Consider the following 144179-nt stretch of genomic DNA (forward strand, 5'->3'; position numbering starts at 1 on the left):
AGAACATGATCTAAGGACTTTGTAATTGCAACCCCCTTTTGTGGAATTGTCACAGAGTCCTTGGGCTGTGGTGTGATTGGTACTACCCGGCACGTGGGAACTGGCTAGCTGCATGCCGACAGCAAGTTGACGCTACTGACTGGGACTATACCAGCCTTTTCCCCGTAGGTTGAGCTCTTGGGTTCTGAGTCCTGCAGGACTTAGGAAAATGTCTACAGCAGGAAGAGCGGACCTGGGGTCAGGGCAGGCAGCTGTCAGAATCAGAGGTCAGGCAACGGATCGAGACAGGCGGAGCTCTATTGGCATCAAACTCCAGGCAAGAGGTCAAGGCAGGTGGAGATCAGGAGGAGTCAGAATCTAGACAAGGGGTCGAGGCATTGAGAGATCACTCAGAAGGCAAGGAGGATGAGGACGCAGATAGGAGACGACTGAGGCAAAACAGGAAAGTAAGGCAGGAATAAGAAAAGGGCAGGAACAAGGCTAAAAGGAAGGCAGACAGGTATTGGAGCAGGGCAGGCGGAGACTGGAACAAGGCAGGCAGGTATTGGAACAATTTTCACAATTAAGATCCTGACCGGATGAACACCTAATCAATCACACATACATTTTCACCCAGTGTTTATTTTTATTAATGATTTTCCATGAAGCTGCTCAAATTATTTCCTATCATAATGTCTCTATATATTAATGATAATAATATATAGGAAAACGGGTGGAAATTTCATATATTCTACAACACCATCCGGGTGTCGATGTTTTTTCTTATAATCATAAATAACCTCCCGCCTCCAATTTTTATTTATAATTCATAACTTTAAAATTCATTGAACTGAATCATAGAAAATCAATTTTTTATATATGTCTGTTTAATTATTTTTCTTTTTCTATTTTATTATGTTTTCAAACGTTTTCTCCGTGAATAACACTTTTTCTCTTATTTTTATCTCATACCGTCGTCGGAAGAATCACAATTACTTAGCTCTTTTAAATGTCTTTAGCTCCCCAACTTGCGCAAGTTTCGACAATCTGTCTTCCTCAGGGTACTTTCATTTCCTTGTTGTTCTTCTTCAAGTAATGATGTTTAATTCCTTCGGTGCTTAATCAAAAGCCTCCGTCTTTGCCGAGTTCCCGACGGCGTCTGTACTTTAGCTTACTACAACATCTGTTTTTAAACCCACTTCCTGGATGCTGGCTCGTCCTATCAACAGTCTTTATACTAATGAAAACCAATCTAATTGGTCATTGAGTCCCCTTGGTTGTTCCGTATTCAATCTGAATATCCATGCTTGCTCTCGACGATTCAAAGCTGACATACCTCCCTGGTTTTCCCCCATGCTGTCTATGACAGTCCATTTCAACTGTTCAAATGTGTGTTGATTTTCCAAACAGTGCTGGACAATGGGTGCAGTGATAGTGGCGTTGTTGATACGGGATCGATGTTCCGCTATTCTATATTTAACTGCCCTACTTGTTCGTCCCACGTACACCTTCGGGCAGTTGCACATTATTATATATATTACAGCTTTGGTCATGCAGTCCGTATCCAATTTTCGATATACTTTATATCCAGAAACCGGATCTATCCATATGTCTCCCTCCACGGTGTTATCACATACCATACATTTGCCACATTTTCTGTGGTAATTTCTAGCATTTTTTACTCTACTTTGTAACCTAGAATGAATAACATGATCTTTAATATTTCTTCCTCTACTCGTTGTTATGAGCGGTTCTTCTCTTAACTCGCTATGGAGGGCTACAATATGCCAGTGTTTCCTTATGGATGTCATTATTTCAATGGTGGACGTACTTTGCGGCAACACACATACCAGTCTTTTCTGTTCCTTAACTGACTGATACTGTAATAGGGATTCCCTATCACTGTATCTTGCTCTTTTAAAAGCTTTTCGTACCACTTTTTTAGGATACCCTCTTTCCAAAAATTTTTTACTGAGAATATCTGCCTGTTTTACAAACTCCTCCGTTGTGTCACATATTCGACGTATACGAAAAAACTGGGACACTGGTAACCCTTGTTTAAATCCCACCGGATGAAAACTTTCATATCGAAGTACGTTGTTTTTATCAGTTAATTTTCTATTAACTGTAGTGTGAACGATATCATCAACAATCTGTATAAGCACATCTAAATATGCAATACTGTGAATACTGCTGGTATATGTGAATTTTAAGTTTTCATCCTGTGAATTGATCCATTCTATAAATTGAGCGAGTTCTTCTTCTGTCCCTCGCCATACGAAGAATATGTCGTCTATAAACCTATACCAGTTGGTAATTAACTTCCACCATTGCGATGTATATACTGTATGGATGAAGTAGTAATCAAACCGGCTGACAAGGGAGGAGCTATAGTGGTGTTGGATCGGGGAAAATATGAGGAAGCAGTCACACAACATTTGGCACAAACAAAATATTACAGGGAATTGGAAGAAGATCCAACAACATTGTTGAAAGAAAGCATTGAAAATATTGTGGAGAAAGCCAATTTTTTGATAGCCAAAGAAAAATCTTTTTTGGTTCAGTCGGAACCGAGAGTGCCTGTTATTTATGCAGTTCCTAAAGTGCACAAAGATATAGAAAATCCACCGTTTAGACCGATAGTTTCTTTAAATGGATCTATTTTGGAACCTCCGGCAATATTTGTGGATAAACAACTTCAGTGTATAGTTCAACAAAAACAGTCGTATTTAAAGGACACCATCCATTTTTTGAAAGTCTTAAAGGAAGTGGAGGTTATAAAGAATAAAACAATATTGGTAACCATGGATATACAGTCTTTGTATACCCAAATTCCTCAACATTCGGCACTTGAAGTAGTGAGAAGAGAAATTATACAAAATCACGTCTATACTAGAATACCTATACAGTTCCTTACACAATTAACTGAATTGGTGCTATTTAATAATTATTTTATTTTTAAAAATAAAATATATCATCAGGAGCATGGAATCCCTATGGGATCATCATTAGCACCAGCAGTAGCTAATCTGTATGTGGCAGATTTCGAAGCCAATACAGTATATACATCGCAATGGTGGAAGTTAATTACCAACTGGTATAGGTTTATAGACGACATATTCTTCGTATGGCGAGGGACAGAAGAAGAACTCGCTCAATTTATAGAATGGATCAATTCACAGGATGAAAACTTAAAATTCACATATACCAGCAGTATTCACAGTATTGCATATTTAGATGTGCTTATACAGATTGTTGATGATATCGTTCACACTACAGTTAATAGAAAATTAACTGATAAAAACAACGTACTTCGATATGAAAGTTTTCATCCGGTGGGATTTAAACAAGGGTTACCAGTGTCCCAGTTTTTTCGTATACGTCGAATATGTGACACAACGGAGGAGTTTGTAAAACAGGCAGATATTCTCAGTAAAAAATTTTTGGAAAGAGGGTATCCTAAAAAAGTGGTACGAAAAGCTTTTAAAAGAGCAAGATACAGTGATAGGGAATCCCTATTACAGTATCAGTCAGTTAAGGAACAGAAAAGACTGGTATGTGTGTTGCCGCAAAGTACGTCCACCATTGAAATAATGACATCCATAAGGAAACACTGGCATATTGTAGCCCTCCATAGCGAGTTAAGAGAAGAACCGCTCATAACAACGAGTAGAGGAAGAAATATTAAAGATCATGTTATTCATTCTAGGTTACAAAGTAGAGTAAAAAATGCTAGAAATTACCACAGAAAATGTGGCAAATGTACGGTATGTGATAACACCGTGGAGGGAGACATATGGATAGATCCGGTTTCTGGATATAAAGTATATCGAAAATTGGATACGGACTGCATGACCAAAGCTGTAATATATATAATAATGTGCAACTGCCCGAAGGTGTACGTGGGACGAACAAGTAGGGCAGTTAAATATAGAATAGCGGAACATCGATCCCGTATCAACAACGCCACTATCACTGCACCCATTGTCCAGCACTGTTTGGAAAATCAACACACATTTGAACAGTTGAAATGGACTGTCATAGACAGCATGGGGGAAAACCAGGGAGGTATGTCAGCTTTGAATCGTCGAGAGCAAGCATGGATATTCAGATTGAATACGGAACAACCAAGGGGACTCAATGACCAATTAGATTGGTTTTCATTAGTATAAAGACTGTTGATAGGACGAGCCAGCATCCAGGAAGTGGGTTTAAAAACAGACGTTGTAGTAAGCTAAAGTACAGACGCCGTCGGGAACTCGGCAAAGACGGAGGCTTTTGATTAAGCACCGAAGGAATTAAACATCATTACTTGAAGAAGAACAACAAGGAAATGAAAGTACCCTGAGGAAGACAGATTGTCGAAACTTGCGCAAGTCGGGGAGCTAAAGACATTTAAAAGAGCTAAGTAATTGTGATTCTTCCGACGACGGTATGAGATAAAAATAAGAGAAAAAGTGTTATTCACGGAGAAAACGTTTGAAAACATAATAAAATAGAAAAAGAAAAATAATTAAACAGACATATATAAAAAATTGATTTTCTATGATTCAGTTCAATGAATTTTAAAGTTATGAATTATAAATAAAAATTGGAGGCGGGAGGTTATTTATGATTATAAGAAAAAACGTCGACACCCGGATGGTGTTGTAGAATATATGAAATTTCCACCCGTTTTCCTATATATTATTATCATTAATATATAGAGACATTATGATAGGAAATAATTTGAGCAGCTTCATGGAAAATCATTAATAAAAATAAACACTGGGTGAAAATGTATGTGTGATTGATTAGGTATTGGAACAAGGCATGGAGCAAGACTGGAACTGGAACAAGAGCAGAGATGACAGCAAGGAAGGATCCAAGTAGCAACAACAGCTAGTTAAAGCAGGAGGACCTGTTGCTGAGGTGCTGTTAGTTGATTGGATGGAGCTTAACTATCCATGCGGCACTGACGACATCGGAGTGCACCATTGAAGCGTTCCCACCGCAGGACCTTTGTAGTGGGTCAGTGCGCATGCCTAAAAAAGTGGGCCATGCAGGGCCACTACAAGGGGATTTGGCATCCTAGGCACCTTCAGCCTTGCGCCGCCCCCCCCCCCCCACAGGTGTGCTGTCACCAGCCCGCCCCCAGTCGCAGCCCCACTCTAGGGGCAGGGATCACATGCTGCCACTTCCCCACCCTCCCAACCTCCCCCTTCACTCAAAAAAACCCCTCACAAAACACTTGGTCCAGCGGGGAGCCCGGGAGCAATCTGCTGCTCCCGGGTCGTCGGCTGCCACTAATCAAAATGGCGCCGGTGGCCTTCAGCCCCTACCATGTGACAGGGGCTACCGGTGCCATTGGTTGGCCCCTGTCACATGGTAGGGGCTAAAGGCCAATGGCGCCATTTTGGTTAGTGGCAGCCAAGGCCCGGGAGTGGCAGATCACTCCCAGGCCCTCCGCTGGACTTCCAGGGGGGCATTGGGAGGATGGCAGGGTGAGGCGGGGGCTGGGCAGAATTTTGAAGGGGCACTTTTTGCCCTTTCAAAATTCTGCTGCCTGAAGTCTCGGCGCCCTAGGCACAGGCCTAGCTCGCCTAATAGTTCCTCCGGCCCTGTTTCCAGGCAGCAGACGAGGAGAGTAGTCAGGAAGGCAGAGGTCAGTACCAGAGATCATTCCAAGAAGGTACTACCTGAGTAAGGACACAGGAAGGAACACACGGAGATGCTGGAACGAGGAGACGCTGAAACAAGGAAACGCTGGAACACGGAATAGGCAAACTAGTACACTGAGGTTTCAACCCAATTGCCAAGGCGAGGTCCTGGAGACAAGGCCTCGCTATTTATAGGAAGTTCATTGATGTCACCGGGCGGTGGCCGAGCTGGGGTTCCCACGCTGATTCCTTTAAAAGGAGTGATGTTTGGCCGCGCACGTGCCTAGGGGCGGGGCCGAGACGGCCGAAGACGCAGAGCCCCGACAGGAGCTCCGCTGTGAGGCCTGCGGCGTGGAGGAAGCCGGAGAGGTCCGCAGTGAGCGTTGGGGATGCCGGGAGCTGGCAGCCGTGGCAAGACTGGAGCTATTGGAGGGCAGCACAAGATGAACAGGCCCGTTCGCGGCACCCACTCAGCCGGGATGCGCAACAATGGTGATAAGTCATTACAGAAAAAGTTTATGAAGGGATTTTGGTGTATATTTAAATGATGGTGTAAGAAAGAACCATGAAAGGAAGCTTCCTTGAGATCAGTACGAGGTGGTGTTCAGAATGGGTAAATGTCTTTCTTTTCTTTCGGTCTTTGCATTGGGGGTGGGGAGCTCTCACAGCTCCTAGGAGGACAGCAAGACCAAACCATGGGAGGCCAGTGAATCTTTACTAGGCTCCTGGGTGGTGTCATGTGCCATTCTAGGAGGTTTATGGATCAGAAGGAAGTGAATTGTTCAGATGGGACTATGACTGAGAAGAATTTAGTGAAGGAATGTGAGTAATAAAAACTCATCTGTTTTTTGGAGGATCCTGCTAGCCCTGATTGAATTAATCAATATAAAAATTCACTGAATTAGTTTAACTCTGCCCGCTGAAAACTCCAGAAATAAAAGTTTTGTTTAGTTGATGATATCTTTTGGTGGGAGACCCTCCTTTATCCTAAGATGTGGGTTTAAGAGAGGAATCTGTCAATGCATGGAAGAAGTTGGGTGCAGCCAAAGGGTCACAGAGGGAAAGCAGGTTTTTGTGAAGTTTTTGCCTATCCAACTTGTGGAATGCAACCCTTGTCTCTATGCCAGATCCACTATACCATCTGCGTGACCATTTTGATTTTTGTGAACTCACTGTGATACTGGTGCTTAGCTCTCAAACAGGCACTACACAGCTTTCTCCCTTTATGTGACCCAAAAGCAGGTTACTTAGATTTAATTTCTTTCCCCCATTTTATCTCACAAGCCTTTTATCTCTTTTCCTTCTTTTCCCTAGCCATCTCTCCTCTCCCATTCCCTCTAACCTATTTCAACAGTTGGTAGATAGGCTCTTGACCTTTGTGCCTAACAGAATAAAAAGCTCTTGACTTTTGTGTCCAACAGAATAAATAGGCTCTGCCATAAGCTTCTCTTGCAGTTTCCTCTTTGTAGGTAACCATTGTTATTATGCTCTTCCCTTCATTTCAGTCCTAGAACCACTTCTCTCTGTGAAAATGGCGAGAGGCCATGAGGCCAAGCCACAGAGCAATTTTCCTCTGCTGGTGCAGTCTGTAATTTTCTGACTTGAGAAGGAAAGGAATCTGTTTCTGAGTGTATATATTGATTTATCTGATTTTGTCATTATGATACCTTCTACCTTTTGTTCCCTTATCTGAGCTTCTGAAGCATTTAAAATATAACAATTACTCAAAATAAAAAAATACAAAATGAAATCCATGACTAGCAGTTTAGGCTTGTCTATTCCGTGTCAATCACTGAGTGAATGAGAAAAGAATCCTCTGTCTGATCTCAGCAGCTGCTGTCCTGTGCTTTGTGATAGTTACTGTACAGCCTGGGAGAGGCTGGGTGAGGAAACAAGTGGGAGAATCTGGGTGAGAAAGAAAACTCGGGAGAAATCTTCAGAGCCAAGGAATCATCAGGTCAGGAGAAAAACACCCTCACTTAGACCGGGGAGGGGGGGGGGGGGGGTAAGGGGAGGATCTGAGAACAAAGAGGGAGTGACTTCACAGACCTCACAAAATCAAGGAGGAGGGGAAATCCAGGTGAACTGGGAGGAGAGGGGGAGGAGGCCTGAAGAAGGGTCTGGATAGGAACAGGAAGGAGCCCTAATAGAGTCAGAGGGAGACATAGAGGAGATAAGAACATAAGAAATTGCCATTCTGGGTCAGACAAAGGGTCCATCAAGCCCAGCATCCTGTTTCCAACAGTGGCCAATCCAGGTGACATGTACTCAAGCATTAAGTACATCCCATGCTACTAATGCCTGTAATAGCATTGGCTAGTCCCTAACTCAACGATTAATAGCAGGTAATGGACTTCTCCAGGAACTTATCCAAAACATTTTTAAACCTAGCTATACTAACTGCCCTAACCACATCCTCTGGCAACGAATTCCAGAGCTTAATTGTGTGTTGAGCGAAAACTTTCTCTGATTTGTTTTAAATGTGCTACTTGCTACTTCATGGAGTGCCCCCTAATCCTTCTAGTATTTGAAAAAATAACCGATTCACATTTACCCGTTCTAATCATTTATTTATTTACTTTTATATACCGACATTCGATCGAGATATCACATCGGTTTACATAAAACTCAGTGAATAGGGCAAGGTCTGCCCTATTTTACATTGTAACAAGGTAACTTATCTATGATCTAAAGAAATGGGTGGAAATAGTAACAAATATGATATATTAAGGGGATAGCATTTAAAATAACATTAATATTACTTTGTAATGAGGTAATTTGTATCTTATAACATTTTACATTGTAACGAGGTCACTTAAATAATATATAACACTTATATACATTGTATCGAAGTCATTTATATAACATAACATTTTACGTAGTAATGAGGTAACTTATATTAGGGCTCAAGAGAACCATTTCAAATTGATATGACAACATTGCTTGGGAGAGAAGGATTGGCTGGGGAATTTGGTAGAGGCTTTGGGAGATTAGCTGGGGGAGGCAGGGGTGGGGAGGGGCGAATGAAGAGAGGTAGTGGGGGGTTACCTAGGTGGGGTGTGGGCCAGTGTGAATGGGTGTGCTGGAGTGGGTGAGGGCAGGGAGGGAGAATTAATTAGGGGTAAAGCAAAATTGCTTACCTTGTAATAGGTGTTATCCCAGGACAGCAAGATGTAGTCCTCACATATGGGTGACGTCACTGAACGGAGCCCAGGCGGGAAAACCTTCTGTCAAAGTTTCTAGAAACTTTTGACTGGTCCAGTGAGGCCACTGAGCATGCCCAGCATGCTATGATATTCTCTGCCACAGGTGTCTCTCTTCAGTCTAGTATGTAGCAAAAGCATTAGTAAAAAAGAATAATAAAAATAGAAGGCCCAACTCCGCGGGGTGGCGGGTGGGTTCTGTGAGGACTACATCCTGCTGTCCTGGGATAACACCTATTACAAGGTAAGCAATTTTGCTTTATCCCAGGACAAGCAGGATGCTAGTCCTCGCATAGGGGTGATTAGCAAGCTAGAGGCTGAGTCATTTTGTAATGGAATAATGTTGTTGAAATGAGTCAGCCGAGGATCAGAGAACATTGGATGTAGAAGGAGTTGGGTTTAAGCTGGAAACAAGTTCTTTAAGACAGATTGTCCATAGGCGGAATCTTGTCTTCCTTGCTTGTCCAAACAGTAATGAGCTGCAAAAGTGTGAAGTGAACTCCATGTTGCTACTTTACATATGTCAAGTATTGGCACTGAACGATAGTGTGCTACTGAAGTTGACATTGCTCTTACTGCATGTGCTTTTACTCGCCCTTGGAGAGGAAGGCCTGCTTGTTTGTAACAAAACTGTATACAATCTGCTAACCAATTGGATAGAGTATGTTTACCCACTGCTTTGCCCAGTTTGTTTGGGTCATAGGAAACAAATAGTTGATTAGTTTTTCTGTGGACTGCAGTGCGGTTTAAGTAGAAAGACAGAGTACGCTTGCAATCTAAGGTGTGTAAGGCTCTCTCTCCTTGGTGAGAGTGAGGCCTTGGAAAGAATGTGGGTAAAACTATAGATTGGTTTAAGTGGAATTCCGTAACTACCTTAGGGAGGAATTTAGGATGAGTACGGAGAATCACTCTGTCATGTAAGAACTTAGTGTAGGGTTCATATGTGATAAGTGCTTGTAACTCACTAACTCTTCTAGCTGATGTAATGGCTATGAGGAAGATAGTTTTCCATGTAAGACATTTTAGGTCACTGGAATCAATGGGTTCAAAAGGAGAACGCATGAGTCTAATTAAAACCAAATTTAGATCCCATTGTGTGACTGGGTGTCTAATTAGTGGTTTTAGGTGAATTAAACCTCTCATAAACCTGCTGACAAGAGGTTGTGTAGAAATAGGTGCATCTGCTATCTGATTATGGTAAGCTGAAATTGCACTTAAATGTACTCTTACAGATGAAGTCTGTAGACCTGATTCTGAAAGGTGGTACAAGTAGTCTAGTAAAGATTTTGTAGGGCAAGTGAAAGGTGTCGTTTTGCTTGCACCACAAAGTGTCGTTTTGCTTGCACCACAAAGTGTATCTCTTCCATTTGGAAGCATAGTTCTTTCTTGTGGAAGGTTTACGTGAAGCTATAAGAATTTGGGATATGTTGGATGAAAGATTGAGTGGTTGTAAGATCAAGCTTTCAACATCCAAGCTGTCAGTGATAGGGATAGAAGGTTGGGATGTCGCAACCGACCCTGATCCTGAGTTATGAGAGTGGGAGCTACTCCCAGGCAAATGGGATCCTTTACTGAGAGGTCTAGAAGTGTGGGAAACCATACTTGGCGAGTCCAATATGGGGCTATGAGAATCATGGTCCCCTTGTCCTGTTGTAGCTTCACTAGAGTTTTGGTTATGAGTGGTATCGGAGGATACGCATATAACAGGCCTGAGTTCCAAGGGCGAGCAAATGCGTCCTTGGATGGCCTGTTGTTCAGGTTGTATAGGCAACAGTAGTGGTCCACTTTGTGATTCAGATGTGATGCAAAGAGGTCTACTGTTGGTTGTCCCCAACGTTGAAATATCCTGGTCACTATTGTGGGATCCAGGGACCATTCGTGTGGTTGGAATTGACGACTGAGTCTGTCCGCCACTACATTGTGAATGCCTGCTAGGTAAGTGGCCTTGAGAAACATGGAGTTGTTCAAGGCCCAACCCCATATCCGAGCTGCTTCTTGACAAAGGAGTTACGAACCTGTCCCTCCTTGTTTGTTGATGTACCACATGGCTACTGTGTTGTCTGTTCGGATCAGCACAGTCTTGTTTGTAAGGCAGTCCTTGAAGGCATGCAGAGCATAACGTATAGCTCGAAGTTCCAGGAAATTGATTTGAAATGTTGCTTCGAGCTTTGTCCATGTTCCTTGTGTTTGGAGATTCCCTATGTGAGCTCCTCAACCCAAGGTGGATGCATCTGTAGTCAGAGTTATTTGTGGGACTGGTTGTTGAAAGGGTAGGCCTTTGCACAAATTGTCCTTATTCACCCACCACAGTAGAGAAGAACGTAGTTGGTGGGTTACTTGAATTGGAGAATAAAGTGGTTGAATGGCTTGGATCCATTGTGATCTTAAAGTCCATTGAGTTACCCTCATGGCCAGTCTTGCCATAGGAGTGACATGAACTGTGGATGCCATGTGGCCTAGTAATGTTAGAAACTGATGAGCTGTTGCTTGTTTCTTGGAGTGAATCGAGTTTGCCAGTAGAGACAGTGTGTGTGCTCGATCTTCTGGTAGAAATGCCTTTGAGAGGTTGGTGTTCAAATCTGCTCCTATGAATTGTAGGAGATGGTTTGGAGTTAGATGTGATTTTGGATAATTGATGAGAAATCCCATCGAGTACAGTAGAGCAATAGTTTGGTTGAGAGACTGTATTGCTCCTTGTTGAGATTGGCTTCTGATGAGCCAATCGTCCAGATATGGGAAAACATGTACATCTTCTTTGTGTAGGTGTGCTGTTATTACTGCCAGACATTTGGTGAACACTCTGGGAGCAGAAGCTAGTCCGAATGGTAGCACTCTGTATTGGAAATGTTGAAGGCCCACCATGAAGCGCAGATACTTGCGATGAGGAGGGTATATTGGTATATGGGCATAAGCATCTTGAAGATCCAGAGAACAGAGCCAATCTCCTGCTTGAAGAAGTGGGAGCATTGTGCCTAGGGAAACCATCCTGAACTTTTCTTTCTTTAGAAATTTGTTGAGATTTCTGAGGTCGAGGATGGGACGTAGGCCTCCAGTTTTCTTTGGAATGAGGAAATATCTGGAGTAGAATCCCCTGCCCTGCTGAGACCTGGGCACTGGTTGAATAGCCCTGGCTGTCAGGAGGGTGGATAATTCTATTTGTAATTGAATTATTTGGGAATTGTGTTGTGGGTAGGAAGTTGGTGGGAATTCTGGAGGAATTGAGAGAAAATTTAGTTTGTAGCCGTGAGCTACAATGGAAAGTACCCATTGGGTCTGTTATCTTTTCCCAATTTGAGTGGAAATAGGAAATTCTTCCTCCCACTGGTATGTGTTGCTTGGGGTTTAGGAGGGAGGGCCTGTTCTCTGGATTGTTGTTCAAAAACCCGTAGCTGGACCAGTCTGTGGAGGAGGCTGGGTACGGGCTGTTCTTGGTTGCCTGGCTTGAGAGTGCTGAGTAGGCCTAGAAGGTCTAGCCCTGGTAGGCTGATTGTAGTACCTTCTTGGTCTGTAGTATGGTCGTCTAGGTTCTCGACGAGGAAAACGCCTAGGGGCCTGAGTTGTTGGTTCTTGTGGTAATTGGGACAGCTGTCTTAAGGTCTCTGTGTGATCCTTAAGTTGTTGGACAGCATCCTGTACTTTTTCCCCAAACAAATTATCTCCACGACATGGCAGATCTACAAACTTGTCTTGCACTTCAGGCCTGAGATCTGATGCTTTCAACCAGGCCCATCTTCGTGCTGTAATGCCAGCTGCTGCTGTTCTTGAGGCTGTGTCAAAATTGTCATAAGCAGCCCTTACCTCATGTTTCCCAGCCTCCAGGCCCTTGGTAATGATGGTTTGTGCAGATTCTTGGAATTGTTCTGGGAGAGAATTTGTAAAGTGTTCCATTTGCTTCCAGGGATCCCTTTGATACTGTGTCATATACAGTTGATAGGCGGAGATTCTGGAAGATAGAAGTGCACCTTGGTACACCTTTCTGCCAAGGGAGTCTAGGAAGTGATGATCCTTCCCTGGAGGAGCTGAGGAATGTGGACGTACCCTTTTAGATTTTTTCTGGGCAGATTCTACTACCACAGATTGATGTGGTAACTGTGTCTTTTGAAAGCCTGGTGCTTGCTGCACTAGGTAGGTAGTGTCTACAAGTTTGTTAACTGCTGGAACCGTGCATGGGTGTTCCCATACTCGTTGTTGTAGGTCCAACAGGACTTCGTGGATAGGGATTGCCAGAACCTCTTTTGGTGGGTCCACAAACTGTAGTACCTCTAGGGTATGTTGCCTTGAATCTTCTTCTGATGAAAGCTTGAACGGTATTGTATCTGCCATATCTTGGACAAAACTGGAAAAGGATAAGTCCTCTGGTGGGGATCTTTTCCTTACTTCAGGAGGTGAGGGTTCGGACATGAACTCCTCAGAAGAGGTGTTTGATCTTTGATCATCCCAAGAATCTTCTTCATCTGGTTCTTGATAGGGAGTTCTTGGGGTTTTTCTTAAATTTGTGGAAACACCCGATGGTCCAGGTAAAGGTTCATCGATGGAAATCATTGGAGGAATGTTTTCTATGGTTTTCTGAGCAGTCGATGACTTTTTGATATTTTTGTAAAAGACGTTGAAAAAGTGCTAATTCCTGAGGGTCACTATCATCTGGTACTGTTGTTATCGATGAAATGATAGGTGGTCTCGACGTCGTTGTCGAGGGTGGTCCTCCCGGTGTCGATACTGTCGATGGCGGTATCATCGAAGTTATCGGTATCGATGAAAGAGATGGGATTTGAGCATATATTGACGTCGATGACGTAATAATCTTTGGTGTCGACGTCGAATCCCTCTGTACCGTCGGAGTCAAGAATGACCCCGGCATCGGTGTTACCACCGGCATCGGCAAGTTTGCCGGCATCGATGTAGTAATCATCGGCATCGACAACGAAGTCGGTACTGCAAGTTGTTCCTTCAGAGCCTGTGAAATCGCTTGTTGGATTATATCTGACAATTCCGGCCTCGCAACCATTGGGATCAGAGCGGTTGAGGGCGGTGGCGTAGGCTGAAGCACAAGTTCCTGAGACGTACCTTGTGTTGGATCTGGTGCTGGCAATGGAGTCGAGGTAGGCCGAGGCGTTGAGAACTCCGACGTCTCCTGATGTCTAGGCCGCTTCGCTGTCGAGGCCTCCTGGGAAGCAGGGTCGGACAACGAAGGGCTTCGATGCCGGTGTCGATGTTTCGACTTCGATTTGTCTGTCGATTTTGTCGACGTCGAGGATGATGAAGAGGACGAATGATCCCCCGACGGTCCCGGGCGAGGTTTTTTGAGAACTATGCGCTTAGTCGCTCCAGCCGGAGACGACTTCGATGACTGTGATGGAGAAGGTATAAGTTGCAGGCTGAATAAATGCTCCATTTTTTCGAGCCTGGTTTTTCGGGTTTTTGGCGTCATCTCCGCGCATTGTGGACAGTTGTGCACATCATGTTTTTCACCCAGACACATCATACATTCAGTGTGTGGGTCTGTAAGTGACATTTTTCTTGCACAAACAGGGCATTTTTTGAACCCTGTTGACATTGTGAAAAATCGATGGCCGTCGATACGACTGAGGAGAATCTTTTACTCCCCGAAACAGAAACTTTAAGACTGGGTTACTTACCGGCCGGTAAGGAAAAACCCCAAGAGATTTTCTGTGAGAGAGAATATCAAATTCAAGACTATTAAGTCGAGAGAAAAAGTTGAGAAAACGCTCAACGGCTCCGGACCCGCGATGCTAAGTGCAGCGCGGAAAAACGAAGACTGAAGAGAGACACCTGTGGCAGAGAATATCATAGCATGCTGGGCATGCTCAGAGGCCTCACTGGGCCAGTCAAAAGTTTCTAGAAACTTTGACAGAAAGTTTTCCCGCCTGGGCTCCGTTCAGTGACGTCACCCATATGTGAGGACTAGCATCCTGCTTGTCCTGGGATAAGGGTTGATACCGGGGAAGGAGCTAAGTGTCTGGCGGGAGGTTTCCTTTTTTAGGGAAGTGTTGAGCTCAGGGAGTGGGTTAATCATGATTTTATAGACCTCTATCATATCCCCCCCCCCCAGCCATCTCTTCTCCAAGCTGAATAGCCCTAACCTCCTTAGCCTTTTCTCATAGGGGAGCCATTCCATCCCCTTAATCATTTTGGTTGCTCTTCTCTGTACTTTCTCCAGTGCAACTATATCTTTTTTGAGATGCAGCAACCAGAATTGCACACAATACTCCATGTGTTGTCTCACCATGGAGTGATATAGAGGAATTATGACATTCTCCTTTTCATTCACCATTCCCTTCTTAATAATTCCTAACATTCTGTTTGCTTTTTTGACCACTGCAACATACCGAGTCCATGATTTCAATGTATTATCCACTATGATGCCTAGATCTTTTTCCTGGGTGGTAACTCCTAATAAGGAACTTAACATTGTGTAACCACAGCGTGGGTTATTTTTCCCTATATGCATCACCTTGAACTTGTCCATGGAAGTGGAGGTGCTAGAGAAGCCTGAGCCAGGCCCAGAGCCAATGGATGTTGGAGATGAATGGTAGAAACCCCCTTAAGGAGACCGGTAGAAGAAACTTCTGTGGGTGGTGGTATCTGTAGCTGGGCAAGGCAAAACTTAGTGCATAAGTTTCCCTCTACACGCTATGGTGAGTGGTGGCAGTGGGGCTTGATTTCACCAAACCAAGCCCACAAGCATTAGACGCTATGCTTGAAAAGATATTTCTGGTCTCGGCTATAAAGTCTGTGGCAGAACCAGGGACTGTGTCTGAGACAGACAGGGTTAAACCCTCTGACAGAAGCCAAAGACTGTATTGGTAGTGTACAGGTGGAAGGTATACTACAAAAGGCCACAAAAAGGCAGACCCCACTGGGGAGACTGACAAATATGCAGAGAAGGCCAGACTTATCAGGCCTGCCAGGAACTGGAATATTAAAGTAGATGGAAGTGCTTTAATCATTACCTTTAAGTATCTTGCAGGGATAATAGCCTAGTGGTTAGAGCAGTGGGCTACAAACCAGGAGACCAGGGTGCAAGTCCCGCTGTTGCTCCTTGTGACCATGGGCAAGTCTCTTTACCCTCCATTGTCTCAGGTACAAAACTTAGATTGTAAGCCCTTTGGGGATAGAGAAATACCTACAGTACCTGAATGTAAACTGATGTGATATCTCAGATCGAATGTTGGTTTATAAAAAAGATATAATGTATGGCCTGTCTTTTTGCGTTTACCTCACCATATTGAAATATCCTGCAGGGCATGGGCTGTGTTGGGGAGTATTTCAATTGCATTTCAACCCCTGGAAAGGCAGGAAATAATAACACAGCTGTCAGTCACTGTAGATATCACTGCAGGAAACAGAGGCAGTATATCCAGCTCACCAGAGAACACTTCACATTTGCTGAGGAGTTGCCTCCATTTTGGCTTTTATACTGTAAAAGTTGGTGGTATGCAAATAAATTATACGCAAGAAAAAATCCCTGCAAGAAACGATTGAATAGCCCCAAGTTGGCCTAAATACTTGTTTGCATTTGTGACAAATGTCTCTAGGTACTCGGCCATATTCATGCAACTGAATTTGGCACAAGAGAGGCTCATGGGGAAGATGTAAACTTTTGTTGTAGTGTGGCTCAGATGTTTTTCCTATTGAAAATGAGGGGATTTTTTACTGACGAATCCGGAGCAATTATTGAAGCAAAGCAAAACTTTGCCACATTTTCTCTGTCTGTTTGAGAAAATCATTAATATCCTTGGCTCTTCCAAAGTAAATTTGCCCCTTTGCAAACAGTTGCTAACCATATATATCTCCCTGACCTCACTGATTTGGATCAGCAGTCACAAAAGACTTGCTCTCACTTCTACTGTATGGAGCCCACCTTTCTTTAGGCAAGAAAACAAAACGGGGCCCGTGGAGATGGTTTTAAACCCTGCCTTTTCTTAAATAAGTGCTTTACAATGCCTCATTTTCAGTCCATGTTCTCCCTGCTGGGGCATCATTTATACACCGCTGCACAGGCAGAGGCCTGATGGGAGGAAGAAAAGCTGGACCATGGAATAATGAGGCAATCCTCTAATAATACCAGAACCCGATGCCAAGGCCTCCCTTCACTGTCCCACTTCCAGACTGCTAGCTAACACTGGACTTCTTCCAAGGAATGTATACTAGAGTAGCATCTGTGGAATTTATGGAGGAAACTATCTGAAGTAAGCAACCTAAGAAAACTTGCATCTTCAGTAAAGTCCAGAAATAGTGAAAATGAGTACTCCATGTCTCCCCAACCAGACCCAGGCAAAGCCCGATACCATTACATGCACCAGCACTTTCTCAGGAGGTGCAGTTTGGTGAAATTTATGAGGACCATCATTTACTCACACTGAGCTTACTTGATAGCTTTTCATCCCTATAGCTGGTATGGGTACCAGTTCTAATCATCGGTCCACTTTAGCCCATCATACAAATCAAACTAAAGACTGTCATTGCTAAGAAAATAATATCCATGGAAGAATTGGAGCACACTGTACTGTGGATAGAGCCCCCGATGCAGCATAAATGAAATGTGATATCACGTCGGGCATGTAATTGTTCGGTGAAAGAAAACTGTCTTCCCCTAAAGATATATAGGGAAGTTGTCTTTGTATATTTTACTTGCAAGATAAAAAAGAGTAAAAAATATTAGCAGCAATGTTTATGATGGACTAAAGTGGACCAATGATTAAAACTGGTACCCATAAGAGCTATAGAGGTGAAAATCTATCAAGTAACCTCAGCGTAGGTAAATGCTAGTCCTCATATTATAAATTTTATTTATACTACATTGACATAGCGTGGTATATACAATAATAATTGAATATCTAGTGCTCATTTTTGGACATTTTTGAAAGTAGTTGCATTTGACTGGGTAAAATCCCCTTGCTTTAGGATAATTTGGAATTGGTACTGTTTACTAACATTGTTAATGACAATACAGATGGTAAGGCCCATTAAATGCCTGCATTACACAATGTTAGCACAGCTGCCTTAACATCAATGTAGCCACATTAACATCAACACAGAAATGTGGTTAATGTAGTGAAAATTTTAATCAGCTGCTAATATGCAAAATTGTGGTACAGATCATTTTGATGCATGCATCTATGTTAATGGTGGTATTAACACAAAACTTTCACTACTCCTTTGGTGTAGTTAACATATTTGCATTTAATGCTCACAGTAATGCTAATTTCAATATTTACTTATTTATTTTTTTATTTAGGGGTTAACTTTCAAACAACTGCGCTTGGTGACATATATTTATTTATTTATTTATTTTTAATTTTTATATACCGACATTCTTGTATAATATACATATCATACCGGTTTATATTAAAACAGATGCAGGAAAAAAAGTTACCTTTGTCAAATACATTTAACATTAATAACAATGAAAATTGTTAACAAGGGATAACAACTATGAAAAAAGAGAAAGGTAAACAAAAGTGGAAGAAACAGAAGTTAAAAAGAAAAAAAATGAAAAGAGGTAGCACCAAGGGTTGCACGAAGGGGTGCACAAAGGGGAGTGCCCCTTTGTCGTGCCCCTTCGGCGAGCAACGCCAGGTGGAATGGCGCCGTTTACCGGCTCGACGCTGGGCTGGATGACATCACAAGGGGGCGGGTCTCATGCTCACTGTTTTTCTTCATAGCGATCTCCATTCACATTTTAAAGCTGTTTTTTTTCATTTTTTTGAGCTTTTCTCTTCAGTGAAGCATCTCAAAAGAGCCCGGTGCTGGTGGGCAGCCCCCTCCGCCTCGGTGCCAGGTGGAATGGCGCCATTTACCGGCTCGACGCTGGGCTGTATGAATGTAGCCACACGAATATTTGCTGTTGTATTTTGTAATATGCGCATATATGTGAGCATTTTATAAATTATGCAAAATTCTACCATATAACATACTCATACGTAGGCTTACACGTGAATACATGCAATGCATTGAAACCACGTATAGCACTTTACCCACCTATTTTAAATATAGACTTTGGAAGCGTAACTGCAGATAAGAATTCACATTATGCATCAACATGCATTTTAAAGTTGGAAGAAGACTGCTGTAGATGACAAGCTTTGAAGAACACTATTAGGTTCAGTTTGAAACCTTTGTATTCCATCACTGAGCTGTCAGCTGAGGCCATTTTATCACCTGACTGTTGCTGTGAATCTCTTAAGTAGACAACTGTATTTATACCCGGTTTGAATTTTGAGAAGTCTTGACTTTGGAAAATCCCCTGAAGATGCCTGTACATGGGTGAAACAGTGGCCTGTTGGGATCTGGGAACTTGGCCTTCAACATTTTTGATGGTATTTGTATTTAGAGCTTTTACCTCAATATTTTGAAAGAGTTGGATAATAATTTTTAACTTTGTATTTTATAAGTTTTTTTAACAGTATTAAATATTTTGTATTTCTTTGTAATTAAGTCTTGTCTTACACATTTGCATTTTACTAATACATATCATGTTTATGATTGGAAGGATGTTTCTGAATGAGTGAGTTGAGCTCAATGGTATGTGTGTTGCACCTTTCTTTTGGTATGTTTTGCTATAAATAGTGATTTGTCTCAATGGTTAGGTATAATAAAACTATTTGTTAAATGATCCTTAATGGTATTATTTTCAGGTATGTACTTGGGTGATTTGCTTTGTGTGTGTATTTATATCTATATCTAGACATAAATACTACTAACCCAAACAGGACAGAGCACTAATGTCTTATGTTCACAGTCAACTTCCAAAAAAGATTTGTTATTAATCATTAGATACAACTTTTAAAAACATATGTAGAAATGTATATATCAAAATTTATATATATATATAATCCTTCTTCCATATACTGTAATATAGTTTCTAAATGAAATACATAAAAAATTAAATACATCCAATCAAAAAACAGCTACCTATCATACCATATGTGAAAACATCTCAACCTCCTTCAGAAATTCTCACATAATCCATACCACAATCATACTCCAATATACTTAACACATTTCTATTTTTGTGTATAAAGAATGGGATATGTAACACCAAATGCAAACAAGACTCCAAAGACAACAAAGAGCTGCACAAAAATGTGAATATGCATATAAATAGTTTAACACGATGTAGCTTGATTTGTTCACTATTATTGCACAAACATGCTTCAAAAGCATGACCTAAGTGTGGAGGGAGGTTGTCTGGACTCAAGATCTGTAAATGGTTAATCTAATCAGGATGAGACAATGTGTGGAAGATAAAAAAAACAAGAGACCTGGATGACAAGCCATTCAAGAGAGAAAGGCCTTTCCCATAAGGTGCGGCTATTGTAGATTGCTAACTCCCTAGCAAATTCACAACACACATTTATGTTCAAAGTGCCATATTTCACATATTTCAGCAACCACATACCCTTTTGCAACAGCCACATTCATCTCCACAATGCACCAAGTCCCTACGAGGGCTCTTTCCTCGTCCGTGCGGGTGGACATATCCTGCAGACTATTGTCAGCGCATGTGTGGCACAGCGGGAACATGAGCTTACCACTCACATGGACGTAATACAGGGAAAAAGATCTTTCATGGTGGATACACTTTGGCTTTAAGAAGCCCAAATAGTCTGAGAGGGGACCAAAACTGTCATAAATGATTTGCGGGTGGCCAACTGGATATTCCTTGGTTTTATTGACAAAGGGGTTTAGACTGGTAAAATCATAGTAATGTATTTTTTCATCAGGCCTGGCTTTATAGTACAAGCAAACAGCATTGGTTCTACCACCACCAAAGAGGGCTTCTCTGGGTACTAATAGCTGCGGTAGGTCAGATTTAACCAGAAAGTCTGCACAACCCCTGATATTTTCTTTCACCATTCTCTTCCATTCATGTTCCCACAAGCTTATGACCTTAAACCCTCTTCTTTTCAGGAAATCTGCTTTGATTTGTGTTTTGTAATTGAGAAAAGCAAAGGTTGTAGCCGTTAAGGGGTTCTGGTCTTTATCGTTATAACCATGGGAAAAACAGCCATTAAATTCAAAAGCTGTTTGTACCCCATCAATAAGTGCATAACCATCAAGAAAATAGGGACCCACCTGCTTTTTACCCCCCCCCCCCCCTTCCTTTAAAGCATGGGTGATCTATATTTGCTCTGCGGCCTCTGTATATATCAGCCATTGGATAGAGGGTGTTGAATGTCTCTTTGTGTCTGTGATAGTTGTTTGGAGGGACGAGTGCCACGGTCTTGGGTTCTAAAAACATGAACCTGTACATAGCCATGCACACAGATGCCAGTGTTATATATTAGAAGGGATCTATACATCCCTCTACAACCACCTCTCTCTGTCATAGCCAAGATTTCTGTTCTGTATAAGCTTCACGCCTGTCTCAGAATGTTCACATCCTGTTGGCAATAATAAGTGAGCTCCTTTTGTAAATCAAAGATGTTATATTGATTGTCCCTGTACCACTTTAAAAATTTCTCTCTTTCTCATATACTAGGGATGTGAATCGGGCTTCAGACGATTGAAAATATCGTCGATATTTTCAAATCATCTGAAATCAGGGGCTCCCCCGAAATGATAGGAAAACCCCATGATATTGTTTGTGGGGGTTCTCTTATCGTTTTGGGGGAGGGTGGAAAAATCGGCACACAAAAATAACCCTAAACCCACCCTGACCCATTAAAATGAATCCCTTTGCTTCCCCCACCCTCCCATCCCCCCCAAAACATTTTACAGGTACCTAGTGGTCCAGTGGGGGTCCCGGGAGCGATCTCCCACTCCCGGGCCATTGGCTGCCACTAATCAAAATGGCACCGATAGCCCTTTGCCCTCACCATGTGACAGGGTATCCGTGCCATTGGCCGGCCCCTGTCACATGGTAGGAGCACTGGATGGCCCGTGCCATTTTTAAAGATGGCGCCAGGTACCTGTAAAATGTTTTTTGGGAGGGGGTCGGGAGGGTGGGGGAAGCAAAGGGATTAGTTTTAAAGGGTCGGGGTGGGTTTTTTGTTTATCGGTTCGGGCGCAGCCGATAAACAAAACTGCGATCGGGCCCGATGAAAAAAAAACCACATGTAAATCAGAACCGGAATCCATACCGATTCCAGTTCCGATTCACATCTCTATCATATACTCATCTCCATAATACTCCACACCAGGCATAGGCCCCACATAATTTTGATTAACCCTGGTGTTAAAAAAAATATGGGCAATAGCCCTTACAGCCTTGAAACCCCAGGGCTTGTGGAAGCTTGCTAAGCTTCATGGGTAGGAAATTTAAAGAGTCTTTAAACCGTATACCCAGGGGTTCTATTGTGATTTGTAAGAGCTTAGCACACTGAGCTAACAAGCGCACATCCATCTTTTACTTTACCAGCTCTCTAACTACAAAATAACCATCATAGCCTTTAGAATTATGTGCTATGAAGGTGTATCCTTTGAACTTTTTGTCACAAAAATATTAAACTCAGAAATACTCTCAAGACCTTTGAACTCCCAGTTTCTTGTGTTGTTTAAATCTGTTGCATATATATAATTTGGAACATGAAAGCCTGTTTCCTGCATACATTCACAATCATAAAATATATATTTTTCAGATACTTGTGCATGATCAATATTTATTTATTTATTTATTTATTTATTTATTTTCTATACCGGTATTAGTGGTTACATCATACCAGTTTACATCCAAACTGAAGGTAGAAAGTACATCAGGGGGAGCAGAGGAGAAAAGAGAAGCCCGAGGAGGTTAACTATTGCTTATTCCTTATTACCTGGACTGAGACGCTGCCCCCCGAACGAGGTACCTGGTTGCCTAAGCTCCGAACTTGATTGGAGCTCAAGAGAAGGGAGGAGACTTCGCCGACGTTATCAGGGAGGGACCGGAAGATCTTCAAAAGCCGGCCCCTCCTGCGGCTCGTAGGTGCCGCCGGCACATCGCCCAAGCCACACATGCCTAAGGGGCACGCGGCTTTGTTTGAACTTTCAATTCGGAATCTATGAACAAGAAGAAAAGGACATATTCACCAACTGTAAGTGAGACTTTATATTCTATTTCTTGCTCCTCTTTCTCCTCCATTCCCTCCGTGCCAGGGGGATAATAGATTCAATTTATTAGAGGAGCATAAAAGAAGAGGGGATTGAGTAATTATTCTAAATTTCCTTTTTACTCTCATGCCTCATACCAAGAGAAAGGCTCGTTTAAGGGAGACACAGACTTAGTCTCCCCTATTAACACCAATGCAGCCTCAAATCTCCTCCTTTTTTAATGCAACAAATGGTAAAATGCCGGGAGAGCAGACCACTGTACATGAAGCTTCAGAGCGAGAAGCCACTGTACTGGTCAGTGACATCCCTTTGACCCCCGGAGCTCCTAAAACTCCCTCTCCACCACTAGTAAAAGGAAAAACAGCTGTTCAACCTATAAAGGATGCATCGTTAGATGAAATCCTTATGTTATCTAAGACTGGAGAAAAGAACGGAGACCTAGCTGAAGGGGGAGACATCGAATCACAACCTGTTATGAATATATTTCTACCACAGAAACCTTTGGAAATAACTATGGACACCCTATAGACAGCAATCAAATCATTAGAATTGGCTATTCATAAACTAAATCAGGTTACAGCTAATTCTAAACAAAAAATAATGAATGTGGAAAGTATGGCTTTAACATCTCAAAACAACTTGGTTAAATATGAAGGAAGATTGGTAATTGTGGAACATGTTTAGCAGAATCTTATTAAATCTGAATTAGTAAATCAAAAGAAATTGGAATATATAGAAAACCAACTAAAGTATACTAACTTAAGAGTTTTGAATTTTCCAAAACAAGATTTGATATCAGCTGTAGAAATATATTAAAAATACCTAATCAAGCATTACCTTCCTTAGAGAAAGTTTACTATATTCCTTTGAAAGTAGATAGAGGAACACAGTTAGGTAAAATGCAGCCAGGAATCTTAAATTTATCAGAAATAATTGAATCATCAATAGATACAGACATAATAACTAGAGCTACACTAGTGGTATCATTTGTTTTTTTCCAAAGAAAGAGATACTGTTTTGCGTCTGTTTCTAAGAAATAGATTAGAGAAATTCCATGGGTATCAGATCTGGGTATACCCAGACCTATCTAGATCTACACAGATCAGACGAAAAGAATTTCTGAAATTAAAATCAGAGGTACTTCTTAGAGGAGCTGGATTTATTCTAAATTTTCCTTGTCGGTGTGAAGTTAATTATTTGGAGCATAAATATGTTTTCTTTGAAACATCTGAGTTACAGGTTTTTTTTAGATTCGCATCCCCCCAGTACAGAACTAGGTTAGAAGCAATATATAAGATACCAATTGTACTCTCTTGAATATGTATAATAATAATTTCTTGAATATTCACTCAGTATATAAATTGTCATGCCCTGGAATTCCCTGTGTAGAAACAGAATGATTATAAATACTCTATATATTATTTGTAGGAAAAATTTATTACATATGCTTGTGTTATGAGTATTGAATCATCTGTATAATTATACAAAATGGTTTTTGTGTAAAGATTGAAAATGCAAAAAAAAAAAAAAAAGAAAGTACATCAAACAGGGATGGGACTGTAAGGAACAGGAGAGAAAGGTAGCTGGAAAATGGCAAACAAGAGGTCAGAATAAATAGATAATAAGTTAAACAATGTAACATAACTTAATAAATAAGTTCAAAGTAACGTACTGATGCAGCAGGGGGGTTGAGGCGCAGGGGATCTAATCTGCGAGGCATAAAACACAAATGCTTGTCGCCAGCAGTCAAGGGTTCAGAACACAGCTTACATTGTCTGCCCCTACACTTATGCCTCTTGTCCACATACGCTTCACATTTTTCACACAGTATTTTAAACACTCAACTTTTTTAAAGCCAGAACCGTATGTCTTGCTAAACACTCTTTAGAACGGCAATATAGTCTGCATTTAGGACATTTCTGTTGTGCACCAATATTGTCTATACATGTTGCTGTTAAGCAGAGATGGCACCATAATGTGCAATTATGATCATGACTGTACGGCTTCTGGCAAAAATTACAGAAGTTTCACTCCCCATAGAGCTTTTTTACATCTAAGATTCCATAAAAATGGTCATCATGTAGCAACATAAAAACAGTTTTATGGAATTCGGGTCTGTCCTTTGTCTTAAAGCAACCACATTCTTTTGTATAAAGCACAACCCTTATGTTTATACCTAAATGTTGTTCAAATGTTGAGACATCATCTAGCATGATCTTTTTATGTTCTGACCACCCTAGCTCTGCGTGCAGTTTTTTAGCACGGTCTAATAGCTCTGCATCTGTGAGCTTTATTGGTGACATGAGAGCTGAAAGGCTCCCTGCAAAGCATAGAGCGTTGTTAGATTCGTGGACCCTTGGGCCGATCGGAACCAGAGGGTGAGCCGCTGAGCGAGGTGGCAGCGGTGGTCCCGACCGGGACCACCGCTGCCACTGGAAGATCCTAGGAAGCCCTATGTGACCAAGGGCCTTGGCAAGGAAGGATGAAACGGTGGAGCTGGCACAGTGGTGAGAAGATCTTCGCCCTGGAAGCCGATCCTCCCCCGAAAGGAGCTCGTAGGAGTTCGGCCACTGGGACTTAGGAGATTCACCCTGGAAGCCGGAGTCCCCCCAGGAGGAGCCTGTAGGGACCCGGCCGCTGGGACTTAGGAGGGCCCGCGGGGGCTGAGTCAGACGGAGTCCAAGGTCGTCGCTCACCAGTCCAGAGTCGTGTACCAGAGAATCGTCGCTTGCCAGTCCGGGATCAGAAGCCAAGGGATCGCTGTAAGCCAAACCGGGGTCAGAGACCAGAGAGTCGTCGTAAGCCAGTCCGGGGTCAGAAGCCAGAGGAATCACCGTAAGTCGCACCGGGGTCAGAAGCCAGAAAGTCGTCGTAAGCCAGTCCGGGGTCAGAAGCCAAGGGAACACCGTAAGCCAGTCCGGGATCAGGAACCACAGGAGACCGAGACGACACAGGAACGCAGCAACTGGAGACAGGTAAACCTGGGAACCTCGTTGCAAGGCACTGAAGGGGAGCAGCTGCAGGGCTTAAATAGCCCTGCAGCGTCTGACGTCATCGGAGGCAGACCTAAGCATTTCCCGCGCTGGCCCCTTTAAATTTAGTGGCTGAGACGCACGCGCGCGCATCTAGGGGGCGGGGCCAGCCGCCGAGGGACGCCGGCTGCTCCAGCGGGGCGGAAACGCGGTGGTAGAGGGGCCTGCAGGCCCGGGTGAGATAGGCCGACGTCGGGGCTGCGATGGTGGAGGTCCCTGGAGGCCCGGGGAGCGCGGGCTGGTGCCGGAGCTGCGACCGGGTAGGCGCCGATCCCGGGGCCGACCCGGGATCGCAACAGAGCGTTACCTGTGATATTCAAGTCTATTAAATACATTCTTTTTTTATGTACGATTTGGCTATATAGAATAGACCTTAAAACCCTTCGTGCCCCCCCACCCCTGTTTCGGATAACAAGAACGACTATACAGAATGTCTCACCAAACTGTATCTCTCTATAACTCTGCAGGAGTTTACTAACTTGATCTAAGAAATCATCAGCATTCAGATCCTGAGGGTTTAACTTTCCCGAATACAAAGAATTATGAAAACCTGTAATAAAACGAAATTCCTCTGAATAAAGCACGTCATTAAATTTTTCTAAATCACGGCTCCACCTTCTCACAAATTGCACAAAATTAACCAGTTCATTTTCTGCAGTTGCATTTTCAGAGGTCCTGATATACAATTATTTACCACCACCCCTGAAACATTGTCATTGGTACAATTATCTAAGGCCATGCTTTCACATTCTTTCTCAACTTCCTCCCTGTGTTCTGGTCTGCTGTCTCTGAGATTCTTGTCTTTTCTTTCGGAAATAGACCTTTTTGTAGCTTTTTCATGGTCTAAAAATTAAAAATAATAAAAAATTAACATGTTGGGGTGTCATACATTTTATTGATTTTACAATATTTTAAGAAGGATTTTGTTAAACTATAACTATATAAGTTCTTACTCTTTTGTTTATCTCTTGGCTTTTGGTATAGTCTTTCGTCAGATTTCTTTGGCGTATGCTGCTCTTGGTCTATATGTAAAAAAACACATAGTAATACCTTTTCATTTACACAGCTGTGAAATAATTGGAAGATTCACATTCTAAAAATTACAAAATAAAAAAAACACTGGTTCGCACAAGCTTTTGATGACTTTGCAACATAGCTCTCTGCTTCGTTGTTTGATATGGAGGAAAAGAGGCATTTGGGTATAGACATTAAGGAAAAAATTTCTTACCTTCATTTGTATTATTGTCAGAAATGTCTTGGGGATTTTGTTTTTTGCTCTGAGGCCTTGCTGCAACCCATTTGTTGGTCTGTGCTCAACACTGCATCTGTTTTTGCAATATTTTCTTGTTCTAATAATAAAACAGACAAACACATTTTTTACCACAGTTTTAAAATCATATCTAAAAACAAAAAGATACAATAAAACTATTAACCCACCTTTCAGTTTTCTTTTTTGCCTCCGTTTAGTGATTGACAATTTATTAATAAATCCAGACTTCTGCCTTTCTTGGTTTGAAGATTCATTTTCTGTTTCACTCTTCAGATCTTACAAACTACAGACTGGTGAACCACCAACAATTCTCAAAACTTGTGTATTGTAACACATAAGCTACCTGGGTTCTCTCTGTCGTGTTGAACAACTGTATTGTCTACAGCAGCCACACCTTATGGGAAAGGCCTTTCTCTCTTGAATGGCTTGTCATCCAGGTCTCTTGTTTTTTTTATCTTCCACACATTGTCTCATCCTGATTAGATTAACCATTTACAGATCTTGAATCCAGATAACCTCCCCCCACACTTAGGTTATTGCAATATTAGTTAATGAAATAGTTGATGTATCAATCATTTTACAGTCTGTGCATTGTTATCAATGAGACTTAATAAAACCAAAAGATATCCCCCCTCAAAAACCTTCCATAGGTCCTTAAATCACGAATGACACATTTTGTTAATTCTGATATATATTTATTAGTTGTTTTTATATGCTTTTTTATTAACTAATTTATACACATGTAATATTTATTAAATATCACAAAGTATTTAATTGTCAATACACACTTCTGAAAATACAGACAAGAAAAACATTACTAGCAAACAAAGGCTGTTTTATTATGCATTTTTAAAAAAGGACTGGTGCTTTCTCCCATAGATGTTGGCATTTATATATTTTATCATTAAAACCTCATCTGTAGGTCTAAGCATACTGTTTAGTTTTTCTACAGGAAAATGCCTAATTACAAGGAAAGAGATTTTCTTACCTTACACTCTAGCTTTTCCAGAAAATAATCTGCTTCAGCATCTAATGCGGCTTGTTGCAGCTCTATATCTGCAGAGTCATAACATTTTCATTGACCAAGGATGGATCCTGCGAATCAAAAAGCTTTTGTTCATCAAATTCTGGCTCTGTGATTTCATCTGCTCCTCTTACTGCAAGAGTTCGATTTATGCACTGGTGTATCAACTTCTGTTTCATCATCTTTCAGAAGGCTTCTTCGTTTATGGCACCTCTTTAGTTTTGGCTGCTGCTCGCTTTCCATTTCCAGCCGCTTAGGGGTCTCATTCACATCCATTCTTGCAAGTTTGGGGCATGCCTATGCAAAATACATTGCATGCAATTCACCACCTTTTGTTTCTTTTAAAATGTATCCTAGCAGGTCTGTGTAGCAAAATAAACATCTTGATCTATAAGCCAATCAGTCACTTTTTTTTTTGGTCACTGTCTGATTATATGTTCTAGCAGCCTGAAAAAAGACCTACAGTGCCTGGTTCATAATAAAATTTCTTTAAAATCTGTTGGTGCAAGCTTGTTTTATATGGCTGTAAATACAGAGGTCTGTTTTTTTAAAAGAAATACCTTTGCAGACCCACACCCAACACTCTGCCCCTCTGCTCAGATTTCACACTGCCAGGATAGGGGGGTTGAACGCCGTTTTCCATTCATCGCCGCTCCGAATGTGAATAAGGTTGTAGGCCCCCTTCAGGTTGAGCTTTGAAAATATCTTGGCCCCTTGCAACCAATCAAACAGCTCTGAGATTAACAGCAAGGGGTAACGATCTTTGATCGTGATTTCGTTTAGACCTCGGTAATTGATACATGGACGTAGGGTACCGTCCTTCTTCCCCACAAAGAAAAAGCCTGCGCCGGCTGGCAACTTTGATGGTCTGATAAAGCCCTTTTGGAGATTTTCTTCAATGTATTCCGACATTGCTTTATTCTCAATGGCTAAGAGAGGGTACACCCGTCCTTTCGGTGGCTCAGCATTGGGCTTCAGTCTTATGGCACAGTCATAGGGCCTATGTGGAGGAAGAATATCAGCCGTTTCTTTGGAAAATACATCCCCGAAGGATGCATATTGGGGCAGCAGTCCTGGCATCACTGGAGTCTTAGGCATGCAAATGATAGGCGAGATTTCCTTAAGGCACCTTCTGTGACATTCTGGGCCTCAGCGGGAGAGATCCAAGGATGCCCAGTCAAATTGGGGTTGGTGCACTTGTAACCAGGGTAACCTCAGGACGATAGGGTGCATGGCCCTTTCCAGTACAAAGAAGGAGAGCGATTCCGTATTGAGAGCTCCGGTGCGAAGAGTAACTGGTACGGTTTGGCAAGTCAGGTCACCCGGTAGGGGCTCTCCATGAATGGAGGATAACAGTAGTGGATCTTTCAACTTGATGAGGGGAATCCTCAAGTATTCCACTAGACATCTGAGAATGAAGTTGCCTCCTGCCCCTGAATCTACCAGGACAGGAGTCTGAACCATGACTGGTCCTTAGGTCAAGGAGACTGGGAGAGACAGCGGAGGAGAGGGCGTAGTGAGGCCTAAGAACAGTCCTCCTGCAGGACTTAGGCCCGTCCATTTTCCGGACGAATGGAGCATGTAGAGACATCGTGGCCGGGCTGACTACAGTACATACAAAGGCCGCGCCTCTTCCAAAGTCTTCTCTCTTTGGAAGTCAAATGTCCATGACCAAGTTGCATCGGTTCATCTTTATCAGCAGGGATTACTGGAACCATCCGAGGTGCAGGTATAGCACTAGCCTGTTTCAACCCAGGTAACACCTTAGGCCGGAGTTCCTTCACCTTGTCCCGAAGCCGGTGATCAATCAGAGTGGCCAAGGCTACTAATTCATCCAGCGAGTCAGGTGTTTCATGAGCAGCCAGCTCGTCCTTTAAACGGTTATCCAGGCCTCTGAAAAAGAGAGTCTTGAGACATTTCGGGTCCCAGCAGAGTTCCACCGCAAGAGTTTTAAACTCTATGGCAAATTCAGCCAATGATCTGTTGCCTTGCTTCAATTCAACCAAAGCTGAACCGGCGACAGAATTTAGAGCAGGGTCATCAAAAACGGATTTAAATAAGCCCATAAATCCTTCTATGTCCTGCAAAATGGGGTTCTTGCATTCCCACAAGGTAGATGCCCAAGACAAAGCCCTACCATCCAGGTATGAAAGGATGTAGGTAGTCTTGGAGAGAGCCATAGGGAATAAAGATGGCTGTAAAGCAAAATGCATGCAGCACTGGTTTAAAAAACCCCAGGTCTTCTGGATTTCTCCGGAAAAATGAATTGGAGTCACCAGTGGTACAGCAGTCTTTAAAGTTACCTCCTGTAACTGACCTTCATGGTTGGAAGCTGTGCCTTGAACCTTCTGTGTGTGTAGCTGATGAAACACTGAAGTAAGTTTCTCCAAGGCGTCTTGCTGCTCCGAAATGCACAGGGCCAGGCCCGGTATGGCCTGCAAGGCATTATGCTGTGCCGGATCCATGGAGTTAGCAATCTGCTATTATTTGTGATAATTGTGGGTGGATCCTTGGGCTGGTGGCAGATGACTACGCCCGGGGGAAGATCCCGAGAGGGGCCACTGGTCAGGCTCAGAGTTGGGAGACAGACACACACTAGATCTTTTATTAAACTGTATAGTGAACCACCAGAGGTAGCAGTAGTGAGCTGGAAGAGCCCAGTTGGGCTGTAGTCCCTCAAGCACTGGAACAGCGATCCCAGGATGGCTGAGCTGTAGAGAAACTGAATATAGTGAGTAGGCAGAGTTCAGGAACAGAACCTTGATGGTAACACTCACACAATAGTCTCTTGGAGCAGCTCAGAGGCTGGAATGAAGTAGGCCCTCGAGGAGCGAGTACCTGGTTCCAGGGAAAGCTCTGAGAGAGAGATGGTAACTCACTGGTGTTGTAGGCAGTGGTGACTTCTTGGCAGAAGTAGTATTCGGTAGCAGGTCCGGGAACGTAGGCCCTCAAAAAGCGAGTAACGGTTCCAGACTGCGACCTGAAAAGCAAGAGAGAGAACGAGGCCCCCGAGGAGTGGGTACCTCTGGTAAAGTCTGAGGAGGCAGAGTAGCAAGGTATGCAGAGAGCGAATCCCATCCGCAGCGATACCTGGAGGAAGCCCTTGCTAACTCGAATAGCTAGCAAAAACAAAAGACCTTAAGTATCTGGTGAGGATGATGTCATATCAGGGGGACGCCCCTGAGGTTTGCACCACAGCTGATACTTGAGTCGGGGCCACGCCACGAGTGCACCCTTAGGCTTCAGGAGAACATGGCGGAAGGCAGCGTCTAGGCGGTCTGGAGACTCCGGAGGAGGTCGGCAAGATGACGCCGTGGCAGCCAAACTTCCATCAACCAAAGAGGGAGTCGCAAAAGATGTAAGGTGGGTAGAGTGGAGACGTCGGGCAGCGACGGTCGCAACACCGTGTACATGGATTACCACAAGAAATCATCTCCGATCGTGGCCCTCAATTTGCAGCTAAATATTTGAGGTCTCTCTGTAAAAAGTTCAATATCTCGTTAAACTTAACGTCAGCCTATCATCCGCAAGCAAATGGCCAGGCCAAGAGGACTAATCGATCTTTGAAAACCTTTCTATGAATGTCTGTCAACGACCAACAAGATCACTGGGCAGACCTCCTGCCATGGGCAGAACTATCCCATAACACCCATATCGCCTCTGCCACGGAAGTGTCCCCCTTCGCTGTAGTCTTTGGTCGTCAACCTTGTATACCCCTACCAGTTCCACTCAGCGTACCCTCGCCTGCAGCCCAGTCTACAGCACAAACCATATATCAGCTCTGGAACCCAGTGAAGGAAAGGCTCTGCCAAACAGCTGACCGGACCAGGTACACCACAGTCGCCCATCAGACCGCACCTCTGTTCCTGCCTGGGTAAAAGGTGTGGCTTAGTACTGTTCAATGATGCTCCCCGAAGGGGAGGAGTAGCAATTGATAATACTCCGTAGGTGGAGTTATCGATCTGTAGTGGGTTGGTTCTCCACAGAGTGACAGTCTGTTAAGGTACAGCTCTTGTAGTGTGGGGAAGAGCACCCAATGTAAGTTGGTTAATCCCTGGGCAGATGGCAGATGACAGCGCCCCCAGGAGGATACCCTGAGAGGGACCACCGGCTAGGCTGGAGTATGGAGACAGACACAGATAGTTCTTTTATTAGACAGGTAGTAGAACCACCAGAGGTGGCAGTAGTGAGCTGATGTACCCGGCAGGGCTGAAGTTCCTCAGATACTGGAACTGCGATCTCTGGGTTTGCTGAGCTGTAGAGAGAGATTATAGATAGTGAGTAGACAGGGTATGCTGGATACATAACCAGTAGAAGATGATACACTCACAATTATGTATATCAGTAATGGCTTCTATGCAACAGGGGGTCTTCAGTATATCCAGGAACAGGAGTCACAAGGCGAGTACTGGTTCCCATCTGCAATGTGCAATAATCACTCACGATCTCCGTACCTGCGATAACGTCTTAGACAGAAGAGAGTCTTCAGTATTAGGAACATGGGCCCCCATGGAGCGAGTACCGGATCCTATCTGCAATAGCACTCACAGTGTTCACGTCTGCGATCGCTTCCAGGCAATAGGGAGTCTTCTGAGCATTCAGGGATGTAGGCCCTCGAGGAGCGAGTACCGGATCCTGACTTAGAATCTGAAATCAAGAAGAGAGAGCGGGGCCCCCGAGGAGCGGGTACCCCTTGGTAGTTCAAGGAGGCAGAGTAGCTTGGGTGAATCGTATCCAAGAGAGTATGATTCGAGTCCTTGCTAACTCGATTCATAAGCATAAAAGAAGACCTTTTAAGTTAGAGGCAGGTGACTTCATTACGGGGGACGCCCCCGAGGTTTGCGCCTCTGCCTGTTCAAACTCTGGAGTGCATGTGCGTGCGCCTTACGTCATCCGGAACATGGCGAATTCGCAGCGTCAGGCCAGCCCGGGGTAGAAGCAGGATTTGCGCGCACAGATGCACATCCACTTAAAATTCAGCACACATGTGCGTGCGGCCAGGCTATTTTATAACATGTGTGCATTTGCATGCATATGTTATAAAAAGGCCATGTCCCTGAGCACTGGCCAACATACTGTATGCACACCAAAGTGCGCCCACGCACCTGTTTGAAAAAGTTACCATCCCTGGTTTTTAATATGAAGTCATTGAGTTGTTGAAAATGATTTTTTCAATTATTTTAGATAGCATAGCAAGATTAGAAATCAGCCAATAATTAGCTAAGGCAGTGGGTTCTGTAGATGGTTTCTTTAAAAGGGGATGAACTCTAGCTAATTTGAGTTGTTTAGAAGTAGACCAGCAGTTAAAGAAGAGTTAACAATAGCTGATATAGATTGGCTAATTCTACAGATATATTTTTCAGGAATTTAGAGGACATGGGATCAAGTTGAGAGGTAGTAAGGTGCAGAGAACTAACTTAATACCAGAAGTAATGGTTAAGCTGAAAGAGGAAAAATTCGGCGAATGGTCAACAAAACCATTCACTAAACATGAAGGCATGTCTGGGGGCAAAGGAGCAGGTTGATTAAAAAAGGTAGAAAATGCTATGAAACAACTGGTGAGGATGACTATCTGCTGACCTGATCTTAATAGAGATATATTGCTGGGGCTCCTGGCCATGGCAACCCATGGCTGGTCCCCCCTACCTGCTTAATACTTAATACTTAAGGTCCGCGGACCTCCTGCCTGCTGGCGCGGCGCACTCTGACAGTTGGCTGCCGGCATGGCTCCCACGCGGCCCTGGACGCCACCGATCCTCCTCCTGCAGGCCTCACCCTGGGCGCGCACACGCAGCTCAGCCAACCTCTTAAAGGGACCGCGGCGGAAAACCTCAGCCCGGCCCCGACTGATGATGTCAGGACTGAGGGGTATTTAAACCCTGTCTCAGTCCCCAGTTCTTTGCCTTGGCAACAGGTCCATCTCCTCGGAGTGCTAGTTGCTGATCCTGATTCCCGTGACTTCAGTTCCTGACTTCTGATCCTGATCCCTGTTCCAGTGGTTCCAGTTCCTGTGTTCCTGTCTGCTCCTGTGTTCCTGACTCCGTGCCTCTCCTCATCCAGTTCCTGCGTTCCCTTCCTTGGCTTGATCTCCTGGTTCTGACTTCGGCTTCCTTCCTCATCTCTGCTTGTCTGCTGCTCATCTTGACCCCTGGCCTGGTACCTCATCTCACTCGTCTGCTGCCTGCCCTGGACTTTTGGATTGGATCTTCGTTTTGCACCTTCGCTGTCAGCCACAACCCAGACTTTGCCTCTGTCTGCCACTGTACCATTCTTCGTCGAGGCGACCCGCACCTAAGACCTACCGGCCCCGGTACCTAAGGGCTCAACCTGAGGGGAACAAGGGCTGGTATAGGTGAAGCTCCAGCTGGGTCGTCCTCACCTGCACCACCTTCCGGCAACGAGGACCATTGGGGGCCACCCCTCAGTGGTAGCACCAACTCTCATCTCGGTCCAAGGGTCCACAAACCCAACATATATGTTACGGGTCCCGGAGTCCAGGAAATCCACCTGGGAAGCACCACAGGACAGGACTTGGGCCAAGACAAAGGCCTGTCTTCTGCCTAGCCAGCCTGCTCCCCCGCAGGTTGAGTCTTTGGGTTCTGTGGCCAGTAAGTCTCTGCAATGACAATACATCATAGTGGTGAGTCCACACAGGCAAAGCTTGGACAAGGTAGGTTAGAGATAAGGTTTGGACAAGGCAGGCAAGACTGGGCAGGCTTGGTAGGGTGGACACGGTGGGGCAGGCTTAGCAGGCTGGACCAGTCAAGGCTGGATACTAAACAGGACCTGGAACTAGACAAGCCAAGGGTGAGACAAGGCAAGGACAGAACCCTGGTATAGGCAGGATTGGAGACTGGAACAGACAGGACAAGACCAACAAGGCAGACTAGGACAGACAAGACAGACAAGGAAAATACCAAACAAAGAACACAGAAGCTCGAAGGCAACAAGGCTTGGAACAGACAGAATAGGCCCGAAGGCTGCAAGGCAGGATAAAAGAGAGAATAGACCAGAGGTCTCAAGACAAGAAACAAGGCAAGATAGGTCAGAGGGCCTCAAGACAAGGCAAAGTAAGAACATGGCAAGAAGACCCGAAGGCTACAAGGCAAGGCAAAGAGCTAGAATGCCTGTAGGCCACAAGGCAAGATAAGAACAAGGGTCAGGTCACAGAGCCAGGAGTGACACAATGAGAAGACCTGGAGCTTCTGGAAAGGCTGGTTTACATAGAGCTGGGGTCTGGGTGTGGTAAGGGCAGAGAGGAGGAGTTTAGCAAGGCTAGAGGTGGGGCATACTGAGGGCCTCTGCTAGTGGGGAGGTATCAGACTCCAGAAGGTAGGATAAGGCTACGTAGCAGGCAAAATCCTAACTATATATTTTTTCATAGCTAATAGATTTTCTGATTAGTAGTGTTTGTTGGCATTAATCCATTTAACCTTAAACTCGATTAATTTGGCTTATGCCAAAGTCATTCAAAGTGGTGAATTTATGTTTTGGTTCTTAAACCATAGTGATACCATGGGTGTGCAAGGTAGTAGTAAAGAAAATGTTGGGTTAAAGGAGCAACTTTATTGATAGGAGAACTGTGTATCAATCTTATAGCCTAAAGGGAGAGTATCAAAATCAAAGGGAAAGGAGTCAAATTTGGAAGCAAATATGTCCCAGTCTATTTACTTAAGATTCCTGAATTGAATAAGTTTCTTATCTTGTGAGTACAAACGTTTTAATAGTCAATAAAAGAACAAATAACAGAAAAACATAAAAATACAGGAGAAACAGAAACAAAATTGGCACATTTAAAACTAATTGGAGAAAGTTCTTTTTCACTCAATGCACAATTAAACTCTGGAATTTGTTGCCAGAAGATGTGGTTAGTGCAGTTAGCATAGCTGTGCTTAAAAAAGGATTGGATAAGTTCTTGGAGGAGAAGTCCATTACCTGCTATTAATTAAGTTGACTTAGATTATAGCCACCGCTATTACTAGCAACGGTAACATGGAATAGACTTAGTTTTTGGGTACTTGCCAGGTCTTATGGCCTGGATTGGCCACTGTTGGAAACAGAATGCTGGACTTGATGGACTCTTGGTCTGACCCAGTATGGCATGTTCTTATGTGATCTAGTGTACATCACTTACATCACTAAAAAATCCAATAAAAGTTTCCAGATCGCATGCAACTTAACTTTACTACAATTTTTGCTCGATGCGATAGTTTCAAATCTACAAATCCGACTGTATTCTACCAGAAATGCACATTTAGAAAATGATGGTCTTTCCAATTACTCAAAACTGCGTGTAGCACCAGGGCAAGGAGAATATTGAGAAGTTTACTGGTGCCGAGGACCCAAGACTGCTGCTGCAGGAATCTACTCACTACTGCCAACTCTGGTGAACTCTACAAGCTGTACAATAAAGACTCTCTCTGTGTTTGTGCATCTGAGTCTAGCCCGGTACTGCAGTTCCCCATGGGGCTCCTCCCCATGGGAGACGGCTGAGGGGGGATATGATACAGATGTTTAAAATTATGAGAGGTCTAGAACGGGTAGATGTGAATCGGTTATTTACTCTTTCGGATAGTAGAAAGACTAGGGGGCACTCCATGAAGTTAGCATGGGGCACATTTAAAACTAATTGGAGAAAGTTCTTTTTTACTCAACGCACAATTAAACTCTGGAATTTGTTGCCAGAGGATGTGGTTAGTGCAGTTAGTATAGCGGTGTTTAAAAAAGGATTGGATAAGTTCTTGGAGGAGAAGTCCATTACCTGCTATTAAGTTCACTTAGAGAATAGCCACTGCCATTAGCAATGGTAACATGGAATAGACTTAGTTTTTGGGTACTTGCCAGGTTCTTATGGCCTGGATTGGCCACTGTTGGAAACAGGATGCTGGGCTTGATGGACCCTTGGTCTGACCCAGTATGGCATGTTCTTATGTTCTTATGTTCTAATAAGAAATAGTGTATGGAGTTTGGATAAGATAATCAAGTCTCTGTTAAAATATTAGAACTCTGACATTTAAGAGGTCACATGAGATAGGGGAACTGAATGAAAGGACAGAATGATAAGAATGGGAAACTGGAATAAGACATTCATGTGTGAGGGAGTAAAAAGAATTAGGATAAGAACATAAGAAATTGCCATGCTGGGTCAGACCAAGGGTCCATCAAGCTCAACTTCCTGTTTCCAACAGAAGCCAAACCAGGCCACAAGAACCAGGCAAGTACCCAAACACCAAGAAGATCCCATGCCTCTGATGTAATTAATAGCAGTGCTATTACCTAAGTAAACTTGATTAATAGCAGTTAATGGACTTCTCCTCCAAGAACTTATCCAAACCTTTTTTGAACCCAGCTATAGTAAATGCACTAACCACATCCTCTGGCAACAAATTCCAGAGCTTAATTGTGCGTTGAGTAAAAAATAATTTTCTCCGATTAGTCTTAAATGTGCTACTTGCTAACTTCATGGAATGCCCCCTGGTTCTTCTATTATTCGAAAATGTAAATAACCAATTCACATCTATTAATTCAAGACCTCTCATGATCTTAAAGACCGCTATCATATCCCCTCTCAGCCGTCTCTTCTCCAAGCTGAACAACCTTAACCTCTTCAGCCTTTCCTCATAGGGGAGCTGTTCCATTCCCTTAATCATTTTGGTTGCACTTCTCTGTACCTTATCCATCGCAACTATATTCTTTTTGAGATGTGACGACCAGAATTGTACACAGTATTCAAGGTGCAGTCTCACCATGGAGTGATACAGAGGCATTATGACATTTTCCGTTTTATTAACCATTCCCTTCCTAATAATTCCTAACATTCTGTTTGCTTTTTTGATTGCTGCAGCACACTGATTTCAAAGTATTATCCACTATGACGCCTAGATCTTTTTCCTGGGTGGTAACTCCTAATATGGAACCTAACATCGTGTAACTACAGCAAGGGTTATTTTTCCCTATACGCAACACCTTGCACTTGTCCACATTAAATTTCATCTGCCATTTGGATGCCCAATTTTCTAGTCTTGCAAGGTCCTCCTGTAATGTATCACAATCCGCATGTGATTTAACTACTCTGAATAATTTTGTATCATCTGCAAATTTGATAACCTCACTCGTCGTATTTCCAGATCATTTATAAATATATTGAAAAGCACCATTCCAAGTACAGATCCCTGAGGCACTTCAATGTTTACCCTTTTCCAGTGAGAAAACTGACCATTTAATCCTACTCCCTGTTTCCTGTCTTTTAACCAGTTTGTAATTCACGAAAGGACATCGCCTCCTTGTTAGGAGCTGCTATCTGTTGGGAGTAGCAATCAGATAGGAGTTTGCAATCTGTTGTTATTTAGGAGAGTTGTGGGTGGATCCTTGGACCAGTGGCAGATGACCACGCCCCCGGGGGAAGATCCCGAGAGGGACCACCGGTCAAGTTCAGAGTTAGGAGACACACACTAGTTCTTTTATTAGACAGTATACTGAACCACCAGAGGTGGCAGTAGTGGGATGGAATGCCCGGCTGGGCTGTAGTCCCTCAGATACTGGAACAGCAATCCCTGGAGGCTGAGCTGTAGAGAAACTGACAGTGAATAGGCAGGGTATGCAGAGTACATGTACCGAACCTGATGGTAACACTCACACAATGTCTCATAGAAGCCCAGGAGCTGGGATGTATAGTCCCTCGAGGAGCAAGTGCCTGGTTCCGGGGAAAACTCTGAGAGAGCGATGGTAACTCACTGATGTAGTAGGCAGTGATGACTTCCAGGCAGAAGAGAATACGGAGCAAGTCTGGGAACAAGGGCCCTCGAGGAGCGAGTACCGGTTCCAGACTGTCACCTGAAAAACAAAGGAGAGAGCGAGGTCCCCGAGGAGCGGGTACCCCTGGTAAGTCCGAGGAGGCAGAGTAGCTTAGGTAGAGTAACCCGTAGCAAGTCCGTTCCTTGCTAACTCAATCTGTCAGCAATTTCTAAGACCTTATATATCCGTTGCGGGTGACGTTATCTCAGGGGGATGCCCGTGAGGTTCGCGCCATCACCGGTACTTCAATCGGGGCCGCGCCACGCGCGCACCCCTAGGCCTCAGGAAACATGGCGGGTTGCAGCATCTGGCTGGTCCGGGGATACCAGAGGACTTCGGCAGAAGGATGCCACGGCAGCCAATCTTCCCGCGGTCGGAGGGAGGCGCCAAAGAGGTAAGGCGGGCGGAGAGAGGGCGTCGGGAACCGACGGACACAACACTCCTATCCCATGACTTTTTAGTTTTCTTAGAAGCCTCTCATGAGGGACTTCCAAGTACACTACATCTACTGGTTCACCTTTATCCACATTTATTAACCCCTTCAAAAAAATGAAACAGATTTGTTAGGTAAGACTTCCCTTGGGCAAATCCATGTTGACTTTGTTCCATTTAAACAATCTTTCTATTTGCTCTACGATTTTGATCTTTAAAATAATTTCCACTATTTTTACCAGCACTGAAGTCAGGCTCACTGGTCTATAGTTTCCCGGATCACACCTGGAGCCCTTTTTAAATATTGGGGTTACATTGGCCACTCTCCAGTGTTCAGGTACAATGGATGATTTTAATGATAGGTTACAAATTTTAACTAATAGATCATAAATTTCATTTTTTAGTTCCTTCAGCACCCTAGGATACATACCATCCAGTCCAGGTGATTTGCTGAGGGAGGCCCTATGGTTAAAGACCATAGGGATTCCGGCAACATCTTCCAAATGTAGGGCCAATGAAGAAGAAAGCATGCCGCCTAGTCTCAGTTAAGTGAATTGTCTGAGCAGGGAGAAGGTCTAGAAGCCTTTTAGAGGGTTGAAGAGTGCAATGCTCGTGAAGGTGTATCATAGTGCAATAACTCAGAAAGGTAGGAGTACCCACCCCCTAAGGCCTTGAAAATTAAAATTAATGCCCAAAATTAAACTCGCTGAAGGATAGAGAGTGAATGAAGTTCTCGCAAAAGTGGTCATGTGGTCCCTTCGCTGACGTGCTGCTAAGTTCTGCAAAAGCTGCAGTGATTTAGGTGGGTCCCAGAAATGTAGTAATCAATGGCTAGAAATACAAAAGCCTGCATAATTGTTTGAAAGTGAACAGCATTTAAAATTAATTTCAGATGGAAAAGGAAACGCAACTTATGATAGCCCGAGCATATAATGTGACTTATTTGTGTTGTGCCGGAGGTGGACCCTTGGCCCAAGGTGGGGTTGACGCTACCCGTAGGGCAAGCCCTACAGGTCCGCACTGTCGGAAGGCGTTGCTGGCTGAGCGACGGAGGCCAGCTGGAGCTTTGCCAATACCAGCCCTTGTTCCCCGCAGGTTGAGCCCTTGGGTGCCGGGTCTGGCTGGTCTTAGGTGGGCCTCCGTCAAGACTCTCAGTGGATGATGTAGGATTCAGCCAGGGGCCAGCAGGGATCACAGGAAGAAGAAGAAGTGAGTCCAGACGAGGCAGGGATCCAGAGACCCGAGCACCAATGAAGAATCAGAGGCAGGGACAGGAGGCGTGCGAGTAAAGAAGGCCGAAACCTGCAAGGCCAAGTCCAGGGTAATACCAGAAGCAGAGATGGAGAGCAGGCTGTAGTTGGGACAGGCGGCAAACAAGGACAGGCAGTTGAACGAGCGAGGGTCAATCCAGAAGTCAATCCATACGTGGTCAAGCGTAGCAGGGGTCAAGCCAGAAGTCAATCCGAACAAGAGGAGGTTGGGACCGGGTATGGATCAGGAACAGGAACCAGGAACGTAGACAGGATCGGGAACCAGGAACATAGACAGGATCAGGAACAAGCAACGAGTGCATGACAAGTGTGGAGACCTGTTGCCAAGGCAAGGAGCTAGTGGCTGGGCCCAGCCTTATATACCAGGACCCAGTGATGTCATCATCTGGGGCCACGGGTTGGATTCCTGCCGCAGCCCCTTTAAAACCCGGTCCGGCGCATGCGCGCACCTACTCGGCAGCATGGCAATGGACAGCGGCATCTCCCCATGTCACCCGCGGGGAGACCCGTCGAGGAACCGGAGAGTCTGCGCAGGAGCCAGAGACGGCAGAGGAAGCTCGGGTGCGCAGGCGGATGCCTACTGCCACGAGGGAGGTTGAACTGGGAGCAGGAGCTGGAAGCCGAGAGTAAGTGGGCCTAAACGCGGGCCTGCCACAGGCAGCACACGCAACAATTTGAGGCTGAAAAGAAATGTGGCTATCGAACAAAAACCAGACTCTTTATAGAATCTTTAAATTTGGTGTCAGTACCAAGAAAAGGGATGTTGTGAATATTTTTGTTAAATAGAAAGTCACTTTTCCATGAAAAGCAAATAGCCTTTGTTTTTGCTAGATTCAACATAAGATGGTTGCTGCACATCATAAAATGAATAGCTACCAAACAGCAAGAAATTTCCTCCAAAACCAGATCTGGATTTCCTTTCGTGGGGAACTACAGTTGAATATCATCAGTAAAAACAAGAAAAGTGGGTACATATTGGTCCAAGAAAGTACACAATGATCTTAAGTAGATATTAAAAAGAGCCGTAGATAAGACCAATCCTTGTGGAACTCCCTCAGGTCCACTTGAATGACCAGAGAAGGGGTCATTCAAGTGGACCTGTTGCTGCCTATGTTGAAGAAATACCCCCCCCACCCCTCCCCTTGTTATTTAGTTAATTGTTCTGTTACTGCGTTTACGTTATACACCGTTCTCTGTAAAGGCTATGCCTATATATCTTTTGTTGTAAGTTACTTGTAAACCGGCACGATGTGCAAATGGTTGCCGGTATATAAAATTAAATAAATAAATAAATAAATAAATAAAATGATTTGACAGTTGCCATCATAATAGACATTACTGGTCATAGACCTTCATTGCCTTCTAAATAATCATTTGGCATAATTTTGTGCAATTTTTTTGTTGAATTTTAAATTTGCATATAAAACTTCTTTAGAAGGCAATGAAGGTCTATGACCGGTAGTGTTTATTATGATGGCAATTGTCAATATTTTCACTGATGTATGAGGAAAGTTGGTATTACAGCTATTGTTTTTTCTTTCCCTGATTCTCACACTTGCCTGTATTGAGAGTGCAAGAAATGATTTGAACCATGCATGTACTTTACTACAAATACCCACTTCCCATAAGTTCTCCAAAATAATTGAATGAGAAATGGAGTCAAAGGCTGAAGATACATCAAGAAAAACAGCAATCACAGCATTACCACCATCCAGCTCCTGCAATAAAAAATTTGTGACTAACAAAAGCAATGCCTCAGTACTATGATTTTCTCTGAAACCACATTGAGACAAGTGCAAAATCTGGTTCTGATTTAAAAAAATCATTAAACTGAGAAAATACAGCCTTCTCCAAAACCTTACTTAATGTAATCATATTGGAGATTGGGCGTTAGCTGGGTGTACTGTCTGGTGGCAGATTCCCTTTTTTTGGCACTGACCTAATAAGGGCTTTTTTCAGATCATCCAGGACTCTACTTTCCTGCATTGAGAGGTTTATGTGAGACTGTAAAACTTCAAGAACCTCATTCTTAAGCGAATATAAAACTGAAAAAGGACAGGGGTTTCAAAGGGCAAAAAGAATTCTTTAGATCAACCTCTGTCTTACCTACATATTCAAATCTGTCCCAAGTTACAGCATTAGCCTGAAATGGGGAACCACTAAAGGCAGAACAAGTCACTACTGTGATGGTAGAAGTGTTTTATCTAAACTTGTTGCCTGTTGCTTTACTTTTTCAACTAACTCTTCAACCTTATTTTTCACAAAAGGGTGATTAAGCGGGGTCTGCAACCATTTGGCCAAGTAATCCCTTCATAAGGTCTCAAAAAGAGACCTATATTAATTTCTCATGGATAAATAGGACTGAAGAGATTCAGAGGATAAATTCTTCAGCCTGGACTTCTCTCTCTGCTCCTCGCATGGCCCTTTTTTTCACTGAGGTCCAAACTAAACCAGGGGACCCTTGTATGAACCCTTTTTCTGCTTGCATTTGTTTCGAGCAACCTTCTCCTTATCTAAGGCCAAGGTGGATAGAGTTGTGGATAGAGTTTCCACAGTTCCAAAATCCAGCTGGTGCTTAGCACTATCTCATTCTGTTTTACAGGAGTCAAAATCTATTGGTACATTTCCCACCCTGGAGTCTAGGGTCAACTTTTTTTGTTTTTGAAATATTGAGAATTTACTCTTACTTGAAAGGACATAATGATCTGACCACAATACAGGGCTCTAACCAAATATCACTGACTACATTGACTTCTATCAGGAACTCACTCCTTAGAACTTGGGCTAACATATGGCCTCCCCTTGTGTGTAGGTAATATATAATAATTGCTTAAATTATAATGCAATCATAAAATCTAAAAATTCTTGATAAACCCCTGTGGGACTACAAACAGGATGAATACTTAAATCATCTACTACCATGATTTTAGTGGAACAAACTGAGAGTGTTAAAAAGTCGACAAAAAATGTAAGGTCCTTACAAAGGATGCCTCGGGGGCAAAATAATCCACCCATGAAAATCCACCACGGGACTCTCACAATTATTCCCAAGCAAAACTGGCAGCAGTTTCAAGCTAAGAGAAGATTTAAAATATAATAAAACATCATAATTTTGTTAGCTTCTTGAAGTATAGAGCTTTGCATCGTAAGTACTAATAAATTGTAATAATAATGTACCCCCAGAGTTTTTACCTGAGCAGAACATTTCCAAGACTGGACTGTGATAGTAATAAAATGAGCTCTTACAAGCACAAGGTTTTGGCTTCCAGCTGACCTCCAAAGTCATTTCATTTGGTATTGCCACTTATCAGATAAAACAAGTGCGGTCTGTAGCTACAGAAGAATTCACTAACCTTATAACTTCATCCTGTGGGATAGACAAGTAGGCTGGAGACATAAGGTATACTGACTCCAGCTTCATTTATAACAGAAACAGCATTCAAAAAAATGTAATCTGCTTACCTTCAGCAGTATAACTCACACAGCATTCACTTAGGACAGAGATGTGTCAGGAGCTGCATTCTCTTGGAGACGCAGGACCTGTTTGTTCCCAGCTAGGCCCAGTCTTTTATTCCTCTTTTGGGGACCCACCCACAGAGCTACTTCTCTCTCTAGCTTTTAAGGTGGACCAGGCTAGATGCTTGGTCCTGTACAGGTTAAGGATAGTTTTCAGGAACACTCATTTGCATCCCTCTCCTTCAGCTCGAATCTACCGGGGCAAAAGTCCCTATTCACCCTGGATCCCTTCCAGGGAAATTATTTCTCTCCCCAATGTGCTTCTTCTGGCCTCTTGCCAATTAAACTCAGGGTAGGGGCTATAGGTCATGCTCTCCTCCTCTCATTAGGATTTTTAACCAATCCCCAATAACCATAACCAACTCGTGTGCCCTTTGCCCAGTCTCTATAGTCCTTTATATGAAGATCTGAGTTCAATACTCCTCTTATCTCCACTTGGGTGCTGCTGCTTCCTCTGGAAAACTCTCTGCTGTACCTCAGGACTCTTCAGTTGTGGTTTCTTTTCCACTTGCTCTATAACCTGTATTTTTTCAGCTTTCATTATTATAGACTCTACCTCTTTTCCAATTTTTCTGACTCCTCTGAGCCATACCCAAAAAACAAATCGGAAGCCGATCCAGCGAGCTGTGTAGCAGTGACGACAAAGAGAATCGGATAAAAGCAAGCCCTTTATTAAACCGCCCGACTCTGGCCGAGTTTCGCTCCTTTGCACAGAGCTGCCTCAGGGGCAATTCATTCAAACAGGACTTGGAATAGTCAATGTGGAAATTATCATATTGATTGTCAGCGAGAATGATTTCACTCCAAAACAAATCGACTTTCACTTGTCCACATAGCTGTGCTATGCGGTGTCAACATTGAAAACAGATGAATTCGATGTATGTTCAATCCAAAACAACGAGCAGTCTTCAACTAATCAAGACTTGATTAGTTGAAAGACTGCTCGTTGTTTTGGATTGAACATACATCGAATTCATCTGTTTTCAATGTTGACACCGCATAGCACAGCTATGTGGACAAGTGAAAGTCGATTTGTTTTGGAGTGAAATCATTCTCGCTGACAATCAATACGATAATTTCCACATTGACTATTCCAAGTCCTGTTTGAATGAATTGCCCCTGAGGCAGCTCTGTGCAAAGGAGCGAAACTCGGCCAGAGTCGGGCGGTTTAATAAAGGGCTTGCTTTTATCCGATCCTCTGAGCCATATCCATCTGGCCAAGTTACAGTATTTTCATCTGGCCACTCTGCAGTGCCTCCATCTGGCTTCTCTATGCTGCCTTCCTCAGGCAACTCTGTGCTGCCTCCATCAGGCCAATCTGTACTGCCTCCTTCAGGGCAGTCTGTGTTGCGTCCTTCAGGCCAATCTGTAAAGCTCCACCATGATCTTTTTTGCACATAAACCATAGTTACTGCAGGTTCATTCACCTGGTTTTCCTTCTCTTTTCTTGTATTCAGGTGTATCTGTTCTTGGCTTTTCTCCTAATTTTCATGTAGCACTGTCCACAGGCTTCTTCTCTCTAGCCTAAGCATATTTACTATCATTATTTTTCTCCTAACTTTTGTACTTCTCTGGACTTCTCTCTGGCAGGCTGGTAGTTTTAGCAATTCAGTAGTCAGATATTGACTACTGTAACTCCCTTCTCATCAGTCTTCCAGCCCACACCATCCATTCTCTTCAAATCATTCAGAATTCTGTAGCCAAGCTTCTCACTGGAGTCACAATTTGTAACCATATCACTCCTGTATTATCATTCCTCCATTGGTTTCCAGTATCATACCATATCCAGTACAAGTTAGGCATGCTCATACACACTATTATTCATAATATTCACTCTCCCTGGATTGCATCTGTATTGAAAATCCATGCTCCCATTAGATCACTGAGATTGTCCGGTCAGGGTTTCAGATGTTCCCTCCCAAAAGAAACATAGAAATGACATAGAAATGACGGCAGAAGAAGACCAAACGGCCCATCCAGTCTGCCCAGCAAGCTACGCACTTTATCCATTTTTTTCCCCTTTTTTTTTCTCTCCCACCTGTTACTATTGGCTTCCAGTACCCTCCAGCCCTAATTCCCCTCCACCCCACCACCAATTTAGAGAGCAGCGCCGTATCTGCATTCAAGTGAACGTCCAACTCAATTAGGGGTAGCAACCGCTGTAACAAGCAGGCCACACCCTTACCCCATACTCTTACCCACCCCTGTTTTTATTTATTTATTTATTTATTTTTTTTTAGATAGCAGCCCTCCATCCTTCCGCTCCGTGAAGGTGGAACACCAACTACTGGCCACTGGCATCCCGCTCCGTGAATGCCTCTGTGGCTACTGCCGCTCCGTGCAGTGTTTGAATGAATCCTCCTTATTCACGCCCTCTAGACTTGATGGATCCACAGTTTTTATCCCACGCCCCTTTGAAGTCGTTCACAGTTTTAGACTTCACCACTTCCTCCGGAAGGGCACTTCCTTCGGAAGGGCATGAAACAAGCCGAGCATCATCTCTGGAATACCCTTCCAAAAGAATTAAGAAGTCTCCATGAAAGAAAATGTTTTTAAAAAGCCTTAAAAACACATTTCTTCCAGAAAGCATTCCTGAGCCAGTCTAGCAACATGTCATAATCCTGGCCTCCTGACCTTTGATGTCATTCATTTACAGCTGATTGTATTATATATTTTTTTACCCTATATTTAATATAACATTGCTTTTTTTATTTGTATTCATTATGTATGTCTCATTGTGCTCCACCCTGAATGTAGGGGGGGGGGGGTAGTAAACAAATGTTTTCAAATAAATAAATAACATAGTGTTCTCTCTGGGGAGTTGCCTCAGCTCACTCTCCACTTGGGCCATCTCTGCCGCAATCCCTTGTATTTCAGCCACCAGCTGCAACCATTCACTTCTCTGAGTGACCTGGATTCCTGGGAGTGGGTTTTCACAGTCCTCTACTTTGTTTTTTCTAACTGCATTATCTCTTCACTCATTTTGGGCAGTCTTTGTTTCTCTCTCCACTCCTGCTCACAAGAGGGGGCAACTGCTACCACACAAAACTACATGCCTATTCACTTTCAAGCAAACACACTAGCACCCAAACGTTTCTTCAAGGGCTTCACTTTGCTCAAACACACACCAACAAATGGTTCCTTTTTTATTTTCTGAGAGGAAATGGAAAAAAACCTTGCTTGTCCAGCACTGACTCACTTTATAGATCCTATCTAGCCAGGCAGAGCTATTGTCCTTACCTGCAATAATGCTTTTAAAGTTACTTTTGCCTTCAAGCCACATGACACAATTCTCTGTATTCCAAAACATTTTTCCAGCTGGTTTGCTTCTGTGCTTTACCTTAGCCACACTCTTTTAAACTTCTCAGTGCTCTATATACACACAATCCCCAAACCGATATCATATTTGGGATAGATGAGTAAACTTTAGGCTCAAGATATAAGGCACTGACTCCCACCTTCTTTCTTAAATAATCCAGCTTTATTTATATCAGAAACAGCATTCACAAAATGTAATCTGCTTATCTCAAGCAGTATAACTCATACAGCATTCACTTTATGACAGAGATATGTTAGGAGTTGCATTCTCCTGGAAACATGGGGCCTGTCTATTCCCAACTGTGCCCAGACTCTTATTCCTCTCTTAGGGACCTGCCCACAGGGATACTTCTCTTTCTGGCTTTTACGGTGGACAGGCTAGATGCCTGGTCCTGCAAAAGTTAAGGAGGGTTTTCAGGGACACTCTTTCACAAACCCTTTAAGGGAAAAGTGCTCTAGTTGGCCTTAAACCAGCAATACTGCCAGCCTCATAGCTGACCTGTTTGCCTTGTTACTTCTGCAACTTGGAAGTAAAGGCCTAAATGATTACCTGATCTACTTGGCTCTCTGTTCTTAAGTAATTTGTGAGTACACCTCACTAGGAATCTAACAGTGATGCTATGTTGGATTTGGTATCACTATTGACAGAAGGGGAAACTGGCTCCTTCCTGCAGGCAAAAATTTGTTCTGCAGTTTTGGAGAATGAATGGGGTCTGGGAGTGCAGGGGACGAGTGCTAGAGGGTCTAAAGGACTATTTGGACTTGGTGGATAAAAGTTTTGGAGGGATATGGAACTCATTGTAGCTTTTGGGAAAGTGGGTGCTAGAGGAACCTGAAGGCCCACATTATTTATTTCAGGGGATGGGGGAGGGGAGACGGATATCCTAGAGGTCCAATATGATGCTGGGGGAAGGAATGAAGGGAGAGAGTAGTGAGAACCCAGGAGAGCTGAGTTAACATGGGCAATAAAGGCAAAATATAATGGAAATGAAGAAATAGAGTAACCCCAGTTAAACCCAAAGATTACATTTCTGTATGGGAGTATCTGCATGGAACAACAGTTATGACCCTTGACAGAAGGCATGAAGATAAACTCACAGAATGGCAGTCATTATCCAAAGCAGGACTGCTTGGACTATTTTGGTCTTCATCTGCTATCACCATGTTACTATATTACCTCCTGAAGTGTAGTTAAATTTGTAGCCTTAGATGGACCATATTAAGCCCCATAAGTATTAATGGTGCATAGTTTAAATAGTATGTACAAATGCAATTTATAAACTGGTATTAGCTAATGTTCACATATCGCATGTTTAATGCAGGAATCTACACTAATACCTATTAGTACTTCAGCCTTTGAGTGGCTAACTAAAGTATAAATATAAAATGGTGTTCAATAGTTTTAATATCTGTATATATAGATGTAACCCAGCCCCAGGTGCAGACTACACTCCAATGGGACCATAAAAGAATTTGTTAGTCTCTTCGGGGCTGGAACCACTCCTGGCTAGCTGATAAATACAATCTCTTTCCCCAGGGTCTGGATCCCTTGTTGGTGGAGGAAAGACTTAACTTTCAGGGCCCAGAGTAATGGGATGACTCTTTTGTTTCTTTCTTGTCCCTGGGAGAGGGGTAATTATCCTCACTGTGTGTGCTCTACGTGCCCAAAGAAATACACTAGAGTCACTGATTGGGTATCCAAAAATAAAATACTTTACTGCAGATAAAGCAGCTGAAATAGGGCACAAATAAATAAGTACTACAGAAGCTCTTTTAGTTACAGTCTGTTTCTTCTCCATCTGTGTATAGGTCTCTCTGCACCAATACAGGGGAATCTCTCACCCTCCAGGTGTTGCCCAAGTGAGGTTCCCAAGAGGGCAGGGGATCCTTTGTTGGGTAGGAAAAATCCCTTCCAAAACTGGCAAAAATATTAAACACAGTCTAATGCACAGAGAGTCCAACATCCTCTCTCTCTCTCTGCAGGGGCTGAAGACTCTGGATGGGTCTGCTCAATTGGTCTCAAGCGATTCTTACTCACTGTTAGGTGATGTTCTCTTGTCTCTTTCTCTCTCAATTGAATTCCTGATGGGAGGGATCCTCTCAGGAACCTGCAATTCTCAGGGTTCCTCTTCAGGCAGGAAGAGGCAGCAGAAATCTAACCAAAAAGTTCCTTTTCCCCAGAGATGAAGCTGTTCCTTGCCCCATGTCAGCACCATACTACCTTCCTCCATTGAGGGCACAGAGAGGCAGATTTTTCCTAACTTGGGCAGTTCCAGACACAGGGTTCCTTGTGCCCTGAATTCAGGTGGTACCCAGAGTCAACAGGCTCCTACTACGAAAAATGTAAAAATCCCAAAACAACCCAGAGGAAAGCCCTAGCCAGACAGTTAGTGGACTGGTAGGAACCACCTCCCGATCTTGCTTAAGATCCCCAGGCAGGGTTTGCCTGGATCCTCCAACGTAAAACAATACTCCTTACTGCCACCTAACTCTCCAAAAACCTAAAAGTACTGCCCAGAGTCTCTCTGTAGAGAGCTGCTTATAAATCCTTTCCAGGGGGATGGCCATTCCAGCACCTTTAAAGAGAGGGGCTGCATTCGAATGGTACCTCCCCTCACTTCCAGAACACTCTAACCTTCAATGTCCCTAGCAAAAACAAATTTTGTCAGGGCCTTAATTGTAATGGACCAGAGGGTCCGTTACATAGAAATTTGCCTGTACTTAATTGATAATTTTAATAGTAAAAGTAGTAATATGATAAGACCCCTACCACACAAGCATATACTAAATTACATCTCCACTAGATATGGACCACATGGTCGTGATTAGTAATTATGATTCTAAACCCTACCTCTAAACCTGGTGATCTCCTGCTGCAGGCAGGGTTTATTGGACTGCAGTTGATGATTGAGACAATATAAATCCAGGTAAGAGTTTTAAAAATGACAAAATCCTGAAATATTTCAAGAACTTTGTATTTTTATCCTTTTTAAAAAATATTTATATTATTGCAAGCAGCATGTAAGAGAGTGTATAAATCCTGCACTGAAAAGTCTAAACTTTTACCTGCAGAGAGGCAGTAGCTGCATGGTCCTCTTTAAGACTGGTCTTCAAGGCGGTGGCCGCTGATCTTCCATGGCCTGGGCCGATCAGGAACCCATCAGCGATCCCTGCTCACACAGGGTACTGGTTGCCTGGGGTAACCTGTGCCAGTGATTTCAGTGAAATTGATTGTGAGCCTGTCATCTCTCTCAAACTCCTCTAGAAGCTGAAGGGCAAGAGAAAGTCAAACAAGAATCTTGTTAGCTGGAAGAAACCACCAGTGCCTTACTGCAACACCATAAACTTGTCTGTTATTTATTATGTATTTGTTTACAGGATTTTTATCCTGCACAGTTTGAAATTCTTGAGGGTTACAACAGGGTACATATACTGTAAACCGTAATACACATAAAAGCAGTCCTACAACAGTACTACACTTTAATAGTATTTAAAATTAAATTAAAAACCAACATACACACAACACCAATTCTTCCTTCAACAGGTCTAACATGTTGATAGGCACACCCAGCTACCTCTGGCTACCAATTGCTTGCTCAAAGAAAATTGCCTTTGCTCTTTTCCTGAAAGTTAAATAGCATTGAATTGACTTGACTTCATCTGGTAAACAACTAGACTCTGTCTAGTTGTGCTTGCTTGATCGATGGCACATCTAGCAAGTTGCAGTCTGCTGATCTTAAAGTTCTCCCTGGCTTATACATTTTAAGAAATGAACTATCACTGAAGTATCTTGGCTTCTGGCACAATGAATTAAGGTCACTATTTTAAACTGACTTCTCCAGCAAGGCCTCAACATTGGGGTAAAATGACTGTAAAGCCTATTTCCAATAATCATTCTAGCAGCTGAGTTTTGAACTGCTTGTAGGCATCTTAAAATTATTAAGGGCATGCCAACATAAAGAGAATTGCAGTAGTCTACCTGTGACAGGACCAGAGACTGCAAGACTACACGAAAATCATTAGTTGTCAAATATGGCTTGAGGCCTTGCAAAAGGAACAATTTATAAAAAGCACTTGAGGTAACAGTTTTTACCTACTATTGTAATGAGAAATCAGATTCAATCTGAATTCCTAGGTTCCTAACTGATGAAGAGATCAAGATCAGTTTATCTCAGAATCAGAAAGACTCTGGTAAATTATTACAGAGGAACCTCATTAATATTATCAGTTTTGTCTTCCCAATGCTTAATGCCAAGCTGTTTGTTCTCATCCAGTTTTGGAGAGCACAATGGCAATCTCCAACCTGTTTCAATGCATCAGACAGCAAAACTGTAACAGGAACAAAAAATTGAATGTCATCTTCTGTAGCCCACTCCCAAATTTGTGAGGAGGCTACAGACTGGACACAGATATATATTAAACAATAGCACTGATCCCTGAGGGACCAGTTTTTCAGGATACCAACTTGACGCCCGATTATTCAATTGTATTTGTTATACACCATTTTAAAGGAAAAACCCAAACCATTTCAGGACATTTCCTTAAATTTCTATGTTTTCTAAGTGGGCCAATAATACCTGGTGATTACCCACATCGAACGCAACTGACACATCCAACAGTACCAATATGTAGCCCACGGACACCTCAAAGCCTTACCTGAACTGGTCCAAACAGTCTCCATGCTGTGACTTGGGCAAAACCCGCCATATCTGCCTTCTCGGCAAAATATATATATCACATCATAACAATAAAGAAAACCAAATTAACTCAATGGTGATATGTGTATATGTCCAGTGACAGTGTATATCACAAAGGCGAGGTTACGCCTCCATTCAATTAACAACACCCATTTTATTCTTTTTTAATTTTAACTTTTAATTTGTTTTATAACTTTTATTTTTTATTTTTAAAATCCTTGTATTCAACATCTGATGTCGCTATTGCTATCAGTCTTTTAATCTCTCAACATGCTTGAAGAGGATGGCTGCTTTCAATAGTTCCAAATGAAGAAAAGTTCTTCTAATTTATACTGTGGTGCCATTCTCTTACTATGTAGCACCTGACTCTTATTGCGCCCAGTCTCTCAAAATATTTGAAGAGGGTGGCTAGTTATATTTTTCAAAGTAGGAGTAGAGTTCTTCTTAATACTCACTGCGTACAGCCACACTCTTTTATTATGCCTGACACTGCCAGCGTTTCGGCGGAATACCACCTGCTTCAGGGGTTAGAGAGATAACTGACGTTATCAGAGAGAAATTCAATTCCCAGGCGCTTTTTCCGACTACCATTTTCATCTGCAGTTCTACTTTCTCAACGGGCATGTGGTAAACATTTCCTGACTGCCGAGAAAGCAGAAACGGCAGGATTTCTCATTATTGGATGAAGAATAAATATTGAAGGTTCTATTAATATTCTCGCCTAGAAGCAGAAACGGCATGATTTTTCCACCATTTAGTGAAAAACAGAAATTGAAGAAGTAAATTTGCTGTAAAGTGGTAGTTGAATTTAAGATTTGTGCATTTGATAAATATTTTAATTGTACATTGATGGTTGTGTTTATAAGATGGATGTATGAGATAGTGTGTGAATGTGGGTGTTTAATAGGTTGAGAGCAATTTTATGTTGTTTTGTGTGTATATTTTTGTGTAACAGAAGTGGTTCAAGTATATTAAATGTTAACTAGTTTTCTTATTCAAATAAAAAATCATTTTGAATTTTGTATATTTGAAGTGGATATGTGTCCATTTTGTAATATGATGTATTAAAATGTGAGATTTAATGTAATCCCTTGTTGCATTTTTCGCTTTCTCTCTATATTTATGTTGTATTTACATCATGAGAGATATTATTATTTTTCCTTCATATATTTGTTTTGCCTTGTTGGAGTTGTTTTAATTGCAGCATTCTGAGGTGAGGGATAAAGATTGTCTGTTTCTTTGTGTAAACCTGCTCAGGCAGAGCAAAGACTGGTCTTAAAGAGCTGAAACCACAAGCCTTTAATTAAATGTGCCAGGAAGCATGGAGAGGAGTATTTTCAACCTATGTTTATCCATATAAAAATGTCTATTGGGATTTGTCCCCCTCAGGACAAATAGAAATACACATGGGCAAAATGGGACAGGATTAAATCAAGGGAGGAAAAGTCTGTGCAGTGGTTTCATTTTGAAATCACTGTATGTGCTTTCCGGTGTATACCAAGCTTTTGTACCTGTGGTGTGTGTACTGCGGTATTTTCATAGGGAAACTCCACAAGGAGCTTCCTTTTGAAAACGAGTTTACAAGATTAAGTGCCCACAGACCTGCAAGCTGCATGGGGAAATGGAAAATTGCCTCCTTAATCTCTGTTTCTGTTGTGAAATTCATCCTTCCAGTAATCCTGCCAGCATTTTAAAACATTAATTCCCGCCCACAGGTGAGTGTCCAGGTTAGCAGGGATAGACAACCAATCAGTTCTGGATACTGCTAATGAATATGCACAAGACCTGCATTCTTACCTCCTAGCAATGCTCGACATCTCGTCTGCATTCGACACCATCAGCCACAAAAACCTCCTAAAACAACTCATTGACATTGGCATAACAGGAACTGCATTCTGCTGGTTTGAATCCTACCTTGAAAACAGACACTACAAGGTCAAACTGGGCAATAGTGAATCTGATCCTATCAACTTAACTCGAGGCGTACCCCAAGGCTCCTCGCTATCCTCTACCCTCTTCAACATTTACATGTTGCCCCTTTGCCAGCTCCTATCTGACCTAGGTATCCCCCATTTCATCTATGCGGATGACATCCAAATTCTTATCCCCATCACGGACTCCCTGTCCAAATCTTTAAAGATCTGGGACAAATGCATCACTTCAACCACCTCCTCACACATTTTAATCTCGCTCTTAATACTAACAAAACAGAGCTCCTCAACATCTCTCACAACCCTTCTACCAATACCCACACCTATTCCACCCCCAAGCCCCTTCCAACACCCTTCTCTCAACATGTAAGAAATCTAGGCGTTACCATCGACAACCAATTGAACCTAAAAACATTCATAAATTCCACCATGAAAGAATGCTACTTCAAACTTCATGTTCTAAAAAAATTAAGACCTCTTCTTCAGTTCAATGACTTTCGCACTGTCCTTCAAGCCATAATATTCTCCAAAATTGATTAGTGTAACTCCCTCCTCCTAGGCCTCCCAGCCACTACCATCAAAACTCTCCAAATGTTACAGAATGCCGCAGCCAGAATCCTCACTAACTCTCGCAGAAAGGATCACATTACGCCTATCCTAAGAGACTTCCACTGGCTCCCCATCTCTTTCAGAATTCTTTACAAAAGTCTCTCCCTCATACACAAGACCATACACAACCAGAACATCCACTGACTAAACAACTCCCTCCACTTCCATACCTCAAATAGACCCACCAGATCTGCCTACAAAGGTACCCTACATATACCCTCTCCTAAACTCACACATTTCATTTCCATGAGAGATCGAGCATTATCTATAGCATGACCCTCAAACTGGAACTCAATGCCCCCAGACCTCCGTATGGAACCTTGTACACAGAAATTAAAAAAAAAAAATTAAAAACCTATCATTTCAAACAGGTCTTCCCTTAACTACCCTTCTCTACCTCATTCTTCCCCCCCTTAAATCTCTTTTTCATGCACCATGTCACCTCATCCTTCTGTTATGGTTTTGAGGTGTTTGGTGGATTCTTAGATGCTGCAGTGATGGCCACTCCCACGGGAAGGAGCCCCGCGGGGAACTGCAGTACCAGGCTTGACTCAGATACATAAACACAGCTTGTACAGTTCACCAGAGGTGGCAGTAGTGAGTAGATTCCTGCAGCAGCAGTCTTGGGTGCTCGGCTGAGGAGACCCGCCCACAATGGTGGTGTAGGGAGCTCCGATGCAGGTTTCCAATGAGGAGCTGTAGGTGAGACAGACTAGTAGATGTTAGATTACTCACAACTCTTGTAGCTGTAATGGTAGAGTTCCCAGCAGGTAGAAGTAATGGTAGCAGGCGAGGAGCGAGTACCTGGATACTGGATAGGCACCTGGAAAGAAGCATAGGGCCCCCGAGGAGTGGGTACCCAAGTTAGTAGAACCCCGGAGGGTAGAGAGAGCTTCCAGCAGCAGCAAGAAGCGGCAGAGCAGCTTAGACCGGACGAATCCAATCCTTGCTAACTCAAAGTCAGTCAGCAAATGGGCAGGCTAAATACCCGGATGGTGTGAAGTCACTCGAGGGGGACGCCCCCGAGGTTCGCGCCAATGCAGGAATAAGGCGTGGTAGTGCGCGCACCCTAGGAGGCCCTATGGTGTATCATGGAAGAATGCCTTGCCATAGCTGTTCTGGGAACGCCGGGGAGTGCGGCAAGCAGATGCGGCGGTCGCCATTTTCCCAAGGTTGGTGGAGAAAGCGAATATTGAGGTGAGGCATGTGGGACGAAGCCGTCTAAGTCCGACGGACGCAACACCTTCCTTCTGCCCACCCCTGCAACAATACTCAGATGATCCCCCTTATCCTGCCTTTACATACTCTCATTAACTGTTAATATCGTTAAGTTTCCTATATGTTAATTGTTTCTTTTCTTTATTGAACTCCTGATAATAGTCAGGATATCCTATTTATATTTTATTTGTTGTTATCAACTGTTCTATGTAAACCTTTTCCTATAATATATAATCTTTCCCGTCCATGTAAAATGATGCGATGTGTAAACGGGTATCTATATATAAAGGTTTTAAATAAATAAATAAGACATATTTGCATCCAGTTGAAATAGTGTATATGTAAATCTAATCATGCATATTCATTAGCGATGTCCTGAAAACCTGAGCAAACTAGTATTTATGGGCACTGGAGGTTGCCTATTCTTGCAGATTAGAAGTGGGAATTAGAATCAAGATCAAATGACGATAATTATTTGGCCCATCTTCAGCCTCAACTCTGAAACCTGGGAGCAGGATAGGGTTGAAGTGCAAGCCTGCTGCTTGTGATTGTATTACTTAAAACTGACCTAATTAAACCAAAATCAGAATCAGGACTTTCAGGCAATCTGCCCACGACTGCTCCCTCATTCCTGCATGTATGTGCTGAGTTATGTACACTAGTGGAAATTACCTCAGGGATGATAATTTTCAAACTGGAGTGCGCCCAGATAAAAGAAAATTATTCCTCACCTGCTAATTTTCGTTCCTGTAGTACCAAGGATCAGTCCAGACGGTGGTTATGTCCCCTGTCCAGCAGATGGAGTCAGAACAAAAGCTCGAGGGGGGAGGTCCTATATGACCTCACAGCTGAAGCTAGAATCCTCAGTAACAATACTTTCAGAGCCAAAAAGAGGAAAACATTGGAGGAATCAAGAAACACAACTGTTCAGAAAAGTGTAATTAACAATTGAACTGTTTTAAACCAATTACAAACATGGAACTTGCAAAACAACACACAAAAACTCGATCACTCCCTAGAGAACCAGGGAATGTCAGAGTTAGAGACAGAAAAGAGTAGTAAGGACGAGCAGAGGCGTTCCCCAAAAAAGAATTCCCCCCAGACATTAGGGAGGGTGTCTGGACTGATCCTTGGTACTACAGGAACGAAAATTAGCAGGTGAGGAATAATTTTCTTTTCCCTGTACGTACCAGGATCAGTCCAGAAGGTGGGATGTACCAAAGCTTCCCTACTACGGGTGGGCCTTGGAAAGCCCTGCTCGAATGACACTATCTCCGAAAGATCCGAACACGGGAGCCCGTACATCCAGACGATAGTGCTTGGAAAAGGTATGCAGTGACTTCCAGGTAGCCGCTCTACAAATCTCTTGCGCAGATACTGACATACTCTCCGCCCAAGAGGCAGCTTGAGCCCTTACAGAATGAGCCTTAACAGCCAACGGTGGATGTCTTCCAGCCGTTATGTACGCTGAGACTATCGCACCCTTCAACCAACGGGCGATAGTAGCCTTGGAAGCCATACAACCTTTCCTAGGCCCTGACCAAAGGACAAACAAGTGGTCTGAGAGCCGAAATTCATTTGTAGATGCCAGATACTGCAAAAGACACCTCTTGACATCCAAGGAACGCAGTTGTCTAGAATCCTTCGACGAGAAGGAAGGCAATTCAACCGACTGGTTGAGATGAAAAGTAGAGACTACCTTTGGTAAAAAAGAAGGTACCGTGCGTAAAGATACCCCGCAGTCCGTGAAACGGAGATAAGGTTCCCTACAGGACAGTGCCTGGAGTTCTGAAATGCGACGCGCTGAAGTAATAGCCACCAGAAAAATAGACTTAAGTGTAAGATCCTTAATGGTGGACGTCCGTAAAGGTTCGAAAGGCGGGTCCCCCAGTACCTTGAGTACCAGGTTGAGACTCCAGGAAGGACAGAGCGGTCTGGTCGGAGGCTTCAACTGTCGTACCCCCCGGAGGAAGCGTACAACATCCGGATGCGCCGAGAGAAGCGAACCCTTTCCATTATGGAGAAACGCTCCCAAAGCAGCCACCTGAACCCTAATGGAGTTGTACGCGAGACCCATCTCCAGGCCTGACTGCAAGAAGTCAAGAATCTGTGCTACCGAAGCACTACTCGGAATAAGGGAGCGCGATACGCACCAATCCTCAAAAACCTTCCAGACTCTTACATATGTAACCGAAGTAGACGACTTATGAGCTCGTAGAAGAGTGGAAATCACGGCCTCCGGGTATCCCCGACGCCTGAATCTATGCCTCTCAAAAGCCAGGCCACAAGACAGAAGCGATCCGCCGCCTCGAAAAATATGGGCCCCTGCCTGAGAAGTCGTGGGAGGTGACCGAGTCGAATCGGACCGTCGTGAGCGAGGTGTAGAAGATCCGCGAACCATGGACGACGAGGCCATTCCGGAGCTACCAGGATAACCGGACCCGGATGGGTCTCTATCCGCCTTAACACCTTCCCCACAAGAGGCCACGGCAGGAAGACATACAGGAGAATCCGCTGCGGCCATGGCAGGACTAGCGCATCGACCCCCTCTGCGCCGTGTTCCCTTCTGCGACTGTAGAAGCGAGTTGCCTTTGCGTTTGCCGCTGTGGCCATGAGATCCATGCGAGGCTTGCCCCACCGATGTTCTATCAGGGACATCGCAGCCATGGAGAGTTCCCACTCCCCGGGATCCAGTCGTTGACGGCTGAGAAAGTCTGCCTGTACGTTGTCGACGCCTGCTATGTGAGAGGCTGATATGCGGAGTAAGTTGAGCTCTGCCCAAAGCATCAACTTCTCCGCTTCCCACGCTACAAGGCGACTCCTCGTGCCTCCCTGGCGATTGATGTAAGACACCGTTGTTGCATTGTCCGACAGAATCCGGACCGCCCTTTGACGAACCATCGGGAAGAAACCCTGGAGAGCAAGACGAACTGCCCTGGTCTCCAGACGATTGATGGACCACTTCCTTTGTTCCTCTGTCCAAGTTCCTTGGATGGAACTCAAGCGACAGACCGCCCCCCATCCGGTGAGGCTGGCGTCCGTGGTGATTACTACCCAGTCTGGAGTCTCCAGGGACACTCCCCGAGCTAAGTGTCGAGGGTCTAACCACCAATGGAAACTGAGACGAGTCACCGCCGGGATTGGTAGTACTGTTTGGTAATCCCCTGAAGCCGGCTTCCAACGAGACAGCAAGGCCCACTGAAGAGGTCGAAGATGAGCGAAGGCCCATGGAACTAGGTCGATTGTGGACGCCATAGTCCCTAGAACCTGAAGATAATCCCAGGCTGTGGGTTCTGGGAGGGATGAGAATCGCCGAATCTGCGCACGCAACGACTGTGCCCGTTCCGGTTTCAGAAACACCTTGCCCACCTTTGTGTTGAAGTGAGCTCCCAGAAAGTTCAGCATCTGCGAGGGTGTGAGATGACTCTTGTCGAGATTGATGATCCAGCCTAGTGATCGTAGAAGAGAAACCACACGGTTCACGGCTTGTACACCCTGCAGTTAAGACTTTGACCGAATGAGCCAGTCGTCCAGATATGAGTGAACTAAGATCCCTTCTCTGCGGAGAGCAGCCGCGACTACCACCATCACCTTCATGAAGACACGTGGTACCGTGGAGAGGCCGAAAGTTAAAGCCTGGAACTGAAAGTGCTGACCTAGAATCTTGAAGCGTAGATACTTCTGGAAATCTGGATGAATAGGAATATGAAGATATGCCTCCATCAGATCCAGAGATGCAAGGAATTCCCCTTGATGAACCGCAGCTAAGACCGAGCGTAGGGTTTCCATACGAAAACGCGGGACCCGTAGAGCTCTGTTGATGGTCTTGAGGTCCAAAATGGGACGGAAATTGCCCTCCTTCTTGGGCACTACAAAATATATTGAGTAATGACCTCGTCCCAGATTGGAGGCGGATACTGGCTTTATTGCTCCTAAGGCTAGCAGTCGATCGAGGGTCTGCCGAACAACTTCTTGTTTGTGGAACGACCCGCAAGGGGAGAAGAGGAACCTGTCCCTGGGAACGCGGACAAAATCCAATGCGTAACCGTTCTTTAGAATGTCCAGGACCCACTGATCCGATGTGATGCGGACCCACTCCTTGTAGAAAAGAGCGAGGCGACCCCCTACCCTTGGGATCGGCTCGTGGGTCCATCTGGCATCATTGGGCTGGTTTGGTGGAAGAGCGAGATCCAGCTGGTTCCTTACCAGATCTACGCCCATGAAAGGACCGGTTCCAAGTCTGAGAATGCGAGGAGGGATACCGAGGAGCTTGCTGCTGTCTGGTAGTTCTTGCTCGACGCTGGTTACGAGTTCGATTTCTAGAGAAGCTGAAAGACCTGGTAGAACGGGGTCTGTCCTCTGGAAGTTTATGTACCGCATTCTCATTGAGAGACTTAATAATTTGGTCCAAATCTTCCCCAAAAAGGAATTTGCCTTTGAAAGGCAGGGATCCCAGTCGCGCTTTGGAAGAAGAATCAGCCGACCATTTGCGGAGCCAGAGAAGACGACGGGCCGAGACCGCTGCTACCATAGAGCGAGACAAGACCCGGAGAAGGTCATATAGGGCATCTGCCCCATAAGCCAGCACCGATTCTAACCTGTCCGCCTGCTGAGCCTCGGAATCCGGGAGATCCTGCGAGGTGAGTAGTTGTTGTACCCAACGCAGTCCTGCTCTCTGAGCCAAGGCAGTGCAAATAGACGCTCGGACCCCAAGTGCGGAAACTTCAAAGATTCTTTTTAGATAGACCTCCAGCTTCCTATCTTGAAGATCCTTCAAGGCAGTACCACCAGTAACTGGAATGGTAGTACTCTTAGTTACTGCTGAAACCGCGGAATCCACCGCTGGGACCTTAAGCAATTCAAGAAACTCCATAGGTAGAGGATAGAGCTTATTCATAGCTCTGCTGACCTTGAGAGAAGCCTCCGGAGCATCCCATTCCCTAGAAATCAACTGCAGGAAACTGGGATGGGTGGGAAAAGCCTTGGCAAGCGGCCGAAGACCTGCAAGGAGGGGATCCCCCTGTTTCACCTTAGGATCCGGAGCAGACGGTTCCGGGGGAGGATCAATGTCCATCTCTTGAAGAATATGAGGAATGAGTCCTTCCAACTCTTCCGCCTGAAATATCCTAAGGACCCGTGGATCATCGCCTTCCATTTGAACCGACACACTGGGATCATTCCCAGTTGGATCCTGAGAGGGGTCCACCTGTGGACTTAAAGGAGCACCGCTTGTCGGTCCCGCGGGAACCCTGGAGGGTGCCTGTGACACCCCTAACTGCTGAGGCGGTCCTAGGGTCGAAGGTCCCCCTAAGGAAACATCCAAACGTGGAAGTTTAGCTGGGGTAGGTTGCAAGAAAGGTCCCAGGGGCTGACTGCTTTGCAGGAAAGCCCGGTGCATAAGTACCACAAACTCCGGTGAAAAACCGGGGAGTCCCGGAGGAAAACCTCCCGGAACATTAGTTGCCGACTGACTGTCAATCCTCTCAGTCCTGGGAGCCAAAACGGAGGGAGGCGGCAAACGCGAGCCCCCTGCATCCTCTTCTGAACCGTCGGCTTCCTCGTCAGAAAATAAAATGGCCGCCGTTCCCGCGCTCAACGGGAACGGGGCTTGCCGCTTTTGAAAAGCGCTCTCCTCAGAGAGAGTTCCTGTGCCATCCCCAGCTTGCTCTGCGGTTCCCTCAGCCGGAATACAGGATGAACAAAGCCCTTCAGAGGAGAGCCGACTCGTCTGCCGATTGCAGGAGGCACAAGCCGACGCGCGCGGCATAGCTGTGAGGGGAGGCAGGAACGAGCGGCGCGCCAAAAATGAAAACAAAACCCCCTTCTTAAAAAGGCGCCTTGAATACTCCCCAGCTCCCTGTAAAAAACGAAAGAGCCGCCGGGGAATGAACCTCCCGGCAGCTAGCAGCCCCGGGGAAATGTCTTCGCGGGGCTGCAAGTCGTCGAAGCTAACCAGGAGCGGCGGGGGAGGGGGGAGAAACTCTATCAGTGCCACTGATGGTCACCCCTGACAGAAACAAAAACGCTGCCCTCCAGTGCCAGTCAGAAACGGCAAGAGGTGAGGTCCTGAAATAAAAAATTGAGGAGAAAAGAACACTTACCCCCAAAACGGACCTCCGAGAAGAGAAACACAAAGAGGAGAGTAAAGACCGAAAGCAAGTCCCTCCCCTTAAAGGACCGCCACAAAGTAGCAGTCACTTGTCTTGCCAGAGAAAAATTTCTCTAATTATTCTTTAAATAATAATATATATATATTTTTTTTTTTTTTTTAATTTTCTTGATTCCTCAGAAACAGGAAGGCCTAAAACCTAATAACCTGTGCTGGGGACTAGCCAGTCCCCTGCTCACATCTGCTGGAGTCAGAAGATACTGAGGATTCTAGCTTCAGCTGTGAGGTCATATAGGACCTCCCCCCTCGAGCTTTTGTTCTGACTCCATCTGCTGGACAGGGGACATAACCACCGTCTGGACTGATCCTGGTACGTACAGGGAAGCAGCCATTTTATAACTTGCACACACATATGCACATGTGCGCCCAATTTTAAGTGGGCATGTTGCCTAGGCATAAGTCAGGGTATTTTATAACGGGTGTGTATCCACGCCATTGCCAGTTTCCCCAGTTTGTTCACCAGTTCACCCAATTAGAAGCTAGGTCCTCCAAAACCCCTGCACTTCCCCCAGTTACCCCAGACCCTTTAAACCCAACAGAAATGGTTAATTTCTTTTATTTTTGTAACACCTCCTCCATGGCAGAACTAAAGTAATGCAGCAATAAACCTAGGCACATACCAGGGTGCGTATTCTTGACCGCGTCCCAAAATGCCCACATCCCACCCAGGCCACAACCCTTTTTGAAATCAAATGAGATGTGCGCGCTGCGGGAGATATACATTTGGGTGGCTTTTAAAATTTAGTGGGCGTGCATAAGCCCGACTTGTGCGGGCTTTTCCCAATTTTGGCATGCCCCGGGCTTTTAAAATTCACCTTTAAATGTCTTGCAATGGCATCCTGCACCCAGTGATGTTACTGAAAATGTGCTTAGAACTTCAATCACTTTTCCTTTGAAAAGTGCATCACAGCAATAGTCAGGTGCATAGCTGTAGCCAAGCAATTTGGTACCTATGGTCAAGTGAAAAAGTATACCCTTGCCCTGTATACAGCATATGACACTATGAACACATTTTTTAAAATTTTAACACACTTAATTTATAATATAAAAGTAAACACAAGAGTGACTCTTAGGTCTTTATGACTGTGGTCCTTAACCTCTATCAGAACTAACCCTTAACTGATTTGTAGGGTTTGAAAGGAAGTATGTGATTTTTTTTTTTTATTATATTAAACTAATTAGGTCCTAGGTTTATTTTTATTTATTTAATTAAAATATTTGTTATCTGCCCTTCCATATGCATAAGAAATTATTCCAATAAAATATCTGAATTACATGTAACAATCATAGGTCAAAAACATGACAATAAAAACAAATTTTGGGTAAAGGATCTTATAAGCCAGTTTCAAAAGGTAAGTTTGAAAGGACTTAGGGTCTTTGAGGCGTCTCAGATCAAGAGGGAGGGAATTCCATAGGGTAGGGACAGAAGTCATTGCATTTCATTAGATGAGCAAGCCTTGCTGAGGGTATATCGAGGAGACCTTGGCTAGAGGATCGCAGTGATTGGGTCGGTGTGTAAAGTTTGAGCAAAGAAAAGATCCAAGGAGAGGAAATATTGTTCACTATATTGTGGACAGTAATTGCAGATCTCATTAACAGCTAAACAAACTCCCTCTGCTTCCAGGCGCATTGTTATTCACCACAAAAACTCTGCCAAAAGCACACTCAGAACCTTTGTTGCATTCCTGCCATACCATAGCAGCACCCAGGGCTTACACAGCAATCACCCTTTCTATGAAAAGACAGAACTCAAATATAGTAATGGGCCCTAGAACACCAGTGCACTTCCTACTGGGAAAACAGAACAAGCTGGACTACTACAGATCCATACACAGAAACAAAACACTAGTCACTCTGAGATACCTGTGGAATAGTTAGAGAGAGGGGGAAACCCCAGCATTCACCCCCTTCCCACCATCCCACCCAAGGACAGACCATCACTTTCCCCTCTAGGGCACAGACCCCACTCCACCAGATCAGCATGGATTAGTACAGTGGGGGGGGGGGGGGGGGTAAAAGAAGAGGATGCATGGCTTTACCCAGGGCAAGTCTTTTTTTTTATTTTATTTATTTAAAGAATTTTTATATACCGGGGCACGTAGCAAAACATCACCTCGGTTCACAGTGTAACATAACATAGCAAATAGCTTTACAATGAATATAAATAACGGTTCACAATATAAAATGATATAGTAGCAGGCTTTACAAAAGATTATTATCTGCTTGTAAACTATATATAAGAGACTGAAAATTAACTAATTTGCCTCACAAATCTGCTTCACTTTTTTGAAGGAGTTAATAAACATGTGGATAAAGGTGAACCGGTAGATATAGTATTCTTGGATTTTCAGAAGGCGTTTGACAAAGTTCCTCATGAGAGGCTTCTAGGAAAAGTAAAAAGTCATGGGATAGGTGGCGATGTCCTTTCGTGGATTGCAAACTGGCTAAAAGACAGGAAACAGAGAGTAGGATTAAATGGGCAATTTTCTCAGTGGAAGGGAGTGGACAGTGGAGTGCCTCAGGGATCTGTATTGGGACCCTTACTTTTCAATATATTTATAAATGATCTGGAAAGAAATACGACGCGTGAGATAATCAAATTTGCAGATGACACAAAATTGTTCAGAGTAGTTAAATCACAAGCAGATTGTGATAAATTGCAGGAAGACCTTGTGAGACTGGAAAATTGGGCAGCCAAATGGCAGATGAAATTTAATGTGGATAAGTGCAAGGTGATGCATATAGGGAAAAATAACCCATGCTATAATTACACAATGTTGGGTTCCATATTAGGTGCTACAATCCAAGAAAGAGATCTAGGTGTCATAGTGGATAACACATTGAAATCATTGGTTCTGTGTGCTGCGGCAGTCAAAAAAGCAAACAGAATGTTGGGAATTATTAGAAAAGGAATGGTGAATAAAACGGAAAATGTCATAATGCCTCTGTATCGCTCCATGGTGAGACCGCACCTTGAATACTGTGTACAATTCTGGTCGCTGCATCTCAAAAAAGATATAATTGCGATGGAGAAGGTACAGAGAAGGGCTACCAAAATGATAAGGGGAATGGAACAGCTCCCCTATGAGGAAAGACTAAAGAGGTTAGGACTTTTCAGCTTGGAGAAGAGACGGCTGAGGGGGGATATGATAGAGGTGTTTAAAATCATGAGAGGTCTAGAACAGGTAGATGTGAATCGGTTATTTACTCTTTCAGATAGTAGAAAGACTAGGGGGCACTCCATGAAGTTAGCATGGGGCACATTTAAAACTAATCAGAGAAAGTTCTTTTTTACTCAACGCACAATTAAACTCTGGAATTTGTTGCCAGAGGATGTGGTTAGTGCAGTTAGTATAGCTGTGTTTAAAAAAGGATTGGATAAGTTCTTGGAGGAGAAGTCCATTACCTGCTATTAAATTCACTTAGAGAATAGCCACTGCCATTAGCAATGGTTACATGGAATAGACTTAGTTTTTGGGTAATTGCCAGGTTCTTATGGCCTGGATTGGCCACTGTTGGAAACAGGATGCTGGGCTTGATGGACCCTTGGTCTGACCCAGTATGGCATTTTCTTATGTTCTTATATCTGTCTCCCTGTCCCTACCCTCCCAGTTCCTCCCCTACTAGCCACCAGCTTCAACCCTCCCACAAACCCTCCCACATATTCAGTTGCAGCAGGGCAGTCCTATAAAATATTTTCAAACTTTTTAATTTTTTGATCTGTTCTTATTTTCTTCATTTAGGTTTATTGATCTTTCTTCCATTTCTTTGCTGGTTTCTTTATTCATATCTTTAGATTTCTTATTTTCATTTTCCTTTTTCCCCATTTTCTCTCCCTCTGATTTCTAAGCTCTTTCCATTCTATTCTCAGCCTTTCCTGTAGATTTTCCCACCCTGCTGCCTTCTTTTCCTGTCAGTCCTAGGTCTAATTTCTTTTGTTTTCTTTTTCTTTTTTGTTTCTCTTTTATCCTACCTGTACTCTTCCATTCCCCTTCCCTCCCCCTTTCTCTCTCATACACATCTTTTGATCCTCTTCTCCTCACGCTCGCACTTCCCCATCTCTCACACATTGCTTCCTCCTGCTACTATCACACATCTAGTACCTCTTTTCCTATTTTTCTTCTCCACCTATCTCTCCTCCCCCTTTATTTCTCTTTTCCACTTTACTCTCACCTTCTCCTTCATCTCTTTCCTCCCCTTCTCATCTCTTTTCCCCTCCCTTTCTTCTCAACTTTCCCCTTCTCTCTCCTTTACAATCTGTTCTATGTCTCTTCCATCCTTTCCCTCTACTTTTCCATCATTGTTCTCCCCTTCTTATTTTCTTCTCTCCCTTCCCCTCTGCACAGCCAGAAACATAGCCACAGAGACTCAAAACCTGGGCACTGCTGCCGGTCGCATAGTACTCCCTTCTCCTTCTACCCACACACTTCTGCTTTAAAATAGGAAGCATACACTAGAGGGAGGAGTGGCCATGGGGACCAGCAGCACTGCACATGCCCTTAAGTCCCAGTAGTCTGCATTACTATGGCTGATACCTGACATATGGGAAAGTAGGCAGCAAAGATCTCTGCAGCCGTTGTTTGCTGGCCACCAATCAAAATACAAATGCCCCAGTCTTCCAGCTCACATGGGATGATTCATTACGAGAGCTTCAAGGGAGCATTCCCCCCACCCAAACTTTCTAAACTCCATGTAGCAGGGCCACCCATGAGCACATGCTCCTTCTGCACCACTGGCTGAACCTCCTGCTCTACCACTTTGGATAATAACTGCACGCAGTGGCCAATGGTGCAGCACCAAGGCATCCTACCAGCAGTGGTGCCCATGGCCAAGGCCACACTGGCCATAGGGTTGCTATGTCTCTGATAAGTTGTATTTATCTTTTTGGTTTGGCTTCTCATCCATATCAAATTTTCAGGATAGGTCGGAGGCACATGAGGACTATGATATGGGTGACAGTTTTTTCAAATCCATTCAAATCTGCAGACCACAGATGCACACAAGCAAGTATCTTGGAAACTGGGCTGCTTTAGTTGTGGGTGGAAATTTTGTATTAGATAGTATCACACCCATCTATTTCATGGGTTTTATATTCATATTTTATGTTAACTCATTTGGTATGTTTTCTTGTAAATCATAGCAATTTTGATCATAAGTGAGCCTATATTTTAAATAAAGATAAAGATAGAGATATCCAGGCACAGACTTGGCCATAGAAACACCTAGATGCTGATAGAAGGTATATTATATACACTGATAACTAACCAAACAGTGTGTCGACATGGGTATTTCTCTTCAGGCGATAGTAGATGTAAACTCAAGAAGGAAAACTATCTCTCCTGATCTTTACCATAAGAATTTTTAAATGTCCATTATATGTCATATATGGCATCATCGTAAAATGTGTTGTATGAAGACACAATATATTAACTCTTTCTCTGCCGCGATATATAATCATAGGTCATTGTTTTTTTGTTAAAGTAATGTCCGTGCAACCAATGTGCTAGGTGAAACAATTATTTGTAAATTCTTCAAAATTAAATGTTTCTACAAATGCTTAATTCTTATTCTTATTATAAATTCTAAATGTTTATAAGGTTATAATGCTGACATATTGGACAAAGTGTACTTAGCTGGCAGAACGTTGATGAATGTGATAGTCTTTAACGAGAAAATTTCTCTTGAAAACGGAAGCGAAGATAACATCCGTATACTAATGCTGGTGCCTGTGTTTTGGAAATCGTTCTTCATGGGACAATGTAAGGTCACAGTGTACCACAATGTCTGCCTATACCAGTATCAATCCATTTCCACAGATTGTCCACCACTTTTGATATGTTGCAAAAATGTATGTATTACACAATGCTATAAACCTTCTGAAAATAGTTTGTATGAAGGAACTATTTTTCTTATAGGTGGAACTACCATTGACACTGCTAGTACAGTATACCAGAGCCCTGAGCCGGCAGGTCACTGACATGAAAGGAGCTGCTGGCAACACTGGAGACAAACAATCTGGCTCCAATTTCACTCCCAATCCACAGCCACGCTGAAGCTGCCAGAAGACATTGGTCAGGCACAGAGCCTTACTCATCATTAAACAAAGACATTTTTATGTTTTAATGGTATGTTGTTGGTTTTATGTTTTTTTATGAACGTTTATTGTAAACCGCACAGAATCTGGATTTTGAGAATATGCAGTATATAAGATGTTTAAATGCGTGGCACCCCTACGGGTTGGCCACATGATGCACTAAGTCTCTGTAAAGAACACTATCCATGAGCCTTTATCCCTCACAGCCCTTCCTAACCTGGAGGGACTGGATCGGATGTCTCAGACCTATTTAGCCCAGCCATTTTAGGACTCTTTGGGATCAGTTTTAGGATGGTTTGTGACAATAAGGATGGTTTGGTTTTACACTCTGCTGAGGCTTCCCAGCTTCACCTTGGAATTTCAGTTGGAAGTGATACTTCACCGTACACTCCCTGCCAGAGGGTCTTTCCCTTACTAATTTACAGAGAGAGAGATTTTTATGCCTGATTTCTTTTGGTGGCAAAAGGGCTCTCACCCAGACGACTGAAGACCTATGAATCCACTCTAAACGCTATGTGAGCAAGCACCAGTGACGGATCCTGCTGCAAGAGACAGTGATGGCTGAAGATGTATCCAGGTTTAACTTTAGAAGTATTGTTTAGACATGAACAGTGTTGGAAGAATTTTGGATCCCCCCTCCCCACTGGGATGTAGCACTGGTATAGCTTGATCCCCTCTGACTTCTCCCCAAGAGAAGTCCCCAGAAATATTACCTAAGATGAAAGAACAAAATCAGGAGACCACAATCAAATCTCCACCCATGGGACCAGGACAGGCTGGGTATCCAGAAAGGAGATGAATTAAGATAGGTCTGTTTTTGCTGTGAAACGTGGACCCAGCCAATAGGATTCTCTGTTAGCCTCTAGGTGAGCTTTCCATGAGTAAAATCGCCATGGGAGCTCTATCCAGACACCTGAAACAAAGGACCCCTACCTACGGAGAAAATCATTCATGTATCAACAGTCAGATGTAACCACTGAAATTTAATTTAACTCTCCAAGCTTGGTCCTGTTGATTTATCCCAGCATCTCACCCCATGGGATGCAGCTACACTCTAAACACACTGAAAGCAAGCCATAAGCGAGAGCTTCCCCCCTAGAAAGAGTCCACTCTGGGATAAAGAGTTTTAGAATGGGAGTTAATCACCAGCCAAAGAAGTCCCATAGAGTATAAGTAAATTTGTGTGCCCTTGTGATTAAATCCCCCATTAAGGGTTACAAATAAAAAGATAACTGCTTAAATAATGCAGAATCATCCCAATCCGTTCCCTGTTCTGTCTTACTTGTTGTCTCTCTCTCTCTCTCTCTCTCTGGGTCTTCTGCTGTCCAGGCTGAGATTCAGCTCTGTGCTGTTTCAAGCCGCATTCTATTCATGACTCAATAGTTGCTTTTAAAGGTCTGACTGGAAGTATATTATGGTGTCTATCTACAGGAGCAATGCTGGATGTGTGGTTCCAGGTACTGGAAGAGATTAAGTGAGTGAGGCTATAGGAGTTTGTGGTTGGGGGGGGGGGGGGAGGATTTTGATCGTTTAGTTAGAAGCAGGGAAACTTTGTACAGGGGAATATTGGAGTTTGCATATGCATCTACCTAAAACGGATAAATCTCAACTGGGCAGACTCAATGGGCCATTTTGGTCTTTAACAGCTGTCATTTACTGTGTTAGTCTGCAGGGAGTCTGAGCAAGAGGGGGCAGAGAGCTGGAAAGGCAACAGCGATCAATATAACATAAATCAGTGGTGAGAACCCATACAAGACTGATGTGAGAGGAACTGACAACTACAGCAGCCCTGCCCAAACTTCCCTCATAAGAGGACACACCGTGTCCTTTCTTCTGAAGTTATCTGCCTGTTCCTGAAGTTACTGAACTGTAATCCTATAATACGAGCACTCATCCATTAAACCTCTGGAACCTGTCATTCAGGGCAGGCATCAAGACATACAGACAAACTTCCACCCTCGAGGGGGCTGTATGCATGTTTCTGAATTATGAAACTGTAAGGTTTCATAGGAAATAGCTTAGATGAAAGTTGCTATGGAAATTTAAATTATTACTTAGATTTTTTTCAATAAACCCTTCTCATTGTATACTTGACTTTCACATGTTTAATCTAACTCCCCGAGCTATCCCTTCCTGCAAAATATATCTTTTATGTCAATAGCTGATCCTCAAAATCTTTATGCAGTTTGTTTTAAGTCTTAAGAAATATCCTTTGGGGATATTATATATTCAAAAATGCAAATGTGAACTTGAGGCATTTAAAATGGAAGAGGGAATATAAACAGCTAGTAAACATTACTAGGCCAAGCCAATGAAACATTTAGCTAATGTACAAAGATAACAGCAGCAATAACTGATTTATTATAAACAATGATCATTTTCAATCAGTCCCTCAAATATAAAAGCTAAAATTGAATTCTTGAAGTCATCAGCTGGAGGGTATTAGCAGTGAATTTAATATTCTCTTTTGGATATTTTGGTAGATTCATTTCCTTGAGTATACAAAAGAAATATGATAACAGCAAAAGCCTTTAATATTTAATTTTGGATGTGCTACAGCAGAGGAAACTTATCATGCTACCACTTAAATATTCTTTCAGTTCTTTAAGAATATTTCCTAGCTTAAGTGTGAAAACAAAACTCTGGTGCATTTTTTTCTAGTACACTATATGGAACAGTAAAGAAATCCCTCTTGCATAAAGTGTTGTCTCACTTCCTCTTCTGGAATATTTTAATTAATTTGTAGGGTGCCATAGGAGTTCATTACCCAGGTTTGTTTCATGCCTGTCTGAACCCTATTATTTCAGTTATTCAGGGGTTTAAAGTTTATTGCTATCTGCTGATGATTTCCAGTTTAATCTTATTGCCAGCGTTGGTCAGACCATCTCAGTTGCCCATTGTTGGCAGCCACGGCAGACTGGCTGGGTGAGAACACACACAGGTTAAACCCTGCGTGGACACAGAAAGGAACTTAACTTACAGTATTTCCATCAATTTGGGGAGCTGAATTTAAGCAAGGAATGTGTCCAGAGCCTGGGTGGGTTTTTTGGACCCTACCTTAACAATAAAAAAAAACAAATTGCTGCAGTGGTACAGGGTTCTTTTGCTAACTTGCATATTAGGGATTTGCTTTCATTTGAAATGAAACAGGAAATTGTAATAAAATTTTCTGTTTCATTTCATTTGAAAATGAAACAAAAGAGAAATGTCCAAGCAAAATGGTGCTGGCCTCAGGGCTGGTCAGCACCATTTTAAAATACCAACCCAGCAACAGGGGAATCACGCCTGCCCCATTTGGACTTTAAAAAACAACAATGGGATAAGTGGCATCCAGAGTAGGGCGAGCTGGCCTGTGGTGCCTTGCATTTTTCATGCTGGGTTTTTTCATCAGGGGTAAGAGGGTTCCATTTTGTTTTTGTTTTCATTTGTATTGTTATTTGTTTCATATCAAATAAACATAATTAAAGTAATTAAAGTATAAACAAAACAAAACATAAAAAAATGTAAGTGCACACCCCTATTACCTACAGTTGGGCAGATTTGCCCATTTAAGGAAAATGATCTGGCAACGATCATCCACTCATTAGTAACAAACAGAACTGATCACTGTAACAGTTTATACCAGAGGTTGCCAAAAAAAAGAGTATTAAGTGCTTAAACTGATAGAGAACCATGTAGAAAGATTGTTATTAAGAAAGAGCTATGAACATGTTACTCCATTGCTTAGAAAACTTCATTGGTTACCCACTTATAGTAGGATTCTGTTTAAGTGTTCTGTATCAGTTGTAACCACTTAATACTCATTTTTTTTGCATCTCCTTGTATAAAGTATTACAATGATCTAAAGGTGTTGAAGAAATGTGATGGCTAAAGCCAGAAGAATTCTGGGCTACATAGAGAGAGGAATAACTAGCAAGAAAAAAGAGGTAATACTCTTGTACATGTCCTTGGTGAGGCCTCACCTGAAGTACTGTATTCAGTTCTAGAGACCGTATCTGAAAAAGGATAGAGACAGGATGGAGGCGTTCCAGAGAAGGGCGACCAAAATGGTGTGGGGGTCTGTATCAGAAGAGTTAAGAGAGGTTGAAGGATCTGAATAATATGTATACCCTGGAAGAGAGAAGGTGCAGGGGAGATATGATACAGACCTTCAGATACCAAAATGGTTTTAATGATGCATGTTCATTGAATATTTTCCAGAGGAAAGCAGACAGTAGAACCATCAGGAAATATTTCTTCATGGAGAGGGTAATGGAAGAAGCAGTAAAAGAATTAAAAAAGGCATGGGATAAACACTGTGGATCCTTAAAGGCTAGAACTGGAAATTAAGAAAAGGGTACATGGGAATAAACAGCATGGAGTGGCAGCTGCCACCTCTAACAGAAGGCATGGGGATTACTACTCTTAACCAATTAGCATACATGATTTTGCAGCATCACTCTCCGCTTCAACAGCAGAAGGGGGGGGGGGTGGTAGAGAAAAGGGGAATTGGATTCAGATAACAACCAAAGCTGAGCCCTGACTTTTATGGTCTAGGACAGCGCTTCTCAACCGGTGTGTCGCTCTCCCCCCCCCTCTTCCTTCACCGAGCGAGAGGCAGGCTATCAACAAGCCTGGATGGGAACGGCAGCAGTGTTAGTGGAGGCTGGCAACTGCGGCTGGGCCTTCTCTTTTTCTCGCAGCTGCCCTCTGGCTTGGAACAGGAAGTGATGTTCAGTGGGGTGTGCAGGAAGAAGAAAGAGCCATGCTGCATGAAAAAGTAGCATCGGCAGCGGTGGCCCCGAGCAGTAGCGTGGGCCCGAAGCAAAATCAGAAGCAGCCAGAAATCAGCACAGGAGACAGCAGCATTAGCCTCCCGTGGCCTATGGGATTCTTCTTTCTTGGCCTGCAGGGGCTAGAGGAGGAGGCTGCTGCAGCTACCATTTGTGCTCGGGGGGGGGAGACAGGAAATGAGTGAGAGACAGCCAGCCAGCCTGTAAGTGAGAGCATGTATGTGTGATTGAGAGTGTGCATGTGTAACTGTGACTGAGAGCCTGTGTGTAAGTGAGAGCATCTATGTAAAGTGTGTGAGAGAAAGCATGTGTGTGATTGGTCAGAGGGGTGATGTGTGTATATAGGAGAGACAATGGAAGTGACTGGTCAGGGAGATGACTGGAGTGTGTGTGTGTGTGAGAGAGAAAGTGATTATGGGAATGAGAAGCCTGTGCATGTGGTGAGAGCTAGATTAGGAGTAAGAAACCTGGGTGTGTGTGAGACACAGCATGGGAGTGAGAAGCCTGTATATGTAAGATGGGAGTGGGAAGCCCATGTGTGTGTGTGTGAATGAGAGAGAGAGAGAGAGAGACTGGTCGGGAAGGTGACTGGTGTGTATGTAAGAGAAAGACTGGCCGGGAGATGATTGATGTGTGAAAGACAGAAACTGGTCATGGGGGTGTAACTGGAATGTGTGAGTGAGAGACAGAGAATGGTCATGGGCACTAAGGAAGAGGCCCATGAGTACAGAGCTTCAGCAACTACTGCTTCTGGTGTGTGCTACTGGCCTGCATGGGTAGGAGAGCTGTTGGAGGGGGTTAGTAAAGGTGGCTTTTTAAGTTTAGTTTTCTTGATTGACTGCCATTTTAATTACTGAATATTATGTGAAGTGTCTGCTGTTTTGAAATATTTTATTGGTGTTTGGAGAATTTTAAATAATTTTATGAGTTTTAATTGTTTGATATTATTCTGTTCATAGTTGTTGTGAAATGTTTATTCTGCTTATTAGTATAGTTATACAATTATTTCTGTGTTGGGATCTATAGCTGCTTGGCTAGTTCTGTTTTCCTAATAGGAGGTGTATTGGTGTTTAGGGCCTGATTTAATATTTGTAATGTTGCCTTTTCATAGGTAGGGTTGTTACTGTTTGAGTGCATTCCATAATACAAGTGTAACTGTCTGCATATTAGTTTATGTGCATTACTGCAGATCCTGGGAGTATGTTAGGTCGGTTCTGTGTATGTGACCAAGGTGAGGTATTTTACTGTATCAGTCTTATTTGTTGTATTTTCTCAAGAGGACATGCATTAGTGATAAACTGCTGTCTTTTCATAAATAGGGTTATTGAGTCTGGTAGTTGGATTTTGTGTTACTGTTACTGAGATGACACTAGAACCAGAATATATTTTTTGTAAGGTGAGTTGTACAGGGAATGTCATAATTCTGCTTTACATCCATAATTGTGGGTCAGGGGGGGGTTCCTGTGGATGCAAACTGTACTTTTACATTTAGCCCTATGATGGTCATGTGTTCAGTGTGTCACGCATGTGAGAACCATCTGTCAGGTGTGTCCCGACAGAAATAGGTGTATTGGTGTTTAGGGTCTAGGATACTGATACACCAACATTATGGGAAAAGCATAGGACTACTTCTATGGCCAAGTCCAAAAGCAAAGCACTTTCAAGCAGCAGCAGCATTGTATAAATTATCAGGAAGGCTCTCACTCTACAAAAATGTTGCTAGCAGTAATTTTGACAGTTGCTTGGTGATCATTTTTAATATTATTACCCTTAATATAAGAACATAAGAAATTGCCCTGCTGGGTCAGACCAAGGGTCCATCAAGCCCAGCATCCTGTTTCCAACAGAGGCCAAACCAGGCCACAAGAACCTGGCAATTACCGAAACACTAAGAAGATCCCATGCCACTGATGCAATTAATAGCAGTGGCTATTCCCTAAGTAAATTTGATTAATAGCCATTAATGGACTTCTCCTCCAAGAACTTATCCAAACCTTTTTTGAACCCAGCTACACTAACTGCACTAACTACATCCTCTGGCAACAAATTCCAGAGCTTTATTGTGCGTTGAGTGAAAAATAATTTTCTCCGATTAGTCTTAAATGTGCTACTTGCTAACTTCATGAAATGCCCCCTCCATTATTCGAAAGTGTAAATAACTGATTCACATCTACTCGTTCAAGACCTCTCATGATCTTAAAGACCTCTATCATATCCCCCCTCAGCCATCTCTTCTCCAAGCTGAACAGGTCAATGCTTTGTTTAGCCACTAGATGGCCCTTGGTCCCTTACCATCAGGACTAGTAACAGCGTAGTGGGATAACACATTCCTTTTTCAGTCTCTTCAATGAGCTGACTGTTACTGGTTATCCCAAAAGCATAAGGTGGAGCTAAATGTATAGAGAGGTTTGTCATTTTGTGTTGGTTTTTGAAGAGTAAGGAGCTATTTTTCCTTTTCCCCTGCTGAATTGGGTCCACTAACCCAACTTGGTATTTCTTGAGTTCCCTGTCTGATAGGTCTGCCTCAATTCTTGAAGAGAGATAGATTTTTGCAGACTTTGGTTAGATTTTAGATTAGTTATTGTATTTTCCTTTATTTTATGTATTCTTAAATACATGTTTTTTGACCTGTACTCTCAATATTTTCTTAACAAAGTATTACTTTGTGCTTGTTAAATTACAATTTAATAAAGATAAAATTATAAATAAAAGAAGTAATAAAATAAAGATAGATCGGGGGTGGGATCCAAGATGGCCGCATGAAGGATGCTGTTGTTCTGCTAACTTCCTGAGTTTCCTAAGTATTTTCAGTGTTTTGCAGTTTACTAATTTCTGCTATGCCCCACAAGAGGAAGGGTAAGGTTAGGAGTTTTCCATCCAAACCTAACCTACCTGCAGATCAATGATCTATTTGTGAGTATGCGACATCCACCACGTTGTTGAGGGCCTCTAGCCCCGCCGGCGAAACAGTGAGAGGAGCCCTGTTTTCACTGGGGAGATATCTCTGAGCCCTCCTGACCCTAGACCACAGCTCCAGGCTTCTCCCTCAGGCAACGCTGTCAGAATGGGGTTTCGAGAGGAGACTCTGCGGGATTACCCCATCTGGATGGAACTGCCAGCGACGTACCTGACCGGGTGCGGAGTTCCCCATGGAGGGGTTTGGGATAGGCGGGGATGCCCTCCCGGGAACATCTATTGGGAGTGGATACCCTGCTGGGAATGGTGAAGGTGCTGCTCAGCTACCCCAGGAGATTTTGAGACTGGTTGTGGTTGCTTTGGAGTCCCTCTGGGATTTAATAGCAGAAATGTCATCCACCTTTAAATAACAGGCCCAACATTTAGACATTGTTTCATCGAGATTGGATACAGTTTCTCAGGATCATCAACGGATCCTCCAGGATCATTCTGTTACTATCCAGAAGTTGGAAATAGATAATAAAAATCTCCAAGCATCTAATGCAGCTATCATTTGGGAACGCCTATACTCTGTTAGGAGGTTGGAATTCTTGGAAAATTCTTTGCGACATTTGAACTTATGATTACTCAATTTCCCTAAGGTTCTTGGTGAACTGCCTTTGATTATGCTTAAAAAATATCTGAATGAGATATTAAAGATTCCTGTGGATGTGACTCCCTCTACAAAGAAGAGTGTGTTTCTTTCTCAGAGGCAAAGGGTTCTTCAGTTTAATGTGGATAATAACTTTTCCAATTTGTCTGAATACTTCAAAAATTCTACTATAGACATTACTGGAAGATCTATTTTATTAGTTTCTTTTTTCTCTGAGCAAGATTTAAGTTGCGTTATGCGATATTATTTTAAGAATTTGAATATCCCCTTTTTGGGAGGTGTGGTGCGAGTTTACCCAGATTTAGCCAGAGCGACGCAGATGTGCCGGAAGGCATTTTTGAACATATATGAAGTCACCTCTTTGGGTACAAGCTTTCATTTGTGCTTCCCATGTAAATGTGTAATTAAACATCAGAATAATACTTATATTTTCTTTAGTTCTGAATAACTGAGGGAGTTCTTAAATGTTAGGGTGACAGGTCCTGCTAAAAATTGACAGCTTTGTGGGTCATATTATGATTAATGCTCTGTGGTGAAATTCACGCTGTAATTTCTATACAGTTTTTTTTCCTTTTTTTTTCTCCTCATTTTGCCTCCTTCCCGCCCCCCCCATTAATTATCACTATGATGGAGAGCTGATATTGTATTTCCTTTATTTTATGAATTTTTAAATACATGTTTTTTGACCTGTACTCTCAAAATTTTCTTAATAAAGTATTACTTACTGCTTGTTAAATTAAAATTTAATAAAGATAAAATTATAGATTTTAAATTCGTTTTCTCATTTTGGGGAACACGCTGTGCTTTGGAGAGGGACAAACCCCAATCCAGATCACAGGGACTGGAGACCTGTGAGCTTTCTAGAGAATGCAAGAACAGTGACAGTACTACCCAGTGTGGGATTTTTGGATTTTGATCAATTTGGATTTTTCCCCTTTTTGTTCGTGTAGAGGTTTTTTTCCCAACCTTCTTCACAACTTGGAGAAAGCTTTTGTCAAGAATGGAAATGTCAGATTTTTCCCACAGGGAAGACACAGAGTGGAAGGAGAGAAGAGAGAAGGAATTGAAACATCAAGATCTGGAGACTCCCAACTGGATCTCCATCCTAAAGGGATCAAGCACAGGTTTTGGGCAGAAGAGAGAATTTTGGACTCAAGTAGGATTTTTTTCATGACGTGGAACTCCAACCTAGGAATCCCCAACTCACTGGGCTGTTTGCATACAGATGAGGAAATAGTGACAAGCTCCCTTCCAGAAGCTAGAGAGATGGATTCAAGCACCCCAGCAGAGAGACAATGTAAATAGTTTGAATGTACAGTTTCATTTGTGGAAAATATATGGGACAGCGATTGATGTTTTGGAATTATTCAGTAAACTTTATTTGAATACCCAGTCTGTTTGTCGCTGAGGAGAATACACCACCAGAGAAATATACACACTTAAGGAGAAACAGTTCATCACCTGGACCAAGAAGAATTTCCTTTAATCCCACAGCAGAATCTGCAGAAAGAAGAGATAGGATGGAGAGAATAGCCCCGACTAATAAATACATTTGTGGCCCTAGGATAACAGCAAAGCCCCTAGCAAAAGGTTACTGTTACGGTGCTGGGCCGTACCCCGGACCCTCCTCCTATCTTGGGGCCGGTCCAAGATGCTGCAGAGTTGCTGGGTCCTGATCCGGCCTACCTGGCTCCTGCCCGTGGCGTTTCCTCCTCGAGGGAGACACCGCCGATATGCTGCAGCTGGCCCCGCCCCCATAGCACGCGCTGGGGCTCAGTATTTAAAGGGTCCAGCACGGGAAATGTAGCACAGCCCCAAAGATGACATCAGACGCTCTCAGGGTTTAAAACCCTGCAAATAGCTACACTCCTGGCCTTGCAACAAGTTTGTCTCCTTGGAGTGTGCTAGTTGCTGTTCCTGTTTTGCTCTTCCTTCTGATTTCAGCTTGTCCACTGGCTTCTGACTTCGGCTCATCCACTGGCTTCTGACTTTGGCTTGTCTCCTGATCTCCCGCTCGCTGCCTGCCTCGACTTTGGTTCGTCTTCACGTTCTGCTGTCAGCCACCTGCCCTGGATCCTGGTTTGTTCCTTCCTTCTACTCTTCTTTGTCCGGACCGCTCCATCCAGGAGGCCTCGTCTAAGTCCAAGCGACTCAGGTCCTCACGGGCTCCTCCTGGTGGGACCTTGGGCTTCCAGTGGTGAAGTTCTGGTTGGCCTCCTGGTTCTAGCTTCTTCTCTCCTCAGCACTCCTGGACTTCTCTTCAGATACTCACCCACAGGAGACTGTATGTAAGTCCAAGCGGCCCAGGTCCTCAAGGGCTTCTCCCGGGGGGGATTTCGGGCTTCCAGTGGTGAAGATTCAACTGGTTTCCTCTCTTGGACCACCTCCTGGCTACAACCTCCACGGTGGGCCTTCCCACAGTGCACCATCATCAGTTCTAGCCAGCTCAAGGGTCCACGAATCCAACAGTTACATAAGGCTTGGGGGTAACCTGCATGGAGTGGCAGTTTCTACCATAAGAAGCTTGTTGGGCAGACTGGGTGGACCATTTGGTCTTTTTCTGCTATCATTACTATGTTACTATGTCATGTCATTCAGATTTTGTTTCATGGCAAACCTAAATATTTGGCAGATCTGCTAGTGAATTATAACTCCCTAAGGACTCTTCATTTTTTGTAACAAGCCTTATTGAAATGTACCAGTTTTAATTGAGGTGAAACTGGTTTCTACTGGAGGACCTTTAAGTTTATTATGAATCAGCTCTCTGGATCTCAGTTTCTATTGAACTATGCCAAGAAGTGAACAACTTATCCTTCCAGAGAAAAGTTCAGGCTTGACTATTTACATAAGAATTTAGTTAATCTTCTTTTTAATGGCACTCTCTTTCATGAATTGAGGAAGGATAATTTGAGAGGTTTAAGGAAATGGCAGAATATAAGGAAACTTTTTGGATATGATGATATATTCACAGTTCATACTAAAAATAGTGGGTTATTTTAAATGGCAATTAATGGCATATTGGAAAGGATAATGGGTTTAAAAAATGGATATTATATAAACTGAGGGGTCCTTTTTCAGCCACTCTACGGCATTAGCCACTTAACATTTGCAGCCAACCACACTCTTCCCGGAATCGCTTCCTGCCTGCCCCCAAGTTCTAGCTGCATTTGGCGTTGAATATTGCTGTTTTGCCATATAGACGGATAACTTTTCAGTTATCCGTCTAAATGGCTTTTGAATATCAACCTCTGTATGTCTAATAATATCTATTTTTAATTTTGTAATTATGTGTGTATATTGTGTGTCACCCCCACTTGGTTTAGAGGTCCCTAATACAGGGGCTCATACCAGAAGTCCCTGAGTCCACTGTCTCCCAGATTACTCCTCTCTCTTTCTCTCGCACCATCCACAACATTGCAGTAAGCCACGGAGGTAGCCAAGGTTCAACTGGTGGGGAGGAGGACAAGCATTTAGAGCCTTAAGCTCCTGAGGGTAGGTACCTTGTACAGTATCTCACAGCCAAACAGTCTCTTTCCAATTTGTACTCACATACTCAGATCTCTTCAGTTCAGCAGGCTAGGGTATGGGGTGGAAAAAAGCAGGCAGAGACTCAGAGTGGTGTTCAACAAAAAATAGTTTACTACAACTTATAAAAATGGATTCCAAGCAGATAGGTGAAATCATCAAAAGGAGGGGGGGAAAAATCCAGGAAGGTAGCTACTGTTACGGCTATGGCTGCTGTGCAACCGCCTCACCACCAGGGGTCCCTCTAGAGCTGGATCTCCTGACAGGCCCAGTCCATCTTCCTTCTCCTCTCTATGTTCTGGGCTGTCCCTTATAACCCTGCCTGACAGTTCCCTCAGTGCTTCGGCATCGAGCTCGCCTGGGCTCCCTGCTCTAGCCTTCCTTGCCTTGCGCGGCCTTCGGGCCTTATTCCTTTCCTTGCCTTGCGCGGCCTTCGGGCCTTATTCCTTGCCTTGCCTTGCCTTGCGCGGCCTTCGGGCCTTATTCCTTGCCTTGCCTTGCGTGGCCTATGGGCCTTCTGACCTGCCTTGCCCTGCGTACAGTGTGTGGCCTACGGGCCTTCTGACCTGCCTTGCCCTGCTTACTGTGTGTGGCCTACGGGCCTTCTGTGTGTGTGTGGCCTACGGGCCTTCTGACCTGCCTTGCCCTGCTTACTGTGTGTGGCCTACGGGCCTTCTGTGTGTGTGTGTGGCCTACGGGCCTTCTGACCTGCCTTGCCCTGCTTGCTGTGTGTGTGGCCTACGGGCCTTCTGTGTGTGTGTGGCCTACGGGCCTTCTGACCTGCCTGGCTCTGCCGCCTGCCCTGACCCAGCCTGGACCCAGACACTGCTACTTGCCGCCTGCCCTGACCCAGCCTGGACCCAGACATTGCTACTTGCCGCCTGCCCTGACCTAGCCTGGACCCAGACACTGCTACTTGCCGCCTGCCCTGACCGAGCCTGAACCCAGACACTGCTACTTGCCGCCTGCCCTGACCCAGCCTGGAACCAGACACTGTTTCTAGCTTCCTGTCTCTCTCCACCTGGAGCCACCCTGCTGGGTGGTGTTCACGACTCCTGACCGGAGCCCAAGCGTAACAGTATGCCGAAGCCACCAAATTTCCAGGGGAAGAGATAGGTCTGTGTGCTAAACCGGTGAGTCAACTTTTTCACTATTACAGGATGCCTCCTTCTTCAAAGTTTTATACCTGCAATTCCTGTCAGACCTTGAATTACCCAAGCTATCAGAACTGCCTAGCCTGTCAACTTGCTGGTCAGGAACACTGGACATGCAGTAACTGCAATAAGAGAAATGTCTCTGTCTAACAAGAGTGTTTAAACTGTTCTACTCCAAAGCCAGGATGGTGGAAATGTTCATGTATTCCCAGCCTATTACCACCAGGCAAACCGTGCCCCTGTTGTTCAGCTACAGGACCAGCTGCTTCATTAGGGAGAACAGTCAGCTCTACTACCGTGCGTTCAGCTTCTGGCCCAGTTAACAACATTATTTCATGTAACAGTTTATGGATTAAGCATTCTAGCACTTCATCTCTGGACACTTTGGAAAAAACTTGCTCTGAAAATCTCAGAACTCACCGGGTTAAGAAGCCTTCGATAACTTCCACGCTAGAGCACCAGAAACAGAAGCAGAGGGAAGTAATTAACTCTAGCAGGGCTCTGCTTCCCACAGCTGCCAAGTGGACACTAACGAGCACCTTCCCTAGACGTCCTAGAACTGCCTGTGCCTTCTCTAAACTGTTCCTCCAGAAACAAAATCAGGAGCGTCAGACTTTGGCTCAAGGTATCAAGCCCACAGCAGTACAATCTGTGTCTTCCATGCACACTACTTCTAACCTTGCTACTCTGCCATCTGAACCTGCTGCACAACCCCAAGAAGAGTCTGGGTCTGCTGTTTCGCCCCAAGAGGGGTCCGAGTCTCCTGTACTACCCCGAGAAGAGCCTGAGTCTGCTGAACCGGTCCTGCTGTCATCCCCGGAGGGGTCCGAACCGGCCCTGCTGCCGCCCCTGGAGGGGCTCGAACCGGTCCTGCTGCCGCCCCTGGAGGGGTCCGAACCGGTCCTACTGACAGACTTTCTGACTCAGCCATCTGAGCCTGCTGATCCGGTCCTGCTGCCGCCCCTGGAGGGGCTCGAACCAGTCCTGCTGCCATCCCTGGAGGGGTCCGAACCGGTCCTACTGACAGACTTTCTGACTCAGCCATCTGAGCCTGCTGAACCGGCCCTGCTGCCGTCCTCGGAGGGGTCCGAACCGGCCCTGCTGCCGTCCTCAGAGGGGTCCGCACCGGTCCTGCTGACAGACTTTCTGACTCAGCCATCTGAGCCTGCTGATCCGGTCCTGCTGCCGCCCCTGGAGGGGCTCGAACCGGTCCTGCTGCCGCCCCTGGAGGGGTCCAAACCGGTCCTACTGACAGACTTTCTGACTCAGCCATCTGAGCCTGCCGAGCCGGTCCTGCTGCTGTCCTCGGAGGGGTCCGAGCCGGTCCTGCTGCCGCCCCCGGAAGGGCTCGAGCCGGCCCTGCTGCTGCCCCCGGAGGAGTCCGAACCGGGCCTGCCAACAGTCTTTGTTACTCATCTATCTGCCTGCTGTACCGGTCCAGCTGCCGCCCCTGGAGGGGTCCATACCAGTCCAGCTGCCTCCCCGAGAGGAGTCCGTACCGGTCCTGCTGCTGCCCCTGAAGGGGTCCGTACCGGTCCTGCTGCTGCCCCCGGAGGGGTCCGAACCGGGCCTGCCAACTGACTTTGTTACTCAACTATCTGAGCCTGCTGTACTGGTCCAGCTGCCGCCCTTGGAGGGGTCTGTACTGGTCCTGATGCCGACCTTGGAAGGGTCCGGACCGGCCCTACTGTCACCTCAAGAAGGGTTACGGATTATTTCTCTGCCCCAGGTGGGGATTGTGTTCCCCTTGTCACCCCAGGAGGGGTTATGGAAATCTGCACCGCCTCTGCTACCCCAGGAGGGGTCTAACCCTGCTGCCTTATCACCCCAGGTGGGGGTATGGACTGCCTTACTGCCTCGGGAAGGAGTTGAACCTGCCGCATCACCCCCGGAGTGGTCTCACGTTATTATTGATTACCTCCTGCACAGATGGGATCCAGGAGGAGGGGGAGGCCTTGAGGGGGGGGGGGGGGGGTACTGTTACGGCTATGGCTGCTGTGCAACCGCCTCACCACCAGGGGTCCCTCTAGAGCTGGATCTCCTGACAGGCCCAGTCCATCTCCCTTCTCCTCTCTATGTTCTGGGCTGTCCCTTATAACCCTGCCTGACAGTTCCCTCAGTGCTTCGGCATCGAGCTCGCCTGGGCTCCCTGCTCTAGCCTTCCTTGCCTTGCCTTGTGCGGCCTTCGGGCCTTATTCCTTTCCTTGCCTTGCGTGGCCTTTGGGCCTTATTCCTTGCCTTGCGCGGCCTTCGGGCCTTATTCCTTGCCTTGCCTTGCGTGGCCTATGGGCCTTCTGACCTGCCTTGCCCTGCTTACTGTGTGTGGCCTACGGGCCTTCTGTGTGTGTGTGTGGCCTACGGGCCTTCTGACCTGCCTTGCCCTGATTACTGTGTGTGGCCTACGGGCCTTCTGTGTGTGTGTGGCCTACGGGCCTTCTGACCTGCCTTGCCCTGCTTGCTGTGTGTGTGGCCTACGGGCCTTCTGTGTGTGTGTGTGGCCTACGAGCCTTCTGACCTGCCTTGCTCTGCCGCCTGCCCTGACCCAGCCTGGACCCAGACACTGCTACTTGCCGCCTGCCCTGACCCAGCCTGGACCCAGACATTGCTACTTGCCGCCTGCCCTGACCCAGCCTGGACCCAGACACTGCTACTTGCCGCCTGCCCTGACCGAGCCTGAACCCAGAAACTGCTACTTGCCGCCTGCCCTGACCCAGCCTGGAACCAGACACTGTTTCTAGCTTCCTGTCTCTCTCCACCTGGAGCCACCCTGCTGGGTGGTGTTCACGACTCCTGACCGGAGCCCAAGCGTAACAGCTACAAGCACCAAAGCTTCTTCCTCCCAGCTCAACTTCTGCATCAGTGTCCAAATCTTCAAATTTCCAGTGATGAGAAAGAAAAACTCTGCTCAAAATTATAGGCAGGAAGATGGTGGTGGAAAAATGAACTCCTTCCTTCAAACAAGAGAACACAAAACTTGCTCAAAAACTTAGTTCTCAATTCTTCTCCATCTAAATCACTACAGTCCCCACTTTTATTTATTTATTTGTTCCATGTATAGATCACAACAGTTAACAAATTGGCATTCATAATTATAACAACAACAATGATTGGTTACATAAAGCAAAGGGTACAGAAAATTAAAACGAAGTAGTTTTTGCTCTTATTCTGTGGGTTGTTTTTAGAATCTTATATTCTCTTATTTGGTTTATTCTTCATGATTCTATGCGCGCGCGCCACCGGGCCTCCCTTTAAAGGCCCAATGGTCGGAACCTCACGGGCATCCTCGACTGATGACATCACAAGCTTGGGATTTATAAGCACCTCCCTTGGCCTATGCTAACCAACTTGGCAACGAATTCCTTCGCCTCACTGGTGCTTGTTCCTGTCTCTCTGGACCCGTGGTTCCTGCCTTGGATCTCCACCTACTATCTGGACTCTGGCTCGGGTCCCCACTCCTCAGGGGCCTGCTTGTGCTTCCTTCGGGAGACCTGGTCTCCAGGCTTCCCCACTCCTCGGGTAGCTCCTGCGCTTCTCACCAGAAGTCCCGCTTGCTCGCTTCTCTGCTCCTCAGGGTTGCCTCAAGCACTGCCTATCAGAGATCCCATCTCTACGCTTTCCCGCTCCTCGGGGCAGTCTCTACCTTACCACATCAGAGACTGACTCTACGCTTCCCTGCTCTTCAGGGCAGCCTACTTCACTTATCGGAGACTTGATTCTACTCTACCCTGCTCCTCGGGGCAGTTTCTACATCTTACACGAGTGGCTTTACTCTATGCTTCCCCGCTCCTCGGGGCAACCTACGTCACTACATCAGAGACTTGACTCTGCGCTTCCCCATTCCTCAAGGCAGCCCCAACATCATCACACCAGAGACTCTGCTGCTACACTGTCCCGCCCCTCGGGACAGTCTCTGCATCTCTCCTCCAGAAGATCCTGTCTTCATACTCCCCACTCCGTGGGGCCTGGCTAGCACTCCTCTGTTTTGGAGGTTCCTGCTCTGGTACATTGTATCTTCAGTCCTACCTAAGTACTGTGACTCCTCTGGACGGTGCCTCTTCGCCCCACTCCTCGGGACGCCTCACAGTATATCTCAGTGCAGGTACCTGCGATCACGTGGCTGTGACGCAGGATGTTCTCACTCTACTGAACTACAGTCATGTCCCCTGCTGCAGCTGACCTCGCCTCTCGACGGTGAGGACCTGAGGGGCTCCACCCCTCAGGTATCAACCTCTACCTCGGGACAAGGGTCCACGTAACCTACGAATCCTAACAGACAGTACCTCCATATATACATATAAGTGTCAGTCTCCCATCAGCCCCCACCAACAAGGGTTACTAGTGTTGGGAAAAAATTGTAGCAAAATAAATGGGAGTGCAATATGTCCTGTGTAACAGTTTGATCATCACCTCATCTCGCTTTTGACATATCACAGTGATAAGCTGCCACCCAGGTGTGTTTCCAGGCTTGAGTATCTATGGTTGAACCCAACTCTGCATTCCATTTATCATTTATCAGTCAACAAACTAAGAAGTCTTCATCCCAAACTTTCTCAGCAAAATACCCCAATAGATATCTGAAATTCCCTTGGCTCATGTGTCCGGGTCATCAAGGTAGCTTTCCAACCCATTCCAGGGATGAAGGATCACTGAGAGATCAAATTTATCTACCAGCGCCTCTTTAAGCTGTAAATAGTGGGCGTGGTCACCTGCCAAAAGCACAAACTCCTCAGTTAAAGAAGTTTACATACTAAAAAAACCCTTGCCCACAACTAAGAGACAAACCAGCCCTTTGGTTCTCCATTCTTTGAACATTGGTAAGAAGGTATACCCAGAAATAAGTTAATTACCATATATTGGGGCGAGGAGTAGTATGGCTTCCTCCTCCTACATGTTTTAATAATGTTGCACTTATCTCCATACCCCAAGGGTGTGAGACAAGATGGGGGCCATTCCGAGTTACATACCACCATACTGGATTGGAGGGTAGCAAGAATAGCAGCATGTTTTAAGTCTGCAATATCAGATTGCAACTTTTCAAACTGAAACCAAGACTTACTACAATGACCGAACCAACTCTTGAAACATAACAGCTGCGCAGTCCAATAATACACTCTTAAATTTGGAAGGGCCGTTCCCCCCTGCCTTTTTGGTAACCAGAGCTGACTAAACCATATTGTGGTGCATTTATTGTGTCAAATAAATTTAGACATTGCGTTATGCAACTCCTCAAACACTCTGGTTGGAAAATTACAGGGATGTGCTGAAATAAGTAGAGCAATTTTGAGAGAATGTGCATTTTCAGTAGGTTGATTTGACTAGCCCAAGATATAGAGAAGTCCGCCCATGCCAGCAAATTCTGCTTCACTTTAGCTATGAGGCCCTCGTAGTTGCTGGCATATAGATTATGAAACTGCTTGGGAACAAATATACTACCTATATAAGAAAATTATTCCTTACCTGCTAATTTTCGTTCCTGTAGTACCATGGATCAGTCCAGACAGTGGTTATATCCCCCGACCAGCAGATGGAGTCAGAACAGAGTTTGAGAGCGTCAGCATATAGAGTAGTGCACCCTCTGTTGGAGCTCAGTATTACGCATAGCAAAGCCCAAAAGCAAAACACAACATTTTGGATCCAGATCCGTCCCCAAAAAGGAACAGAGAAAGATATAACCCTTCCCTCCTAGGTTGTAGCCCTTGGAGACACATCCTCAGTGCAAAAAGACAATGCACCACCTGGAGAGCAGGTCCTTGCTACAGGATCCTTTCCTGCTGCACCAGGTTGATGATCTCTGATAATGAGAGCATCACCAGGGCACCAGGGCTGCCAGTCTGAAGTTGGGACTTGGCTACTATGTCCCTGAAGGTCTCATTGATATATCTCTCTGTCTGCCTCAGCTCCTCCAGGTCTGCCATTCTAGCCTCCAGAGATCGGACTCGTTCTCTGAGAGCCAGGAGCTCTTTGCATCGGATGCACATGTACACTGCTTATTAGCTGCCTTACTTTGCTACTTTTAGTTTGGGAGTTTTATGTTGAATTTATTCATGTATGAAATGTTTTGTTTGAAAATTTATGAAAATATGGATAAAAACTAAAAAAGTGTTCCAGAAAACTTCCAGAAAAAATTCATAAAATTTGGAAAATTCTCTAATTTCTCTCTCCGTTTCTCTATAGTAAGTTATGGTGTATATCTGCTAATTTAAATTTTCTTTCAGAGTATTCATGGAGTCAAGAGAGTATTCTGCTGAAGAAAATATCATTCATATTAGTATTCATAATTTCTCTTTTCAGGTGGAGGAGAATGTGACACTACTGGTTACAGAATTCTACATAAAGCACTCACTCTAATCCACAAATCCATCCACAAACAGCTCACACTAGACCTTCAGACCCCTTTCAAACTCCGCTCTTCGGAAAGACCCATCAGAGAAGCATATAAGGGAACCCTTCAAGTCCCACCTACTAAATCCACCCGTCTAAAATCCACCGGAGAGCGTTCCTTCTCCACAGCGGGCCCTGTCCTCTGGAACAGACTACCGACTGACCTAAGACTAGAACCCTGCCTTCATACCTTTCGTAGAAAACTCAAGACGTGGCTCTTCCTTCAAGCCTTCCCCTAAGTCAAAATATCACGTCGGACTCAGCCCAAGGAATTGGGATGTTTACTAATCTCTTAAACCGTTATATATTATTTATATGTTGTTTACTAATCTCTTAATCCGTTATATATTATTTATATGTTGTTAATTCCGCTCTGCCTTTCTTCCTGGCTCTATTGCCCCCAAGTTCAATACCCTTGTTATATGTAACTTTGCTTGCTTCGGCCTTTTGTTTGGTTACACTTGTTAATCCCCTAAGTTCCATGTAAACCGGCCTGACGTGAATTCCATTTGTGAAGTCCGGTATAGAAATATATATTAAATAAATAAATAAATTAGATGGCAGTCTGATATCAGAGTTTATTAAGAGAATGCAGCCTATGTGCAAATTGAAGAACTTTCTAGTTTGTAGGGTCAATCTGAAGTGCAAGGAGGTGTGAGTGACAATGGGATCCAGTTCAATAAGGGGAGGTATCAGGAAGAGTATAAAAGGTAGGATGCCACAAGCATTAGGAGCTGCTGGTCACCGAGGAAGGGGTCTCTGTAGAAGGGAGTCTCTGGAGGATCCAAGTCACAGAAAAGAGGACAGGAGCTACCCATTGTGGTGCCACAAGTTCTAAGAGGAGTTAGGAGAAGCTGAGAGGAGTCTGGGGTGCTCATCAAGCTCTCAAGGAGTAACCCAGAAGTGGAAGGAGCTGGGCACTAGGAGTGTGAGGATAAAGGAAGAGTCTGAAGACACCAAAGACTGGGGAGAAGGGAAACATTGAAATCTGGAGTACAAAAGAGAAGCTGCAGTGGAGTCTGGTAGGACCTAAGAGAGAGTGGTGCCTGCATGGATTTCTAGTGTGAGACTGAGGAACTGCATCTGCCTACAGAAGGGGGTGAGTTACCTGGAAGCCATTCTGTGTGTGGTGTGAGTAAATGAACTAGGAGAAGAGAATTTGCTAAAAATCTAGGGTAAGAGAAACTTGCAAAGACATTGTATTTATCTAGGACCATAGAGGACCAAGGAGAATAGAAAAGAAAATTAGAAAAGTAACAGCCTTGGAACTAAAGGTGGAAGAGAGTGGACTGTTTGTTTGTTTATTTATTTATTTATTTATTTATTTTAAAGTGTTAATATACTGCCTTTACAATTACTTGGTCAAAACAGTTTACAATTGTAAAACATAAATATGAAATCAATATAAATAAAGAATAAAAGAATAAAAAATTACAAAAATGTCATTAATATAAATCAAAATAAATAAAAGTTAAATATTACATCTTACATAACAAGAAAACGAAAGCGTGTGTCTTATAGTACTACAAATGACCTCCAGAAAACCTACTGTGATTGATGTAATGTTTGTCAAGTTTCTGAAATATTATAGGCTAGCTGAAAAAGATATGTTTTAAGTTCTTTTTTGAATTGCTTTCTATTGGATATTTGGCATTAGTTTTGACCAGTATTTTCCTGATCTGGCTACAGAAAATGGACTGTGAATTGAATCAGATGTTTCTTTTGTTGAACTGCTTTTGGAGCACAATTAATGTCTGGACAATGTTTTTTTTTATGGGAATGTCAGCCCAGTTTCGGTCTTGCAGTTGATCCTGCCCCCCCCCCCCCCCCCCCCCCCCCCGGCCCTCTGAATATCAGCTAGCCAGATAACTCATCCGGCTAACTTAATTCCACCCTGGAATGCCCCCAGATAAATGGGTGAAATATTGAAAAGACAGCTATCTGGCTAAATGCTGCTGAATATTGACCTAGTATTTTCTATATCTCTCTTTGGAGAAATAATGCACAGGATAACAATTTAATAACTTTACAGTTTAATGGACTGCACACTACCAGAAAAGTCTCAAAGCATGATACAAAATTTGTAAAATGAAACAGTCAATTATCGGTCACAGACTCAGAAAAAAAACGTTTAGTTTTGTTAAGTTTATTGTTGCTTATTAAAATTTATTTTACGATCATATTTTTAGATTCAGCTCATGCTTGTTCATTGGTAGCTAAAAGCAAGTTATATTCAGGTACTGTAGCTATTTCCCTATTTCTTTATTTAAAAATATTTATTACACAGCACTCCAAGCATCGTGGCGAGATACAATAATCGAAATAATCAAAATAACAGAAACAATTAACAACAAAATTAGAATATCATAAACTTAAAACAGAAAGGCAACACCTTGCATTCTGCAATAACCCTGGTAATAGAGAGAATTTTCACAAACCGCTGAAAAATGCTTTTTTAAATAGTCAGGTTTTTAGGTTCTTTTTGAATTACTTAGTATCAAAAATCAGTCACAAATTTTCTGGCATGGAGTTCCACAGTATGGGACAATCCACTGATATTGTATGCCCTTGCACTTCACCTAAGTGTGCCTGATGCATTGTAGGGATGACTAATAGACCTATATTGACTGACGTGCTCTTTTTGGGGTGTAGATATGGAGGGCAGAACCTAAGTAGATTGTGTCCTTATTAAAGATTATTTTATGAATAAGAGTTCATATTTTATATTGTACTCAAAAACAAACTGGTAACCAGTAAAGTGAGGACAGTTATGGGAATGATGTGGTAATATCTCGTACATCCCATTAGAATTTGTGCAGCAGAGTTCTAAAACAACTGAAAGATTATTGTTGTACATTGAGGTAACCCCAGCATTAACGAGTTACAATAGTCTATCCCTGAAAAAAATAGTTGTTGCAATACTGTTTTGAAATCAGTGTTCAAATAGTGGTTTGAGTCTGTGCAACATGCATAGGCCTAGATTCATCAAACTGCTATAAATATTGCAGGAATATCGCACATTAGCTGCTGCAATATAAAAAGGGGTGTGGTTATGCAAATTGTAGAAGTGCCACATCGCGTAGCAAAAAAACATACCCCGCAATCGTTTTTTTACATTGCAGAATGGCTTATTATGGTGTACGATGCTTTAGTGCATCACATGACCCACCTGGGAGACATGGGGTAGATTTTTAAAAAGATGCGCGTGTGCGTCCATATGAGCGTGCTTCCTGGGGCGGACATATGGACGCGCCGATCTTATAACATATGCGTACCAGCACGCACTATGTTATAAAATCTGTGGGCTGCGTACACGTGCACACATGCGGGCGGTGCATGCAGGGGAGCCTAATTTTAGAAAAGTATGTGTGGTGACGAGATCAGGCCTCTCCCAGTTCATTCTAATTAAGGAGCACTGGGAAGGAACTTCCCTATCCCCTACCCATACTCCCTCCCTCTTTCCCTCTCCTCTCCTCCCTGCCCCCTAAACCCTGTCTCGTACTTTTTTTTTTTATTGTTTTTTGGCTTAGTGCTCCATTGGAGCAGAAGCAGCTTGTGAGCGCTGGCCGAATGAGGTGCGTGCTTCCTCGGCACAGCAGCCTCCAGCCCCGCCGTTCCCCACCCCCCAGACCGTCACTTGCCTTGGGCCCAGCCCTTCTGCGTGTAACAGGAGTTACACGCGTGGCTGGGCCCCTTTGAAAATGCGCGTGGCGCACACAAGGCCCAGCCATGCGTGTAACCCCCGTTTTTTTATGCATGTGGCCATTTAAAAATTCGGGTGTATATGCATAAGTCAGGGCCGTTACATGCAGAAATTTTTTTTTAATGCTGCCCGAGGCAGGGGCGACAGCGAGTGGAGGAAACCAATACAAAAACAAGCACACATGCTCACACAAGGGTCCCCTACCTCGTAACTTTACTACTGCTATGGATGGCAAAAGAAAAGGCTGTTGCGCTGGAGGTGGACCCTTGTACCGAGGTGGGGTTGACACAACCCATAGGTAGGGACCTACGGGTCCCCACCATCAGCAGGCAGAGTGAGCTGAAGACAGAGGCCGCTGGAACTTCACCTATACCAGCACTCGTTCCCCGCAGATTGAGCCTTTTGGGTGCCGGCAGGACTTAGGTGGGCCTCTGTGCGACGTCATTGATGAAGAAATCAGGAAGGTCAGCCCTGAGGCAGCAACAGTGGAAAGAAGGAGTAGAAGGAGTAGAAGTAGAAACAGGCCAAAGCCTGAGTTGGCCAAGTCCAGGACGTAGACTGTAGAAGCATAGTCAGACAATGCAGAGGTCGCGGCTCGGAGAGGATCAGAGGTGTAGTCGGGCAATGCAAAGGTCGTAGCTCGGAGAAAATCAGAGGTGTAGTCAGGCAACCATTGCAGAGGTCATGGCTCGGAGAGGATCAGCGACGTAGTCAGGCAATGCAAAGATCGTGGCTCAGAAAGGATCAGCGGCGTAGTCAGGCAATGCAAAGGTCGTGGCTCAGAAAGGATCAACGGCGTAGTCAGGCAATGCAAAGGTCATGGCTCAGGGAGGATCAGAGACGTAGTCAGGCAATGCAAAGGTTGTGGCTCGGAGAGGATCAGCGGCATAGTCAGGCAATGCAAAGGTCGTGGCTCAGAGAGGATCAGAGTCGTAGTCAGGCAATGCAAAGGTCGTGGCTCAGAGAGGATCAGAGACGTAGTCAGGCAATACAAAGGTCGTGGCTCGGAGAGGATCAGCGGCGTAGTCATGCAATGCAGAGGTCATGGCTCAGAGTCAAACGCAGACAAGGCAGGAAATGGAAGCTCAAGGCAACGAGTGGCTAGAAGACCAGTTGTGAAGGCAACTAGCAAAGGCTAGGCCCAGCCTTAAATACCGGGCCCCCATGACGTCACTGAGTGAAGGGCCGACATCCTCAGCGTGCTGCAGACCCATTAAAAGTTCTAGTGAAGCATGCGTGCGTGCCTAGAGAGCCAGGCCTGCATAGGGAGCTGCAGCAGCATCCCCGCTGTGCCGTGGTGCTGCCGCCGGCCGACAGGGCTGCCACAAGGAGGGCAATGCTAGGGACACTCCCTCCGCGCTGGGAAGGGACTGGAACCTGTCCCCAGGAAGGCAGCGAGAGGTGAGGACATAACAAAAGCAAAAGGCTAGTAAGCAGACTATTACTGGTTGGGGCTAAAAGCGGGAAAGGAACACAAACTAGGGGACTTAGGAAGTCCTATTCCTTGCCTGTGTGAACTGGGAACAAACTGATGAAACTGGTGATGACGTGGGCACCCCTCACTTTTAAAATCCCCCACTTACGTACTGAAAGTGGGATTAGCACACACGCATGTGCACATTCAATAGCAATAGTCATGGATGCACAATGGAGAGCATTTTGCAACATGTGCACACAGATGTGCACATATGTATGCGCACGCAAGCTCACGCACGTACACTTCCATGACGGTGGAACTTCCTGTCATTCCTGGGCCTGCAGCCTCCTGATGTCTCCATCAGCACACACAAACCCAATTTTACCACTAGGAACATCACCCTCTTGGCTTCCCTGGAGGTAGCTAATGAGCATCACCTCTTTCCACGCACTGATATGAGGCAAAATCTATGCAGGAGCATGCAGGTCTAGGTGGACCTGTGGGATCATTTTAATAGAATGGCCTCCCAACCACATGAAGTAAGTGGTGCATGTGGGAGGGCCACATGCACCATTATACAGGCAAATATATTTACTCAGGTGCTATATGTTTTACAATTATAGTCATAATATTTATATATAGGCAATCATACAAAGTTAGGGCCTACTGCATGGTTTTTTGTACTCTGCAAAGCTGTTCCCTCTATGTAAAGGGATATTCCTGCTGCCCGCACTGCACAGCTACTGTTACGAGCGCGTCCTCCATGCTGCTGAAGAACCGAGGGTTTGGAGGCCTTCGGGTTTTGCTGCGGGCGCAAGGAGCGCGGTCGCCTCTAGAGCAGGTGGTGTGAGCCCTTGGGCCACGGCAGACTCAGGGAGGAGCCCCAAGCCACACCGTGGGAGGTGAGCCGGTGCAAGCATGGAGAGCTAGGCGAGGCAAAGCTGAAGCAAGGACGAGAGAACAAGGTCTGACCCTCAACCGGATCTGCACGCCCACGGCAACCAACAACGCAATGTTGATTGATGAATGGTCCTCCGATTGTTCCAAGCCCTTTCGGACCTGCCGCTGGGTAACGGCATTGGGCAGCAGGCCGGACAGAGGATGAGGGCAGACAAAGTCCTTGGAACACAGAAGACATCACAGACGAAGGCTGCAGTGAAGACATCATAGACGAAGGCTGAAGCAAAGACATCTTAGACGAGAGCTAGGAAGGAAGGCAATGGCACTGTCCCTCAGGGCGCCCTACTCAGCCCACCGACACGGGCGGACCCAATGGGCTGGTCGCGAACCACCCCGTCCCATAATGCGCCCTACACAGCCCAGGAAGGCTGATCGCGGACCACGCAGAGAATGGGAGAGCGCAGGGAAGAAGCGGGTTAATGCACTCCTGGCAGTCTGAGGCAAGCAGAAACATCAGGAACTGGATCTGGATCAGGAACAAACATCTAGGAACATCTGGAACCAACATCAAGGCAACAGGCAGAGACACAGGACAGGGAGCCGTCAAGACAAGCAAGACCACGGAGGGCCTGGATCGAGAAAGAGGCACAGACGACTGTGAGACTCAATCCAAAGGCAAACAGGAACTGAAGTGAAAGTCCTTTTATACTGCTGCATGCAGGCAACTCCCTGGGAGGAGTTCACCTGGACCGCCCCTCACCAGCCCTATAACTGTGGTGGAGAGCTGTGGGCCGGCCCCTAGGGAGAAGGGCGTGGCCGAACCAGGGAGTCCAAGCAGAGCCAAGCAAGTCACAGGCAGGCTTCAAGAACAGCAAGGCCTCACAGGCCCTGGAGCAAATCCTGGATCATTTGCAGGCGAGGTCCTGGCTTCGGAGCGGCCTCCAGAAGAGAAGGTAAGATGCCTCCTGTGGTGCAGCAACAGAAGGGATCGCAACAGCTACCTTAATAGTGACCTAGGTTATTAGGGTTCTTCATGGAGGCTGCCTGTGCAGGTATACTTTTGGTGCAGGTGCCATTGCATCACTTCTATGTACAGTAATGGAGTGCAAAGAGCCAGACATCAGTAGGATACTTTATGACATACCATTAGGCAAGTCCCTATTACGGTTATAGTCCAACTCAACTTTTTCATCCTATTCCTTCCTAGAGATCGAAGTGAATGGACTGGCTGCAGGCTCAGTGGGCTGGGGCTGGAGGAAAGTATAGGTTCTGTTTACAACAGCACACACACATGGGCCCACTGCTCTGCATGATCTTGCCACTGCTTACTAAAATCCTCATTCACACATACTTACTAGAAATGTGGTTCGTTTATCAAGAATTAGGCAATTTGAACGAAATTGCCTAATTTGTCGTGGGTCAGGGGCCCCGAACCCGAAACTGATTTTCCTCGAACTACGAGAAAAATTAGTTTTTCGGGTTTGTACAGGGGAGGGGCACATTTTATTTTTTTAAATAAAAAACCACTCCAAGCATTAAAATTCACTGTAATACAACCCCCCCCCCCCCCCACCATCCCGATCCCTCCCCAAGACTTACTAACATCCCTGGTGGTCCAGCGGATTTCTCCCTCCGTGCCATCTGACTTTCGGGCCTGCCTCAATCAAAATGGCGTCGATAGCCTTTGATCTACTATGTCACAGGGGCTACCGGTGCCATTGGTCAGCCCCTGTCACATGGCCATCGGCACCATCTTGTGCTCCTACCATGTGACAGGGGCTGACCAATGGCACCGGTAGCCCCTGTGACATAGTAAGGGCAAAGGATATCAGTGCCATTTTGATTACTGGCAGCTGACGGTCCGAATGCAGGAGGTCGCTCCTGGACCCCTGCTGGACCACCAGAGACTTTTGGCAAGTCTTGCGGGACCCTCCTGACCCCTACAAGATTTGCCAAAAGTCCAGCAGGGGTCCGGGAGCGACTTCCTGCACTCGGACCGTCAGCTGCCAGTAATCAAAATGGCACCGATAGCCTTTGCCCTTAGTATGTCACAGGGGCTACCGGTCCATTGGTCAGCCCCTGTCACATGGTAGGAGCAATGAACGTCCGGCGCCATCTTGTGCTCCTACCATGTGACAGGGGTCGACCAGTGGCATATAATACCAATATATAAAAGTTTCTAAATAAATAAATAAAATAAATTGCTAGTAATAGCAGTGGCTATTTTCTAAGTCAACTTAATTAATAGCCGGTAATGGACTTCTCCTCCAAGAACTTATCCAATACTTTTTTAAACACAGCTATACTAACTGCACTAACCACATCCTCTGGCAACAAATTCAAGAGTTTAATTGTGCATTGAGTAAAAAAAGAACTTTCTCCGATTAGATTTAAATGTTCCACATGCTAACTTCATGGAGTGCCCCCTAGTCTTTCTATTATCCGAAAAAGTAAACCGATTCACATCTACCCGTTCTAGACCTCTCATGATTTTAAACACCTCTATCATATCCCCCCTCAGCTGTCTCTTCTCCAAGCTGAAAAGTCCTAACCTCTTTAGTCTTTCCTCATAGGGTAGCTGTTCCATTCCCCTTATCATTTTGGTAGCCCTTCTCTGTACCTTCTCCATCACAATTATATCTATTTTGAGATGCAGCAACCAGAATTCAAGGTGTGGTCTCACCATGGAGCGATACAGAGGCATTATGACATTTTCCATTTTATTCACCATTCCCTTTCTAATAATTCCCAACATTCTGTTTGCTTTTTTGACTGCCGCAGCACACTGAACCGACGATTTCAATGTGTTATCCACTATGATGCCTAGATCTCTTTCTTGGGTTGTAGCACCTAATATGGAACCTAACATTGTGTAACTATAGCATGGGTTATTTTTCCCTATATGTATCACCTTGCACTTATCCACACTAAATTTCATCTGCCATTTTGATGCCCAATTTTCCAGTCTCACAAGGTCTTCCTGCAATTTATCACAATCTGCTTGTGATTTAACTACTCTGAACTATTTTGTATCATCTGCAAATTTGATTATCTTACTCGTCATATTTCTTTCCAGATCATTTATAAATATATTGAAAAGTAAGGGTCCCAATACAGATCCCTGAGGCACTCCACTGCCCAATCCCTTCCACTGAGAAAATTGTCCATTTAATCCTACTCTCTGTTTCCTGTCTTTTAGCCAGTTTGCAATCCACGAAAGGACATCGTCACCTATCCCATGACTTTTTACTTTTCCTAGAAGCCTCTCATGAGGAACTTTGTCAAATGCCTTCTGAAAATCCAAGTATACTACATCTACCGGTTCACCTTTATCTACATGTTTATTAACTTCTTCAAAAAAGTGAAGCAGATTTGTGAGGCAAGACTTGCCCTGGGTAAAGCCATGCTAGCTTTGTTCCATTAAACCATGTCTTTCTATATGTTCTGTGATTTTGATGTTTAGAACACTTTCCACTATTTTTCCTGGCACTGAAGTCAGGCTAACCGGTCTGTAATTTCCCGGATCGCCCCTGGAGCCCTTTTTAAATATTGGGGTTACATTAGCTATCCTCCAGTCTTCAGGTACAATGGATGATTTTAATGAGAAATGGATGTCCCTTAGTACTAGTACTGTTTGAAAGGGTAACTGTTCCCTATTTACCCATTCCATCCTGCTCATGATTTCATAAATTTCAATCATATCCCCTCTCATTTGTCCCTTTTCCAAGTAAAGAGCCCTAATCTGTTAGACTTTCTCCTTAAGGAAGCTTTTTCATCCCCTTTATCCATGGCAGATACTACCATAAGAATTTTACTGGGCAGACTGGATGGACCATTTGGTCTTTTTCTACTGTCATTACTATGTTACTATGTTGCCCTTCCCTGTACCTTTTCTAGGCAAAGCATCATATACTTTGTTGTGCATATTTGTATAATGAAGCTCTTAATATACTGCATAATTATTTCTTTAATAAACAAATAAAAAAATTACTCAGTGTCAAGTAATGTTAGGGCAGCTTTATCAGCTTTATGTACTTTGAAGGTCTATATGTCATGTTTCTCTTTGGTTTTTTAACCTGTCAAATTTTAAACCTCTCAAATTTTAAACCTCTCAAAATTTGAACATTAAAAAAATGATCAGTAACATCTCAATAAGCTCTGGTTACCACCCTGTAAGTCACACTGAAATGGGACAGTAAAATCTCTCACAATGAAAGACTATTTGCAGTTGCTCAATTTTCTTGTTAATGTAAAATTCTTGTGCATTTGTTAATTTTTACTATTTTAATATCTTAATTTTTGGCAATGTTTGCATTGAGAAACCTGTAGTTTCTTCTCTTTTCTGCATTTTATTTTTTTACTAAGCCTCATCTCTAAAGTCTGACTTGTCATTAGATCTGTTTCCCTTGCCTCTAACCGGGTTGCAGATTGTCTTTGTGTGGAGCTAGCCAGATACATTTATATACATAATAACACACATCACCTGCAGCAAATTCTCAAGCACTTGCTAGCTCTGTAATAGGTCTGCTCAATTTATTTCCAGATATAGCAGGGGTAGTAAGGAATAAAGGTTAACCAATACAAAGAAAAACAAAAAATATATAATGTGATATATTCTTTTATATATATAGATATATGGTTAACCTTCTTATTGGCTTAATACATTTCGAGACTAGCTTTTCAGAGCTAATGCTTTCTTCTTCAAGTCAGAATTCAAAAGAGCAAAAGATGACATTTACCAGGAAATACAAAGTATTATGGTTGCAATAAGTGAATCATAAAAGTCATTCCAGTTATAGGGTGCAAGGGAAGGGGGGGGGGGTGTGTGAAGGAGGTTTAATGTGTGCCAATTTTTTCATAGACATTGACTAGAAAGGATTGAGGGGGGGGGACCCTCATTTGCATACATTTGCATAAATTTCTCTTTCAGACTCTCTGGGCCAATGGAGAAACCCTGCTGCTCAGCTGCTCCCCATGAGTAAACTGAATTACAATTACAATATAACCTTCGATAACAATAGCAGGATACCTTACCTCCATTACAGATACAAACACAGAGAGACCTTCACCTAATATAGAATAAAGAAACCATAAAATATAAATAGAAACATGCAGAAAAAAAATGAACTGGAAACCGCAACAAGCCAGACTCTGTATGCAGTGCAACAATGGAAAAGCAGAAACATCACCATTTCTCAAAACACTACAATCAAGAAATATAAAACATCATCATCCAAATGGCAGATGAAATTTAATGTGGATAAGTGCAAGGTGATGCATATAGGGAAAAATAACCCATGCTATAATTACACAATGTTGGGTTCCATATTAGGTGCTACAACCCAAGAAAGAGATCTAGGTGTCATAATGGATAACACATTGAAATCGTCAGTGCAGTGTGCTGCGGCAGTCAAAAAAAGCAAACAGAATGTTGGGAATTATTAGAAAAGGAATGGTGAATAAAACGGAAAATGTCATAATGCCTCTGTATCGCTCCATGGTGAGACCTCACCTTGATTACTGTGTACAATTCTGGTCGCCGCATCTCAAAAAAGATATAATTGTGATGGAGAAGGTACAGAGAAGGGCTACCAAAATGATAAGGGGAATGGAACAACTCCCCTATGAGGAAAGACTAAAGAGGTTAGGACTTTTCAGCTTGGAGAAGAGACGACTGATAGAGGTGTTTAAAATCATGAGAGGTCTAGAACGGGTAGATGTGAATCGGTTATTTACTCTTTCGGATAGTAGAAAGACTAGGGGGCACTCCATGAAGTTAGCATGGGGCACATTTAAAACTAATCGGAGAAAGTTCTTTTTTACTCAACGCACAATTAAACTCTGGAATTTGTTGCCAGAGAATGTGGTTAGTGCAGTTAGTATAGCTGTGTTTAAAAAAGGATTGGATAAGTTCTTGGAGGAGAAGTCCATTACCTGCTATTAAGTTCACTTAGAGAATAGCCACTGCCATTAGCAATGGTTACATGGAATAGACTTAGTTTTTGGGTTCTTGCCAGGTTCTTATGGCCTGGATTGGCCACTGTTGGAAGGATGCTGGGCTTGATGGATCCTTGGTCTGACCCAGTATGGCATTTTCTTATGTTCTTAAAACCATACTACTAAAATATATATTTTGAAACAGCTGACATATAGAATAATATTCAATAATTAAAAGTTCATATACAAATTTTTTAAAATTACCTAAACATTGAAAATATATTTCAAAACTAATAAGGATTTTTAAAAATCCCCTGTTCTCTATACCTGTCTCCCTGAGCTTGATCAGAAGATGACAGACAATATCAATTTATGGTTCATAATATGATAGTCCTTTTTTATTTCATCATTTTGACTTCAAAAGTTTTGAGTTCCTGTATTTTTTTAAATTTTCCTTTGATTATCATGATCATGGAGAAGCACTTCGGGAATTAGAAGTCCAATTCATTGGCATTAATTATTGAGGGACCTTGGAGCTGCACCAGTGGAGGAAGCATCACCAGTATCAGGGATGCCATTGGTTCCCTTGGTGCTAAGGGCTAATAGGGAACCCAAGGAGGGTTTTGCCTCTGGCACCGGCATAGTGAGTTCTGATGCCGGGCACTGATGGAAGCTAAAGAAGCAATAGCATTGGTCTTCATCAATGTGTGATGCCAGGAGTGGAAATGGTCCAGCAGCTGCTGAGAACCCCCTTAAGCGGTCACAAATACACCTCTTGGTTCTGAGGAAGATGTGGCCACCCTTCCTGCCTTCTAGTCAATGTTGGCATTGGCTATTTTTGATGGGGAGTTGGACAAGAAGATCTAGCAGGCTTTGGAGAAGGTTCTACAGAGTTTTGTGCCTCAACATTGAGGGCACCAGGATCAGCATCATCTTAGAGCTACTGCTCAAGTGCCTTTGACTCCCCTGTGGCACATCCCAACGCTGAAACCAATGCTGATTTCCAGAGGGGGACTGGGAGTCAATGCCCGCCACCCCCTTTGTGATCTCTAGCCCATCAGGGGATGGAGCTTCCCTGGGTCATCAGTTTCTCAGGGTCCAGGCCAAAATAGCCAAGTGCATCTCTCTCTGAGACCTTGGTTGAGGATTGAGTACTGTCAGAGTCCTCACCCCCAGCAGACCATGGGGATTCAGACTCATGGGGATACAGCTGTGGATTTATTTAAAACAATTTATTACTCACCTATCCAAAGGTACTAGGTAATGTACATAAACAAAGATAAGACAATTAGATAAAACAAAGACAGGAGACACAAACAAAAAAGGACACCACAGCAATACATAACCACAACAGAAGGATCCAACAACACCTCTAAAGAAAAGGAGTTCATAGGTCTCCCCAATGACCTCTTTCTTCCCTCTGAGAGATGGAAATCTCCTCCTGAGGACTTCACCTTCACAAGGTTTGTCTGGAGAATGGAAAATATCATTCCCTTTACTTTACAGATGGAAGATGAAACCAGGACCAAGATGCTGGATATCCTCCAGTTTGTGGAACAGCCTAAGGAGGTTGTGACAGTCCCTATCCACAAGATGTAAAGATGAGGATGTGGGAGAACCCCCCTCTCTGTAGCTTCCGTTTATAGGAAGGCAAAGAGTTTTACCTCATTCAGAAGGTTTCCGGATTCAAAGCCAGGCAGCTACTATTCTCCAGAGAGCTAAGATATGAGGACTTTTCCTCGGTGCCCCCCAAAAGGAGTCTCAAACCCTGGACACTCTTGGAAGGAAGGTATTTCAGGGAACTATGCTGAGTGCCAGTATAGTTTCTTACCAGCAATTTATGGATTAATATATGTGGGACCTGTTGAAGCAGATTTAGGGGGTAGCCAAGCAGCTTCCTCAGAAGCTGGTAGACAAGGGAATGGAGTGTGTAAAACATGTGATCTGATTGATCTTTGAAATTTTCCAAATGGCACTGACATTCTCTGCTGTGGGAACTGGTGCCTGCTAATCACTTGGCTGCAAGCCTTAGACCTCTGATCTAAAGTCCAGGAAAGACTCACAGATTTGCCATGTACTGGAGACAATCTCTTTGGAGATAAAGTGAAAGCTGCAGTGGCACAGTTCTGTGAACACTGTGCAATGCTGCAGCAACTCTCCACTACCACTCCAAACCTGCTCTCCAGTTCTAGGAGATACCTGTGGACAGGTCAGAGAAGGCACTTTTTCCAACTGAGGAAGTGGTATCCTCCTCCCTCTCATTCTCTATCACAACAGGTCCCCGTATGCCTGAGACAGTAGCAGACTTCACAGCCATAGCCAGCACTACAGTCAACTCCCAGGATGGGATTTTGACTGGATCACCGAGAGCTTAGCCTGCATCCTGGTACCCATGCCAGAAGACTACCTGGTGGGAGGAAGATTGAGATTTTATGTAAAATGTTGGACCAGTGTAACTGTGGACCTGTGGGTCCTCAAAATCATAAAAAGAGGAAACAAACTGAATTTATTGTGCATTCCACCAAATTGGCTCCTGGTCCTGAAATGAGGTTACTCACCACATCAGGAACTGTTTCAAAAGGAGTTCTCCTCCCTCTTAGAGACCACAGCAGTCAAACCTGTTCCACCATGAGAAAGAGGGTGGAGATTTTACTCCTAGTATTTCCTGATTCCCAAGAAAATAGGATGACTCCATCCCATGCTGGATCAAAGGGCCTTAAATAAATTTATCAAAAGAGAAAAGTTCAAGATGCTTTTCCTGGGCACCTTAATTTCCTTTCTTCAAAAAGGAGACTATGCTCTCTCAATCTCAATGTTGCTTACACACACACACACACATAGAGATATTCCCCTGTCACAGGAAATATCTCAGTTTCATGGTGGAGAACCATCATTTCCAGTATTGTGTATTGCCCTTTGGCATGGCATCAGCCCTGCATGTCTTCACCAAATGCCTTGTCATATTGGCTCTGCACCCAGGTTTCTTTGGTCTGCTCAGAAAAAACAACAACAGATGAGCACAATGTACTGGATTGCCCTCAGCTCCAGGAAGTTATTCCTTGCTTTCTTCAATGGGTATCCAAAACTGACTATTGTATGGTATATTTTCAGCAGATAAATTATACAACCATACATACAGGAAGCACCTTGAATTTGAATTAACAGATTGGATAAGACCTCATACCTATGGGATAGCAAATCTTTATGTTTCACTAATAGTGGTCAGACTCAAGGGAAGTCTTTCCCACACTGTAAACGTCAGGGCCCTCATTAGTTGCTGTTTGAATCCAATTTCCTGTTATACCTTGCCATTGAAGAAGGCAAGAGATAAATTATACAACCATACATACAGGAAGCACCATGAACTTGAATTAACAGATCAGATAAGACCTCATACCTATGGGATAGCAAATCTTTGTTTCACTAATAGTGGTCAGACAAGGGAAGTCTTACTATAGACACCTCACTTTGAGATTCCACTTTATGTGATATTGCATCCACTGTATAATCATAGGTCCTCCATTTTTCTGTATTTACTTTGCCTTTATATTAAATTTATTAAATCAACATAAACAAAACGTTTAAAAGCACCAGAGACACTTATTTGTTGTCTGAAAATTTTCTGCCCATATTGCTGTTTAGCTTTTATGTGCCCGACACGACCCGAGTTTTGGAAGTTCTCCTTCCTTAGGGGCTTATATGGCAATTTTCTCTATGTGTCTTGGTTAACTAACATGTAAGGCAACAACAGATTTTAATCAACATCTTGTTTCCTGGGCACCTTAAATTTCCTTTCTTCAAAAAGGAGACTATGCTCTATCAGTCTCAATGTTGCTTACACACACATATAGAGATATTGGAAACGCCAAGACGCTGAAATTCAGCTGCACGCCTTATCTTTTGTCAAAGTTACCACATAACCCCTCTTCTCAAGTCAATACAGTTCAAGCTTCTCTTACATACAAGAGCCTTCACTCTGCAATCCTCACTATCTCAACTCTCTCTGTACCCCTTCTCATTCACTCTGCTTATCAGGCAAGTCACACCTATCTATGTTCTTCTCTACTGTCAATTCCCAACTCTGTGCTCTCCACCTGGCTGCACCATATACTTGGAATAGACTTCCTGAACTAGTGAGTCATGCTCCCTCTCTTGCCTTATTTAAATCCCATCTAAAAACCCACCTTTTTCAGGCTGCTTTTAAATCTTAACCCCTGATTATCTCATTTACAGCCTCATTAATTTTTAACCATTGTCTTAGTAAATTAAATTCCTCAAGTATCTTTTGTCTTGTAGATTTGTCTTGATTAGATTGTAAACTCTACTGAGAAGGAACTGTCTCATATATGATTTTGTACAGTACGGTATAGATTAAGTTGCGTTATAGAAGTGTTAAGTAGTAGTAGTAGTAGTAGTAGTAGTAGTAGTCCCCCTCTGAACAGGAAGGCTCAGCTCTTCTGTTCCATAAAACAGGTACAGGGCAAACTAGCCTAGGATGTTTTACCCTCAATTAGGACACAGCGCTTCTATATGCATATCCTCCAATACCGCTATTGTTGGAGCTGAGAAGACCAGACGACTATGATCCTCATAGTCCTCTTTTGCCCAAGACAGATTTGATTTCCACTTCTTAGTGAGATGTCCATCAGGGAATCAATTAGGCTGGGGCATTCTGCAGTCCTCATCACTTAGGATTGGGGAAGGTTGTGCCATCCCAACGTCAGGGCCCTGGCTCTCACTACCTGGATGTTGCAAGTTTGACCTTGCAACCCCTCCATCTATCTGACATTGTCTCGAGTTCTGCTATCTTCAAGAAAGGATTCCATTAGAAAGTCCTATGGATTAAAATGGGTTTGCCCTGTACTATGAGCAGAAGGCCCTAAATCATCTCTTCTAATCCTCACAAAAACTGCTTGAATACCTTCTACATCTGTCTGAATCTGGTCTCAAGACCAGCTTTATAAGGGTTCACATTAGTGCAAATTGGTACTTAGCAGCAGATAGATGAGCCCTCTGTGTACCAGTCTTTGGTTGTCCAACTCATGCAAGATCTGCTTCATTTGAAGCTTCCCATCAGGCCTCCTGCTGTGTCTTGGGACCTCAACATGGTACAGACCCAGTTGATGAAAGTTCCCTTTTGAGCCACTGTGCTCTTGTGACCTGGCGGGTTGTGTTTTTTGTGGTGGTCACATCAATGCACAGAGTCAGTGAGTTCCAGGCTCTAGTAGCTTATCCACCTTATATCAGATTTCATTATGATAGGATGGGTGTGCAGAACCATCTTAAGTTCTTGCCTAAAGTAGTGCTGGAATTCCATCTCAACCAGTCAATCATTCTTCCAACATTTTTTCCCAGAACCTTGGCCTTTTACCTAGAGCAGACTGAAGCCCATAGAAAGAAAACAACTTTTTGTTTCTTTTGATACCAACATAATGGGGATTACTGTTGCCAAACAGACTTTATCCAATTGGCTAACAGACTGCATTTCCTTCTGTTAAGCCCAGATGGGTCTGAATCTGGTTGGTTATGTCAAGGATCACTCTATTCAAGCCATGGCAGTGTAAGTAGCTCACCTGCGATCGGTCCCCATGGAGGAGATCTGCAAAGCTGCGATGTGGAGTTCTCTCCATACATTAATACCTCATTACTGCTTGGATAGGGATGACCAACATGATAGCAGGTTTGTCCAGTCTTTCCTGAGGAATTTGTTTAAGGTATAGAACTCAATTTCTTTCCCTCCTAGGGCCCATTATTTTTGTTCTAGGTTATCCCTCATGAGAAATATAAAATGGAAAAAAGCTTGTTGCCAACTAAAATGCTGTTGAGACCATTGGGACTTGTTATTCATTTCCCCTTTTTTCATTCGAGGCAGTCTGTAGCTAGGGTTTCCCCATGTGTGAGGACCATTATCCTACTTACTTACTTATAACAGGTACTCTCTAAGGTCATCTCCAAGGACAGCAAGATGTCAGTCCTCATGAAACTCACCCCCTTGGAGTTGGCTTCAGTTTTAATTGCTATGATACAAGACTAAAGGGGCCCCTATGCTACATGGATCATCGGTATGTTAGCATGCTGGGATTTTCAGTGAGGTACAGTCAAAGTTCTAGAAACTTTGACATAAAAGTTCCATGTTGGGCTCCATAAGATGGTGTCACCCATATGAGAACTGACATTCTGCTGTATTTGGAAACATGTTATAGGTAAGCAACTCTGCTTTTTCCTGTAATTGTCAGACAGGGTAGTCTGGGTAAGGCTCTTTCTTCTTGACTGTTTTTATTGACACTAATCAGGACTCTCTCTCTCGTCTTCCCTCTTCCAGTTGGCTCTCTGCAGGAGGAGCTTCATCACCAGATGTTGTCCTCATTTGTACCTGGGTATCTTATTTACCAAACATCCTTAGCTTTACTTTTATCTGTAACCAGTAGTCTTGAACCATTTTCTCAGAAATGACTGAGCAGATTCATTCTTTTCCCTTCCCCAATATCTGGCACCTTATTTACAAAATCTTACGTCAGTATGCCAGATACGATTTCGTGCTGCTGCTGAGTTCACTGCATTACTCAGTAGGATACATAGCAGTTGAAGGGATAATTAGAAAGTCTGCAGCGAACGTATGAAACGGTATTTTTCTTCCTTTGTACAGCTCTCCTTTTCTCCTTCATGCTAGAAGAGTGCAGCTGAATGCTGCTAATGAAACAATACTTGGCGCCACTTCTTTTTAGGAAAATTGCTTGGACGCCCAGTGCTTGACCTTATGTTTTGCATGCAGTGTACAAGTTCTGTAAGGGAAATAATGGGGTGATGTTTCTGTACTTCTGGATACCTGCCTCTTTATGTTCTTTGTTAGCTTTTTCTTGGCAGAGGAGAGGGAGTGAATTCAGACGTGCTTAGCATTCCTGATGCTTTCTCGCTCTTACACTGATAAACTAAATCCTTATAATTCTCCTGCACTGGGATGATTTCTGTTTGAGATGCTGGAAAAAAAGGAATGGATGTTGAGCAACTGCACAATGAAGCATCCCTTCTTCAATTTAAAGAATAATTCATTTCCTGATTGCAACAAAAAAAATGTATAAAAAGTCAATTTTGCCTCCCTCCCCTCCTCCTACGATTTCATAGCATTCTGCCTGGAATTCAACTCCAACTCTGTTCCTTATAGAAAATTATCTTTTTGCTTTTATAGTGAACATCAGGGGCTCTGTAATTTTAACCAGCATTACTGAGAAAAAGTAAAATGTCCTTTAATAAATTTATACGATCAGATCTTAACCATTTTCCTCCCAACAAAATGTAAATTCTTATGTTCTGATAAACCTTGCTTCCTCTGAGGCAATCCCAGGACTTAAAGCTGAGTTCACGATTGTGATCCATGATCACAAATTTTCAGTCCATTTCTTCTTAAAAGGTAGAATTATACATATTTTTTATTTGATTTTTGATCTTTAAAGTGTTTATCCTTACTGATGCCTAATTTTTCCCTTCCCTTTTTTTTTTAATCAAAGCAAAGGTGGACTAGAAAAATTGGACCAAATTCTTTTAGATTTAATATATTTTTTGTAGCTCTCTTTGTTGACATGTGTGTACAGATGGATGAAAGGACAGTGATGCAAGGACAAAAGTCAGTCTTGCTGGCATTAGTTACAGAAACAGCACCTCCCATTCATATTCAGTTGAAATAAAACCTTTAGCAAATGGGCAATCACTATCTCTTAGTAAGCACGGTATGTTGTTTAAGCAATCAACTGGCTAATTGACTTAACATTCCATGGCTTATTTTGTAAACAAGCTGTTTCATTCAATTAAATCATTCCTCAACAGAGGGATTATTCCAATGAAACTGCCAGATTGGGGTGGGGGTTAAAAAAAATATGCAAACCTCATGAAGTTTATAAAGTGATTATAAGGGCAAATGGACTCTCTGAAGAACAAGGCTGTCATTCATTATTCATGTCCAGAATACGTTTCAGCTTCCAGAGTAGTTAAATCACAAGCGGATTGTGATAAATTGCAGGAGGACCTAGCGAGACTGGAAGATTGGGTGTCCATATGGCAGATGAAATATAATGTGGACAAGTGCAAGGTGATGCATATAGGGAAAAATAATCCATGCTGTAGCTACCTGATGTTAGGTTCCATATTAGGAGTTACCATACAGGAAAAAGATCTAGGTGTCATAGTGGATAATACATTGAAATCGTCAGCTCAGTGTGCTGTGGCGGTTAAAAAAGCAAACAGAATGTTAGGAATTATTAGAAAGGGAATGGTGAATAAACAGAAAATGTGCTGATGCCTCTGTATCGCTCCATGGTGAGACCACACCTTGAATACTATGTACAATTCTGGTTGCCACATCTCAAAAAAGATATAGTTGTACTGGAGAAAGTACAGAGAAGGGCTACCAAAATAAGGGGAATGGAACAGCTCCCCTAGAGGAAAGGCTAAAGAGATTAGGGCTATTCAGCTTGGAGAAGAGACTGCTAAGGGAGGATATGATAGAGGTAAATGTAAATCGGTTATTTAGTCTTTCACATAATACAAGGACTAGGGGGAACACCATGAATTTAGCAAGTAGCACATTTAAAACAAATCGGAGAAAATTATTTTTCACTCAATGCGCAATTAAGGTTTGTTTATTTTTATATCGTCATATCGGTAGAACCATCATAACGGTGAATAATGATCAATACATAAAACAAGTAATAAAATAAAATAATCAATGATCAATGAAGCATCATAAAATCATAAATACTTAAAGTTAAACATTAAAAATTAATAAAGTGCAGGAAGATAAAATGGTAAAAATACAAAATAACAATGTGCTACGTTAAGCTGAGTTCTTCTGTCACTGTGATTCGGTATAAGCGCATTTAAATAGCCATGTTTTAAGTTCTGCTTTAAATTTTTAAATATCAGCTTGCATTCTTATTTCTTCAGAGTGTTCCACAGTTTTGGGCCTGCTATAGATATTGCTCGTTCGCCAACTTGACTAAGTTTAACCGATTTGATTGTAGATACTGTTAACAGTCCTTTGTTGGCTGACCGTAGATTAAGCTTTGGAATTCATTGTCAGAGGATGTGTAAGGCAATTAGTGTGGCTGGGTTTAAAAAAGGCTTGGATAAGTTCTTGGAAAAGTCCACCACTGTTACTAATGAATAGGGAATAGCCACTGCTTATTACCAAAATTAGTAGCATGGGATCTATTTTATTTTTGGGTACTTGCCAGGTACTTGTGACTTGGACTGGCCACTGTTGGAAATAGGATACTGGGCTTGATAGACCCTTGGTCTGACCCAGTATAGCATATGTTGTTATGTCATGTACTGTCCTGCTTCCCCAGAACCCAAATAGTATCCAAGTGTTACATTTGTGGCTCAAAGGAGGGCCCTGCAAGCTGCCTCACTCACCTCCATCATGTTCGGACCCATCCCACGGTCAGCACACAGTCTCCTGCCCTGAATGCCATTTAGCACGGCCAGAGATGCCGCCAGACTCCGCTTCTGCCACTTCCACTTAGGAGCATGTACACACATATGTGCACATTATATGGGCCCCATAGCAGGAAACTAAGCAGCGCCCTCCGATGACGTCAGGCTGACCGACTTATTCAAGCAAGGGCCTCACAGCATTACCTCAGCTCAGCAACAGGTCTCCTGCCTTAACAGTGCATGTTGCTTCCAAGTTCTTGGTTCCTGTGTCATGTGTTCCTGATTCCTTGTCCAGCCTTGGTCATCCAGCCATGTCTCTCCAGCCTCATCTTGTCTAGCCTTGCCTTGTATTGCCTGCCTTGTCCAGTGTCTTCTGTGTGTCTTCGTCCACCCTTGGCCTGACTTCTGGATTCTGACCTTGCTTGAACCTGACCACCCTTGTCTGCCACCTGCCCTGACTTTGGCTCATCTCAGACTCCATTATTCTATTGCCTGCCCTGACCCTAGCATGCCACTGGAATCTTGCTCTAGTCACTGCACTAGGGACCTGCCTAAGTCCTGCCAGATGTCAGAATCCAAGGCTCAACCTGTGGGGGAGGAGGCTGGTATAAGTGAAGCTCCAGATTGTCCTGCTCTAGGGTGTGTTCACCAACTGCCAGCATAGGCCTTTTAGATTCACCTGTGAGGCTGCATCAACTATGGCTTAGCACAAAGGGATCAGATCCATGTCCCCCCATCACAGTTTGCTGAGGCCACGAGTTTGGTCGACTTGCCTCAGACCTCTGCTATTGCCGGGCTAGCACATCAGCTTCAGCAGCAGCAGGATAAGCTGAAAACCATGGCCACTACCTCCAAGGTATGGTTGCCCAAACTGCTCCAGATTCCATTCCAGTTTCTGGGATACAGCCTACTACTCCCACCCTTCATTTGCCTCTGCCACAGAGGTATGATTGAGATCCAGTGAAATGCAGAGACTTTCTAAATCAATATAGGATGCTGCTCAACTTACAGGCAATTTTGTATTCCACTGATTGAGTCAAGGTGACATTCTATCCTTGTTGGATGTCTCTGCCCTGGCCCGGATCTCACCTCTCTGGGAAAGAGATGATCTGCACCTCGGGATCTTCGATGAGCCCCGCGCATGGCTTCCAAGGTGTCCGAACTCCTGCAGATCAGACAATGTTCTTGGTCTGTGGAAGAGTACGCAGTGCTGGCTGTCAAGGATCTGCCAGAGATATTGGAGGGCCTAATCAGCCTAGCCATTCTGCTGGACCTAAAGTTCCAAGAACTGGCCTGGGAAAAGGGCTCAGCTTGCCACCCTGTCCATTTTGCCCAAATTTCCAGGGGCCAGTGACTTCCCACTCACCTCTTGAGCTGGAACTGGCACCAGTAGAGGCCATGCAGGTTGACCACTTTAAACTGTCTGCAGAGAAGAAGCAACATTGCTGCAATCTCAACCTGTGTTTGTATTGTGGTGTACCTGGGCACTTCACAATTCACTGCCTGAATAAGCTGGGAAACCCAAGGACCTAGGTCTAATGGGAGAGGCCACCATAGGTCATCCCTGCACCTCTCCACAACTCCTAGTACCAGTATGTCTCTCTTCTGTGGACAGTTTTGTGAACACTCTTGCCTTCTTGGATACCGGCGCTGGTTGCAGCTTCATCCATGAGACTTTGGCCCATCACTACCGGATACCAACAGTTCCTTTGGAAACTCCACTCTTAATCTCATCCATATTTGGAAAACCTTTGCCTGGACATGTTAGGAGAGCCACCATACCCTTCATCCTACACATAAGGATTCTGTATGGTGAGCAAATCAGTCTTTATATGTTACCCAAAGCAATCAATTCCGTAATCTTGGGCCTACCGTGGTTCATGTTACATCAGCCCCCACATTAAGTGGGCCACATTATAGATTTCCAAATGGAGCAGTCATGAGCGATACCTACCACCACAATACAAAGTTTGCAGATGTGTTAGGAAACAGCAGGTGTAGCTGCCTAATCGCTGCTATCACTGTGCCATTGATTTTGCCCCTGGCAAGGTTCCACCCAGAGGCAGGGTATACTTGCTCTTTGCCCCTGAAACAGAGGCTATGACCAAATATATTAAAGAGAATTTGGACAGAGGCTTCATTCCCCTCTAGTTGTCACCTGCTGGGGCTGAATTCATTTTTGTAGGGAAGGATGGGTCATTATGTCCTTGTGGACTTAACTCCATTACCAAGAAGAACCACTATTCTCTTCCTTTGATCAACTTTAAGGCATGCAGATATTTACCAAGCTGGACATTCAGAAGGCATTAAAACCTGATTAGGACCCAAGAAAGCAATGACTGGAATACTGCCTTTAACAGCTGTGATGGACACTATGAATACCTAGTGATGCCCTTTGGGTTGTGCAACATCCCGCAATTTTTCAATTTATGGTCAATGAGATCCTCCGAGAAGGTCTCTACTCCCATGTGATAATTTACCTGGATGATATCCTAATCTTCTCTGCCAGAGCATCAACGTCCTGTGAAACAGGTCCTTAGAGACTCCATAAGACACATCTATGCCAAGTTATGTACCTTCGAACAGGAAGAGCTTCCCTTCTTGGGATAAGAACATAAGAACATAAGAAAATGCCATACTGGGTCAGACCAAGGGTCCATCAAGCCCAGCATCCCGTTTCCAACAGTGGCCAATCCAGGCCATAAGAACCTGGCAAGTACCCAAAAACTAAGTCTATTCCATGTAACCATTGCTAATGGCAGTGGCTATTCTCTAAGTGAACTTAATAGCAGGTAATGGACTTCTCCTCCAAGAACTTATCGAATCCTTTTTTAAACACAGCTATACTAACTGCACGAACCACATTCTCTGGCAACAAATTCCAGAGTTTAATTGTGCGTTGAGTAAAAAAGAACTTTCTCCAATTAGTTTTAAATGTGCCCCATGCTAACTTCATGGAGTGCCCCCTAGATATATAATCTCCCGCCAAGACCTACCTGTATATATTAAAGGCCATGCTGAAGTGGCTCCAGCCTGGGGATCTCAAGGCACTGCAGCGCTTCCTGGGGTTTGCAAATTACTATAGGCAATTTATTCATGATTACTCCTCTTTGGTGGTTCCACTCACAGCCCTAACCAAGAAGAATGCGGACACTAAAAACTGGACCATGAACGCTATCTAAGCTTTTGAGCATCTCATGGAGTTGTTCACCCTTGATCCATGCCTGTACCACCAAGACCCATCCAAGCCATTCTTTCTGGAGGTAGATGAGTCTACACTCGGGGTTGGCGCTGTCTTCCTGCAGCATAACCATAATGGTACTCTCGTGACCTGCTCCTATTTTTCAAAAAAAATTTTCCCTGGCAGAGAAGAACTATACCAATAGTGATTGTGAGCTGCTAGTGGTCAATCTAGCCTTACAGGAATGGTAACACCTGTTGGAGGGAGCTAAGCATCCAGTAACCAGCTAGAAGGATCACAAAAAACCTAGAATACCTAGCACAAGCACAAAGGCTGAACCCCCAACAAGTCCAGTAGTCATTGTTTTATTAATTGGTTTGACTTTGTTGCGGTACCATCCCACCGAGAACTAACAAACCGATGCCCTCTCATGCTCCTTTGATACTGAGAGCTCTCTGGAGTCTCTACGGCATATCATCGACTCTGTGAAGATTGTAATTGCTATCCCATTCACCGTCCCTCCTGAGAAGACCATGGTTGCTCAACATCTATGACAAAAGGTTCTTCAGTGGGCTCATGACTCCCATTTGAAGGGTCACCAAGGTATCATCTGAACCCTGGAATTAATCTTCCAACATTACTGGTAGCCATAGATGAAGACCAATGTAAAGTGTTATGTAGAGCCTTGTTCCGGGTATGCCATGAATAAAAGTGTGTGAGTTCAACTTTGGGGGTTCTTACAGCCGCTACTATCCCCCAAGGAACCCTGGACCCATTTGGCCACTGACTTCATCACTGACCTTCCCCTCTATAGCGGTAACACCACCATATATGTAGTAGTGATTAGATTTTTTAAGATGGCACATTTCATGCCCCTTCTGGGCCTCCTATCAGCACATGAACTGGCTAAATTTTGCCCAACATATCTTCCAACTGCATTGACTCCCTTTTCCCTCAGACTGGGAAGTACAATTCATAGCCCGCTTCTGGAAAGGCTTGTGCACGAAGTTTGGAATTATGTTGGATTTCACTTCAGCTTGCCACCCCAGAGCAATGGGCAAACTGAGCAAGTAAATTAGTCTCAAGGGTTTTCTACGAGCTTATGTTAACCAACGGCAGGATAACTGGGCCTCCCTCCTCCCATGGGCCGAATTCTGCCATAATAACTACATAAACAGTCCCACTGGCTCATTGCCCTTCTATATGTTGTTCAGGTATCATTCCCGTACACAGAGACCTGTTCTGATTTCAGTCACTTGCCTGGCAGCTAACCTGAAGAGGCATGACCTCCAGGAACTTTGGCAGAAGACACACTACCTCCTAGAGCAAGCAGCAGAGTGGCTTAAAAAACAAGTAGACAAGAAATGTCACCCAGAGCCTCTAAAACATCCAGCCATTAATCATGCCATTTGCACATAACTTGTAATTTGACTTGTATATCGTTTAACCATTTTATTCTTTCCTATTTCTTCCTCTCCACCAAGTTTTGCTACCCTTGTTAATTGTAACTGTACCTTCGGTCACCTCAGTTCTAGTTTGATGTATTTAATGCACTCCCGTTTCATGTAAACCAGCAAGATATGTTCTCATGATTGCCGGTATATAAAAACCTTAAATAAATAAAATAAAAATAAAAAACTTCACCCTGGAAGCCTGTTTTGACTCAGCACTAAAAACCTGCGGTTGAAAATGCCTTCATTGAAATTTGCTCTGCAATTCTGGGTCCATTCTCCATTGAATGACAGCTTGGCCAGTAACCTACAAACAAAAATTGCCTCCATCTCTGCACAGGAAACAAGAAGGTAGGCGATCTAAAAAAGCCATCAGGTAAACAAAGATAGGGAATAGATGCCAGAAGTCTTTTCCAGTACTTTATTGTGGAGGAGAAGTTAAAATTGAGCAGCCCGACTCAGGCCGAGTTTCGCCGTTTTCATAATGGCTGCCTCAGGGGCTATAAACAAATCATGGAGAAAAACAATATTAATAATTAACCATATAATAACAAAAATACAAAATTGATTGAATTAAAAAGTTAAAAAATAAAAATATAACTGAAAATATAAATACAAAAAATCGGTGACATATAGATCTATGCTCGTGAAAATGACAGAGGGATATGATCAAATATCATTACTGTTAAAATATCATTATACATTTATCACTTAGATTTAAAGAATGTCTGAAAAAATAAATCAAATAAAATTTGTATGTCTTACTATTAACTTAGAGAATCATGGATAATGAAAATAGGATATTTCAATGCAATTCAATCGTGATCCGCAATGGAACAGTTTCTGTCAAAACACACATTTGATGTCATTAATAGTGGTCCTCCTTTGTACATACAAAAACAATTTTTTGTATAAAATGCAAACTAACCTTTTTAATTCAATGAAAACTCTTAAACATGTGGACTCCATGCATCTAATGGTGCCTAACATAATAATGCAGAAATTATTGAATGAATAAACGTAAGAGATATATACTGATAGACCCGCTTAAAAGCCCTGCTTGCATGAGACATATGAAAACCCGTTTGAAATATTTTATATGTGGCTTGTTGTTTTCTTTAAATTACTGGTTTGTTTGTTTTTTATTAGATGGTATAAGATTTTTAAGCCTTGTCATTTGGTCAGCTAAGTGGGTTCACAGTGTGTGTTTCACCAGATAGTGCCAATATTCTATATTTTTAAAGGTGATTTTTAAATTTCCCCCACATTGGTCAGGTTGCATTAAATAGTTAAGTTAGCTTACTACTTCGGGTTTTCATATTATGTCTCATGCAAGCGGGGCTTTTAAGCGGGTCTATCAGTATAGCAGTGCACACGTCATGAAAGTGAGCGGAACACTGAGCGTTATTGGCACATATCTAAGTTGATTCGAATCACCTCTAGTTTCCTCGAAATAGACTAGATATATATACTCAGCGGGACCAACCTACAATTAAGTAACACTAGGAGTTATATACACATTTGAAGTGTAAAAAAATTTTTATTTTTAACTAGCTGTGCCCGGCCATGCGTTGCAGTGGCAGAGTCAGGTTCTTTTCCCCCCCCCCCCCTTGCTCATATACCTCAGTCACTCATCCTCCTCCCCCTTGGTCACTCACCCCCCCTTTCCTCCCCCTTGGTCACTCAACCCCCTTTCCTCCCCTGTTTCCACTCCAGCTCTCTCCCCTCACACTCACCCCTCCCCCTTCGGTCACTAACCCCCCCTTCACTCCCCTGTCCCCACTCCAACTCTCACCCCTCAGTGTCTCTCCACTGACACTCACTGCCCCCTTCATTCACCCTCCCCTCACTGTCACCTCTCCCCGCCTACTCCCTACCCTCTCTCAATCTCCTTCCCTGATTCTGATCCCCTCCGGCTCGCAATGCCCTCCCAGCTGCCCCCCCCCCCCCCCCGTCCCTCTCCCTCTTGTGCGGTTCTGCGTGGCCCGCTCCCAAAGACGCGAGGATCCCTCCCTGTCGTGCATGTGAGCCGTACCAGATCGCCACCGCAGCTCCTCCCAGGTGTCGAATTTCGGCCGGCCGACACCACCACGCCCGATATTGCCGCCGGTCTGCCGCTGCTGCTCCTCCCAGCGCTATGTTGGTCCCGCTGTGCGCGACGTGCACCGCTGCTGCCCCTCCCAGCACCATGTTGGTCCCACTGTGCCCGACGTGTGCTCCCGCCCGTGCATGCGCAGTACAGCAGCTTCATTTCCCAAGGTAGATAGCGTGTGTTGCATGTCTGTCCAACAGATGTCGCTGTTTTCCCCATACACATGTAAAAACATGTTTTTTTCTGTAACCATGTGACATCTATGTAATCTAGATAGAGAAGAACCTTGCCGAAAGTGAAAGCAAGGTTGTGTCCAAATTTGAAAGCAATTGGTGCAGTAGCTGAGCCTGGTTGTTGAAAAAACAGAACAGAGCAGTAAAGGTTACAGTTTGTGTTTTGTTTTGTTTTTTTTACCCCAAATGAACAGCACCAGCAAAGAATAGTTTAAATATGCAAGCACGTCTTCCGGGCCCCCCCCCCCCCAACCCGGCAAAATAGAGCAACCCACGCTACAGCCCCCCTCTCGGGAGATGTGGAGAATCAGTGGCCCCCCCCTGTGAAAAACGCGTGGCGGAAAATAAGAACGGTCCCCCACCGTGCTCCTCCCCGGCTACATGTGTAAACTGCCAGCCGGTGGCGAGGGTGTGTGCTAGGGTTTGTTCCACCGGCTGCCATGTTGCAAAACTTCACCGGTGAAAGTGGTGCATCATGATTCCTGACCTAGTAAGGGCAAATGTCCGCTGAGGATATGGCGCCGACGGGCTGATGCCTTACTATGTCACATGGTATACCGACGTCATTGTTGTTTCCGTATAGCATAGTAAGGGCAAGGTCCGCCGGCGCCATTTTGGTTGCTGGCATCCGACGGCCCTACTAATGCGATGTGTCCCGGACCGTTCCTGTGGTGCTGGCGGAGAAGCACAGACTTGTATCAGGTGTAGTGTGTGATCGGAGTGCAGTGCATGGGTGGGTGGGTGGAAGAGGGTACTTTAATTTAAATTCGGAGGGTGTGTGAAATGCGTGGCTTCCCAATGTAGCAGCCAGGAATTCGTGTTTTGGTGTGTTTTGGGAGGGTGGGTGAAGTAAGTGACATTGGCAGGCGTGTGGGTGGGGGTGTGTGGTGTGATGAATGTGGATTTCTGTGTGTTATGAGGGAGTGTGAATGAAAGACAATAGCCCTGTGTGGGGGTGGGGTGTGGTGTGTGAGTGTGTGTGAAAGGTGTAAGAGGTTGCGCTTGCGCTGACGGCCACCAGATGTCTCTGTTTTGTGTAAGCAATTTTTAAACTTCTATTACCTGTCACAGGTGTGACCTATATGTAATTTAAGTGTATAACATCCTTCCTGTATGGGAAGTGAATGTTTTGTGCAAATTTGAACGCATTCGGTTAAGCGGTTGGTGAGATTAGCGACGACGTACAAACTATTTAACATTTTTATTTATATAGATTTTTTATTAAATCTCTTACATTTATTCATTCAATAATTTCTGCATTATTATGTTAGGCACCATTAGATGTAGAGTCCACATGTTTAAGAGTTTTCATTGAATGAAAAAGGTTAGTTTGCATTTTATACAAAAAATTGTTTTTGTATGTACAAAGGAGGACCACTATTAATGACATCAAATGTGTGTTTTGACAGAAACTGTTCCATTGCGGATCACGATTGAATTGCATTGAAATATCCTATTTTCATTATCCATGATTCTCTAAGGTAATAGTAAGACATACAAATTTTATTTGATTTATTTTTTCAGACATTCTTTAAATCTAAGTGATAAATGTATAATTCAACATTGTATAATTGTATAATTCAAAATCTAAGTGATAAATGTATAATTCAACATTGAACACTATCACCTGTATACCCCTACAGGTACAATTCAACCTTACCTACCAATTATTTGCAGTTATCGTATCATTTATTCATGTTATTTGAAGAATTATTTTTTTTTGTCGCCTATTTTATATATCTTTTTTACATTTAATATTTATTGATTTCCGTTCTTGTGTTCAATAACCTGTTAACTGTTTAATGTAATGCTGCACGTTCGCTGTTCAATAATCTGTCTATTGTTTAATGTAACGCCTTACCGGCGACAGTTTTGTTATATGGAAACCGACTTGATTTGATATTTATATCGAGAATGTTGGTATATAAAAACCCTAAATAAATAAATAAATAAATAAATATAATGATATTTTAACTGTAATGATATTTGATCATATCCCTCTGTCATTTTCACGAGCACAGATGTATATGTCACCGATTTTTTGTATTTATATTTTCAGTTATATTTTTACTTTTTAACTTTTTAAATCAATTTTGTATTTTTGTTATTATATGGTTAATTATTAATATTGTTTTTCTCCATGATTTGTTTATAGCCCCTGAGGCAGCCGTTATGAGAATGGCGAAACTCGGCCTGAGTCGGGCTGCTCAATTTTAACATCTCCACCACAATAAAGTACTGGAAAAGACTTCTGGCATCTATTCCCTATCTTTGTTTACCTCCATCTCTGCGCATCTATGTTGTCTTCCATATCTCTGTTAAAGACTGCAATTCTCTCTTGGCTGGAACGACCACCTCACCAGGTCACTGAAATATTTACAGAAGAGGACTCCCAATTCAAAGTCCAGGAGATCTTGGATTCCCATAGTGTCTGAAATTAGTTGCAGTATCTGATCTCATGAACAAACTACAGACCTGAGGAGAACTTTTGGAAACCAGCCTCCAAACTCCAAGCCCCCCACTAATTTGTAAGTTCCACTAGAGACTTCCCAGAAACCCAAGCCTAGGAGACTGGGGAGGGGACTTTGGAGGGGGGTACTTTTACATTTGGAAGGTCAGAGGAGGGCCCTGCGAGCTACGTCATTCACCCCAAACATGGCCAGACCCATATTGCGGTCAGTACATAGTCTTCTGCTCTGAACGCCATCCAGCGAAGTCTAAGATGCTGCCAGTCACCGCTCCCGCTGCTTCCCCTTAGGTGCATACGCATATGCACACATTATATGGCCCCTGCAGTGGGAAACACTGAGCGGCACCCTCCAATGACATAGCAAGGACCTCACAGCATTACCTTGCCTCAGCAACAGGTCTCCCCTCCTGAGCAGTCTGAGTTGCTTTCAAATTCCTGGTTCCTGTGTTCCTGATTCCTTATCCAGCCTTGCCTACCCAGCATTGCTTTATCCAGCCTTGCCTCATCCAGCCTTTTCTTGTCCAGCTTTGCCTTGTATTTCCCATCTCGTCCAGTATGTCTTCGACCACCCTTGGCTTAACTTCCTGATTCTGACGTCTTACTTGGACATGACTATGATTGCCTGTCACCTGGTTCTGACCTCTTGCTTGGACCTGACCATGGTTACCTGCCGGCTGGACCTGACCACTCGTCTGCTGCCTGCCCCAACTTTGGCCTGTCTGATCGCAGTGGGCCACTGGGCTCTTGCTCTAGTCACCGCCCTAAGGACCTGCCTAAGTCCTGCCGACCACCAGAACCCAAGGGCTCAACCTGCAGGGGATGTGGCTGGTATAAGTAAAGCTCCAGACTGTCCCACTACAGAGCACATTCACCAGCTGCTGGCATAGGCCTCTTAGATTTGCCTGTGAGGCTGTGTTAACTATGCCGCAGCACAAAGAGCTCACACTCACGCCACCCATCACACCGAGGCATACTATAGTTACATCATAGAGGAGCTAAGAGAACCCTAGAAGCACACATTAACTAATGACTGAAAACCAATCCAGGCTTAGGAATGACAGACAGACAGACACAGGGAGGAAGCAAATTGCAATATGGTGTCTTCTACAGTGGATAGTAGATCTCTTTCTTTGTTTTGCCAACATTTTCCTGATCAATTTTCCAATAAATTCACATTATTGGAAATGGATACAGCAAATCTATGGAGAGGACGATCTTCAAAGCTGTTCACTTAGGTAAAATGAGGTGGCTGAAAATGGCCCTCTTTGTCTGGCATGCCCCCGCTTTCACAGCACACAGACTTTCGACACCACTTTTACCACCTGCACTTTGTGGCTGTTAAGAGGGAAGCAATGCAGGTGATGTCCCTTTGAAAATCTGCTGCAGTGCCCACATCCACTGCAAATAATGCGGGCAATTCAAATTTTCCCTCATCATTTACACATGTAGAGGGGCAATTTTCAAAACTATTAATCCCAGTAAACAGCCAGTGAAAATATGCAATCTACCCAGATAAATTGACTTGTCTGAAAATTGCTGCCCTCTGTGTGGCTAAAAGTACACCTCAGCTTTTGGACCTCCGGTGATGAAGTGATAATGAACGGTTGTTTGAAGTCTGTGCTCCTCAGGGATCAGCCGAAATCTTGCCAGACTGGTCAATAATTTACAGAAATAGAGTGCCCTCCAGTAGAAATGTTGTGAAGATAAGATTAATGGACAATTTAATGTTCAAAAAAGCAGGAAAGGTGGCAGGCAGAGTGAAGAGAAGGCTGCAGCTCAAGATGAAAAGATGGAGCCGGACATGCGGTGAGCACAGAAGGATTGATGGAAGCAATGATATGGGAATTAACAATGGCAGTATCTATCGATGGTGGTGAAAGAACAAATGCAACAGTTGCAAGTGTAGCTAGATGGTCTTAATGAGAAGATGAACATTCAGACCAGCATAACAGCGATCATCGATCAAAAGATAAGTGGTCATGACAATTGGTTGAGCAACCTAGAAGTAACGGTGATGCAGCCAAAAAATAAGAATCAAGCCCTTGAGGAAAAAATAGTTGACCTAGAAAACCACAGTCAGCAGAACAATGTAAGCCTACAGGGAGAGGCACTCCTGCATTGGTGCGAGCAAAGCCTTGGTTCATTTTAATAGAATGAGCTCACCAACTCGGATCACAAGTGAGATCAGCACAGCGACCGAGGCAAGTGATTGCAAAGTTTTTAAACTTCACAGATAAAATAAAACTTTTAACAGCTTATCAAAAGAAAACTGTATTTTGAAACCTAGAAAATACTGCTCTTCCCAGATTTTTCTGCTAAAGTCCTAACTGCCAGGAAGGAAATGACATCCTACTGCGTATGACTATACAAGCAAGGGATAAAATGTTCATGTCTATTCCCTGCACGCATCCAGGTGTTTCATAAGGGAATATCTCTCTCAACCAAGGAGGAAGCCAAGTTGTTATAGAGGGTCTTACAGAGGAATGATAACCCTAGAATGGCTTTAAAAAGTATTTGAAATGAGCCTGAAGTCAAGAGCATATGCATTGTTTTGATGTTTTTCATGACTGGCTGACCCCCAGAGGGCCCCCCCCCCCCCCCCCACACACACACTGTGAAGTCTGGGAACACATTGACGCTGTGAATACCAGAGGTGGTGATAAGAGTGTGTGATGTTGCAGAGAGGAAAATTCCTGGACTAAACAGAAGGGTGATGGACATGGGAAAATTTGAGAGGGAAGGGATGGGGGGAGTAAATGTGGGATGTATGCATGATGTGAATGGAGAAGTGTGAGTGGGCTTTAGAGAGAATTACATGATGCTCGATTTCAGAAACAATATGTGACAAAAAATGGAGGGAGGGTCTGAGCTGGGAGACTCACTCCCAAGGTTTGTAAGATTCATGTGGAAAAATCTTTGTTTTTGTTCATGAGTGACATAATCTGTTCTGTTAATATAACATGGATCCATTCCCCTATTAAATGGAAAAAGATGTTAACAGACTTAAGGAAAAAAAAAGGTCAATTCTGCTTTTATACAAGAGACACACCTAACAGATTATGAACAGAAAAAACTCCAGAGAATGAGTGGAGTAAATTTATTTTGCATTATTCATAGATTGACAACAAGGGGTAGCTATCCTTATCAATAAAAATACCCCATTTCAGATTGAACATGTGGTAGATTCAGGAGGAAGGTACATTTTGATTGCTGGGCACATTGTATGAGCAGAAACTCATGCTGCTTAATATATATGCACCGAACTGTTATTCGCATAAATCATTCTACGATCTGGTTGCCAAGGTGTTACAGGAAGCGTCAATCTGAGATGGGAATTGGTTTCTTATCACAGGTGCTACAGGTAATTGATGCATGGCATATGCAACATATTGATGATTTGGAATTTTCATATTTCTCTTAACCACATCAATCATATTCCAAAATCGATTATATATTGGTATCAGAATACTTCTTTAGCAAATTATTAAACAGTGACGTGAGCTGGCATTTACAGATCATACATTGGCAGTAATCCACTTTACATACAAACATAGAAATGACGGCAGAAAAGGACCAGTCCATCCAGTCTGCCCATGAGGCATGTGGTAGCATACAAAGTATCAGGCTTATTGGTTAAGGGTAGTAATAGCCGCATCAGCAAGTTACCCCCATGCTTATTTGTTTTCCCAGACCTTGAAATTTAGCGTCCATGTTGGTTGCTGTCTGAGACTGATCCCCCCCCCCCCCCCTTTTTTTTTTTTCAATTCACAATTTATTGATTTTTCATAAAGTATTTATAAATCATATTTTACAGGAAAATAATACAGAAAAGCATAAGAAATTAAACATTCATTTCTACACCTTCAAAAATTACATCTGAACACATATATGCCATTCAAAGGAAACAAATTTGTAAGAATGGGGCCAGATTCCAAAGGGAGTATACTTGCAAAAACTAACAAGGTATAACTGGCTTAACGTTTTATAGTGGTGTTATACTTTAATGATTGCCTAAATTTACTTGTTGTGGAACTGTGGTCACAGTCCTAGCGTTTAAGAAAGATTTAAGTTGTTCTACAGCAATAAATGCAAAATTTTCTCCTTTTCCTTTAATAAGACATCTACAAGGATATCTCAATACAAATGTGTAGCCTAAAGCCACCACTTGAGGTCTTAATTTAATAAATTCCTGTCTTCTTAATTGGGTGGGTCTAGCAAAATCTGGGAAAATCTTAACCAATTGACCATAAACATTTTCAGACGAATTTTGAAAGTACGCCCTCATCACATTGCTAATATCTTTTTCTATGACAAAGGATACTAACAAAGTACCCCTGCCCAATATCTCAATCGCTGAACTTTCTATAAACTGGGTAAGATTCTCTAACACTCCCAATTGATTTCCTATGATTCTCCTTTCCATCTTAGTCAGGAAATAAGCTTTATTCACAATTGGCAATTTAGATTCTTCAAACTTTAAATTCTCTAGGAAAAACTTTTTTAATGTGCTTTGGATATCTTCCCCTAAAGCACGTGGAAAGTTCAAGAATCTCAAGTTCAAATGTCTGTTGTAATTTTCCAATGGTTCCAGTCTTTTGGACTGGGATCCCAGATCTTTAATCATTTTAACATTCACCATTTGAGCTTGTGCAGTTGTTTTCTCAACTTCTAAAAGTCTTTTTCCAAGACCTTTAAAATGACCGTCCGCCTTAAGATTCAAGGCTTGCATTTCAGCATCCACTTTCTTGTATCTGTCATCTGCTTCTTTTACAAACTGGCCAATATTGGTCATCAAATCCCACAGCAAGTCCAGGGTCACCGTAGCCGATTTAGGGGGAATTAAAAACTCACCCCTTTCCCGTTCCATCGACGACACTGAAGTTCCCACCGATAAAACCTCCAGCAGGCTCTTCTCCTCTTCACTCAGGTCCACTGGAGACATTAATGGCTCCGGATCTTCCAGACCCAGCATAGCTGCTGCTCCTAGAAGGCTAGAAGAGAGTCTTGAGGGCAGCACCACTTCTCCAACTCGGCGTCCCCCCTCCAGCGAGTGGATGATGTCATCGAGGGGCGCCTCATGCTGGAGATCCGCCCGTTGCACAGGCGCCGGTGGAGGTCGGCAATCCGGGGGACTGAGACTGACCTCCCCAGCCAGCTGGAGCTCCCTCTCCAAACGCCGCAGCGGGGTCTTCGTCACCCGTTTTCGCCACTACTGCGGTCGTAAAGTCAGTGATCCGCTTCTAACCATCAGGCAAAGGAGGGTCAGAGGGGAATACCCGCACCTTGCCTTTTCTTTTCACCGGCATCTCGATCGAGGTAAGAACAAATCGGGAGCGTCTTTCTATGCGACTGCTCACGCCGCCATCTTGGCCCCTGCTTGTTCCTCCCCCCCCCCCTTTTTTTTTTTTTTGTCTTTTCTGGTGCCTGTACACTACCATTAAAGCAAAGGGTAATATTGGAGCAGAGAGCAATATTGGAGTTATATCAACAGTATGAAGGCTTATAGGTTAAGGGTAGTAACTGCCACACAGCAAGTTACCCCTATGCACTTCACTTCCATCCTTTAGTCCTTAGGGATTCACAATGTTTATCTCATAGAAACATATATACATAGAAACATAGAAATGACGGCAGAAGAAGACCAAACGGCCCATCCAGTCTGCCCAGCAAGCATTCTCATATGTTTTTTTTTCTCATACTTATCTAATAATCTTGGCCCTTAGTAACTTTTTGGTTCTATTTCACTTCCACCCCCACCATTGCTGTAGAGAGTAGTGCTGGAGCTGCATCTAAGTTTAGTATCTAGCTTAATTGGTTAGGGCCGCAATAAGCAAGCTACTCCCACGCTTATTTGTTTACCCAGCCTGGGCAATTTAATCCTTGTTGGTTGTCTGAATATAATTCCACTTTACTTCATTCCCCCTGCCATTGAAGCAGTGAGCTGCGCTGGATATGTATTCCAAGTGAAGTATCATGCTCTCCCAGGGGAGGCTGTGGAAGTCAATCCCTGGATCGCTTGTGGTGACCTCTGGACTCCTCTCCCGGGGGATGCTGGGAGCAGTATGCAGATGACCCTTCTGGTCCTCCTCTACTGCAAAGGGTACAGGGCCTCTGGAAGCTGGGGCTGTGGAAGTCAATCCCTGGATTGCTTGCAGTGACCTCTGGACTCCTCTCCCGGGGGATGCTGGGAGCAGTATGCAGATGAGCCTTCAGGTCCTCCTCTACTGCAAAGGGTGCAAGGCCTCTGGAAGCTGGGACTGTGGAAGGGTTGCTTTCGTGCCTGCTCTTGCCCTCCCTCCACCCTCTCTACCTCTGAGGCGACTCCCTTCGGGTCTGATGGACAGTTGAAGGCGCAGCTTCTCCTCGCCATTTCTTCCCGTGTCCCCGGGCTGGACCCGCCATGTTCCTGATGACGTAGGGCGCATGCGCGCTCCGAAGTTTGTACCAGCAAGGGCGCAAACCTCGGGGTCATCCCCCTGTAGTGACGTCATCCGCTTTCAACATAAAAGGTCTTTGCTTGCGATTACGAATCGAGTTAGCAAGGGGGTTTGATTGCAGGGATCATCTCGACCCGCTTCATTCTCTGCTGCTCTGCCTCTTCGAACCTATCAGGGGTACCCGCTCCTCGGGGGCCCCGCTCTCTCTTCTTGTTTTCAGAATGCTAAGACGGGATCCGGTACTCGCTCCTCGAGGGCCCATGTCACTGAACGCTCAGAAGATTCCCTATTGCCTGGAAGCGATCGCAGACGTGAACATTGTGAGTTTCTATTAGAGATGTAAAACGGAACCGGAATCGGTTCCGATTCACATGTGGTTTTTTTTTTTCATCGGGCCCGATCGCGGTTTTGTTTATCGGCTGCGCCCGAGCCGATAAACAAAAAACCCACCCTGACCCTTTAAAACTAATACCTTAGCTTCCCCCACCTTCCCGACCCCCCCAAAAACATTTTACAGGTACCTGGTGGTCCAGTGGGGATCCCTGGAGCGATCTCCCGCTCCCGGGCCGTCGGCTGCCACTAATCTAAATGGCGCCGATGGCCTTTTGCCCTTACCATGTGACAGGGTATCCGTGCCATTGGCCGGACCCTGTCACATGGTAGGAGCACTGGATGGCCCACGCCATCTTGTGCTCCTACCATGTGACAGGGGCTGACCAATGGCACCGGTAGCCCCTGTGACATAGTAAGGGCAAAGGCTATCGGCGCCATTTTGATTACTGGCAGCCGATGGCCCGAGTGCAGGAGATCGCTCCCGGACCCCCGCTGGACCACCAGGGGCTTTTGGCAAGTCTTGGGGAACCCTCCTGACCCCCACAAGACTTGCCAAAAGTCCAGCCGGCCATCCAGTGCTCCTACCATGTGATAGGGTCCGGCCAATGGCACGGATACCCTGTCACATGGTAAGGGCAAAGGGCCATCGGCACCATTTTGATTAGTGGCAGCCGACGGCCTGGGAGATCGCTTCAGGGACCCCCACTGGACCACCAGGTACCTGTAAAAAGTTTTTGGGGGGGTCGGGAGGGTGAGGGAAGCTAAGGGATTCGTTTTAAAGGGTCGGGGGGGGTTTAGGGGTTATTTTTGTGTGCCGTTTTTCCCGCCCTCCCCCAAAACGATAAGAGAACCCCCACGTTCAATATCGTGGGGTTTTCCTATCGTTTTGGGGGAGCCCCCGATTTCTGACGATTTTGAAAATATCGTCCGATATTTTCAATCGTCCGAAGCCCGATTCACATCCCTAGTTTCTATTCAAGTTGCAAATAGGAACCGGTACTCGCTCCTCGAGGGCCCATGTTCCTAAAACCCTCTGAAGTCTCTCTTCTATTTCAGAAGCTATTCCATATACAGATATTGTGAGTTCTTATTTCAGTTTGCATATAGGAACCAGTATTCGCCTAGAGGCTCCTGTTCCTGAATATACTAACTATTCTCTATTGCCTAGAAACCATTACAGAGATAGATAACTGTGAGTTACCATCGCTCTTTCAGAGCTGTCCCTGGAACCAGGTACTCGCTCCTCAAGGGCCTAACTCTCTCCAGCTACTGATCCTTCTTATTAATCTATGTGAGTGTATCATCTACTTCTGGTTATGTATCCAGCATACCCTGTCTACTCACTATGAGTCTCTCTACAGCTCAGCAAACCCGGAGATAGCGGTTCCAGGATCTGAGGGACTTCAGCCCTGCCGGGCACATCAGCTCACTACTACCACCTCTGGTGATTCTATTACCTGTCTAATAAAGAACTATCTCTGTCTGTCTCCATACTCCAGCCTAGTCGGTGGTCCCTCTCATGATATCCTCCTGAGGGCGCTGTCATCTACCATTGGCCCAAGGATTCACCATTCTACATTAGAGTGCTCATCTCTCACACTTCAAGAGCTGAGTACAACAACTGCTACCTTGCAGTCTAACCCTTAACTGTTGCTAACATCTCCTTCCTCAGGAACTGTATCATAACCAATTGCTACTTCTTAGCAGGAACCATACAGATGGCCAACACCTCCCTTCAGAGGAACTCTCGTATATCAGGTTGCCACTCTGTGCAGAGATCCATAACAGATACTAACTCCTCCCCTCTGGAAGAACAGATCTTATATGGTTGCTGACCTCTCCCCTCTGGGGAGCAACTCCATAACAGTTTGCCAACAGATTGCTAACCCTAGCAGAGTCGCTAACAGATTGCTAGCTCCTCCTCTCTGGGGGAGCAAAGCTCAACAAGATTGCTAACTCCTCCCCTTGGGAAGAGCAAACCCTAACAGACTGCTAATTTCTAGCAGCTCCTATAACAGATTGCTAACTCCTAGCAGAAAAGATAACAGATTGCTAACTCCAGTGAATCCGGCTTTAAAATTTGGAGAAGTAATTCCGGCTTTAAAATTGGTGAAGTTAACGCCAGTGAATTTGGCTTTAAAGAAAAGAATTTGGAGACGCAGTACTCCTGGGAACCCAGCTAAGTATTGGATGTCAGTAGCCTATGGACCCGGCTCATCTTTCTGCTTTGCAGGCTATTCCGGGCCTGGCTCAACGCATCTCAGAACAGCAAGAAACCTTGGAGAAACTTACTGCAGGCTTTCATCAGCTTCACACACAGAAGATACAAAGCACAGCTTCTACACAAGAAAGTCAGTTACAGGAGGTAACTTTAAAGACAGCTGTTCCACTGGCGGCGCCTATTTGGTTCTCCGGAGAACTCCAGAAGACTCGGGGCTTTTTGAACCAGTGCAGCTTGCATTTCACTTTACAGCCTTCATTGTTTCTAAATTAAGATGTATTCAGAACTGGCCTCAACCTACTGGTCTACGCGCACTTCAGAGGTTTCTTGGATTCGCCAATTATTATCGCAGTTTCATCAAAGATTTTTTCAAGCTCACGGCACCTCTTACCACACTCACACGTAAGGGAGCTAATGCTAAGTCCTGGCCAGTTGAAGCTACTGAAGCATTCCAAACCCTTAAAGATTCCTTTTTACAACAACCCTGTCTGCATCATCCAGACCCCAGACGTCCCTTCATTGTTGAGGTCGATACGTCCACTGTAGGCGTGGGTGCGGTATTGAGTCAAATTACCGCTTCAGGCACGTCTCATTCCTGCTCCTACTTTTCTAGGAAGTTCTCGCCCGCTGAGCGCAATTATTCTATTGGCGACCGGGAGTTGCTAGCCATTAAACTCGCTTTCGAGGAATGGCGACAATGGCTGGAGGGGTCTCAACATACGATCACAGTTTTTACGGACCATAAAAACCTAATCTATTTACAGCAGGCTCAAAGGCTTAATCCACGCCAAGCCCGCTGGGCACTTTTTTTTACCCATTTCGATTTTGAAATTCGATATCGACCCGCCAGCAAGAACATTAAGGCTGATGCATTATCGCGATCTTTTGTCAGCGAGGACATCATAGAGCCTATACAGAACATCATCGATCCTGCTCGCATTATTCTCTCTGCAACTTTCACGGTTCCTGTTGGCAAGACGGTGGTACCTCAAAGGCTCCGCAACAAAGTATTGAAGTGGGGACATGATTCCCAAGTGGCTGGGCATTCTGGACAGAAACAAACTCTTGCCCTTCTGCAGCGCCACTATTGATGGCCAGGAATGCACAAGGACATTCGCGCTTACGTAAATTCTTGTCCTATATGCGCTCAACATAAGGATCCTACAGGGAAGACTTGAGGGCTATTACAACCCCTTCCGGTTCCTACTAAACCTTGGTCTCACATTTCAACTGATTTTATTGTCGATCTGCCATCCTCAGAAGGACATACAGTTATATGGGTTGTGGTGGATCAATTTTCCAAAATGGCCCATTTTACACCTCTACCCGCCCTTCCATCTGCTCCCCATTTGGCTCATCTCTTCATGTTACATATTTTTCGTCTCCATGGTATTCCACAGCACATTACCTCTGACCGCGGATCACAGTTCACTGCTAAATACTGGCGGAGCCTTTGCACTAAGTTCCACATTGCTCTAGATTTCACCACTGCGTTTCATCCCCAAGCCAACGGGCAGGCGGAGAGGACCAACCGGTCCTTAAAACAATTTTTACGTACTTATGTTAACTCTCGACAAGATGACTGGCGGCGTTACTGCCCTGGGCAGAATTTTCCCACAACTTTCATACTTGCACCTCTACGGGGTTTACGCGGCTGCACAGGATTCATTTCAAGTTGTTTATGGACAGCAACCCGCTCCACCAATACCATTACCCTTGCCGGTCGCCTCTCCAGCGGCCCAGTTTACGGCTCTACAACTGAAACAATTATGGAACCATACGCAACAAATGCTACAGAGGGCAGCGAATACTGCCAAGAAATTTGCGGACCGACACAGACGACCGGCACCACGATTCCTTCCAGGAGACAAAGTGTGGCTAAGTACCAGACACATTCGTTTACGAGTTCCCTCCATGAGATTGGCTCCTCGGTACATTGGTCCGTTTCCGGTGATAAGACAATTGGGTCCTGTGACTTATCAATTACGTCTACCTCCCACACTTCGTATTCATAACTCCTTTCATGTATCTCTCTTAAAACCCGTACTTCTCACCTGGCCCTCTCGTAAGACACCTGTTTCCCCATTGGTAAGGGCTGAAGAAGATACTATTTACCAAGTTCGAGAAGTCCTGGATGTGCGCAAATGAGGTCGTAAGTGGGAGTACCTACTTGCATGGGAAGGTTTTGGGCCGGAGGAAAATTCCTGGGAACCAGCTACAAATATCTTGGATAAAGTCCTCAAGACTTTTCATACTCATCATCCCGAAAAACCCAAGCCTTCTAGGGGGAGGCCTAAAGGAGGGGGTACTGTTATGTCCTGCTATAGCGGCAAGCCGCGACCGGGGCCGTCCCTTACCTGCGCAGCAGATCGCCGCGTTTCTGAGGTTGATTTCTGTTTCAGGGGCCTCGGGTCCGCGCCATGCAACATGGCCGAGGCGTCATCTTCCTCCCGGGTTTCTGGCTCCGCCCCTCTGCCCGGGGTTTACGCGGCTGCACAGGATTCGTGCAGGAGTTCCTCCTGCTCAGGGATTGGCTCCCCATTTGGTGTGTCAAAGGGCGGGAACTATTTAAAGGCAAGGCCTGCACCTCAGACCTTGCCTTGACTTCCTCTCGGCTCCTGGCTTGTTCCTGTTATTGGTTCCTGTTCCTGATCTTCGGTATCTGACTCCTGACTGGCGGTGGTATTTGCTTTTGGTTCCTGATCCCTGACTGGCTTCGGTATATTCTCTGGCTCTCGACCCCTGGACCGGCTGCTGTGTTCTCCCTGGCTCTCAACCCCTGGACCGGCTGTGGTGTATTCTCTGGCTTCTGACCCCTGGACTGGCTGTGGGGTATTCTCTGGCTCTCGATCCCTGGACTGGCTGTGGAGCTTCTTAAACTCTAGTTGTCTGGACTGTTCGACCTGCTGGAGGCGCCAGCGCAGCTTTATCTTCCATGACCTGCTGAGGACATTTACCTTGATCCCACGACCTGCTGGAGGCACCAGTGCAGATTTATCTTCCACGACCTGCTGAGGACATTTACCTTTGATCCCACGACCTGCTGGAGGCGCCAGCTATCTGGACCACACGACCTGCAGGAGGCGCCTGCATCCAGATCTCCCTTTCGTCCATCCCGTGAGAGTCCTAGACTAGGCCTCGCCTACCAGCGATCAGACACACGTCCTTCGCTGGACCAAGGGTTCACACCCCGAATCATAACACCTATCAAGGAACCCTACACATTCCCTCTCCTAACCTCACCCATCTCATCTCCACGAAAGAACGTGCATTATCCATTGCAGGGCCCTCAATTTGGAACTCCATTTCCCCTGACATGCGCCAAAAACATTGCATCCAAAAATTAAAAAAAAACTAAAAACTAAAAACCTGGCTCTTCAAACAGGCTTTCGCATAACACTACCCACACATCTCTGACCTCACACTCTATGTCAAATAACTCTCTGCTACAACTCTCAACACATCTGTTCATTCAGTACTCAATATGTCCCACACCCTAAATATATTCCCACCCCCTCATCAATGCCTGTTTCACATATTGCAACCTACCTATTTTGAATTTGTAAATAATCCCTCCCTATTGACTTACTTTTAATTTTGTTACCTCTTTCATTCTACCAGCTATTGTTATGGTTCTACCAGTTCCATGTATTTCTCTCTTTTTGTTACACCTGTTCTCTGTAAACCGATATGATGTGCAAACGAATATCGGTATATAAAAAACTTTAAATAAATAAAATAAATAAGCTATGACAGGAATGTCTGAGGTAAGAGGCATTACAAAGAGGACCTTGCAAAACTAGGAGATTGGGCATGCAAATGGCAAATGAAATTTAATGTGGGCAAGTGTAAATTGATGCACTTAAGGAAGAGTAACTCAAATTATAGCTACACAATGCAAGGTTCCACATTAGCAGTCATCATTCAGGAAAAGGATATACGCATCATTGTTGATAATATGTTGAAATCTTCTGCTCAGTGTGCAGCAGCAGCAGCAGCCAAGAAAGCAAATAGAATGCTAGTAATGATCAGGAAAGGAGTGGAGAATAAAACAGAATATCATAATGCCTCTGTATCGCTCCAAGGTGCAACCTTATCTTGAGAATTGTGTGCAATCCTAAGAACATAAGAACATGCCATACTGGGTCAGACCAAGGGTTCATCAAGCCCAGGATCCTGTTTCCAACAGTGGCCAATCCAGGCCATAAGAACCTGGCAAGTACCGAAAAACTAAGTCTATCCCATGTTACTGCTGCTAGTAATAGCAGTGGCTATTTTCTAAGTCAACTTAATTAATAGCAGGTAATGGACTTCTCCTCCAAGAACTTATCCAATCCTTTTTTAAACACAGCTATACTAACTGCACTAACCACATCCTCTGGCAACAAATTCCAGAGTTTAATTGTGCATTGAGTAAAAAAGAACTTTCTCCGATTAGTTTTAAATGTGCCACATGCTAACTTCATGGAGTGCCCCCTTGTCTTTCTATTATCCGAAAGAGTAAATAACCGATTCCCATCTACCCGTTCTAGACCTCACATGATTTTAAACACCTCTATCACATCCCCCCTCAGCCATCTCTTCTCCAAGCTGAAAAGTCCTAACCTCTTTAGGCTTTCCTCATAGGGGAGCTGTTCCATTCCCCTTATCATTTTGGTAGCCCTTCTCTGTACCTTCTCCATCGCAATTATATCTTTTTTGAGATGCGGCGACCAGAATTGTACACAGTATTCAAGGTGCGGTCTCACCATGGAGCGATACAGAGGCATTATGACATTTTCCGTTTTATTCACCATTCCCTTTCTAATAATTCCCAACATTCTGTTTGCTTTTTTGACTGCCGCAGCACACTGAACCGACGATTTCAATGTGTTATCCACTATGACACCTAGATCTCTTTCTTGAGTTGTAGTACCTAATATGGAACCTAACATTGTGTAACTATAGTATGGGTTATTTTTCCCTATATGCATCACCTTGCACTTATCCACATTAAATTTCATCTGCCATTTTGATGCCCAATTTTCCAGTTTCACAAGGTCTTCCTGCAATTTATCACAATCTGCTTGTTATTTAACTACTCTGAACAATTTTGTATCATCTGCAAATTTGATTATCTCACTCGTATTTCTTTCCAGATCATTTATATATATATTGAAAAGTAAGGGTCCCAATACAGATCCCTGAGGCACTCCACTGCCCACTCCCTTCCACTGAGAAAATTGTCAATTTAATCCTACTCTCTGTTTCCTGTCTTTTAGCCAGTTTGCAATACAATAAAGGACATCGCCACCTATCCCATGACGTTTTACTTTTCCTAGAAGCCTAAAGAGGTTAGGAAACTTCAGCATAGAGAAGAAACAGCTGAGAAGAGATATGATATAGGTCTATAAAATAATAAGTGGAGTGGAACGAATAAACGTTGAGTCAGTTGTTTACTCTTTCAAAAAGTACAAAGACTAAGGGACACAAAATGAAATTACTAAGTTGTACATTTAAATAATAAAAGAAAATAATTTTTTATTCAATGTATAATTAAGCCGTGGAATTTTTACCAGGTTATGTGTTGAACGCTGTTAGTATAGCTGCAATTAAAAAAGGTTTGAACAAAGTCCTGGAGGAAAAGTACTTAAACAATTATTCAGGTGGAGTTGTAGAAATCCAGTGCTTATCCCTAGGATAAACAATTTGGACTCTATTTCCCTTTGGGATCTTGCCAGGTACTTGTAGCCTGGATTGGCCACTGTTGAAAATAGAATACTAGGCTTGATGGACCTTTGGTCTGACCCACTATGGCAAATCTTATGTTCTTTACTCAGGGAAATCCTGTGTTATTCCTAGGAAATTGAGCAATGTTCTTTGGAAATCCAACATAGTCCAAGGGAGCTTATACAGGGGAAACCAGTATTATTCTTTTGATGGCTTGAGCATAGGGAGACTCTGATTTCTCCCAGGGCCCCTTCCAGCTCTTTATAGTAAATTAAACTCTTTAGTTTCCCTTGAGTGGATTATCCATTCACAGACTTTGTGAGTGAATTAACAGTCCAGAGTTCTGTTCCCTCAGGTTATCACATTGTCCATTGTTTTACCTTAAAGGGATTACTCATTTACAGTCCTTGAGTGAATTATCACACAAGAACTCTATTCCCCCAAGTCATCATATTGTCTATTCATGAATGAAATAGCTGCTGCATTCTCCATTTAACTTACTCCAAGCACTGTCATCATAGGCATTATTTTCCCCTTTCATACTTGAAGAATAACATGATGAGTATCATGTTATTACATACTTGAAGAATAACATGTTATTCTTCAAGTATGTAATATGTTATTCATACTTGTAATATGTTATTCATACTTGAAGAATAACATGATGAGTATCATGTTATTCTACTCCCCGCAGTACCTTGCGGGGAGTAGAATATTCTGTAGTACAAGTATAGTTCCTCTTCCACTAGCTTAGTAGGCAGGGGTCATATTAGGTCATGGAGCTAAATCCATTCTGAGTCCCGACTCTCTCTTTCTCACCTGGAAAGTTCCCTCTTCAATATAGGTAGAAAAGATATATCACATGCTTGCCCCCCCCCCCCCAAGCTTTCCTCACATTTCCCTTCCTCCTTTTCCTGGAAAGCTATCACTAGACCCCTTACCTAGCTCCCCTGATCCTCTCTGCCTATCCATGTTCATGTCTAATACCTCCATAAAGTCTGCCCCTTGCCTATCCCTGTATATGCCACTTGAGGGGCTGGGGTAGTATACTTCTCCCTTCCCTTATTCCATACCTTTGCCTTTTCCAATTCCCTCTGTCACCTCTCTCTCATTCTCACCCAATCCTCTCTTCTTCCTTCACACCCCCTTTCATCCTTTCCCTCTCACCCCACCATCTCTTCTACACCATTGTGTATCCCCATAATCTTCCACTGGCAGGGCCTGGGAAACATCACCAGCTTTTCTGCTGCCACACATTTCTTCATTCTTTTGCTGGTGGGCCTGGGACACTCCACCAATCTTTTTTTGCCACTATTCTATAATCTCTTCAGTCTGCTTTTCAATATATATATAAAGGATCTGGAAAGGAATACGACGAGTGAGGTTATCAAATTTGCGGATGATACAAAATTATTCAGAGTAGTTAAATCACAGGCAGACTGTGATACATTACAGGAGGACCTTGCAAAACTGAAAGATTGGGCATCCAAATGGCAGATGAAATTTAATGTGGACAAGTGCAAGGTGTTGCACATAGGGAAAAATAACCCTTGCTGTAGTTACACGATGTTAGGTTCCATATTAGGAGCTACCACCCAGGAAAAAGATCTAGGCATCATAGTGGATAATACTTTAAAATCGTCGGCTCAGTGTGCTGCAGCTGTCAAAAAAGCAAATAGAATGTTAGGAATTATTAGGAAGGGAATGGTTAATAGAACGGAAAATGTCATAATGCCTCTGTATCCTCCATGGTGAGACCGCACCTTGAATACTGTGTACAATTCTGGTCGCCACATCTAAAAAAAGATATAGTTGCGATGGAGAAGGTACAGAGAAGGGCAACCAAAATGATAAAGGGGATGGAACAGCTCCCCTATGAGGAAAGGCTGAAGAGGTTAGGGCTGTTCAGCTTGGAGAAGAGACGGCTGAGGGGGGATATGATAGAGGTCTTTAAGATCATGAGAGGTCTTGAACGAGTAGATGTGACTCGGTTATTTACACTTTCGAATAATAGAAGGACTAGGGGGCATTCCATGAAGTTAGCAAGTAACCCATTTAAGACTAATCGGAGAAAATTCTTTTTCACTCAACGCACAATAAAGCTCTGGAATTTGTTGCCAGAGAAGGTAGTTAGTGCAGTTAGTGTAGCTGGGTTCAAAAAAGGTTTGGATAAGTTCTTGGAGGAGAAGTCCATTAATGGCTATTAATCAATTATACTTAGGGAATAGCCACTGCTATTAATTGCATCAGTAGCATGGGTTCTTCTTAGTGTTTGGGTAATTGCCAGGTTCTTGTTGCCTGGTTTTTGGCCTCTGTTGGAAACAGGATGCTGGGCTTGATGGACCCTTGGTCTGTCCCAGCATGGCAATTTCTTATGTTCTTATGCTGCTGCTGGTAGGGCCTAGGAAACATTGCCAGCCTTTCTGCTACTGCACCACAACTGCGCAATTCATCAGTATTCTGCTATCATGCTACTGCTGCATATGGAAAAAAATTTCTCCACTGCAATTCTCCTTGGCAGCTGCAGTCCTGTGCAAATGCATGGCTTGTACAGTGGGTCATGCCGGTCCTGTTAGGTAGCATTTTTGAAAGGTATGTGTATGACAATTATTTTTGTTTTGTGTTTCTATATTGTCTTTTTGTTGTTTCATTTGTGTTTTCAAATCTTTGATTTTTTATATAGAAATAATTTGGCATTAGATCTGGGGAACCCTCCCGCCTGCCATTTAACAAAAATGATGTCAGATCCAAGGTTCCCCCTCCTGATCCCCCTTCCTACCCTCCATTAAAAAAAATAAATTGCCACCCAGATCTCACTCTTATTCAATATGTATAACAGACAATGGTGCTAGAACTCTGGCTAGGATTCCCCTCCAGCTCTTTCCTCAGGACCCTCCAGAACATTCCCATGCCGAGTCAACAATAACACAAAGCTGTGCTAGTTACGCTAGCTTTTTTAAGTATAGCCATCATAAGTAGCAATGATGGAGCTGAGCCGGAAGCAGGTAAGGCTTGGCAATGAGGAGCTTATGGGGTTGGAAATCAGAGGGGGAGGATTGTGGTAAGAGGGCTAACCAGAGACCAGGAGTCATTCTCTATTATACTCATTGGGCTGGATTTTCAAAAGGCTCGGCAACACGCGTAAAGCCCTGGGACGCATGTAAGTCCCAGGGCTTTACAGAAGGGGCGGTCGGGGGGCGTGGTCAGAGGCCACTGCACGGTTGCTGGGCCAGCGCGCGCAACATACTTCAGCCCCAGGGATGAAGGAAGTTTGAAAACAAAAAAAAGAAAGCAACAAAGGTAGGGGGGTAAGGGCGGGTGGGGGGGGGGGGTAAGGAAGTTCTCTCCGAGGCCGCTCCGATTTTGGAGTGGCCTGGGAAGGAACAGGGGAAGGCAGCGGGGTTTGGATAGGGCTTGGTGCGCACAAGGTGCGCAACTGTGCACCCCCCTTGCGCGCGCATTTTATAAAATCGGGCGTACATGTGCACGTGCTGAGTAGCACGCGCGCATGTAGGCCATGCGCGTATGTTTTAAAATCCGGCCCATTGGGTGCAGAAATAACATCTTCAGTTCTCAAGCTATCAAGTTCAATTGATTTATATGCATATTAAATTAACAACAACCCCTACTGAAACACTGACAGCAATTATGAATTAGACTCATCCAGGTCCTATGATATAAGTTTGAACTACCACTGTTTTGAGGCAGGAGGTTTTTGATATGATGGTCCTTGGAATATAAGACCTATTTCTAATTAAATGTTTGTGGCTTTGTGTCATTACAATTAATTACTTGAGAGAGGATTTTGTGTTTATTTTTGGTATATAGTTGCTTCCTTATCAAGGACTTCTCTTTCATTCTGTTGCCTGCAGTACATCATAAGACAGAGAATGTTTATGTTAGCACATTATCTATTAATACCCCAACACTGAAACACCATTTCCAGTATGGTTTGTACTGCAGGGTCTTTCAACCTGACAACCCCATAGACTTTGTTACATACATTTTTAAATGTGCTTAGCTACCCTTTGAAAATGAATCCACTGAAACTACTCGCACACAATTACACCTGCTTAAATGTCTGCACAAATTTCCTGTGAAAATTTAAGTGCATATTTATTTATTTAGAATTTATTTCTTAAGAATCTACAGACCAACCAGACAACTCCACTCCCTTGATAAATGTATTTTAGAAATACCGTCAATAAAATCCGTTAGTTTATCTTTAACTTGTAAATGAGCATTCTCTGTAGCTGGTCCAACATTGTGGAACTCACTCCCAGAACATATCCGATTGACGTCTAATCGTACAGAATTTAAGAAACTATTAAAAACTCACCTTTTTACCTGTGCATACAACCTATATTAAAATCTATCATATTACATTATATCTGTTAATATAATGTTCATTTGAAAAATTTTAAATTGTTTGTATTTTATATATTGTTTAAATTATGTATGTGCGATTATGTAAACCGCCTAGACGGATAGCTTTCTACCCATTGTGCGGTATATAAAACTTTTAAATAAATAAATAAAATAAATAAATATTTCCTCAATTTCTATTCCGCTGAGTCACCAATCTCAGGGGATTACATTTGAATATAGAGTAAAGCATAGCAAAACCTTATGCAATACAAAACATAAATAATGTTTAACAATGCAAAATTAAACCCCTTCCCAACCCTACCCCCTGGGAAAGTCTTTGCTCGGTCCGGGTAAACTTATCTGTGAATAGGACATAAAGTTAGCCACATATTGAACAGGCAGTTTTGTAAACGTTTATGAACTCACCCCGCCCCTCACAAGACACAGAGGTTTGGGCATGCTACCATTTAAGTGATCTGCAGCAGAGAAAAAAAAGGAGAACAATGCAACTAGGTAACTTGAGCCACCAGCCCAGGAAATTGAAAAGATTGCCAGACCCTTTACTGTGAAGGTACTTAAATGACCACTGAATAGATTAGTCAGAGATTCAGGTAGGGGATTTGCATGTCACAGGAATACTTCTGGTAATTTTGCAGGAAATATCACTAAAAATCAAAGGATTCAAACTCCTAAATTACAGAACTATGACTGGGAAAGGGATTTATGAGAGAAAAATACTGGAGCACAGTCCTAGGAAGCTTGACTAACTAGCGGGCCGATATAGTAAAAGTCACGGGAGAGCGCACAGGCCATTCTCCTGTGCACATGATTTAGTATCGACCCACATGCTAATGAGGGCCCGTGGTAAAAAGAGGCGCTAGGGACACTAGTGCGTCCCTAGCGCCTCTTTTTTGACAGGAGCGGCGGCTGTCAGCGAGTTTGACAGCCGACGCTCAATTTTGCAGGTGTCAGTTCTCAAACCCACTGACAGCCACGGATTCGGAAACTGGACGCTGGCAAAACTGAGCGTCTGGTTTTCAACCCTTGAGCCGCGGGCCGATTTAAAATTTTTTTTTTTTATTATTTTTAACTTTTGGGACCTCCGACTTAATATCACCATGATATTAAGTCAGAGGGTGTACAGAAAAGCAGGTTTTACTGCTTTTCTGTTCACTTTCCCGGTGCCGACAGAAATTAATGCCTACCTTTGGGTAGGCGCTAATTTCTGAAAGTAAAATGTGCGGCTTGGCTGCACATTTTACTTACTGAATTGCGCGGGAATAACTAATAGGTCCATCAACATGCATTTGCATGTTGCGGGCGCTATTAGTTTCGGGGGGGTTGGACGCACTTTTTCGACGCACTATTACCCCTAACTGAATAAGGGGTAAAACTAGCGCATCGAAAACGCGCATCCAAATGCAGGTTAACTGGAGCGCACTGCACCGTATTGGCCTGTAGGTTAGAACATAAGAACATAAATGCATACTGAGTCAGACCAAGGGTTTAGCAAGCCCAGTATCTTGTTTCCAACAGTGGCCAATCCAAGTCACAAGTACCTGGCAAGTACCCAAACATTAGACAGATCACAAGCTAATATTGCTTATTGATTACCATAATAGCAGTTTATGGGTTTATCCTTGAGGAACTTATCCAAACTTTTTTTAAACCCAGTTACACTAACTGCTTTAACCACATCCTCTGGCAATGAATTCCAGAGCTTAACTATGTGCTGAGTGAAAAAGAATTTTCTTTGATTTCTTTTAAATGAGCTACTTGCTATCTTCATTGAGTGCCCCCTGGTATTTCTATTATCCGAGAGAGTAAATAACTGATGTATATTAATTTGTTGAAGTCCTTTCATGATTTTGTAGACTTCAATTATATCCCCCCTCAGTCATATGTTCCTCAAACTGAACCACCATACCTTCTTTAGCCTTTCCTCATAGGGCAGCTGTTCCATGCCCCTTATTATTTTGGTCGCCCTTCTTTGCACTTTCTCCAGTGCAGCTATATCATTTTTGAGATGTGGTGACCAGAATTGCAAACGGTATTCAAGGTGCGTTCTCACCATGAAGCGTAGGGACCCGGGCCGCTGGGACTTAGGTGGACCTTTGAGAGGTTGAGGTCGGTGCAAGGGCCAACTGGAGCTTCGCCACTGGAAGCCCGCGGTCCCCCCGGGAGGAGCCCATAGGGACCCAGGCCGCTGGGACTTAGGTGGGCCTTTGGAGACGATGGTCCGAAAGAAGTCCAAGGTCGAGTGCCAGAGGATCGTCGCTTACCAATCCGAGGTCACACACCGAGGGATTGCCGCTTGCCAGTCCGAAGTCACACACCAAGAATCACCGCTTGCCAATCCGAAAGACACCGAGGAATCACTGAGAAGAAACAGGAACCAGGAAGCAAGGATCCGAAGCACCAGAAGACTCACTGAAGCAAACAGACTCGAACAACGATGTTGCCAAGTCAAGGAGTGAGCAGAGGAAGTCTCCTTATATACTTCCCCTGGTCTGGTTCATTGGAAACAGGTGCAGGCAATTAAAGGGACGAGGTCCCTTTAAATTCTGTAAGGAGGCGTGGCCTCGTGCCTAAGAGGATGGCGGCCATATTGGATTCCCGGTCGCGGAGGAAAGTGGCCTGACGCCGCGAGGGAGGAGCAGGGACACCCCCCCAATCCAGTGGCCAACGTGGAGGCCCGCGCCGGCGCACAGGAATGACTGGCACAAGACTCCCGCGGCCTCCCCGACGCTATGCTTCTAGTATGGTATTTCTTAACAATGTCCATGCCTCTTGTTCACTTTTTACCTTTGTAGCTGCACCTTTCAGTTTTATTCTATTTTTCTCATTTTATCAAAGTTTCCCTTTTGAAAGTTTAGCACTACAGCCATGGACTTACATACTGTCCCCCTTCCAGTCATTAATTCGAATTTGATCATATTATGATCACTATTGCCAAGGAGCCCCTCCACCATTACCATTACAGCATGTGTGTCTTTGTGTGATTGAGAGCTGGTTTAGGTGAGAGAGCATGTGAGTAAGTGATTGAGAGCATATGTGAAAGTGAGAGAAAGAGATAGCATGTGTGTGATTGAGAGCTCGTTTAGGTGAGAGAACATGTGAGTATGTGATTGAGAGCATGTGTGAAAGTGAGAGAAAGAGACAGCATGTGTGAGATTGAGAGCTGGTTTAAGTGAGAGAGCATGTGAGTATGTGATTGAGAGCCTGTGTGTAAATGAGAAAGAGAGAGAGAGCATGTGTGTCTATGTGTGATTGAGAGTTGGTTTAGGTGAGAGAGCATTAAGTATGTGATTGAGAGTATGTGTGAAAGTGAGAGAAAGAGACAGTATGTGTGTGTGTTTGAGGGAGGAAAGGAAAAAGTCAGTAGGAGAAGAGAGACACTGAAAAGGAATTAGGAAATGAGTGACAAGGTAAAAATGGGAAAAAGAGACCAGAACTAACTGATTAGAAAAGTACAAAGATCAGACAACAAAGGTAAAAAAAAAATTATTTTGGAATTTTAGCAATTGGACTATGCCATCTTTGGGACTGTGCATTTCTTATATTTTTTTATTTGGTTCTTTCTTCAGTATTCCACTGTTCAGAGTCTAGTTTCTCAGGCTTTCTATTTTGGTTTTGTCTGTGTGTTTCTGTTTCTAATTTGTAGTCTCTTATTTATATATTAGGTAAGGGTCGGTCTCTGTTTTGCCTGTGTGAGTGACTGAAGTGCAGTATTTCTGCTAGCGTGTAGTTTCTCTGTAGTAGTCCAGCTTGTTCTGTTACTCTGATAGGTGATGTATGAATGTGCTAGGGTCTGGTTTAGTATCTGCATTGCTGCTTTTTCATAAGGTTGCTGTTATTTGAATGCCAAGAGTCAGTGCTGTGACTGTATGGTATGGCAAGATTCTAGATGTCTCTTTGCAGGAGTTTGCATTACTTCACAAAATAGTAGTGGAGGGATTATTTTGCTGAGCTGACACCAGAATTTGAATATTCTTTTTTTCATGTCAACATAAGAACATGCCATACTGGGTCAGACCAAGGGTCCATCAAGCCCAGCATCCTGTCTCCAACAGTGGCGAATCCAGGCCATAAGAACCTGGCAAGTACCCAAAAACTAAGTCTATTCCATGAAACTGTTGCTAGTAATAGCAGTGGCTATTTTCTAAGTCAGCTTAATTAATTGCAGGTAATGGACTTCTCCTCCAAAAACTTATCCAATCCTTTTTTAAGCCCAGCTACACTAACTGCACTAACCACATCCCCTAGCAACAAATTCCAGAGTTTAATTGTGCGTTGAGTGAAAAAGAACTTTCTCCGATTAGTTTTAAATGTGCCACATGCTAACTTCATGGAATGCCCCCTAGTCCTTCTATTACCCGAAAGAGTAAATAACTGATTCACTTTTACCTGTTCTAGACCTCTCATGATTTTAAACATCTCTATCATATCCCCCCTCAGCCCTCTCCTCTCCAAGCTGAACAGTCCAAACATCTTTAGTCTTTCCTCACAGGGGAGCTGTTCCATGTGAATTGTCCTAGCTCTGCTCTGCACCTGTTCTGATGTTAAATGCTGTTTTATTGTTGTTACGATGATTTCTGGCTTTCTGCAAAGAGGATTCATGAAACAATACATTAATTTTTATTTTATTACATGGTTGGATCTGATTGTTTGTTTTCTTTGCTTTTTACATGATATACTTGTGCATTTATAAACTGCAATAAATATAAAATTATTTAGTACAGATTAATAAGGAATTTTTAATGCTGGTAAGTGCTAGAAATAATTGAGGTAAATATTTTAAAGTTTCATGCATGATGCATAATGGCTGTTGCAAACTACTTAGAAAGCCATTGTAGGGTGCAGTATATAACATTATTTATCAATAAGAATACAACTATTAGGTCTCAGACCTGTATGCCTACAGCCCACCCATGTTAACCTTATGCCCACCCAAAAAATCAATTCTGGCTATGCCACTGCCTCGAGGAGCGAGTACCTGGTTCCAGGGAAAGCTCCGAGAGAGCGATGGTAACTCACAATTGTCTGTATCTGTGATAGCCTCCAGGCAGTAGAGAATCTTCAGAGTGTTCAGGAACATGGGCCCTCGAGGAGCGAGTACCAGTTCCTATTGACAATCTGAAATAGAGAAAAGAGAGCGAGGCCCCCGAGGAGCGGGTACCCCTGGTAAGTCCGAGGAGGCAGAGTAGCTCAGGTAACGAAACCCTTTGCAAACTCAATCCGTTAGCAATTTCTGAGACCTTTTATATTAGAAGCGGATGACGTCAGTTCAGGGGAACGTCCCCGAGGTTCACGCCCTTGCTGGCACATCATTCGGAGCGTGCGCCCTACGTCATCAGGAACATGGCGGATCCACAGCGTCGTGCTGCTCCGGGGACGCCGGAGGAAGACGGCAAGAAGACGCCGCGGCTGCAAACCATCCATCAAGCTCGGAGGGAATCGCCACAGTGGTAAGGAAGGTGGAGTGAGGGCGTTGAGCAGCGACGGACGCAACACCTCAGTCGTCATATCCCTTTCCAGATCATTTATAAATATATTGAAAAGCATTAGTCCAAGTACAAATCCCTGAGGAACTCCACTGTTTACCTTTTTCCACTGAGAAAATGAGCATCTAATCCTACTCCCTGTTTTCTAACCAGTTTGTAATCCACGAAAGGACATTGCCTATGAGGGACTTTATCAAACGCCTTCTGAAAATCCAAATACACTACATCTACCGGTTCACCTTTTTCCACATTTTTATCAACCCCTTTAAAAAAAAAACGAAGCTTATTTGTGAGGCAAGACTTCCCTTGAATAAATCCATGCTGGCTGTCTTTCATTAAACCATATCTTTCTATATGCTATGTGATTTTGATCTTTAGAATAATTTCTACTATTTTTCCAGCATTGAAGTCAGGTTCACTGCTCTATAGTTTCTCGGATCACCCCTGGATCCTTTTTAAATATTGGCGTTACATTGCCCACCCTCCCGTCTTCAGATACAATGGATGAATTTAATGACAAGTTACAAATTTTAACTAATGATCTGAAATTTCATTTTTGAGTTCCTTCAGAATCCTGGGGTGCACACCATCCAGTCCAGGTGATTTGCTACTCTTTAACCTTGGAAAAGGATCTGCCTGAAGTTAAATCTGAATTAGCTTCAATAAAGAAAGTCTCAGCCACTTTACATTATTCAAGAAATAATTTCCCACTACCACAGAATAACCAAAAGTCAAGGAAAAAGAGATTTACTGTGAGCTCAGATAGGATAAGTCCTATGACCCACAGACACTCGTTATTGACAGCTGTGCAGCCCACAACTCTAACCTCCCCCCCACTCACCCAGGGCATTAAGGAACTTAAAAAACAGTATTACAGTGGGCTCTGGTAGAATTAGACCTGTGATCCAGAGACACACAGTGTATCAAGTGCAACAAGTACAAAATGCCTTCTCTGTATTAAATACTGAAAAAGTTCTTGAGAAAAAGATTGAAGTATTATCTGAAAAGAAAGAAGAAACCCAATGTATACAGAATTTCCAGATCAGAAACCAAAGAAAAAAGCTCACTGTGATAGAAGACTCTACAATCAAAGGCACTAATAATAAATGAAAAGTGGATAGCAAAACTCAACTAAAGAGGTCA

Source organism: Rhinatrema bivittatum, chromosome 18, assembly GCF_901001135.1.
Source record: "Rhinatrema bivittatum chromosome 18, aRhiBiv1.1, whole genome shotgun sequence".
Lineage (NCBI taxonomy): Eukaryota > Metazoa > Chordata > Amphibia > Gymnophiona > Rhinatrematidae > Rhinatrema > Rhinatrema bivittatum.